The 106,546-nt window shown below is 50.1% G+C and overlaps 3 protein-coding genes across 7 annotated transcripts; 2 read left to right on the top strand and 1 right to left on the bottom strand.

Annotated features, from left to right (window-relative positions):
* Window positions 1-3,761: 3,761 nt before the first annotated feature.
* On the top strand, window positions 3,762-7,982 carry SOWAHB (sosondowah ankyrin repeat domain family member B). Its single transcript, XM_058837628.1, has one exon. It carries the CDS (start codon window positions 3,898-3,900, stop codon window positions 6,229-6,231), a length of 2,334 nt encoding a protein of 777 aa, XP_058693611.1. The 5' UTR covers window positions 3,762-3,897; the 3' UTR covers window positions 6,232-7,982.
* A 10,434-nt stretch (window positions 7,983-18,416) lies between these two features.
* Window positions 18,417-21,242, top strand: LOC131579248 (16 kDa beta-galactoside-binding lectin). The gene is made up of 4 exons (XM_058838895.1): window positions 18,417-18,563; window positions 20,198-20,277; window positions 20,408-20,579; window positions 21,031-21,242. Exons 1-4 carry the CDS (start codon window positions 18,555-18,557, stop codon window positions 21,172-21,174), a joined length of 405 nt encoding a protein of 134 aa, XP_058694878.1. The 5' UTR covers window positions 18,417-18,554; the 3' UTR covers window positions 21,175-21,242.
* Window positions 21,243-28,341: 7,099 nt separating this feature from the next.
* On the bottom strand, window positions 28,342-98,532 carry SHROOM3 (shroom family member 3). 5 transcript variants are annotated; one of them, XM_058838884.1, is made up of 11 exons: window positions 95,870-96,084; window positions 53,944-54,072; window positions 46,397-46,528; window positions 42,956-44,270; window positions 41,042-42,877; window positions 38,845-38,921; window positions 35,074-35,961; window positions 33,605-34,087; window positions 32,684-32,834; window positions 29,826-30,098; window positions 28,342-29,321 (listed from the first exon to the last, which is right to left on the bottom strand). In XM_058838884.1, exons 1-11 carry the CDS (start codon window positions 96,067-96,069, stop codon window positions 28,962-28,964), a joined length of 5,844 nt encoding a protein of 1,947 aa, XP_058694867.1. In that variant the 5' UTR covers window positions 96,070-96,084; the 3' UTR covers window positions 28,342-28,961. The 5 variants fall into 5 exon arrangements, with proteins under 5 accessions (XP_058694867.1, XP_058694868.1, XP_058694865.1 ...); XM_058838885.1 differs by lacking the exon at window positions 95,870-96,084 and adding an exon at window positions 98,352-98,532 and having other exon boundaries at window positions 41,042-44,270; XM_058838882.1 differs by having other exon boundaries at window positions 41,042-44,270.
* Between the last annotated feature and the right edge of the window lie 8,014 nt (window positions 98,533-106,546).

The following is a 106,546-nucleotide window of genomic DNA, read 5'->3' as shown; positions in this document are numbered from 1 at the left end:
GGGGCTCTCTCGCCCACCCTGGCAGCCCCACGGCTGAACGCACAGACACGGCTGCTCCGGAGAGCCTTGCAAAGAGATGGCTCCTACCAGCAGTTAGGTGAAGAAGGAGTGCGGGGATTCGGCAAAGAGCTATTTCCAGCAAGGAAGCACACAGGAGCCCTTAACTCCCTTGTATAACAGCACAGAGGACAAAACCTGGCACCTCAGTCCTCTTGTTTCTCTGAGCGCTTCTGTCAAACACACACACACACACAATTTTTCAACAAATTTGGTACAATTTGTTACTGCAAACAGTGGCCACGGTGCCCACTCCACTAAATGATTTCTAGGGGTGAAGAGAAGTGGAGCTGGCTCCTTGGCACTCCAGCTGACAAACACTTAACATCCTGGTGCTGAGCATGATGTCCCTTTACATAAAAAGGGGGAAGTCTCGGGGCTAAGCTCAACATGTATGTTTGCAAATCTTTGACCAAAGTAGTGATGAAGAAAGGGCCTTGCGCTGCTTTGTGAGACATAAAACCCCGAACAGAAGACAAGAGACCCTATTTGCTGCACACATGAAGGATACACTGAATTATGGACACACCAGAGCTACCCCCAAATGTGAATATCCACAGAATCAAAAGAAAAAAGCCAGCAGAATAAAAGCTGAGAGCACGAGTAAATGACGCGGGGTAGTGGTAAGCAAATAGAGCTCTGCTGTACGCTTACCATTTGTAGTGCCTTGGAAGTCAAGCCTGTACCTTTTCCCTCCAAAAGCCATTTCTGTACGGCTACATAGTAACACATGGCTGTTTGAAGAGGGCTACCGAGTCCAGGTATCTCCTTCCTGCAGCTTTCACGATTGTGTTTTGGAGAACTCAGGAGCTGATCTTGGAGCGGTCACGCTGAAGCAGAGCCGACGGGAGTGTGCTCAGTGACCCTGCTCCTCACCAGCAGCTGAGGATCTACACCTGGGCAGTGCCCTCAGCTGGGCACAGGTACAGCCCTGACCAGCAAAGCTGCTACACCAACAGACATCCAAGGGTGTCTACCAGGAACATTTTGCAAGCACAGCTGACGCGGTGCTTTTACCACTTTAACATGTTAGGCGTTCATGCCAGTATCCGAGGGAGGCTTCGCTGTTAGACTCGTTATTGCTCTTGTAGCAAATCCCTCCTGCACGCACAGCTCCGGGTGAGGAGCCAGGAAATGCACCCGGAGCAGTGCAGCCTCTAGTGGAAACCTGGTGATCCTATCTAAAGAGTTGCCCTCGTGGCACCTGTGGGTGAGGCAGACAGAGCTTCCTCTCGTCTGGATTAGAGATGCACGATACTCCTGCATCAGCATACCTCAACCAACACGGAAACCTCCCGCACTCACAAAACCTTGATGTGACTCACCGTGTCCTTCCTTGGCCCGGAGCTGGGAGAGCTGTGGCCGAGTTTCCTCTGCGGTACTTATGCACATACACCTTCCTGGGTATGGCTGGCTGAACTGAAAGAGAGAGAGGGGGGAGAAAAACATCAACAGAAAGAGATGTTCTGCAATCTTCCTAGATCTCAGCCAGTGCAGTTCTTTTCAATTCCTAATGTTTGGTGCAGTTCCTCGCAGTTTCATACCTGTTGCTAACAAATCAGCACCCAGGCAAAGGGAATTGCCAGCCCCTCATTCTAGAGACCCCATGGGAGCTGTTTCAGTGCTTCCAGAGCTGGGCATCATTTTGCAGACAGAGCAGAAAAAGGGACTTTAATGCCCTTTTGTGTCCTTGCAGGGCAATTTGTCAGTTAAAGGGGATGAGAAGGTACACAAGCAGACACAGAAGTCTGGTAACTTCCCTCCTTTTTAAAGACAAACATGGGTACAGAGCTCCATAAAGGCAACATCTTCTAGGACAACAACAGAAACCTACAAGATTAAGTGGTGGGCTTTTTTTTTTTTTCCCTTTAAGGTTGACACAGTGTTTGATCTTGCCTCCATGTTGCGATTAGTTCTACTCGGTGCTCACTCAAATTTCACCCGAAGAATCAAAAGACCTGCTACACCCAAAACCCCCAGAGAGGGTGAGACTGAGGTAAATTCAGCCATTCTGAAGAGCCCTGCTCACAACCAAAAGTGACCAACTTGCAGACAGGGTAAATCATTGGACAATAAGCAGAAACAAGTCTCCTTAAACCTCTCAGCATGAAATGGGTGATGAAGCAAGCCCAGGTAGCAGGGCTATACTTTTCCCTGCCTGCCTGCAGCATTACACCCCCTTAAACCCAAAAATGTGTTTTTCAGCTGGGGCTGTGAGGGGAATCGGCCCCTGAATCAAAGGGAGCTACCCTGTCCACAGACAAAGAGCATCACCAGCCTCTCACAACCAAATGGGTCACAGCCAAGGGGACACCACTGAAAGCCTCCTGCTTAAGCCTTAGTTGATTAAGCCAAAGCAACACTTCCCATAGTAGTGTTTGCCACTGCCATTTATCTGGATTTTTTAATCTTCACAATCTACCCTCCTTTCTTATTTTCGATCACGGTTACAACCATTCTGCTCCACTCATTTCCTCTCAGCGGCTTCTGCTCAGAGCCCGCTGCTAACAAATGCTGTTGTGACTGCAATCCAAGGCTCATCAGAAGGGGAGGGAGAAATGAGAAATGTATCCATGCCTTGAAGAACAGCACCAAAGGAATGTGCAAAGTGATAAAATACTAACACGAGCCTTACCCTCTCCCCAGCACCTGCACCTCAGCCAGATGAACACCACTGATGGGATGGAGCTTGTACACGGCATCCATCGCAATCTCTGTCCGCAGTTCGTGAGGGCTGCACACACTTCTGGGTTTGCAGCAGGCTGGAGGATATTCCAGCTGCTTACAGGACAGGCAGCTAAAAATATTTATGGATAGCCAGGAGCCTGCAGCAGAGATGGCTTCTGAAGTGTGACTTAGGGCCTGATCCAGACCTCTTTAAAGCCAGGGAGCCTACACTGAGCTCCATCCCTCCCTTCTCTGACTGCAAGACAGAAATTTCAGCACACCTTCTCTCCTACACTTTCTACTCACTGCTCAGTCCCCAAACTGCTTGGGGCACGGGCTATCATTTGTTTGGTGTGCACAGGGCACACTGCCCAGGGGGGCACTGATCTTACCCCTCTCAGCTGTTATGAACACACTCGTGCTAATGGCGTGGGCAGTTCTGACCAAATGGAGATCCCCACAACACTACAACATGTGTCCAACCTCTCTCAGCCACACAGCAAACACAGAGATGAGATGAGGTGAGATATGATTTGGCTACAGACACTCTGGGTATTTGTGTGTGGTTGTCGTACATGGGTACAATCCCACACACTTGTAATAACAGCTAGCCCAAACCACAGCACATTCACACACCTTTATTGTCAGTTTTCCTAAGTCACTGAACCAGAGGGCAGCTCAGGTTGGGAGGCACTTCTGGTATTTAGGTGTCTCATGGAGCCCTGAATGTCCCTGAGGATGGAGACCTACCTGCTCCAGCCAACCTGTTCCCACAGCAGACCACCCTCACTGTAAAACAGTTTTCTCTCACACACAAATGGAATTTCCTGCATTTCAGTTTGTGCCTATCATCTCCTGTCCTGACACAATGACTGATAAGCAGATCTTTGGTCTCACTGCCCGCCACTTCTCACTTCTCAGCTCCGCCCGCCCCCCTAGCCTGCTTCTCTCCTTCGGTGTCACCTCTCCTCAGCGTTGTCACCCCAGCTCGCACGTCCACGGGCCGCCACCCCGGGCAAAGGCGACCGTGGGGTGGCGGCCCGGCCGCGGAGGAGGAGGAGGAGGAGGCGGAGAGGTCCGGCGCGGCAGGAGGCGGGTTTCCCCGCCGCACCTGGGTGCAGTGCCGAGCACCGAAGCACAGCACCGAGCACCGATAGCCGGCCAGCGCGGAGCATGGCGCGGGAGCTGAGCCAGGAGGCTGTGCTGGACTTCCTCTGGGCGGCCGGGGGACGAGCCCCCAACACGGCGCTGCTCCGCCACTTCCAGCGGTTCCTCCGCGACCCGGCGCTCACGGAGCAGCAGCGGCGGGAACGCCGCGAGTACTTCAAGAGCCTCGTCAACTCCTTGGCCACCGTCCACCCCGCCGCCGCCCCCGGCGCCTCCAAGGACATCGTCCTCCGCCGCAGGTACCGCGACCTCCTCGATGAGGAGCTGCCGCCGCCGGAGGAACAGCGGGAGCAGGAGGAGGAAAAGAAGGAGCCGCCGCCCCGACGCGACCCCGACGGGCGGCGCGTTCCCCGCGGGGAGGCGGCGGGGCAGGGGCGGCCCGGCGGGGCGGGGGGCTGCTCCGCCCGGGGCCGCGGCGGGCCGTGCTGCGAGTGTCGCCGGGCGCGCCGCGCTGCCGCCGCCGTCCCCGCGCCGGGCCCCGGCCCCCGGCCGCCCCGCTGCCGCTCCCCGCCGCCCCCTCGGCAGCCGCCCCCGTATCGGACCCAGCCGCTGTCCTCGGGCCCCTGGGCGCTTCGCCCCGGCGGCACGGCGCACCCCCGGCCCCCGGCGCTGCCGTCGGCTCCTGGGGGGCTGTCCCCCGTCGTGCCGCCCCGGTGCCTGTCACCGCCGCCGCCCGCCGCCGGGCTGCCCTCTGTCACGGCGCCCCGGTCCCGGACGCCACCGCTGCCGCCGGGCCCGGAGATGCCGCCTCCCTACAGGTTGCCTCAGCCCCGATCTCCGCCGCAGCCCGCGACCGGGATGCCCTTGCAGGAGGCCCCACGGCCCTCAGCAAGCCCGGGGAGACGACCCCCCGCCGGAGCTATCCAGTCCCCGCTGCTGTCATCGGGCCCCAGGGCGCTGTCCCCCCCCGAGCTACCCCCATCCCGGTCTCTGCCTTTGCCGTCCCGCACCGAGCTACCCCCATCCCGATCCTTGCCGCTGCGGTCCTCCCCCGAGCTGCCCCCATCCCGGTCTCTGCCGCTTCTGTCCCCCCCCGAGCTGCCCCCATCCCGATCCTTGCCGCTGCTGTCCACCCCCGACCTGCCCCCATCCCGATCCTTGCCGCTGCTGTCCACCCCCGAGCTGCCCCCATCCCGATCCTTGACGCTGCTGTCCCCCCCCGAGCTGCCCCCATCCCGATCCTTGCCGCTGCTGTCCGCCCCGGAGGTGCTGCCCCAGTCCCGATCCCTGCAGGCACTCCCTGCCAGCCCCTCCTCATCGCCACGGCTGTTGCCAGGCCCCGAGGCGCTCGCTTCCAGCAGGCTGCCCCCATCGCAGTCCAGGTCCCTGCAGCAGCTCCCCACCAGGCCATCCCCAGACTTGCCCAGGGGATCCAGGGGGCTGACCCTCAAGGGACAAACCCAACCTCAAGTCCTGCGGCTGCACCCGTGTCAAAGCCTGACACTGCCGTCAGATCCCGGGATCCTGCCCCTCACCAAGTCCCCCCTACCCCAATCCCTGCCACAGTCCGCCACTCTCCCATCCCCACCCCGCTCCCTGCAGCCTCCCCTTGCCAGGTCACCCCCATCCCAGTCCTTGCTGCCGGCGCAGGGCCCCGCAGTGCCCCAAGCCCCAGAGAGCCAGCCCCCAGCACCGCTGCCTGTTTTCCGGAGCATCAGGTGCCAGCTGGCTTTGTCGGAGGGGCAGGGCACCCCCCCATCACTGCACGATGACGGTGGGCGGCAGCTCCGCTCCAAGAGCTCCCCCAGGAACGCCGCAAGCCGGGGGCCCTTGGTGCCGCTGGGACAGCGGGAGCACGCCTGGCTGGTGGCGATGTCAACGGGCCGCTGGGCTCAGGTGCGGGGGCTCTTTCTGGAAGAGCCTGAGCTGGCCCTGCAGAGGGACTTCATATCAGGCTTCACGGTCCTTCACTGGCTGGCCAAGCACGGCGACGGGCCGGGCCTGCAGGAGCTGGCAGCGGCGGCGCGGCAGGTCGGGCTGGCCCTGGACGTGGACGCCCGCTCGGGCTGCGGGTACACGCCGCTGCACCTGGCTGCCATACACGGCCACCAGCTTGTCATCAAGGTGCTGGTGCTGCAGCTGGGCTGCCAGGTGCAGGTGCGGGACGGCAGCGGGCGCCGGCCGTGGGAATACCTGGGCAGCTCCACCTCGGGGGAGATCTGGCAGCTGCTGGAGGCACCCCGCGGCACCATCATGTTCCCCACGCAGCCCCTGGCCCGCAGCGTGTCCTCTGTCAGCAAGGTCTCGCCGTCCAGCGGCAGGGCAGCACTGCCTGCCTGCCTCAGGGTACAGCTGGGCCGCGGGACGGTGTCCCACCAGTCCGGCAGTGACAGTGACTGACGCAGCTCCCCGGCATCCCCTGCCAGCGGAGATGGGACCTCGCTGGCCACCCTGCGAGAGGAAGCCACGCAGGCAGAGCAAAAGCTGTGAAACAGACTGAACCTATTGAAGAATGTACTTTTAAATTATTGCAATGAACTCTTGTCCGAGCCTCTCTGCCCTCCCTCCCATTTCTTGCCTTTCTACCAGTGCAAGGATGCAGTAACTCTGCTGGAAGCAGGAAGAACGCTCGGGAGGCAAGTCCTCTGCAGCCCACAGGGCCAGTACCAGCTGCTGGGCGCTGCCACGATCACCAGCATTAGTGGGACCATGGCTTTGGGGTAAGGCTCAAGTCTGGCCCCAGTCAGGGTAGAGCACTTGATTTTGCTGACAGCGACAGATTGTTGTTGGTCCTGGGGTTTGCAAAACACTTGTTTACACCACCTAAATTCTGGGGAGCAGTAAAACTACATCCCTTTTTAATCCCAGCAGATTAAGGATGAGTCCCTCTTTTAAAAATGCAGCTGATCAAGATCCAGCCTCCCGGCGAGAGTCCTCAGAGAGCGCCTGGCTGTGGCAGAGGGCGGCAGCGGGAGAGCCCCGGTAGGGAAGGGCGTTTCCCAGGCCACCTTGCCCACCAGCCCATGCTGAAAGGAATGCAGGGCAGCACCACAGCCCTGCTCCCCAGCAGTATCCCTGCTGCTCCCTCATTCCTGCACCTCCAGTTGCTCTCCTCACACCACAGGATTAGGAAGTGGTACCCGTGTTGTGGCTAGGTTCCCACGCCTCGGGAAGGAAAGCATTGCGGTAGGATTCTGTGTCGGGCAGAAATGGAGCTGTGCTGTAGTACGGGTCCCAGCCTTGCAGAGGGAAGGCAGTTTCACAACCAGAGCTGCCTTTTCCCAGAGACACCAGCCCTAGATTGCCTGTTAGGTGTTTGTGTGATGGGGACAGCTGGGACTGGGGGCCAAGTGCAGTCAAGAGATGTCCAGTGGAGTAATTCCTCATAGTTTTTATAAAACAAACTGCCCTTACGAATCTCGCTGGGCTGTGTGGGTCCTATAATGTATTCTGCTCTGTGATTTAGCACAAATGAGCTCCTAAAGTGCCAAAAATTGCAACAAGTTCATCTGGCACCTAATCCATCTCTCCTATAGATCCTCGATGGAGGAAGGAAGAGAGAGAAGATACATGAGACAGGGATCCAGTGCTGCCAGGCTGCTGCTGCTGGGTGACCCCAGGTATAGGACCAGTGAAACTGGGACTGCTGTCTCAGCCTCAGTGGGAGGCTTTGGGGCAGACCAGAGCCGTAGGTGGGACCGCTCACCCATTTGAGGCACACATTCCATGTGTGTGAAGGCCTGCAGTTTCAGGGAGGAACAGGAATGAGGGCAGCAGAACCTGACCCTTGCATAACACGCGCGCCAGGGAATGCCTCGAGTCCTTGCTCAAGCACTAATTGAGGTCTCCGCTTTGCTTGGGGTTTATTTGAGGGAGGAACACTTTCCTGCAGAGGGGAAGCTGTTCTGCCTGACTCTCGGGCCACCAAAAGTTGCAGCCTTCTCCCAGCCTGTTTTTCTCCTTTTACAGAGGAAAGAGTTCAGTAAACCAAAGCAGTGTCCTCTCAGTGATCATTCCCCTATGAGAACAACACCACAAACCTGAATTCATAAGAAATTCAGCTGTGAAGTGGCCTCTGAGCTACCAGTATGAGAACATGGAGGGCCCTCCAGGACCCTCCCCACAGCAGGAGGAATCCTGTGTATCCCCTTTCCCCTTCAGTCCAGCTGGGGTTTGTAGTCTAGGTCACACCAACACACAAAGTGGCTGCTGCCTGGTAAAACAATGAAGCCTTTTCCACCACATTTAGAGCCATGGTCATTATTCACACCATGCACCAGGCTCTCTCAGGAAAGGGCTCCCCAAAGCCTGCCACAAGCCTTGGCTACGAGCTCCTAGAGAGCAGCCCTGTTGACAGGGGATGTCAGGGATGCCACCAGAGCCTCCCTGCTCAGGGAGCTTCTCAGAAGGAAACCCCAAATGAAAGAAGTTTGTGAAATGACTAAAGCTGGAGGGGGTGGAGGGGGAAGCAGATTTTTTTCTCCAGAGAGAGCTGCCAAAGAACAAGGTTTTCCCCTTTGTATCCTCCATGCTGCTAAGACAGTGCTACCTTGGGATTCTCGTCTTACAGCCTTTCCCTGACCTTTCTCCGTGACGCAAACCTAAGTGGCACTTTTTTCTCCCCTGCACGGTGTTTCAGACCTCGCCTGTCATCTTTTTCAGAGCCCTTTTCTCTCACTAGCAGTGTTGTCAGACCGCTGAACTAAGTAACTTGTGACCTAATTTTGTGATCTCTGTTTGCTTGCCTATTGAGATGACACAGATAAGATGGTTTCCCCAATTTTTAAATTACAGAGCAACTGTTAGGAAGCTCAAAACTTTCCATTCTGGATTCAGTGTGCATTCACTGTGGTTTATCACCTTAGTGCAATCAGGACTGCTTACATTGCTAATATTGCACAGCTCCTACACCACAGAGTTACCTGGGGGAATAACCACTCTTCTAATTCCTACAAAGCCTCATCCTCCCAAGTTTTCTGCTGGTGAAATAAGCAGTGGACAGGGTGAAACCCATCTCAAACCCATGGTGGGAGGCAGGCTTCCCTCAGCCATGCCTGGAGGAATCACACTCCTGGTGCATCACAGATCCAGTCAGCCAGCAGTAATCCACCACTGGATATACACACATTCAGCCTGAGCATTTCCGTTTCCAGGTTCTCCTGATCTCCTTGCTACTCACTTGTCAGCCTGCCTGGCCCCTTCCACACCTGTGCAACGCTGCTGTTTCCTCATTGCAGCTGGATGTGCCTCCTTGCCTCACACCCAGTCCAGGCATCTGACTTTGCACCGCCCTGAAACACAGGACACGCCATGGATTCATGCACGGCAGGACTCTGCCCTCTCCTCTCGCTGCATTTAAAACACACCTCCCACTTTGGCACTGCTGCTGATAAAGTCCACCCCTCCTCTCTGTCATGCTTATCTCTGATCAGCTGCTTTGTACTCCGAAGCCCACGACCTGCAGAGGGGGAGGGTGTTTCCATGCCTTGGCCTTTGCCCAGCACAGGCTGTCAAACCTGAGCACTCGGAGCCTTAGGAAGCTCTGGCAAAGCCAATCCCTCTCCCTGCTCCTGGGGCACACACACCTTCACACCCCCTCATCTGATGGCTCAGAGCAGGCAGCACAGCTCCATGCCCATCTGCATTCACGCCTCTGGACGTGGACACAAGGCTGGAGCAATAGTGGGAGCCCAGCACAAACAACCCGAGAGGCTTTTGTGCAATTAAAAAAGCGTTCCTGGGAAAAGCGGGTGAGCAAGAGCACAGAACACTGCAAACCAAACTAATGGCCAGGGGACCCTTCATATCACAGCACTTTATGAAGCGGAGACAAATAGAACTTGTAGAATTTAAAAAAAAAAAAAAGAATTGAAGAGTCCATCTCATAAAATACACTTTTTTACCTACTGAGACAAATGTAATTTTTAAAATTAAAATGAAATAGTTTGTATACAACTCCACAGTGAGAAGAAAGTCTTGCACACTTATAGCAAATAATGAAACAATCCCAATTGCTCCTAAATCCTGTTAAAGCTAGAATTTCCCCTGACTATGTTTACTACAAGTAGCACCAGATGACAGGTTAGCAGAGTGGGCTTTAGAATTGAACCTCCCCCCAATTAACAGTATAGCCTGAATTTCCCCAGTAAATGAGAATTGTGAGCCTTTCAGGGAAAAACAAATATTGTCTTTGGAAACTCAGTCACACTGGGAAGAACTAAAAGGAGAATTCTTAGTTTAGTTAAATTAATACCCCTCATCCCCATCATGAGTCTATTTAAGCACAAAAGATGTGTTTTAACATTAATTAAAATAAATGTCCTTTAGGATACCAAGAGAAGCTTGCTACAGAGGCACTACTGTGTTAAATACCTAACTGAGCACATCGTGCAGTACTTGTCTGTGAAGACACAGATGGGTGATTTTGGAGGTTGGCTTTTTCCTTAGAGCTGTTAATTCGACCTAGTGGAGCAAAATACTTTTTTGGATGGTTTAAATAAGCCTAAGGCTCATGGTATTTTAAATCTGGATTGGATTTCAGCAAAGGCACTTAAGCTCCTCATATCTATCAAGACTTCCTTACTGTACAGCCTGACATAAAATAAAAGCAACCCAAAAGTTTGTGAAAATATATCTTCACACTGCTCTTAAGATTTTTTAGCTCCGATGGCACTGGAGGAAAGCACAAAACTGCTCATGACAGATGGGTTTGATAAAGATTTTGGGTGCTTTTGTTGCTATGTGACAGCGTTTCACAGGCAGCCATGCCCTATGTGCTCAAAAGCCACAAGCTGTTTAAAATTAATTGTTTAAGAAGTCCCAGTTTCTGTTGTGAAGGAAACACCCACCAAAACTATCGGCAATGTCCTCCACACAAGCTTCTCTGTCTGTGTGGACTGGCCTCAGATTGCATTTCTAACGCTGCCACGGCAAGCAAGGACCAAAATCCTTCAAGATGTGTCCCAGCCGCTTCCCCCTTGCTGCAGGGCCTCTGTAAAGAGAGCTCTTGGTTTAAATATTTTCTTTTGGCCTTCCTGAGTCACAGCTCTAGAGCAAAGGAATGTTCTGATGAATTTGATACCAGAAGAGGTATTTCTCAGACTTTAATGAAGTCCCAAACATTTCAGTGGAAGTGGGAATTAGAAGAATTTGACTTGGTGCGTGTCGCAGACCTGGAGTCCCCATCGTAATTCCGCAGGGAACAAATAGCTTTGCACAGCCAAGCACAGGCCAGGTGTTATTGCAGGCTGTCCAAAGTCCACGTGGGAGGTGCATGCCACTGGTAAACAGCAGAGAATGCGTAAGGGAAATGGGAAGGGCTTGAGTCTCACTTTGACAGAGGACAAGAAGTACTTCCCAGGCCTTAATGGGGAGTGTTGTGGATACAGGGATGCAGAGCTGTGCTCCCTAGGTCCACAAACACTGCACCCTCCTTATCTCCCCAGCGCTTCTCACACTGCCTGGTGATGGTATCTAAAGTGACCCTAGAACAAAACAGCCAGCTGATAAGGAGGGGAGCTGATAAGGATGAGGGCAGGGTTTGTCCTCAGAGCCAGGCTGTTTTCCAGACTGCTAGTGGCCATGGAAGACAGTGGGGCCAAGGGAGAAGCAGATGCTGCTGCTCACTTGCAGCCTGCAGGGCTTTGGTGCAGGCTGTGCCGAGCTTGGGGACAGCAGCGGCCCCTCTCCCTGCAGCACTGCTGGCTCCCACTCCTGCAGCTCCGGTCTCCCCGTGGTTTCACCCAAGGGAAAGCCTGCCCATCACTGTGGATCGCTTCATATCCCTGCCTGGCCATGCCAGTGCAGCTGGTTCAGCCCACGTAGGCAGGCTGGGGAACCAAGGTGGGACTCTGTGCTGTGACCCTGGTTTGACCCCCAAAGCTGCACTGCCTGCTGTGTGTGAGCCAGGCTGTGTCCCTTACCAGCGTCTGTGCCTGTGCCAAGCGGCATCGAGTCACCCCGAAGGCAGGAAGACCTCTGCTGGGCACATGCTGAATATTACTGAAGAGTGTAAAATGCAAACACTGGAAGGGGATTAACTCTTACATAAGAAAACCTGTGTAGAACAGTCCAATGCACTAAGAAATGATCTTGCTCTTTTCCTTCCTGGTGTTAAAATACTTAACCTGAGTTTCCAGCTCTGCTTGAGTCATATCATCAGCGGCAAAGAATGTAAAACCTGACTCTTGTTTTAACATACCTTCTGCTGGAGGTTTGTAAACCACAAGGCTGTCAATTTGTACGGGTTCTCCCCACGTGAGTCCCGGTCTCTACAGTCGGCAGGCAAAGGTAAGGAAGGCACCAGGGCAGGAGGAGATGTGAGCTCACAGCGAGCGCAAGGAGCTGACATGACCCCTCCAAAATCCTACACATAGAGGCTGGTTCCTGGAGAGGGGGCATGAGCAACGCTCTTTCACAACCCAGGGTATGCGTAGATCAAAACACATCGGTTTCCACAAAAAGCTGAGCCATTGTGTGGCACCAGACAGAGCCGTACATCTCGCTGACTAGATGTGGTGTGAGTGTTTCAGAGGGAGAAAGGAGGAATGAAATGCTCTTGCCAAGGCAGGGAGGCTTCCAGGCAAGTGGCTTTAATAAATACCGTCTCCAGGAGGTCACTAAGCCTGGCAGTCTCGCCTGCGGGTTAAGACGCACAGATGGGCATAGTCAAGAGAAGTTGCACATTTTTCTTTGCATAAACACTAGGACTGGTTTAGTCATATGCTGAGTGGCATGCTTAGGGGGAATGCAGATTCTTGAGCTCGGGAGTTATTTGCATGTGATTTGGATTCTTTGTCTCTTTGCTTTATAAGTACCGAGTAGATGATTTAAGCAAAGATCTTGCAACTCTGCCCTCTCCATGGTTTCTCATTGCTGCCTCACAAGAAGCCCGAGGTTGCTGTTCCTCAGAGTGGGTGCCTGTAGATTTAATGCCGGGTGAGTTTTTAGCTGCTGGATGGTCTGTGCTGGAGACGTGCAGCAGCCAGCCACGGGTCTGTTTGTCCATGCGATCAGGCATGGCATCTGGAAAGTCCTACTCCTGCCTGTGGCCAAAGGGGAGGGCGGGTGCAGTGGTGCTTCCCTTGGATTTCGGTCTCTTGCAGACTTTGGCAGGCATGCCACGCTCCTTGCCTGTCCTCGGGCTGAGATGCCCCCAGGAGCCGTGGGGTTCTGTGCAGCCCAGCTGCCAGGCTGTTCCCTCTCTGGGGCTGAGCACACCCTGGGCAGACTCTCACTCGCAGTGGGAGGGCAGAGTCTCAGTGGAGCCTGCCACCTCCCCTGGCTGCGGTGCTGGGTTTTGTGCTCTCCTGTGGGACTGAGGGTGCAGCCCTGGGCCTGAGGCACGGCTGGGGCCTTTGCCATCACTCACACACTCCCCGTCCTCCCTGCCAGGGTGACAAATCCCTCCCTTTTCCTTGCATGCTGCAGTGCTCAGGGCTCATTTCACCATGTTGTGGCCAGAATCCTTTTATGAATCCTCCCGGGATCACCACAGCCTTCAGTGGGGTTAGGAGCAGGGTTTCTGATCTGCCCACTGGGCTTGGGAATGATGCTCTTGCTTCCCAGCAAAACTTACTGATCTGCCACTTTGAAATGTATTTCCAAATTTGTGTGTGCATGTGAGTATTTCTAACGGGGTCTTTCCCTATCAGATGAGATAGCCACCCTGTGAAACGGCCCATCATGAATCATGGGACAATCAAATTACCTGCCTGCACTTGATACTTTTTTACAGCTGCTGTATAAAAGCACTTCAGTCTTAAACCTGAGCGTCTCTTTGTTTATTGCACCTCAACAGCCGGGGAAGTTCAGGGCTGTTGTGTGAAATAAGGGAGCCCTAAATCTGTCCGACAAATCCCTGGGGGAGAAGGTGGCAGGAAGGGGAAGGAACTTCTCCCCACCGATCATCATTTGATGGCTCTTCTGTGTCTGGTGGCTCAGAATGGACACTGTTAATGTTCCTCCAAAGATTGTTACATTTTTAATCAGCCTGTTCTTTCCAAGGCATTTTCCAAATACTCCCCGACAATTTTCTCTTGCCTAAAATTGAATTCAAGAAACTTGAGCCAGCCTAAATACAATCCCTTCTCACTGTGGGTGGCTCAAAGGAGACCAACTCTGGCACACACGTGTTTTTGTGGGAAAGAACTCCAGATGGCTTGAGTTTCTAAGCCACCCTGGCATGCCATACATGCTATGTCAGCCTAGAAGAGAGCTCTGCTAAACCAGTCTAACCTAAGGTTGCCGAAATGCTTTTGTGGACACTGCTCCCACCCTGCCCAAAGTCACAAGTGAGGGGTTTTCCTCCACCAGTTAGAGCAAAGCCCCAGAACAAGAAACTGCCTCACAGCCTTTCACGGAGGGAAACCTCTGCCTTGCAGGTTTTGCATAACAAGAGTGATGTAAGGAAAACCAAGCTTTGCAGTTCTAAGGAAATAATATAAAAGGACCAACAGATGCGTCTACTGTGTCCTGGATGTGTCCACTATGAGAACACAGATCCAGTTTCTGTGGGCTGGAATGGGGCAAATCTTTCAGAAGAGCATCCCAGGTTACTTGGCAAAACCCCAGGAGCTTTAACTTTATGGGTGACATGATGTGATAAAAGCTGATTTATGAAGAGGAGATGAAACAAAGGCCACAACCCCAGCCTGGTGCAGCCACCTCGTGCTCGACTGAGATCTCTGGTGACCTGCAAGGAGCAGGGAAAGATGGAGCTAGATTCTTAATTTTAGGGCAGCAGGGACATCCAGTGAGGAGCAAATGCAAACAGCTCATTTCAGGTGAGGCAGTAAACTCTGAGGTGAGGTGTTTGCCACCTGCAAACTTAAAAGGTTAAGGAGGGAGGTGCCAAAGTGAAGGGAGTCCAACAAAACAAAGGCCCAGTTCTCCTGGGTAGTTAACAATTTGCTCTAGTTAAATCTAACCCACTGAGAGATGACAGAAACACACAGATTATCAGCTTGGGTCAATGTTAATGAGGGAAATAAAATGAGGAGACATACTTTAAATTCCAGTGACACAATCAGCAAACGCCTTTCATCACTTTGTGACAGTGAAAAAAGTCCTTTATAATTAACTTAATTTATAATTAACCTGGAATAGAGGTGCATCCCTTTTAATGCAGGGAAAGCTGAAATGAGGAAGCCCTCAGGGATAAAAACGCTGTAGTGACATGTGGCCATGCAGCCCCAGCTGGTATCCAGTGCAGACTGGACCTTGCTGGCACAAATCTCCCTGTGAGGCGGTGCTTTGGGAGCCCGAGTGCCTGGCAGGCTCTGGGAGTGCCTCTCACCCTCCTGCCACACTGCACTGTGGCTCCTTGAGTCACTTTTTCTTCCAAGAGCAGGCTAAAGCTTCTTCCTGGAAGTCTGGCTGTATTCCTCCGTGGTATCCAGCCAAGCCCTAGAGTTTCCCCCAAGGATGGAATGGGGCTGGAAGATACCATGGTGGTGAGAGCACTAGCTCTGCAGAAGGGCCCAGGAAATCGTGTGCAACTGAACTCTTCAGGGAGTCATGACTATCCAAGCAAAAAGGCAGAAACTTCTCAGATGAGACCAACTAATGCACTGTGGTAGCAGTAGAGAGAACCAGACACTTCAACAGCAGAAGCAGAGGATTGCCTAAATTCAAGTAGCCCAGATATTCTAAGAGAGAGGAAGCAGCCTGTGAGTATATATAGAAATACAATGTGTATATCTATTATGGTGTTACAGTAATATGTATAATATTTCGGTTGTAAGAGTAACCAGAGGCTATTGCTGAGAACAGAACCCCATCCGGACAGTATTGACATAAATATTCCCTAAAGATGGTGTGAAAGATGCAGCCTTTGCCTAATGCACTGAGAATGAACTTACAGAGACAAGAACAAATCTGCCCCAAAGAAAGTGAAAAGACAAACCCTAACTTAAAGCAAATGGTAAGTTTTCTCCCACACTAGAAAGGGCGAGGGGTTTCTCTTGTCATTATTTTACCAGCACAACCCTCGGATTGGAGCAGTTCTCCCTGCATGGTCAGTGTCAGGGATTGAGGGGCAGTGGCTGAAGCAGTGGTGCCCTCCCAGGGTGGTGCACATCCAGAGTTGCTGTGCTGGCCCCGGGGCTGGATGCCTTCTCCAAAGGAGGAGAAAGCTTCTGCTCGCTCCTGCTGCAAGAAGTGGGAGTTCTTTCTGAGCTGCAGCCAGGAGCGACTCGGGATGTCCTGCAGTGTGTGCAGGCTCAGTGCATCACACAAAGCAGGCACGGGCAGTGAGGAGCCAGCAGGCGCTGGCCTCTGCACCCCGGCTCACACCCTGGTCCTTGAGGTAGCCAGCAGCAGGGTGTGTCCCCAGACCTTCCCAAACCAGGGGAAAGCCATGTCTAATGACAGCAGTGACTAGCCAGGGATAGCACTTGTCACCAATGGCTAGGGTGTATATTTTCTCACAGGAGATGAATAAGGGTAACACTCAGCACGCTGCACCCTTTGCTTCTGAAGCAAATCTGGGATACTGATAGGGAATTACAGGGAAATCAGACTGGCCCGTTGTCTGTTGAGGTGCAAGGTGTGCTTTGTTTCACTTTGTGCAGGTAGGCTGGGATCACCCCTAGCGGGTGGGATTGGCCAGTGTGGCCTTGCTTTGCAGCCCTTTACCAGCCCTCTGAAGGGGAAGAACACCCACTGTGTCCCCTGTTTTTGTCCCACTTCATCCCCGGGAAAGACGCAGGACAGTGGGGCAACTCCGCATTGTAGCCTCAGAACAAACACCTCGCTGATTTCACAGGGCTCAAGGCAAGCAGTGCTTTAAATGGAAAGACCGAAGGCTTCTCTGCTAAACCAAAGAGGCTGCCAGGGCAGAGCACTCCAGGAAAACAAACAGCGCCGTCTCCGTGTGCTATCAGAAAGGTGATTCGCTGTCGGAAGGGTCAGAGGGAGAAACTCCAGGCTAGAAGAGCAGCCCATGTGAAACGTCTGTTTTGGGAGTCAGAGGGCCCAGCGCTGCAAGGAGGAGAGAAGTCTCCGGGGATTTCACAGAGCTGAAAGGAAAACAAATACACAAACCCAGCCGACCAAAGAGAGTTTGCTCAACCCCTCACACGTGCCAGCGACCGGGGGAACAACTGCACAGTAACTCAGGCGCCTAAAGCCTGTCCCTAACACGTGATCCCGGCTAACACCGCTGGAGAATGGGGCTAAATTAAGGTGGAATTAGTTGGGATTTCTCCACACTCTCCGTGGAGGAGGCTTGCTCTCAGTGGCATTTGCTACCTGCAGGAACTCTGCTCCCGCAGTTAACTCCTGACTTCTGTACCGCACTTGTTAGTGGAGTTAGCTGGAGATGAGAGCATGGGCGGGATTTTCCCTACAGCACTTTCAGTCAGCATTTTGTCCTCTTTATGCACCCCAGTCACAGGGCTGCAACCCGAGCTTGTGACTTGTTAGTTGCAACGCAGCTCAGCTTTGCTGAAATGCCACGGGAATGTTCTGAAATAGGTGTGGGGGAAATCTGGGGCAAAGGATGGTGTCAGGAGTCAGGATGCTGTTCCTGTAACAGCTCGAGTGAAGTTCCAGCAGCCTCCCGCAGGGCAGCGTGTTTCCCACCACCACCCAGCCACAAATTCCTGCTGTGTGTTGTGAGGTGCCGGGCACCGCCCTTCCAGGAGTGACCTGCAGGCAGGTACCTCGCAGGCTGGCCATGGCTCAGCCGGCAAGTAGCACACTGTGCTCAGAGAGCAGCTCTCACTGCGGCTTTACAGGCAGGACTGGGAACCTGTGTGTCATTAGCGTCACTTCAGGCCTCAGGGAAACTGAGGCACAGAGGCCTGAGGGCTCTGCTGAAGCCCATGCAAAGGTACAAGCCGATCCAGTGACACGGCCCCACAAGGCACCGCAGCCGCTCCCCCTTCGCCTCCCAGCCCTTCAGAGACCCTCGGGGCAGTCATGGTCGCTGCTTTCTGGGGGCGCCGGCATGGGGAATGGCAGGCGCTGGGCACTCTCTGGGACAGCAGCCTCCTCTCCCGTCCTGCCGGCTGCGCACAGCCCTGCCCGGCCTCTTTCTCCCCGAACAAAGCATTTCTCTTTTCCCTCCGGAGCCTTTTGCAACCGGAATGGAACCAGCGAGATCGTGCTACTTTTCAAAAGCCGCAGCCTGAGTTCTCACATCTCCTTAGAGCCCCACACCAGCAGCATTAACCTTTTATGCGCTGCTGAAAGGCTGACACGGGCTGTACCGAGCCCTCGGCTTTCATTTGGCAGCGAGGATTTGTACCCAGGGTCTCCCACCGGTCCAGGCTCCTTGCGGGCACCAGGCTGGGTTGGGAGAGCACAGGAACACGAGGACTCCCAGCCCTGATTTTAGGCACAGATCGCCCAACAAAAAGCAGCCACCTCGCTCCTGGCACAGAGCAGCTCTCCGGCTCCCGGGATCGGAGCCAACAGACGCTGCAGAGCAGCTAGGAGAGCTCACAGCAAGGATTTCTAAGATCACGCAGAAGCAAACAATCACCGGTTCTGAAAATCATACAGAAACTGCCCGCACAGAACATTAATCCACAGAGGCCTCCCGCTGCCCCTGTAAATGGCCGGGAAGCTCCGGCCCCAACAGCTGCGATTGATCAATCCCTTCTTTCCCCCGCTTCCCCCGGATCATGTGATGCTCCTGCCCGGCTGAGTTCAGCTGCCGGAGCTCGGCGCTGCGTCACTCCGTGCTGGAGAAGGGGCTCGGGGCTGCTCTCGGCAGCATGGAGAAAGTGAGTGCCGCCTGCGAGCCGGGGTGCAGTGCCCAGCAGCACTGGGACTGCGGCTGGGCTGCCTGTGGGTTTTGGGCGTGGTGCCAGGGGTAGGAGGAGAAGAGGATTAGCGGAGGGGAAATGCGAGGCTGATGTATGGCTGTGGGAGGAATAGTTAGGGCTGACCAGCCGTATTTCTTCTCTTCTCTAGCGTGTTACCTGAGTGGGGAAGCTGAGGAATGTTTATATTCTCGAGTACTCTAATGGTTTGGGTCCATTTACAGCCCTGCGGTTTCCAGACTCTTCATACTTTTTTCCCCCCTTAATCTGTATTTTCCTTCTGGAAAAACGCCTTTTGGGTGCGGGACTGGGTTAACTCTCAATGCAACAGGAGGGGAAAGCGGGCTGGCAGTGCATTCTAAGCCAGCCCTGCTCCCGCAGCTTCCCTTTCCTCGAAAGACCCCCCGGGCGCAGCGGCTGCGTTCCAGAGCCGGGAGGCAGAGTTAGTGCCGTGGGGATAAGCACTTGAGTGACTCGAGGAACCCTGACCTCAGCAGGCTGTGTGTGGGCAGAGCTGCGAGCAGCCATCAGGGCAAGGACAGCGTCAGGGGGCTGGGGGCAATTTTGAAAATTTGCAATTTGCCTCCCTCCCTGAGCCTGCCTATGGTTAATAGCTCACTACACAGCTGGTGAATCACCTCCTGCACGGGGCTTGTGCGACCAGCTTTGGGTAACTGCGGGGGCTACCAGGGTGGCTTCTGTGGGAAGCTGCCAGAAGCTTCCCCCAGGTCGGGCAGAGCCAAGGCCAGCAGGCTCCAGGATGGATGCAGTGCTGGCCAAGGCTGAGCCCTTGAGCCACGGTAGGAGTGCCTCTGTGATAACACCCTGCAGCCTGTAGTGAAGGCCATGGTGAGGCAGCCCGTGGATGTCAACAGGCAGGCAGAAATCCACTTGTGCAGCCCAGGGGGATGCCCGGAGAAGGCTGTGAGCCCGTGGAAAGGGAGCCGTGATGGAGCAGGTGGTGAAGAGCTGCAGCTCACAATGGAGGACTCACGCTGGAGGGGACAGTGGGAGGGACCCACACTGAGCAGGGGAAAACTCCTCTCCTTGAGCAGTGGCAGAAACACCCTGTGCTGAGCTGACTGTAAGCCCCCTTTTCCTGCCTCCCTGCGCCACTGAAGAGGAAGAGGTAGAGCCCAGGAAGGAGTGGGAGGGAAGGCATTTCTAAGGCCTATTTTACTTCTCATTATCCTGCTCTGATTTTAATTGGTAATGAATTCAGTTAATTTCCCCAGGTTGACTCTGTTTTGCCTGTGACAGTAATCAGTGAGTGACCTCTTCCTGTCTTTGTTTCAACTCAGGAGCCTTTTGTTGTATTTTCTGCCCCCATCCAGTTGGGATAGAGTGGCTTTGGTGGGTACCTGGCATCCAGCCAGGGCCAACCCACCTTGAGGTGACACCTCCTTGTCACCTGATGCTGCTTAGGGCAGTGGGAGACCCCCGTGGCTGCTGGGACAGGCAGGTGGCCTGACTTCAACCCTTCCTCTAGCACAAAACTCACGTTTGGGTCTGCCAGAGCTGCTTTGTGCCCTGGCCCAAGGAGAATTTCAAGTCCTGCCTTGGGATAGACTGACTCCTGTGGTTTGGCCCTGCAGGGACTGGTTGTTACTCAGCTGGATGTTGAGCCTGGTGAGTGCATCAAGGTCAAAGGGAAGATCCAGTCTGATGCCAAAGGGTGAGTGAGGTGGAGAATGGATTGATGGGGCACTGGGGGAAGCCAGAGCTCCTGCCGTGTTCGGCTTGTGAGCCCTGGCGGCTGGAGCCGCTGCACTGGCACCCTCTGTGCACCGGCTGCGTTTCCCCAGGTTTGCTGTGAACGTCGGGAAGGACAGCAACACCCTCATGCTGCATTTCAACCCTCGCTTTGACTGTCATGGGGACATCAACACCATCGTGTGCAATTCCAAGGAGGATGGCATGTGGGGGGAGGAGGACAGGAAGGCTGACTTCCCCTTCCAGCATGGTGACAAGATTGAGGTGAGGCCCCAGGAGCGTGTCCAAGGCCAAGCTTTTTAATGCTGCCCTGTGCCTTTGCGGTGCAGAAGGAGCATGGAAAGGGGAATGAGCCACAGGGCAAGAGTTGGGCAGCTGAAGCCAAGGAAGAGTCTAGAGCTGTGCTGCCCGGGTCCGTGCCCAGCAGCTCGCACTCTGGGCTCCAGTTGGAAGCCGTGCACCTCGGAGCAGGATCAGCACTGAGGTGACACTCGGACTGGCTCTGCCACATCCCACGGATGCAGAAGCTTCCTCCCTGCCTTCTATGTCTCTGCTGGGCGGGGAGGAGGCGGAGCTGCTGAGCATGGCCTTGGCAGCGGCGGCCAGCTCGCCTATTCTGCCCCAGACTGGAGGTGGTGGGGAGTGAGGAAAGCCTGGGAGCTGTGATGTGGCAGCCTTCATTCCTTCCTTCCTTCCCTCTCACTTCTCTCTACAGATATGCATCTCCTTCGATGAAACCGAGGCCACGGTGAAGCTGCCTGAGGCGGAGTTCAAGTTCCCAAATCGTCTGGGCATGGAGAAAATCGAATACCTGGCTGTGGAGGGTGACTTCAAAGTCAAAGCCATTAAGTTCAGCTAACAGCTATAACTTGGTTTGTTTTGTTTTCTGCCCCCTGTGTAGCGAAATAAAGCGAAACTTGCAATGGCTGCTTCCCCTGCTGTTTCCTGCTCTAATCTGCTTGCTCCTGTCTGTGCTACGGGTGGGCAAGGAAGGGATGTGTATCCAGCCATTCTCCTCCTTACACTGCAGCCTTGCAGCTGGTACTGAGCTAGACATGAGCCAGGCAAGGCCTGACTCACTGAGCGAAGCTGCCTTAGCACAAGTTGCTCCATTCACCCTGCTGCCTACACCGAGTGGTCCCTGTCTGGTTTCTCAAGGGTAGGACTAATCCCAGCCAGACACAAGAATATGTTGGGTGCTCACTGTGCCATCTCTGACCACGAAATGCTGCTCCCTGCTGGGGATGGGGGACTGACAGGGAACACGGCATGGCTTGTGCTCTTGCCGAGAGCTTTGCTTTCCCAGAATGTGCTCAGCAGTTGTGTGCATTGCAGGCTGGCACTGGTGTACCTGAGGAGCAGCCAAGAGGAGGCAGGCTGGGCTACCTGCACTTGCTGGGGAAAAGATGGGGAATGAAAGGTGAAGCTCAACAGAAAGTTTAGGAATGACTTGAGAAAATCCAGGCTGTCCCTGGTGCTCATGACCTGAGGTGTCATGACACTGCCAGAGACAGAGGATCAGGTAGCAGGAAGTCGGGGGCTGACTATCAGCTATGAGGGACAAACCCTGTGGCAGCCTGTGGGTCAGTGTCTGGAATGCTTCCCTGCTGAAGGGCTGTATCCAACAGAGTAACCCAGGGCATTTAATCCTGACTGCACTGAACACAACCAGCTGCAGCTAGGCAGATGAAGAAGGAAAAAAGCTTAGCAAAGAGCCGCTTCTGCTTACACCCTCTGTGCTCACACAATGCCTTGGAGTGTGTCTGCTACTGCTCTTTCCCCACAGCCTGCCGCTCATGCTGACCTGAGACAGGGCTGGAGCTGGGACTGCTGTGGCATTTGAGGACCCGATGGCAAGTAAGGAAATCCTGCATGCTGTGTGGAACTGGGAGCCTGGACAGGTTGGCTGTGTGGCTGTGCTGCCCGGTGTGGCTCGGTCAGTAAGAGCCTGTGCAGGTGGGGCCTTCTCAGCCAAACGCTGCTCCCCTGCTGGAATGTGATCCCTGCTGGCTAATCTGGGCACAGCTGCTCCTTCAACAGCTGAGCAGCTGGGTCAGCTGCTTGGGTAGGGCAGTACCCCTCTGTGGAGCATTTCAGCCATCCCAGGCTTTTTATGGGGAGGCCGACAGGCTGCCTCGGTGTCCGCAGCGCTGTCCCGCACTGCAGCAGCTGCTCAGAGCTGGGCCCCACCAGGGGAGAGGCAGGAGCCCGGCTGCTCTGCAGGGCAGGGGCACAGATAATGGAGGGATTCGCTCCTGTCCTGCATCTACCCCATCATTTATTTATGGGACAGGAAGCTAAGTGTTTAGAGGCTTGGGTGTGTTTATTAGGGAAAGCTCAAGCAAGTCTTGCTGGTGTGCTTTGCCTTGCCAAGTAGGACTTGGGATTTTTGTGTTGCATGTGGGGTATTTGGGGTTGGAAGCTGGGGAAAAGAGAAGGCTTTTTGTCTTGTTTCTCCCTCTGTCACGTAACCTGGCTGAAGGTAAATTCAGTCAGGTGTGTGACACTGAAAATGTACAAGGCCCTGATGTAGCAGGGGCAGAGGAGAGCTTACAGCTGTGTGTGTGTCTCTGTTCCAGGCTGCCCTGGTCAGACGAGGTCTGTGTGCCTCAGAACTGACAAGAATAAATCTAATCCCATTTTTTGCCCTTAAGCTGGCAGTCCTGATTGCCAGGTAGGTTAGCCACAAATGTTCCTGGCTGTGGTGCTCAGCGTACAAACAGCGCCTTCCTGGGGGCCACCCCCTCCTGGACTTCCCACAAGAATTATCTTTATCCTGCTTTTCAGTGCTGGCAGTTACCACTCAGGAGACCATAAAATGGGAGAAAGGGTAGGAAGGAAGTGTCCCTTTGCCAGCATTTCCTGCTGTTTGAGTCTTTTCTCCCATGTCCAAGAGCTATAAATAATCCTGTTCCTCTAAGAGACACCAGTAAATGCAGAGTGCCCCGGCTGGCTCCTGGAGTGGTGACAAGGCTTTGTCTCCTAGTAGAGCCATTGGAAAACCCAGAGCTCCGTGGCCTGCTACAGAGGAGAGGGTCACAGCAAATGGGAAAGTGACACTTGTCCCTGCCAAATGTGCTCTCCTGGACCACACAGGGAACTCATGTCAAGACTCCTGGGATAAGTCTGAGCCCTGCTTGCTGTGGGGAGAAGAAAGCACCACAACATGGCCGAAGGGTTTTCTTTCTTTTTTGAATTTAAATCCTGTGCAGTGTGCTGTCACCATTTTATTTCTTTACAGCATCAAGGAGAGAGAAAATGGGACCTCAAAACCCACTACAAAACAGCTGTGAGGCTGTGTTTTATAACATGGACACTTAGCTGGGTGTGAGGGAAATAATTCTTAAGTAGAGCAGGCTACTCAGGGACGTGGTGGAATCATCATGCCTGCAGACAATTAGAAAAGGTGGAGATGTGGCACAGTGGTGGATTTGGTGGTGTTAGGTTCACAGCTGCACTTGACCTTAGGGGTCTTTCCTAACCTAAATTATTTCATGAACACAGATTAAGTGATAGGTGCTTTCACCTCACACCTTGGAAGATGAGAACAAATAACCAATTGTAAAAAAAAAGATGAGTTTGGAAGCAATAGACTGGACAGGAATTAAAGTCTCATGCGCAGCTTAGAAGAGCAGTGAGGGCTAAGACAGACCAGCAGCTTTGTCTTCTCAGAAAATAACCTCTCCCTGAGCAGTTCACATTAACTTCACTCGACAGAAATAGGCCATCCAAGTGACTGTGGCTACACGAGCCTGCGTGTGGCACTGTTTGTCACAGCCTCAAAAGACATTCAGAGGACACCGTGCACCCAGGAGCTGGGTGTGAGGGAAGCTGAGGGGCAGCCCCAGGCGAGGCATGAGAAGCCAGCAGGGTCGCTTCCCATGGAATTTACAAGCAAAATATTGCCTGACAATTTCTTCCAAACGATACACACACAAAATTCACCAGCAACTCGGGTACAAAATGAGGAGGCTAACACCAAGCCAGCTCTGCCAGAGGTGACTGCGGTGTTCCTCCCTTGTGCCCTCAGCTCCCACTCCCTCAGCCCCAATTCCAGCATGTACTAACCAAAGGATATTTTACCACCAGGGTGTGATGGAGGTTTGGGCACATGACTGGATGTTGCTGGGGCAGGATATCTTTGGGGTCAGACAGGTACACACCATGTACCCATCCTGTCCAGGCTGTGGGCAGGAGCTGAGGGATGACAGCAAGTCCTGCCATGCTGAGATCCCCACGCTGAGGGCACGCTCCCTCCTTTCACAAACCAAACACCTGATGCTTCGGCTTTCCAACAAACATGGATGTTTTCCCCCTTAAATCCCCAACCCAGCTGCATGTTGCCAATCTGCCCCATGAAGAAAAGAAAAATGCATAAAAAATATAGTTTTACTCACGTTTTCTCAGCAGGCTTCAAGCTGAGATGTGCATCCTCCTGCACTGTCTCAGGGCTGGACTCCTGTCCGGCTGCCCCCAGCCCAGCTGTCCCTCGTTAGCCCTGATGGCCACACAGGTGTTGGCCATAAAAACCCAGCAGGAAGGATGGTGTCCTAGTTTAGGGCAAATCTGGGAGAGAACCTCTAAATGGGTGCTTCTTCTTCCCTGTGTTCGCTCTCAGAGCCAGTTTCAAAAGTGCAGAACTTAATATATAACATAAACCAGGTGACTGGGGATACCAGTATCATAAAGTCACCCCAGGACAGGTGGGCAGTGAGCCCTGCTGTGGTTTTGGGGGGCTTTTGGTGCTGTTGGTGAGGGCTGGGTGTCCAGAGCCCCTCACTAACAGGGCTCCCCTCAGCAGCCCCTAAGATGGGGCCTTTGTGAGGTAAAACAGTTCCCGCCGAAAATTTTGGCGGGAAGAGGCAAGAGAAACTTCTGCTCAGGGCCCCCTTTCTCTCCCAAAACCTCCCTTCGTGGCTTCTCATATTCCAATTTCATCCTTTCTAAACTGGTGTGGGATTTGTTTTTATTTTATTTCTGTTTTGTTTTGTTTAATCAGAGTTTTATTTTACCTCAGTAAAAGCACAAGCACCTCTGGAATGGTTCCCTCCGTATTCTGTCACACTTTCACCAGTTCTTACCCTCCCCAGCTGAATTATGTCCTTGGTTTTTGTTTTTTTCTTTTGCATTTCAGTTCTCCAAGATAATTTAGTGTTAAAATGAAGGATTTAAAAAGTATGGCTGGATTTGCTCATTTGAAGTCCCCTTGCTTCTCAGCACAGCCCTAGCAGAAGGCCATGGCCTCGGGCTGCAAACCACAGAGCAAAAAGCTGCCTGGCTCACATGTACCATTTCCTATATGGTGTAGGGAAAAAATAGCCTTTTTTCCTAATCCCAAATCTGGCAGAGCCACATTGACCCCCCTCTCCAGCTTGTCTGAGGGTGCTGAGCCTGGCTGGCTCCATCTCCCCGACATCTTGAAACGGGCAAGAAGAAAGCAGATTTTTGCAATGGTTTTTGGCACCGATGTGCAGCAAGCTGCACGAAGGCTGGCCACAGACACACATCCAGCTGCACAAAGCAAAGGCTGATTGTTCAGTAACACATGGACAGAAAGAGCAGAGCTGCAGGATGCTTGGTTCCTGTGCAAAGGCACGAGCAGCGCTCCTGTGGGAACGCAGCCAAGCCGTGCCACAGTCAGGACACATCCCCTCCGCAGGGCTAAAAAGGGATGAGCAGCCCTTATGGAAACACTGGCTTGGAAGGTGGTTGAATGAGGCACGGAGAAACAGGGATGGGGTCTCTAGGTGTGCCTCAGTTTGCTCACACCCATTTAAAGCAGGGGCTCTGATGAAAAGCTCGCTCTGTTCCCTGTTTTGCAAAGGACAGGATTTATGTGGAGCGAGTATGGAGACTATCCAGTCTGCTTTACTTACTTCTCTTAATTACCAGCCTAAACAGTCACGACAGCAGTTGAGTTGTAAAGATGATGGATAAACTGACACATGAACTGTTGTGCTCTGGGTTTCACCAATTTTATAGGTAACCTTCACAAAAGATCTTGTGTGCAAACTTACAACCCAACAGACCCTGGTATGTAAACACTCTTTACTAGATTTAGTCTTGAGGAAAGCATCTGATGTGAATTCCTTGTGACCATCAGTCGCCCAAGGGCTCTGATAAAAAAAGGCCAATTTTAAGTTGGATGAGTAGATTTTCCTGGCGCTCGTATCACGTGCATGTTGCTAAAAGCATGTGAGGCCTCAGTGTGAGCTGGCCTGCTTTGACTGGAGATACTAATTTAAGGGATGCTGACCCAGGAAAAAGGCTTTTCCTAACTAATATGCAAATGTAACGTAATGGTATTGGATTTTGTACAAGGAGATTTTACCTGGAACTGGCCCCACATGTCACAAGTGTAACCATTTTATCCTTTTTCTCCAGTCACTGAGGGGAGATCCGTGCTTTCCCACTGTGCCTGCAGCCAGCTGAAGGGGGCTGTCACACCATCCTTCAACAGTCCATGACCTACCTGGAGACAGCTCTGGAGAAGGTGCTTGACCTAGGTACCATAAAGTGACTTGGGAAGGAGTCCCACCCATTGTTACCTACAAACAGAGGCCACCCAGGCTGGCAAACATCCATGCTGTCATCCCTGTGGCAGGGTGGGATGTAGGGCATTCCACACCAATATCCAAACCAGATGTTTCTCTTATAAAAATAAGGCTCAATCTTAGCAAAAATTGCCAGGCTGCTGAGAACTCCTTCCCTGAGATGTGTTTTGGGGAAGGGGTAGCAGAGCAGATGGTGCTCACTGTATTTGAGGTACTGGTTTTCTCCACTGCAGCCATTGTAATACAGTGTCAGTTTTAAAAATCTCATGTAACCAGACCCAAAATGCAGATTTGTGTCAGGAAGTTTGCAAGGACTGGACAGTAAGTGTAAAATTCTATCCCTGGTATTCCTATCCCATGTAATCAGTCTGGGAAATCCTGGGTTTCCATTATCCTCTAGTTTCAGAGCCACAGGAGAAAGGCAAGGTGGGATAAAGAACAATGAATACACTCCCCTTTTTGCCAGACATAAAAGAAGTAGATCTTTTTGCCTGAGAAGTACATCTTCAGGCTTACCTGATGTTTAATTACCTTTAAATACATATTAAGGTGTACTTCTACCAAACTCAGTAAACTTTGCAGTTAGGAGGGTGATTTTTGAACAAAACTGTGCAAAGAAAGTTTTTTCTGCACTTACCACAAAAACTGTGGCTTTAACTCATTTCTCACTTGGAAATATAAGCTGTTATAAAAACATCAGTGACTATCACTTGCCTTATTAGCTGATGTTTCTGTGTACTGTGGGAACACACACAGGACTTGCTTTATCCACCCCAAACTTGCTGGAGGTGCTCCCCCTGAAGCCACGTGGGTTCCTGGAGTAAACAGGCAGATCCTGTTTGGATGGAGCCACTTCCTGACCTGGGCATATACGGCAGGACTTGTGTTTTTCAGGAAAGAACTCACTAAATGGAAAATATAAAAACACCTCCCAGATCTACCATATCTTCTTGAGTTGTTTTGGTAAGTGTAAGATGGAAGGGTGGCTGCAAAATAAAAAATGAAAAAAAAAATCTGCATATAAAGTGGTTTTAAATCTAATAAATCAAACTGCAGCAGTGGGTAGGATTTTTGTTTTTAGGGCAAATGAAATGTGTTGATTGGATTTAAACAGCTCCCCCCGCTGTTTGCCTGATACTCTACTCAAAGCTGGGCTTTATAAATCATGTCAGTAGAGATCCCTGTCACTCCTCAGGGAAATCTTTCAGGCTGCAGCAGAAACACAGACCACAGCTATGAGTATTCAAAATAAAGATATAATTTCCCCCACATTCCTGCAGTGAATTCCTTGCTTCATGCTAGCTTGGACTCTTCTGAGATGCAGGCTGCCATAAAAGATGTTTGAACTCCAGACTCAGAGGACCACAGGATACAGAAGAGGAAAAAATTTGTTATTTTCGTGGCCAACATCTCCTTTGTAAAGTCACTTAATGGTACCTTCAGCATGTGTTGAAACAGGGTGAAGCTGCTTCTGGTAGCCCTTTATTATATTAAAAAACAACCACAACAACAGCAACAGAACCAGGATGAGATGTTTCAAGCTACTGCATGACTATCTTTGGGGTTCCCTCTTTTAGTTAAGGTCTTCACAAAATACAAAATTAAATGTCTTTTCTACATACAGAACAAAGTAGAATCAAGTAATGATTAGAGTATGTACAAAAACTTACACATTCTGTCTTGTTCTTTAAAAAATATAAATATCAATAATGTTCCGTAAAATGGGTTGGTTTTATTTTTAAGGCTTCATTCTTAGATCCTTCATTATTTAATGAGGTGTCAAGTAGGCAGAAAAGGGAGGGAAGAGAAGGGGTCATGTTTTAATTGAAGGACACGTGTTTAATTCCTGTGAGATTCTTCCTCATCTCTGGCAGGAGGAGATTTCCCTCCACACTGATTTAAATTTCCAGGAAGCAGAGGTGGAAGGAAAGGAAAATAAAACCTTTATTATTGCTTTTTTTTTTTTTTTTTCCTTCATTAAAATCTTGGTTTAGACCTGTCTCTATCCATTGTCTTTGAAGAGGACCATCTGCCAAGTACTGGGATCACAGGGACTCGGGCAGGGCTGTATCCCAGCTCCACCTGGGACAGGTTAGAGCGAGGAAGAGGCTGCTGGAGGTGTTTTACCACCGACCCCAGAGGAGGTAGCAAGTGCTGCAGCCAGGGCAGCTGCTGCTGCTGCATCCCTGGGCGTGAAGTCCGTGGGCAGACTTTCCATCAGGCACTTGAGCTGCTCCTGGCCCAGCTTGATTTTGTCGTCGAGCTCTCGCTGCTCTATGAGGAGCGCGGATTTCATCTTCACAAAGTGCTGGTAGTCCTGGAGCTGCTCCTCAGAGAGGTAGTTGCCCAGGATGTCCAAGACCACCCGTTCCCGACGGTCCAGGTTTTCCTTGAGCTCCCGGGCGTCTTCGTGCTGGCCAGCCAGCAGCTTCCGCTTCTCGTTCAGCGAACTCTGCACACCAGAGACAGCCCTTCAGTACCAGCAGCACCACACTCCCTGCTCCCCCTTGCCTTCCTCCCAGCACCACCTCTGGAGATGGCTGCTAAGCTCCCAGGCCTGCACTCAAAAGCCTGGGAGAGGAGGCCACATTCCTCACTACGGGCGGAGTGTAAACCACGCTGAATTGGACTCTGAACATCCTTGCCAAAGGGAGGCAGGAAACCTCACTTGAAAGCAACAACTACCTGAAAAATCTTTCAAAACCACCCCAAAAATGTTAAAATGTGGCTGTCCTCAACAAAGCTGCTCTGTGTCCAGAAAAAGGCTGCAGGATCCCAGCCATTCGTACAAACAGGGATTAAGATTCCCAGGAGCAATGTCTGAGCTGCTGCTGGTGCAAGAGCACCAGGAGCCCTGTGCTGCCCTCCTGGCAGCCCCTGGAGGTCCCTGTATTGCCTTGGGGGTGGTGGCTGCTGCCCCACGCCCCGAGCAGGCCAGGGCTGTGCCGATACGTACCCGCTCCTCGCTGTTGGCATTGTCCCCCAGGCTGCTCAAGACATTCTCCACGCGGGCCAGGCGTCCCGAGAGGGAGAGCAGGAGGTTCACCACCTTATCCAGATCGCCAATGAACATCTTGTACTTGTCAAACTCGTTGGGTTTGCACAGCGTGCTGATCAACAGCTCCACCTCCTCTCCCAGAGCATTATTCATCTTAATGTCTGCAAGCAGGCTCTCCTTGGCTTCCTTCAGGATTTCCAGTTTGTGGGTCAAGCTCCCGATGAGCTCAGCCTGTTGGAGGGGAAGCATTGCCACATTGGTTGTTACCAGCATCACCCTGCTCATATGGGTGATGACAACAAGAGGATATGGCTGCGGTTCCTGAGGAGCAGGGTGAGGCCAGCAACAGCTGACAAAGAAGTGAGGAAAGGGAGAAAATACTGAAATTCCCCACATCGAAGATAACCCAAGTAGCCCAATAGGTTGCATGAGGATATATTTGTTCAATGAACATTTATAAAAGAGATCTCTGATTTGGTGTTCTGATACCCAGCTACCGACAGATGAGTGCTCTTCAAAACCTCCAAGTGAGAAGAGCTGCAGCCACCTCTCCAATGTATTCCTGATATCCAGCCTGAAATGCCTTGAACTGCACCAAACAAGTGCCTCACACATGGAGGCATCAAGGAAATGTTCACACCAAAGATGCTCTGGATTTACTGTGCCTGAACACACACCCATTTTGCAAAAACACTGACACCTATTTCTCTGCCAAAGAAAAGGAGGCCCCCGGGGTTCGGTTACTCCAGGAATGGCAGTGCTGCACATGTGCCGGAGATCCTAATTTCTGTTAGGATTTAGTGGAAAGACATATGCAAAAGCAAGTCTCTGGCCTAGGGCTTGCAATTCTTGTTTCCATCTACTCAGAACTGAGAGCACAGCCAACAGGGGAAGCTCTCTATTCTCAGTGTCTCTAGTTCACGCACTGCTGAGGCACAAACACGGGTGTGTTCATCTACTCTGCACAACACAAACACCGCAGGATGAAACGAGTCCATCACAAGGTGGCCTGAAAATATTCTCCCAAAGTCCTTTTTCCATTACCACTGAGTGTCATTCCAAGCAGGAGGCAGTCCTGCTTTGGAGGAGGAAGGATTTTTGAACACTGGTCAGGCTAGGGTCACTGAGCTGGCCCCAGTGCTCAGGATGGGCTGGCAGTGGGGTTCCCAAGCTGCTGTGGCAGCAGGGAGCACATGGCGCTGTATGGCCAGGCACCACTAGATGGAACACTCGGGCGCGCATTGCTGTGTGGCTGCAATGCTACAGCCTGCTCTCAGCTGCCACACACATGCAGAGGCTGAGCAGAAGGCCAGTAACCGTCCCTGAAAACAAACATCCACTCCCTGGAATGACCTCCGCCGACTAGCAGGGTAGCGCAGGGGAGAGGGAGCAAAGGTGGTACTAAATCCCACCTCCTAAGGGTCAACCAAAACTCCTTTATGGACATTCCTCCCTCAGAAGTACCCAGAGACAAAACCCAGCCCTTGCCTTCCCTGGGGCTATGATTAACTAATGCCCCCTTCCAAAGAAAGATCCTCTGCAGCTGCTTGCTGGATCAAATCCTGAGGAGCAAAAGGAAGGATCCACGTTCCATGGTTCATGTTATGTAGGGAAATCTCTATGGCAGGGCTCCATGGGGTGGTCCCAAAGTCTGGCATTAACCTCAGCAAGTTCTCAGGTGGATGGAGCTGCTGGGAACGGGCAGCTGTTCCTCCCTGCTCCAGGAGATTTGTCCTCCAACTGTAGCAGGAGGCTATGGGGCTCCTGACAGTGAGGCACCTTTGCTCTGAAGGCCTGGGAGCTGGAGGGGCCTGTCACTTGGGTTTGTGTTCATTAATCAGTGACTCTCCTGCAATCCCAAATACCAGCCAACAGAGCTCTCTCAGGGGCTGCCACTCCCTTGGGAGCTGAGTGCAGCTTGGGCCAGATAATGAAAGCAGCAGGCAAAGGCCCTGGGCAAATGCTTTTGTTTAGGGACCCACCTGTGTATTTGTGACCCAGAATCTGTGTAGGGCCACAGAAAGAAGAGGTGGTGAACAGAAAATGAAATCTGGGCTGTGCTACTCTGTCCATGGCAGTGTGGGATGGTTTAGACTTCGAGGCAGGCATGGCTGCTTTCAACAGGAAGGTAGGAGGTGTGTAAGAGAGCCACAGACAGGCCACAAGCACCTGCCTGTGGCCCCCTGGGATGTGGGAGCTAAGCAGCATGTCTGTAGTTACCAGGTAACTCATGTGAGACAACCATAGGGGCAAATCAGAAGGCCCTGTGAAAGCCCTGGAAGCAGAGCATGGAAGCCTCCAGCAGGAGCAGCAGGGGATGTTCCACAGTGAAATGGAGCCTCAGTAAGAGAGCAAAATGTGTCCTCCCCTCCTGCCTGCAGACAGCAGGTGAAATGGGTAAAGTGACTTCACTCAAGAGCAAAGTCCTGGGAAAAAATCTCCAGCGCTCAGTGCAGCCACTGGCTGGACTCTGTTCTTGTTTGCAACCCAAGCTGGCCTTGCACAACTTGCTTCACCTCTCCCTTTTCCTTCCTTGCTGTGGAACAGGGACTGACAATCTGTATACTCAGCATTGGGTATGACCCAGGCCCGCCTCAGGGTGGTGCAAGATTGGTACTCAATTTGCAGTGAGTAATTCAGATTAACTCTCTTCTACAATTTGGGTGACTCTAACGAAGCTTTGCAGGTGGCCTAATCACTCCCACGCAATTTTGGGTGCTGCCAAAAGCTGACATCAAATAGAAATCCACTTTACTTCAGGGCTTATTATTATTTCAGGAATGTAAGCAGCAAACAGTGCTGTCTGCCGAATTTACCTTTTTCTCATTGATGTCCAGCAGCTCTTCTTCCTCACCTGCTTCTTCTGGCAAGTCCTTGATCTTATTGAGCAGCTCTGCTTTGGGTGCTGAAACGCTGTAGTAAGCAGGACAGGTGACCAGGGTGACAGGAGCTTCCTTTTCTTCTCTCCTACAACACAGTGAAGAAACAGGAAGAGTTCAGTCTGAGCCTGACTTTTCCCAGTGTTTAGGTCCATCTCCTCTTTTGTACCTTCCCAGTGATTAGCCACCAGGAGAAGGCAGATTCCTGCCATCAGGGGGGGTGTGTCAGCTGCTGTCCCAGCACAGCACAGACACTGGGTTCAAGGGTGACTGGACACCACACAGGATTTACCTTGCTGAAGGTCAGCCAGCACAGGCTCAGCTGGAGGTGGCCAGACTGGCCTTACCTGGCATCATGCAGTACACCTGACTCCTGGACAATTCTCCAGCTGCCACTAGGAAGTCTCTGTCCTAAAAAACCCACACTGGGAGTCTTGGGCTGATCTTGTAATAAGTTGGTCCCCTCATCTCTCCTTCCAGAATTTGGCCTCTTGCTATCTCTGTGCCTGCCATTATTTTTATCCTGATTTTACTTTCGTTCCTCTGTTCCTTTCCTTTGGACTGAACTGCTTCAGATTACTAAGGTTCAGATAGCAAAATCCAATTATATTTCCAGGGATGCTTCATTTCCTGCTCTGCTCCCAAGCTCAGCACAGTTTTCTACACAGCCCAGAGAGGCGAGCTCAGAGCCCAAACAGAAGAGCCTATCTCATGGGAAAAGCTGTTTGGAAATGTCCTGCCAGGCCTCACACCTCTGAACTGCAAAACTCACTCTCACCTATAGACATGCAGAAAAAAATTGGCACAGGTTTTTCCTTAGAAGCAAGGGAGCAGGGAGCTCTGCCCAGCAGTGCTTACGTGTCACCCGCCACTGCCGTCCTGCTGGCTCGTGTCTGCGACATCTTCCTCTTCATGTTGTTCTCCTTCAGCACGCTGGTTCCACCGGGGAAAATCCCTTCCATCAAGTCCATGGTTGTCTTCATTTTGGAATCTGGATCCAGGATATCAGCCAGAGACTTGTCTTTATGGACAATTTCTTTTGCTAGAGCCTCTGACTTGATATCCTCTGGGGTTTTGGTCTTTGCCTTCACTGGGGGTGCTGTGCCGGTTATTTCGGAGTCCAGGCTGGCACTTTCCAATGCCGGCTCTCTGGGGTTACCTTCAGACTGTCTGTCAGTGCTCTGAGGCCCTTCAGAAGAAGCAGGGGACTGGTGCTGCTGATCCACAGCAGATGGAGAGCCAGTCCTCTTTAATGGGGTTGGCCAGTTATTTTCACTGGTGCTGGTGCCCAACCCCGTTATCTCCCTCTCGGCCAGGGCTTTGGGAAAGCTTTTGAAGCTGCTATGGACAGAAACATTCTGTGAGATGAAGAGAAACCAACCACCCAGTGCTCACCATGGTGAACACAAGGTAAAGGCCTACAAAAAGCGAGTTTTCCTTTTCTATCACTTGTTTTTTGTGTCTCCCCTCTCATTCCCATATAGAGGGTGCACAGTGTGAAGCCACTGGAACCAGAATTGTTTTGTCCCTTCAGCCTGAGCACTGCTGGATTGTCCTTCCAAACAGAAAGAACCAGTGAACAGCGAGTCACTTTGTTTTCTGCTGGCAGGCCGGGGACATTGTGCCTGCCCACCTGGGAGTGCCATCCTGAGCAGCCTCTACCCGTTTGCCCTTGCTATGTTGGAAAAGCTGATCGCTGCTACAATCCCAGCCAGACTCTTCCCAGATGGATATCACAGCATCTCCCTGGGAGTGAGGGAAGTTGTGCTGAGTTAAACCACCTGGGCACCTCGCCCAAAGTCCCATCCTTCAGGAGAATTTCCCTGTACAGCCTGACTGTGACATATTTGCATTGTCATTTCTTGGCAAACAGTCACCGTTTCGTAACGGCATTATTTTGTGCCAGGTCCAGAATATATTCTGGGAAATACTAACTGTTTAGAAAAACCCATCACGGATTTTCACAGCAGTCTCTCAAAATCCTGTAACTGGAAGGAGCCAGTAGCCGTTCCAGCTCTGTGCTGAAGAGGCAACCACACTGAAATCTGCAGGGAGAACCAGCCCAGCAGTGTTCCCCCATAGTCCCCCGCCCTGGGGGTTTTGGGGAGCACCTGTCAGTGCACCTGCTGCTGGACCCTGCTCTGGCCACATCCCTTGAGGCCGCTCTTGGCAGACCAGCAGTGAGTCTGTGTGTCCCTGTCCCCTGACCCAGGCAGCAGCTGGGGGTCCCACGGCACGAGGGAAGAGTCCCGTCTGTCCCAGCCCCGCGTATCTTACTGTATATGGCCCTGCACCGCCCGAGCCGCCGCGCTCCAGCCCGGCCTTACCTCACTCCGGCCTCCTCTGGGAGCCGGGGGGATTTATCTCCAGCTGCCCCATTCCCCTCAACGGGAGGGGGAGGAGGTGGGAATTCATCTGTGCTGTTGGCAGAAGTGCAAGAGCTCAGCTCGGGAAGAGGACGGGATGGCGGTGGCGGGGAGAAGGGTGGCTGGGAAGGCGCGACAAACACCTCATCGTCCTCCTCGTCCTGCAGCGATGGCGGGGGCGTGAGCTGCAGCCCTGACTCCGAGATCCGCAGCTGGGTCATGCCCTGGGGAGAAGGAGTCTCTGGGTCGGAGGAAGTGCTGCTCTGTGTGGGCAGGGACTGCCACCTCTGCGAGGGCTTGGGCCCGGCCGCCGGAGGAGACACCATGGCCCTCGCGTAGCTGCCCTCTTTGGCCCACGCCACTTTGGGCGGGAGGGACCTGTGCGGCAGCCCTGCTTTCCTTCTCCACATCATCTCTTCCGTGGGAGCCTCGGGGGATCTGTCCTGGAGAGCATCCAAAGGCTGTGCCTGAGCGCTCCCGTTGCCCTCGGCGGGAACAGCCTCTCGCTTGGCATGGTGCTGTCTCGGAGCCTGGCTGTCAGCTGTGCTCGGCAAGTCTGAGGGAGCCTGGGCGGGGGTACTAGGAGAAGAGTGGCCAGGCCCAGAAGGAGTAAGGTTAAGGAACAAGGGTTTGAAGCCTTGCTTTTGCTCAGGGTAGTGGCTCCTTGCCTCTGTTGGGGCTGGGAAAAATGCAGAAGTCCTGCTATCTGGCCTGGAAAGTTCTGAGAGCTTGTGATTCTTGACCAGCGTGGCAGGCCCGGTGACAACCTCTGGGCTGTGGAGGGGATGGGGATAGTAATTTGTGAACGCCATTTTCTCTGAGTAGCTTCTCTCTTTCTTGCTGAAAGACCTGAATACCAAGAGACAGACCGTGGTAAGATTAGTAACTCATGAGCGAGCAGGAAAATTGATTGTGCACCTCCTAAATGGGCAAGTTACCAACGCTATCGGAGGCCAGCATCACTGCCTGCTGCTCTAGGGGAGGTACAGCTGTGCTTTGAAACTCAAGTGAAATCCTGAGGCAGACCCACTCCCTCTCACCATCTCCCATCATTTTCAGGGTGTGCTACATCACACATGTAGCAAGCACCACAGCAATGGAAAAAATATTAGGAAAACTTAACACCTGACTTCCTTTCCTGCTCTGCTTTTAATTTTGTTTGTTACAGGTGGGGGAGTAGCAATTATTGTAAGATAGACTATTTAACATTGTCTACCATCAAACTCCATTCTCAATTGCATGTAATCTTAAGAATTTCAGCTCTATGGGCCAAATATTCCCACAATGTTATCTGCTCATTTTGGAAAGGTGCCATTAAAATGATTCAACTGTCTCCAAGAACAAAGCAAGGCCAAAAAATGCACTATTTTGACTATGGAGAAAATGAAAAAAAGCTCTTGAAGCCTTGGAATCCTGTTAGAAGAAAGAGCTCCCTCAGACAGGCAGGTGTGACCAACACCAAAGCCAACACATTCCAACTGCAAGCGGATGTTGAAGCTGCAAAGCCAGCAGATTGTATTATTCCTTCCAGATCTATCAGGGTGTTCACACATGAACCTGAGAAACAGCGTCTGGCCTTTGGAGTGAGGATCCTGCTTGGAATCTAGAGCCAAACCTATCTGCCTGTCTGGCTGTTTAGCTGGAAAACAAACTGAGCAGTAATAATGGCACTGGCAGATGCAAGAGAAGGTGGCTTGGAACCACAAGGCCATACAACAAAATCCAGTAAAACAAAATAAAGCTCTACTGCCAGTGCATTTTCTGTTCTTGAGATGCATTGTCAAATAATCCCCACACTGCCAATCTGTGATGCTGGAGACTTGGGCCCCAAATTTGTTCTCAGATGTACTGGCACAAATGACGAATAACTCTGTCAAAGACATGGGTCGTTCTGGCTTTATTCTGGTGTGACTGAGAATAGAATTTGGCAGCCTGTGCCTGGGGGTGGGGAAATGATCCAGACAGGCTGCTCTTGGTATTGTCTGTGGTTCCTGGACAGTAGCAGTGTGTATTCTTTTCAGATGCTCAGTGTTTGTCGGGAACGCCAGATGGTGATTCTCTAATTCAGAGCTCTCTCCTACTGTGGAAGCAACTGTGGATTCTAAAACTGGTGGAGCAGTTCCCGATGTCGTGTGACACCTGGGGAGCAGAGGAAGAGCATGTGTGACCAGACCAAGTGATTGCTGACCAAGGTTTTTCTCCCTTAACCTTAGTCTGACTGTTTTCCTCCTGGAGCAGGAAAGGTAGTAGGGATGGTCCCATCTCCTCTCCAGCACATGGGGCAGCTGTGTCCCAAGGAAACCTAGAAACCTAATTCCTACTGCCTGCCTTGCCTCCCTCATGGGCCCACGCATGGAGAAGGCTTCTCCTACCCCTTTGTTTTATTTTTTGGGAAATCCAATTCCGAGCAAGAAGGGAAAGCAACCTCCCATCTCCCAGAAGAGATGTGCTTGCGAAGCATGCGGGATGCCTATGCTGCACAAACATCCCAAAACTGTTAATAACCAATAATCTTTGTGCAGTGAAGCATTAAAATGAGAAACCTGGATTTCGTGCCCCAATAAACTTGTTTTCTGTCTGGGTGTTCAATCCCATTACTTGGAAAATAGGTTGGGGAAAGAAAAAAAATAAAAGGAAGGCACAAGGAGTGACTGAGCAGCAGGATGAAATGCCATCTCTAGGAGAGAAGGGGAGGCAGGAGGAGCTGAAACAGCTGCATTGTTCTCTTAGGAAAAAAACATGGAAAAAGTTATTCCAAATCAAAGTAAACGAGTGTGTTTTAAATAACCCTACAAGGATGTGCCTGAAGGCAGATTGAGTCCCTTTAAAACAACATTTATGTGTTCTTAGGGGCAAAAATGGCCAGAAGTAAGATAAACCAGAGCAGGAGCCTTCCTCTGCTTCACTCCCTGACCCAGAGCTGCATGGAGAAACCTTTGGAGACAGCAGTGTTAACTCCCACTGTGACCACAGAGAGGGCTGGCATTTACTGCAAGTTTGTGAGGAACAGAGCTCCTTTGTGAACAATGCTTTTAGTCCCTCTTGATGGCTTTTACTGTAATGGGAGTTAGCTGTTTGGGCACTCAGGGCTTAGGGCAAACATCTATTTATTATTTAAATGTAAATACAGCACGATCAGCTTCAGTTCTTGTTAACTTCAAAACAATCTGGGGCTAAGTGGAGACTTACATAAGTCCTAAGACATTTGAGTTTGTGTGCTTACACTTGTCTATTTTTAAAAAAGTTTCTCTGTCCCCTGTTGCTGAGCAAAACATCCTGATGAAGGGAAGCAGCCCAAAGGCCAGCTCCCAGTTGGGTTTGCTAAAGGAAATATCCTGGGTTTAGTCCCTCATTTTCGGGGAGGCAGCATCCTGGGTGGATAAAACCAGCCAGAGTGGGACGTCGAGGTATTTTCTCCTTTAGGATCCTTCAGTTATGGAATCATCCCATGTGAGTTTCAACAGCAGATCAAACACATTCTTGAAGTTACCTAAGTGGAAATTTGCTGCACAAACATGCTGCACGATGACATGAAGAGGACTGGACAATCAATTAATGTCTGTAGTGAAAGAAAACGCTTGTAGCAGCTCCTCCAAAGTCTGCTGGGCACGGCCCACCTGGAACTGTGTTTGTGCAGGTCTTAGCTCTAGACAACCCCTGACAACTGCTGCTGGCAGGGGCATGGCCAGAGCTGGCCCTGCAGTGACACAGGGGACACGGACACACACCCACCTGGCTCCTGCACCGACCACGTAGAAGGGATCCCTCAGCATGGGGCCGAGTTCACTGCTCTCCCTTCGCAGCAGCTCCTGGCGTACCGAGACGGCGTCGGGCAGAAAGCAAAACAAAACACCAAAACATGGATGAGAATGCCTTCCAAAGCCTGAGAGCGAGTCATTCCCCATGGCTATCCACTCCTTCCTATCTCTAAACAAATTCCTGCAGTGACAGCGCAACGTGATTTGTACCCAGCCTGAAAGGAACACCAAGCACTGTACACAAGGCCCTGAAAAACGAACAGTGAGTGAGGCAGAGAAATCTGCTGTTGAACTGGAAATAAACATTTCCCACAAAAAAATCTGAAAAGGCCAAAAGAAATCTAATAAATAATAATAAATAAATCACTCTGTTGATTTGGCTTTGTCCCCCATGTTTTTAGCTGTGGGTTTGCACTGAAGATGGATCAGAAACAAACCTAATGAAGAAAGCACTTGAACATATACTTGCCTTTCCAACAGACCCTGTGGATTGGTGTATATGCTGCAAGTCAGGCCAGGATTTAGGAACAGGATTTTCACAAGTGCCTCACTGCCTATGGGACTAATTCTTGTTCCACAGGTGGTTACAGCTAAATCCCTCTGAGAAACAGCCATAAGGGCTCTCCCCCCTTCAGCACCTGAATTAATACCCTGTGAGCAAGTCTGCAGTGCTTTTCACCCTCTTCCTCAACTTGGCTTCCAACAGGCAGAACCCCTGTTTTGGCTGCTGAATGTATGACCAATTAAAAATTAGCTTGGAGGGGGAAATAAAGATCTCAAGGACTGTCCTGTACCTCCTGCCTGATAAGAGATGGGCAAGGAAAAATGAACTGGGGCTGCTTGTCATGCAACCTGTCACTGAAAAGTACACTCTGGTGATTTTTCTCTCTCTGGATGTCTGGTTTCCTTGCTGCTTTGATCGGCAAGCGTGACAAAATGGCACAGATGGGCCTGGTGCCTGGCTGGGGTGGAAAAATACTGATGGTGGGATGAGACAGGGGTGGTTCTGGAAGTGCATTCCGGTCACTTGATATTCACAAGCTGCTTTTTTAATTGGCTCTATTTAAGGACGTGGTGTGGGAGCTGAGGGCTGCTGAGGGAGGATGTGTAGAAAGAAGCACACAATCAGTTTGGGAGGGCAGCTTCTTCCCCCAACCCCAGTTTGGTCCATTTGTGAGATGCTGCCAGAGCCTCCTCTCATGTCACTCGACTCAGGACCACTTTATTGCTCCTGGATAATCTGCTCCAGGCCAGGAGTGAGCGCAGGAGTAGAAGGACATGTCCTGGAATCTCAGCTGCCCTCTAAGTATGTAAGCCTCTCCAAACACTCAGCCTATTTGAGGTTAGGAGCCTGTCCACACATTTTGGTTGTATGCTCCCTCTCTCTGTGATGAATGGAGCCTGGCATAGGAATAGGGATGAGGCAGCAGACGCAGCAATGTTGTAAATCCATGTGGCTCGACCAGTTGCGGTCTCCTAAATAGGTCTGAACAGATTTCAGCCAGCTGAAGAGCTGGCCTGGGCAGTTGTTCTTTAAGAATTTAGCCTGGTTCTACTGTTTACCATCATCAGAGTCAGTTGAATTCCCCACTTGTGATATCAGTGCCACGTTCCCAACTAAGCAGGGGACATGGAAGGGCCAGGGTCTCTGTTCAGTTCTCTCTGTGGTGTTTCCCTCCAGGGCTGGAGGCTAAACATAATGATTATTTAGCAGTGCCTCTGCCCAGCACTTCCCAGCACTGTCAGGCACAGTGGGAGCCAAGGCAATTCCAAGCAGCCTCTAATCCTCTCTACTTTGCACCAGGAAAATGGACTGAGGCAAGTCACCATCACAGTGGGACACTCCGCCAGAGAAGTACTCAGTGCTTCTTGGGTGCTGCTGGCAGGTAAGGATGGGACACCTCAGATGGGATGTCCAGAGCAGCAAGAACACACCAGGTATGCACTGAAATCCCAGCATCCCTGACACAGCCCAGCAGGGACAGAGCCGAACCCCACCAGTGACCTTTCAATAAAGCTGCGCCAAACTGCCTCAGCACGCGCTGAATCTGTCTCTAATCCATGGAGTCCTAGCCATGGATTAGGGACATCAGCCTGTTTCCCAACATCCCTCCCATTCCCTGGTTCTGAGAGCCCTGCCTGTGGATGCACACGATCCCATTCCCACGTACCTGGTGTTTCTTATCCGCCGTGGGAGATGACCTGGAGCGTACGTGCACAGGGACTGGCTGATTGTCGTACCTATCGAGCAAGTCTTCCACAGACACCGATTTCCCAGATTTCCTGGCAGTGGAGGGCGCTTCCAAGACCTGCTCCTGCCTCCTGTAGCGAGGCTGGCCCTGCATGGCCAGCAGGTCTGTCTGCGTGCCTTTGGTGAGATCCGACCTGGCTCTGTAATCTTGGCACCTCTCTGGCTTGGGCCGGCTGGTGCCCAGGCTGTCCTGGCGCCCCGGCACCTTCTCATCTCCGCTCGTGTCCAAGTAGTCCATCAGCCCAGGGGGAAGGGTGGAAGACATCCGTCCCGTCCTGGATATCCGCTCTATGGACTCTCTGCGGCGGTAAAGGTTCTGGTCCTGGAGGGAATTCATGCTGGAGGCGGAGGAAAGGCTCTGGCTGTCGGGAGCACCCAGCTGCAGGTAGGAGCTGTGGGAGCGCTCCCGGAGCAGCCCGATGTCCTGCGAGGACGGCCGTCGGCCCGTTTTGCGCTCGATGTAGTCAGCCAGCGCGTTCTGCTGGAGCTGCTTGAGCTCCGGCTTGGACAGGCTGGCTGTGGAGGAAGCTTTGCCGTCCCTCTCGAAGATCTTGCGCCGGTCGGCCACCGTGTTCTCTGGGAAGATGAAATGGATGCTTTTCTTCTGGAAGGAGAAAGGCGACGGCTCCCCGTCCGACATGCCCACCTCGTTCATCTTCTCAGGCTCCGAGTAGGAGCGCTTCTTCTGCTCCGCCGTCAGCCGCTTCCGGCCCCCGACGCGCAGCACGTGCTGCGTCCTGGCGTAGTCCAGGCTGGAGAAGCCTCCTTCCGTGGGTGTGATGCTGTGCCTCTCCTTGGGGGTGTGTGGGGACGCTGCCGTGCTCCTCATGCCCACGTGGGCCGAGGCGGGCCTCTGGGGCACCCTCTTGGGCGTGTTCCCGAACGGGGGGCTGATCCGCCGGAAGGAGGTGGCCCTCAGCACCCTGGACTGGGCATCTTTAATGCTGTTCCTGTAGGCCCTGCTAAACGAGGCGTCCAGCTGCGAGCCGTGCGCGTCCTGGACGTTTTCCTTCCAGAGGATCTCCTTCTCAGGCTCGCCTCCCAGCTGGAATGTGCTTCTACTCCGCGGAAGCTGAGCTGCCCTGATTTGCACCTCATTTTCAGGACACGGGCTGTAGTACTCACTGGCTCTTGGCTGCTTCACCGAAGCCACCATCTGCAGCTCTACGGGGCGCCAGTCAGCCTCTTCCAGCTTCCCGTTCCTGACGGACGGGCTGGAGCCCCTGCCTGGCTCACCGAGCAGCTTGCTCCTGAGGTCCTCCGGGCTGTGCACGGAGCACCTCGTGCCGGCAGGCTGGCTCGTCCTGCTCGGCCCATAGTGCTGGCCGAAGGTGGGAACCCCAGCGCTCTGGGGCCGGGGAGCGCTCTGTTCCCGCTGCTCAAACTTGTTGACCTTCTCCAGCACTGAGCAGCGGGGCTTGCCAGCCTCTGGCTTGCTGTAGGGAAAGCTTTGGGTGCTGCTAGAGCTGAGCCGGCTCCTCCCGAAATCCAAGGTCTTTGGGAGCTGAGGAGAAGGGGGCTCTTTGCCCTTTGGCTCTGCAGCGTGGAACAGAGCCATGCTTGTGCCCTCCTCCTCCTGCCTCGTGAAGGCCTGTGGGTCCACATCGCTCCACTGCCTGTGCCCCTGTTCCCTGTGATCCTTCTCCTCTCTGCTGCTGCTGTTCGGGAAGGACAGCTGGGTGCTGGAATAAGCCTCACCTGGCTGCGTCTCCCTTAGCTCAGAGCTGCTTTGCCTCCTGGAGCTCTCTGGGATGTTCTGCAAGGAAGAGAAGCCATACTGCTTGGCCTTGCTGTGACCCCATGAGTGGGGAGCACCAGCGTCTCTTTCATTTACCTGTGTGTTGCCGTTTTTGTCCTCCTGGGATCCATGTGTCCAGTCCTCTTTGGGCTGGTAATGGGTTTTCCTCTCACTAGCATCCCTCAGCTGGGGTTGTGGACCCTGGAAAATGGGCTTGGAGGCCTGTGTGGTACCCGTGGTCTCCCGGTGGCCGTGTGCTGCCTTGTAAAGGGGTAACAGCTCCTCCTTCCGAGACACGGCCAGGCAGAGCTCCGGGCCTCCTGTGCTGGGAGGTTTCTGCTGGATGAGTTTGGCTTCGTGCTTCCTCTCAGTGGCAGGGGGCTGGTAGAAGACGGTCGACCTGTTTGTAGTGCTTTGGTTTCCATTCTCATCCGAGCCCAGGGTGCTGCTGCTGGCTACAGCCTTGTCGTAGGAGCCCGGGAGGGCTGGGGAGTACCCACTTTCTTTGGCCAGAGCTGGGTAAAGCGTCCCGGTGCTGCTGGCAGAAGGCCGGGGCACCTGGGCGTAGTGCGGCTCTGGGGAGGGGACGGCGTAGACACCAGTGGGCAGCAGGGGCTGCCCTGGCTGGGCTGCCTGGGAATAGCTCTGCTTGGGCTTCGTGGTGGGGCTGCTCTCCGGGCTCTTCTCCACCACGGTGTGCAGGTGTCCATCTCCGAAGGGCGGTTTCAGCAGCGGCCCCTGCGACAGGGAGCTGACGAGCGGCGCCCAGGCCCCCTTCGGCTGGGTCCGGCCGGGCTTGCTGGGCTCAAGGCCGGCGCCTGAGCCGGGCCTCTCGTGGTGCCTGATGGCCGCGTAGCTGTCGCTGCGCGTGGGAGGCAGCGGCGGCCCCTTGGGGGGCTGGCTCTTGCTGTCCGAGGGGCCCTGCGCCGGCTGCGCCCAGGAGGAGGCCGCGCCGTGCCGGCCCAAGGCGTGGAGCCTGCCGTGGCGGTCCAGGGAGGCGCGGGCGTCGGGAAGCAGGGCCGAGGGCTTCACCTCGTACTCCTGGGAGACGCGCTGCTGGGCGTCGTACACCGTGCGGACGTAGCGGATGTCCGCCTGCCTGATGGCCTCCGGCAGCCCCCCGCGGCACTGAGCGCCGTCCGGGGAGCACGAGCGCTCCTTGCCCGACGGAGCCGCGGGGTACTCGGGGATGCTGGAGTTGGTGGAGAAGGAGCTGTAGGCCGAGTCTCTCTTGCTGTGGAGGTGGGAGAGCTGGTCGATGCTGTTGGTGGATTTGGCCGGGGACAGGTGGCAAGGGTGGTAGGCAGGGGAGGAGTGGTCCAAGCTCTCCATGCTGCCCCGGGAGCTGTACTGATCGGGGCTCCTCCTCAGATAGCCATGCTCGTATGCGGAGAGATCGCTGGTGGAGGAGCTGGGGGACAGCGAGAGAAGAGTGAAAACCGGCAGAGGAGAGGCACAACAACTTATAAGTGAGCTCAGAAGCGAGATGTTTAGTTTTGAGATGAAAACCCATATTTGGGCCTTGCTCCATCCCCCGTTTGGAGTCATCCCAGTTCACAAAGAGGAACTGCTTGACATTGCAACACATGGCTCTTATTTACCACAGATGGGTGGGAGGGAAATACAGACAGAAAGATGGTGCATCTCTGGAGCCAGGGAGGATCAACCCCAACCCGCAAACCTATCCAAAGCCCTTGGAAAGCTGAATGAGCACCGATGCCATGGAGGAGGAGGAGGAGGAGGAGGAGAGGAGCACGAGGGGCGTTCTGGGGGGGAATCTAATCTCTTTTTCCCATTACATTTCTTTTTATGGAGAGGAAGGCTATGCCCTGGCAGGCTTCCTGGAAATTCAGCTGTCCCAAGGATAGTTTGTTTGCTGCAAGAAAACTAAGCTGACAAGAAGAGGAGAGATGTATGTGCCTGTGCTTGGAGGAAAGTGGGGTCCAACCATAGAAACAGTCTGAGAATTCCCAGGAAGTCTGCACTGCCACCTCTTCTTGTAGTTTAGCAGGTGCAGGTACACCTTGGCACTTTCTCTGAGGTGTCCAAAGAGGACTCATGGCCACCAGAAAAGTGATCAAAAAAAGAAAGATATTCAGAGATCTTTCTATCCATGGGAAGGGACCTCTTTGTGTCAGTCACAGTCCCTTTTTTACATCTCACAAGGGGATATTACAAACTTCTGCGGAGTTTGGCTCTGAATATGGAAGGCTTATTTCCCCTTCCAGATTGAAGCAAATACACTGAGGACTGGAAAGTGTAGCCTGAGGGCTTCACTTTCCTTCCCTCTCTTCCCAGCTTCCCTTCCTCAGGTATCACTTTCTCTAGTTCCCTGCTCACTACATGAGCTGTCCTGGCAGGGCCACGGGGAAGCAGCAGGAAGGGATGGGCTGTGGCAGGGCAAAGCACAGAGCTGGAAGCTGGCTCCAGATCACATCCCAAACAAGGGACAGACCCAGGGGAGAAGGCTGCTAAGGATAAGGAAAGGCAGAAGGAAACCTGCTCACAGGAACTGTGCAGAGAGATGCAGAGGAACACAGGCAAGAAGAGCTGTGGCAAACCTCAGGATGAAGCTAGTTTACTCATTTAAATGCACCACTCTACTTTGGATTCAAATAACCATCTCCCTGGCAATGCCCAGCACAGCCCTAGCCAGCTGGCCACTAGATGTTCCCCGTGCTCCTCCTCAAGCACCCGGGAGACAGAGCCATGCTGCCAAAGGCTCTGCCAGGAACTGCCTGGGAAGCAAAGCCCCTTGGTGGGAACTGAGCACACTCCAGCATGAGCTGTGCTGAGGCCACAGACCAACACACTTGATTTTCTCCAACCACCTCCTCACTTTCTTTAATGCTCTTTTTTCTCTTTCTTCTCCTCTGCCAAGGATCAGTCTTGCCAGCAGAAGAAAGTGATGTTTCAATCCCAGAGGCTATAATGGAGAGTTTCAAACCCTTCTGCCTCTCCGGGGAAAAGCTTTCAAGAGCAGAATTTAAACTTGTCCTTCCTCAAGCTGCCCTGCACGTTCAGCTATGATAGAGCTGACTCCTGCAGAAAGCCATTGCCAAACCAGGAAATCCCTCCCTGAACTCCTCACCCTGGGAGCACTGTCACTGATGTGCTGCTGGCTGCTCTGTTACACTGACAGACTCTGCTACCTACAGCCTTTTCTTTCTTTTCTTTCAACAGGCCAATTTAGACTTTGGATTTCTTTTCCTTTTCTGGGGAAACAACCATGCTGTGTTTCTGTATGAGGGCATCCACAGAAAGCTCTATCAACGTCCTGGCAGTGGGCTCCCATCTTTGTAGGAAGGGGGATTTTTAAAGCAATTAATTTCCTAGCTACTAATCACCTCACAGAGCACTCACAGGAGAAAAATAAAGCCACTTTATCTAGGAAACCAAATAGGAACTGAAGCCTTCCTAACTCTAATCTGAACCCTGGCTGTTTGTAAACCTGTCCAGCTGTATGGAGGCCACTGGTACCATTTTCCTGCTACACCTTTGCCCCCTCCCTTCCCTCCACAGCTGTGTGGAGCTTACCTGGAGTGGTAGGACTGATGCCAAGGGGTGCCAAGCGTACCCTGAGATATTTGCATCATGCTGGGATCGGGTTGGTTCTCGGCGAGTTTGGTTGAATGCCAGGAGTGAGGTCGGCCTGGAGTTTCACTCCGCCTAGGCGAAAGCAGAAGGGGTTGCACATCAGCAACAGGCCAGCTCTCCCAGAAAAGATGGATGTGAACTCAACACCAACATGTAAAACCGCTCGTGCTCATTTGTGCTCCGCTGCTGAGTTTTTGCCCACCCCCAGCAAGTCCCACGGTAACCATGTGTGAGCATCCCTGACATCCCCACAACACGCTCCCCCTCGGAGTGTCACCAAATGCCATCAGGGGCTGGAAGCAAAGGGACTTCTGATCTCTCCCTGGTGCTGCTAAAAATGCAGGATGAGACGTGACAACCAAGTGCCCCAGCCCGGCCAGCCAGCTGTCCCCAGGGTGTGTCCCCAGGCGTGGCACGGCACGGCTGCCCTTTGGTGCCTTCAGTCACCAGCTCCAAGGCCTGAGTCTGCCAGCCTTGAGGGAAAAAAACCCCACCGACACCTTATTTAAAGCACAGAGTGCTGCAATGGAAAGTCAAAGCAGGGGATTAGTGATTGAGTCCCCTGAAGAGGCCACACAGACTCTCCTTTGCCCCAGCCTCTGGGTTTGTCCTTAATCCTCCTGCTGCTTTCCTTGAGGGATCTCTCCCCTGCACTCATTTCCACAGCTTCTCACTCTCTCCCTGAGAGAACGAGGAGCAGCACTGGGGCCGTGTCCTACTGAAATGTGACAGCTTGCAGGACAATTCTGACTCAATAAATGCAAGAGGAGAATATGACACGTCTTTCTTTAGTCTTCCTCTCACTGAAAAATCCACAGTACAGCATGTCCTGAACACATCAGTACATAGATTAAAATGCCCTTGGCACGTAGACACTGAGAGAGGATTCTAGCAGTACTGCCTAAGATTGGGAAAAGAAATGGTACAGGGAAGTGCAGAAAGTTAAAAATGCTTTTTAGGGTCATGCCCTTTTCTAGTACCAGTTAACATCAGCAGCCACTGCATGGAAAAGCATAGGCAGAGAGCGAGAGGCAGAGCCACTTCTCCAGCATTTTTTCCATACAGATTTCAGAAGTGCTGGTTAATTTTTCAACATCTGCTAAAAGAAGGAAGAAGAAGGGATATGCTTTTCCCTTGAACATCTGTTGTGGCAGGACTGTCTTAAGGGAAACTGGACTGGAGGTCTGCAAAGGGCAAGGTGAACCCTAAACCATTTTACCTTTACATGTGTAGGTGTGTTTAAGACAGAGCTCTTCTGTTAAGCTCCTTGCCCAGAAAATGAGGAACCTGGACACTGCCAGATGGGAAGTTGACAAAACTGTTTATTAAGAATAACCCACATTCTTGCCTCTTCCACTGCAGACATTTAAAGACTTAAAGTACTTTTTGTGGAGTACAAGCCATCAGCATCAGTTTTTCACTCAAGAAATTGAATGATCCCTTGGTTTGATCAGCAGAAACAGTGAGGAAGCTGTGTAGCCAATCATCTGACACACAGGTACTTTAAGCCCTTTTGTGTGATATCCTCGTAACCACACAACACGTGGACAGATGTGAATTTTAGTCACAAGACACACGGCACCAGCTTACTGGCTCTGTGTGAGATAACCTCCACTGTATCCACACCTACCCAGTCTTGGAAATGTGGCAGATCCTGATTGATCCCAGGCAAACTGGCTGACTGATAAAACCTGCAAATGCAGCAGCTAATGCCTGACTTGAGTGAAGACAAATAAATCATGAGATCTTTCACTGGGGTTACTTTGGTGCAGCTGAGTTGCCTGCAACAAAACCAGGAGCAACAGGTGACATTTTGCCACAGGAGGCTGTAGGATTTCAAGCTGCACAGCTCTAAGAATTACAACAATAACAGACCAAGCTCATCACCCTACCTTTTATATATTCTGTACTGTACTGTATTTGTGAAGGTGTCTGGAAAACCTTATTCCTGCAAAATTCTCCACTTCAAATAATAGACTTGAGTGATCCCTGTGCTGTAAATGCCAAGGCTGGAGAAAGAGACTCCTGGTTCCTCATGGACAGTGATCAGATAACCTGGGCATGCAGGTCAGGTTGGCATCATGACAAATACCTGGGAGCGAAGGTACCCGGAGGAGTCGGCGGGACGCGATGCAACGCTGGCATCTGAATGGCAGCTGACTACAGCCCAGGTACTGCCAGTTCACACTGGAGACTGGAAAAACCAAGGGAAAGGTTCACCAGGAACCACCCTGCAGCTATCTCTCATTAGGAAAAGCTGAGTGAGTTCTTCTCTGTAATCTCTGGAGATTATATTGCATACAAAACAGGAATGGAACTTTTCAAAGACACTGGCACTAACTCTGCAGATGAATGAGCATCTCAGGCTTTCTTTTCAGTATCACTGAAAGGTTATCTTCCTCTCAAGGTTACAAACTAAAAACATCCCAGAGAAGGGTAGCCAGTCTGATTCCTGTTCTTCACGTACTGTTCCTTGCCGGTTCTGGAGTACACAGATTATACATTATTATACATACATTATACAACCTGATTGCTCTCCAAGTTTGACAGCATCTCAAGCCCAGCACCCTTCAGGAGTGCAAGTCCTTCAGCTTGCAAAGGCCCATCTTTAGCCAGAGAAAACAACCCAGCTTCTTCAAATTGCCATTTGCATTTTTTCCACATCCTTAGAAAGCCAGTAAGTGAAAGCCAGAGAAGGATGTTGCGGCTGATTAACCAGCCACTCAGGGTCATCAGTGCCCCAATAAACGGATCTTTTTCTACTCCCACACAACTCATGGGGAGTTGTTTTGATCATTCTCACATCCATCAGAAACATCATCCACGTGCCTGAACGACTGTGAACAATGCTTTTTGTACCACTGACCTTGTGGTCATTTTTCTCTGTCCCCACAAGTCCCAAACCCTTCCTCAGCAGAGACAAGGAGTGCTGAAGATAAAGGCAGTAAAACCTTTCAAGCAAAGCAGAATCCACCTGCAGATCCAGGCAGGAGCAGCAGACACATCTCTGTGACCTGAGGGCATGGCACTGACCAGTGGCTGCATTCATGTGTCCAAGGAGGATGGGACAGGGCAGAGAAGAGAACCAAGGCCAGAGGGTCACTCTGCCATGACTCACAACCACAATCCCTGTGGATGTGCTTTCCCCAGTGGCTGTGTGACCAGGTGGCTGTGTGGGAGGCTGCTGGAGCTGGAAGGGAATAGCCATGGCCTAGCCCATCGTGTGGGGAGGTGGGAAGGGATGGGGGCCGTGCAGCACAGGCCCTCATTCTGCAGGAGAAATGTAAGATTTGGATAAGAGCACAAAGCTTTTGCCTCCTGGATCGGATCCCAGGCACTGAGTCACAAGAGAGAAAGCCGAGAGGGCAGCTGCCCACCCTTACCGAGTCATCCTCACAGCAGTCAAGATTTCAAGCTGGTGATAATTCCAACCTCACAAAACCCACGTGGCAGGGGCACTGTGTCCTGAGCCATATCCTGTGCATGCAGCAGCAAGATCTTTGCACATGGAGAGATCCCGATCCCAGCAATTCACCTGCACCCTCCTTCCAGGGTGAGTGTGCACGTGTACCAACAGAAAGCAGAATAAAGATCTGAATTATCACCAGGACAGACCTGTCTCCAAGATGGACACATCTGAAAGAGCGGGAGCACGACAGGGAGATGTTTTCCAGACATGCCAACGCGCGGCTGCAGCCTCTCTGCCCATCTATTAGGCAGGAGATGAAGGAAAAAGTAAAGCACTCAGAAGCCTATTAGGATTTTGACAGAGCGAGGCCACAATCTACTCAAAGCAACGTCGCTCTTAATTAAGGTTCAGTCATGGTTCTAAAAATAAGCAGAACAGACGAGGTCAATTAGAAAGGAGTTGGACCAGAATGGCGTCAGCTTGGTGTGTCTTCCACTAAATCTCTCTTTTTAGGCTCACAGAGCCCTTCTGGTAAATTCTGGGGGCAGGAAGGATCTGCTGTGAGCTCTGTCCCTTCACAATTTTGATTAAGAAAAGGGAAGACTCATTAGAAAGGCCGGGCCTATGAGATAATATTTCACATCATGGATCTTGGCTAATAGTGCCTCCTCATCTGTAAGGAAAAGGGAGAATCATGCCCACACCCCCCCAGCCTTTAATGCTCAGATGAGAACTTCCCCTAAGTAAAAAACATGCTGAAAAACCCTTCACTTGAGAACACTTGGGTGAAATGTGTCAATATTCTCAATATTCTCATTCCAGGACACAGTCTGATTTTCCACAATACGTTCAGTTTGCAGCTCCTAGAGGACAATTCCCCACACAGTGAATCCCTGTGGATTATCTCACAGTTTTTGGCAGTCTCAGGGTTAAACTAAAAAGAAAATTTAAAAATTTAAAAAAAAAAAAAAATTAAAAAAAACCACCCCAAACTGTAAGAAAACCATTCAGGCTGGTTCAGGGCTCTGTCCCAGACTGGTCCATCCTCACTGCTCTCTCCAGCTCCTTTCCCAGAGGCAGGTGCTGTGCCTCTGTGGTGTTTCCAGCTGACATGTCAGACACCATCTCTTTTTCCCCTTTGAAAAGCATCACTGGGGATGTCTGGGTTGCATCAGACCATGCCCTGAGTTCCATCTGGGAACTGGGAGACAGGTATCAATCTCCCTGAAGTCTCTCTCTGGGATCAGGATGAAGGGAATCAGAAGTTTCTGCTCAGAATTCCTATCATTACCATCACCAACTCTTTGGAAAAAACTCCTCACCATACCACTGGGAATAAAATCCCTGTGTGGAAGCAGAGATGAGAACCATGTACCTGGATCTAGAGACAGACTTTTTCTACTGGCTTTTCCTGACAGAAGTGCCCTCAGCCACAGGCTGCAGATGGAAGTGCTGGGATCGCTCAGAGGTGACGGCAGCTGTGAGCAAAGGGCGCTCCTTTGCTGAACTTAGGAACAGTCAAACATTGTAATTAATGATTATTGGTCCTGCAAGTCACACCTCTGTTATCACATGTCTCTGGGAACCCCCACGTTGCCTTATCCAAGAAGGAGGAATTTACCCAGTGTTCAGCAAAGGAAACAAAGAGTGGGGGGCTCAGAGCGGGGCCATGCGCTGCAGCTCCATCTTCCCTTCACCCCAGAGCAGGGCTGACAGGCAATATTTAGATTGAGGACTTTTCCCTACCCAAAGAAAGGGTCCCACTGGCATTCCCTGACACTAACCAGACACAGGCTTCAACAGGAGCAGAGGTGATGTATACAAACTTCACTCTCCTTGATTACTGGGTTCAAGGACTTGGTCCTACCGGGATCTTCTGACAGCTTTCTATTTTGAAGACAGCATTATCAAGCAACACACTGAGTTTGATTTAAACTGAAAAATGAGGAGTATTTCAGACCTCTATTTCAAGAAGTTCTTGCCACCAAGATAGTCCATCCATGCTGCTCCTACAGGACATGGAGAAGCCAGGAGAGCCTTCAGCCTGGTACCTAGACCCTGCATAGGTTACAGTGAGGAGCAGGGGAGCACTGGGTTAAAGACTCTGCAACTTTCTTCTTCTTTCTATAATTCTACTCTGTTTCCTTTGCTGGAAAAAGAAGAAGAAAGAACAGACATGGAAAAGAAGCAGCTGACTGACAGTCCTTGAGAAGGACCCCATTATTCCCTGTCTTCTCCAGGGATTCACATCCTCTCTCCCAGAGCAAGGGTGGAACATCCTAGCAGCCAGAGCCTGCAGTGGCTTCCCTGCCCACGGCTCTTCAGAGCTGCACTGATTTATCCAGACCGATGAACCGGCCCCACGGGCTCAACTCAAGTAATTTTTTCTCATTCTTCTCCAGTCAGTAAATTAGTTAAAAAGACAGAAACCCAAGCATAGCTTAGATTCTTACACAGCCCGATATCCGACACACAGCAACTTGCAACAGGAGAGACTTGGAAACAATGGAAGGAATGTGCTTTCCTGGCCTGGTTGGGTGCTTAGGAGGAACTGGGTGGCTGGCAGCAGGAAGGCTGCCCCGTGAGCCCGATTATCCAAAGGGAACGCGGACAATGAGGCACGGCAGGTAACCAAGGGGATCCGCAGGGCAAGGCTGGCTGGGCTCTCCTCTGAGCTACAGGGCTACAAATCACAGGCAGCGCTGCCAAGCTCCACACCCAAGTGCTCGTGGAGGAGGGATGAACAGGAGAGAGGCAGCAGGGCCTTTAGGAGGATGTGTGGAGGTACTTGCACACATTTGGGGGGTAACAGGGTGAGTCAAATGTGCTGGGGAACTGCACTCGCTGCCTGGCCCAAAGCAAAAGTTGCTGAGCCTGAAACACCTCCCACAGGCACCTTCTTATACATTAAAGCAGCCTCCTGTTCCTAACTAAAGCTCCAGCCAGGCTCAAACTGAGATGTGCAGACACAGCCTCCAACACTGCCGGAAAAGTAAAGCAAAACATTGGCTCTGCACCCAAAGGCAAATTTATCCAAGTGAAATGCTAAACTTCAGAGCTTCTGTGAAGACCTGCTACTAAACTGATGGGCAAGAAGGATTTACAGAGGGCATATGGTGAATGACTCATTTTTACAGGGAGGTGGTGGATGCAGGGGAGCTCCTCTCCCAGATTCCCTGCGGGTCACATACCCAGGGAAATGCAGAGTCCCACTCTTCGGTCAGAGATCAACTTCTCCTCAGTAAAATCACTTTGAGGATGTATTTTAGCCTCTAAAATCTGCTCTATCCGAGGCTGGGCAGGGCCAGCATCCATGACTGCCTACAGTGGCCAGAAGCTGGAGCATCTCCACTAAGGTCAGGGAGGTTGCTCCAGAGGTGCATCCTTGCTGATAAGATCAGAATGAGGAATTCCCTTCTCAGCTGCTCGATCACAGGCACCAGGCTGTATTTCCACCAGCTCCAGGAAACCAGCGTGGCTTCTTGGTTTCAGCTAAGTCAAGGTCTGACCCAAATGCAATGTTGCAAATAAAAGCCACTGCTTTAACTTCATGGTACAAACCTCAGGACACAAAAAGTCTATGAGGGCACTCAGATTACATCTGACTGATCTAAGAGGCTCTTTGGATGCCAGCAAAAGCTCTGCCTAAGTAAATGCAGTAGGATTTGGTCCTAAACTGTGTGGCCAAAGGAGGGGAGCGAGGCTCAGCCACAATACCAGCCAATCCAGAGCAGTTCAGGAAACTGATTTCTCAGGACATTTCATCGTTCAAAAATGCAGACAGGTACTCTGAAGTTAAGAATGCCAAACTTCCACTAAAACTTCCAGACTCTGAAGAAGCCAGGTGATTTTGGAATGCCAGGCACCTGAAGCTGGCAAGTCAGAGAAGACATACACCAATTCTGTGGAGATATTTTGGTTCAGCATTTCTGATGACCTTTACCAGCACCGACAAAAGCTTCTGAGGAGAAATTTCAGCACTCCTTCCCCATGAGTGCCCCTCAGGCAGCCAAAGCAGTGACTGTTTTCCACCCTGTCTTTGCAGATGTTCCAGGGACACAGACAAACACATTCTCACCTGGTCTTCAGCCGTAACTTGACTCCTGCTGCCCACGTGGCTTTGCTGGGCTGGAAGTCAGTGGTCAGGCAGTCCGGGCTGAGCGGGCTGGGAGACAGCTCTGTGCATCCCTGTGCTGCATGGGTGTCCCTGCCAAAGGAGAGCAAGGACATGTAAACACCACCACGCAAAACCTCAGCCCTTTTAGGGCTTCATCAGAATTTTAGGAAAGAGGGCAATGCACAGACCCCGAGGGCAAGGCAGGGGCATCAGGCTAGTTTTTGGAATGAGTGAAATACATGTCACAGAAAGCCATGTGTATCCTTGTTTTTCTGTCATCTGGGCAGGGCTTGGCTCTGCGAGTGTCCCTCACGACTGTTTTGGAGGAGTTGCCCAGTCCCACGGCACAAAACTCATTATCCTGCAGCTGCATTTGGAGACACTAAATCCCCAAAGTGTGGAGTTCAGGGCTTTCACTGGGGGATTCGCTTTTTCCACATGTAAGCACCCTGTGAGAGCTCAGGGAATGCTCTGAACACACACGAGAAAAGCCAAGAGAAAGTTCCACACAGTGAGAAGGAGAAAGAGAAACACACCCCCTTCACCGATAATTCCACCAAGTCAGCAAACACGTATTTACCCCGCTGCAAATCACGCAAACACCGTGTAGCCATCGCTTCAGCTCCTTCCTTCCCCCTGGAACGCTCCACTATTCCCACTCGCTCCCATTTCTAGCCCTGAAGTGCAGAAGAGATGTGAAATTTCGGCTTGCTCAAGGAAACCCCCCACGCTGAATAAAAAGCGGGGCTGAAAGGCCCCCTGCGCCTCTCCCTGCCTGTGGCAGCCCTGGCCCGGGATAAGCTGGAATTGCCTCTTGTTGTGTGCTGAGCCCACATGCCGGCATCTGGGGCTTTGGATAGCTGAGATGGCTTGGATGCCATTCCGGTGAGAGACCGGCCGTCTTTGTGTCCGGCTGCCTTCTCCCCCACGCTCCCTCCCCGCGCCCCCACGTGCCAGGCAGGAATGTTAAGCCTCACATTGAGGATGAGATACAGCAGGGAAGCGCAGCAGCACTTTCACCTACATTAGGGAAAGCGACTGGTCCAGAACGGCCTTTTTTGGCTCACCCTGCTTATCTTCATCCAGTTTTTACCCCAAATCCTGCCTTGGCTGCCTTTCCTTTCCACGTGCCAAATCCCATCCTGCTCCGTCTCTGCCGCTCCTCTCCTCACATGATGACAGGTCTCCCATCAAACCTGGAAGTTTCCCCTCCCCTGCTCCCGTTCCAGCCTCACTGTACACCAGGAGCACGATCTCCTTTACTGCAGCCCTGCAAGTGCCAATATCCTTAAATGCTCCAATTCTCTTTGCTCACCAAGCCTACCATGAAAAATTACCGATTTCCAGAGATTTCACTGCAAGACACAGAAAGGAAAGAAGGCTGGCGACAGACGAGGATTTAAAAGATTGCATATAAACAATTTATCCGTACAATTTTGTGAGCAAAATCTATTCAGAGCTTCAGTCTTTGGAGAACAGAACCCTGTGCTTCCCTTGTTTCCTGAAGAGCAGAGTTTGGCTTTGCCAGGCCACAGCACAGCTGTGCTCCTGCAGTGAGGAAAGCTGCTCATGCCTTCTATCTGGCCAGCTGTCCCTGAGGGATCCAGGGACGAGATCCAGGGCTGGGAAATTGCCCCTGTGCCAAGAAAAGAGTCACCAACAACCTGAGGAACTGATACAAAGGAGTAGTAAGTGCCTACTGTTGCTGGTGATTTCGGTCTCCTTAAGTTCAGCTTATTATTGCTTGGCTCAAATTGACTCAAAAGGCATAAAATGGCCTAGAAATACACAGCTTTTTTATCTCTTATACTTATTTTCACTCAATTAACAATAGACACGTAAATTATTTTTCTTAGAGACTCAATGATTTATCATCTGTGTGCTGCACTGTGGCATTCTCTATCTAATCACTTACTAGTATCCAAAAACTTCCAGAAGAAGATGAAGAAGAAAGGACAAGAGACAACACCCTAAATCCTCCATCTTGCCTTCTGTTCTCTAAACTAGTTCAAACTCTAAACTAACTTTTTCACCCAGGGACTTAAGGAAACTCTCTAATTTACACACTAATACACACACTTCTAGTTTTTCTATTTAACAGTTGTTTTCATGGTGTTATATGAAATTCAGTGTTTTCTTGGATGTCAGAGCCAGGTATCAGAGGTAAGGGCACGCACTCTGTGCCTCAGACTCTAACACCTACAGCTCTGTGGGCACCACAGCCTAGTGATCTTTCAGCACTTTTTTTTTTTTAAGAAAAAACAGCTTTTGAAGGATGCTAAGAAAGCAAGAGACACCAAAGACTAAACTCTGCTTTCTGAGCCCAAGTCCCTTCCAAGTGCTCCCATCCAGGCCTGCAGAGCCTGACCCTCCATGGGCAGCCCCGAGCAGAGGGAGGGAGGATAAGCAGCCTGGGTGAGCCTCCTCACAGGAGCAACCCCTGCTTGCCAGGGTGCATAACTTTGTGTCTTTACCTCACAAAGACACCTTAATTAGTGTCTCCATGGGCTCCGGAGGTGCTGTTGTGGGGAACAAGGAAATGCAACAGAGTTTTTGTTTCCCCAGCCTCTTGAACAACTGTAATTGCAGAGCTCTGTGGTGCGTGGCAGGCTCAGTAAGACACTAAAAACTAATCAGCCACTGTAGAAATAACACCATGAATCAGTGGGGAACACAAGAGATGAGGATCCTTCCACCTGGGAAGCACACCCACCTCAGAGGGACGGTCCCCATACAGGGATGTCCCCGTGAGAGCACAGCTGGCAGGGCAGGGAGAAGAGCTGAGGCCACTTCCCCAAACAGGAGCCCAAGCCCAGCATCTGTCCTCCCCTTGCAGCCTGCTGCCTTACCCAGCTGCTTATCCCTGAACATTTCCTGTGGTGTTTCTAAGTAAGGCAGCTCAGTCTAGCAACCAGGAGGCTCTTAATCCCCATAAAGACGCTTCTTCCACTGTAACACGGAGACAGCCTCTCTTGTGCAAAGGTGTTGAGGGCCTACCTTTGCTCTTGGCTGTCCTCACACCTTCTCCTTAGAGTGGACCTCCTCTGAAAGCTCCAGCTGCCCTGGACAGCTCTCCAGCTCCCTGTGGCAGCACTCAGTCTGATGGGATGCTCTTAAAGCCCGGGGCTGCATTTTATTTTGGGATGCTGCAAAGGGCCTCACAATTCCATAGCTAAAAAGTATCCCTGGCAAGGAGGGGCCTGCAGTTGTTCCTTTTGTTATCCTGCTGTTTCTGAAGCTCTCAAGTGGGAGACAGGAAACCCAGCACACACAGTCTATTTAAAACTCCTCTACCTCCCACCTGAGGCTGGCAGCTGCCTCTGAAATAATTTCTTTTCTGCAAAGTTCGTGTTTAATTATGAATTGTTATTTATACTTGCTTGCTTCCACGGTGCCTTTGGTATTTAATACCACACATGTTCATGAGTACACTCTGCTCGGCTTTTCCCTCATCTAAAAATATGGCCTGCTTGGATTTTTTCCTTGCTGCTTGCTTGACAGTGAAAGAATACAGTGCTAGAGATTAAGGCCTTTTTTCAAGGAAAACCTCCCTCAGAAGTTTCAGTGCCCCCTCCAGAAGAAAGGCAGCACCTCCTGACCCCACATCCATCTCTCCCCACACAGCCAGCACGGCCTTTCCACAGCAGGCATCTGTGAAACTCTCCCTGTTTTCACCACCTTCCTCAGAGCTCTTCAAGAACATATGGGTGGCCTTATTTTATTTTAATCAGTTCCCCATAAGACTGGCTTGGCAGTTGTTGCCATCTGATGTCTCATGGCCCTCCTGAGCTGCCAGAGTCCTTGCAGAACTGGGTTGCTGTTTTAGGGAGATCCTTTGCCTCTGAGCTCCTCTGACCACCTTATCTGCCTCCTGTGCTGACCTCGTGTTACCTGCGTGCTTGGAACGTTTCACAGCACTTATCTTAACCTTTTGGGCTCCTGACTCTTCCTCCTCACTTTCTTCAGTCTTCCTTATCCTTATTTACAACCTCCACATTCCAACACAGATTGGTTTTCTAAAGCCAGCCTGGACAGAAGAGTGTGGGTGGGAGCCTCTGCCCAGCAGTCCTCCTGGCAATTATCTCAGGCTGTAGAGATCATTTCTTAATTAATTGAACTCCATGTTTCATAACAATAGCTTCCTGAGTAATGGCAGCAGCATAAATCACTGCTCTCACTGAGGAAATGATGCAGTTCAAGCTCAGCTGCCTGGCTGTAATTCCCAAAGAGGAGACAGATTTTGCACAGGGAAGAGGCACAAACCAAACTTCAGAAGTTTTGTCTGGCAATAGCATTTCTTTTTCCAGGACAACAGCATTACAGTTCTTCTGGCTGCACTACCACCCTGTACTCTTGGCTTAGCTGCCTGTAGTTCCAGGGATGAGTCTAGGATATACCTGAGATCAGCCACAAACAGCACCTGGAACTATTAGAAATAGTTCTAGAAATTACTAATTTTTTTACATTTATTTTTCAGAATAGGTATTTTTTAATGGTTCCACCTCTTGAAGCCATGATCACTGAGTTTAAACTAACACCTGGTTTGCTGCCACAGTAATAAATGACCTGAGTCCCAGAGGATCCAACCCCCAAATGTTAACAGGTGTAGTAGTTTTTAATATCTTGCTATTTCCAAATCCAGTGTTGTTCTAGAGGAGAGGATGGAGATTAAATTCTCATTTTTAAATCATTTGGGATCAACAGGAGTATTTGTAACCACTGACAGTTAAAAGCTATCCTAGAGACATAGGTGCTCGCACAACAATGCTTCTGAAACCGAGATTAAAGCAAGGAACGCTTCTTCCAACTTCTACAGCTATTTGTAGGCATTCTGTGGCATTTTTCCCTTTGTCTTAAACCAGAAGCTAAGAGGAAACCCCCCTCCACTCCAGAAAGAGCCAACAGCGCATCACAGACACAAAATCACGGAGCAGCAGCATTAAGCCTCGCTGGGCTGCCACAGGCAGGAAGGAGCCGGAGGAGTTAACGCTGCTGCTTTATCCTCACAGCACCCCACGTTACACAATGGCACAGGGCAGCCTGAGATCCCCAGCTCAGCCCAGTGACATAAGGGAGCTGGGCAGCTTCACCTCTGGCTATGCTCATCCCGCAGGCGAGCTCGCAGCAGCCGGTGAGCCGGAATTCCGTCTCCTTGGGGATGCAATCGCCACCTCGGTGGCAGTCCCCCATCTCCCAGCAAAGAGCCAGCCCTCCTGTCTCCTCCACGCTGTCAGGGAGAGACCACACTCATCCCAGGCACCGACCTTGGCTGTGGCCATCCTGCTTGGCAGATCCTCCTGCTCCGCCTGAAGTGAGAAGACTGGATTGCTTACGTATTTCTTATTTTGTTACCTCCTGTGGCTGGTCCAGAAATAGCCTGTAATCCACATCTCTGTCACGCTCCCAGAATCTCCTTTAGCTGCACTGCAAGTACCCCGTGTGTCAGAGCACAAAGGCACAGGAGCTCTCCTGTGCAAGGAGCCTGCCCAGGTTTGTTACTCTGTGCTCACGGGACCAAGACACCAAGAGCCAAAAAACAAGTGGAAACACACAGACAAAACTTTTCATGAGAAAAAAAAAACCTACAAATTACACCGAAACCTCTCACAATAATAACCTGGGAAACTTCTGCCAGAAAAAGTCTCAGTCCCTGGGTAAAACCTCTAGCTTGTCACTTAGGTCATTCACCTGAGATGGGAAACAGCCAGGTTTAACTCCACAGTCTTAATTAGGCACATGAGGAATTCAAGGCTGGTTCATGAATCCAAAATGCAACGGGCTCCACCTGTGAAACTCCTGGAAGCACATTTTCATCCTAAGCATAGCAAGAGAGAGTTTGAAATCTCAACAAGGCTCCTTGAGCACATGAATCTTGGGACTGAATGAGACATTCTTCCCTGAGATCTGCAGCAAGATCCAAGTTCTCAAGTAGAAACAATAATATCCACATCTAGGACTCAGAAAGGTCAATAAAGCTCAGATTAAAAAGAAACCACCACGCAACCCAAACCCGTTCACAGTGCTGCTGGCTGCTGCTTCTAAGAACAAGACTACTTAATGCACATTTTCTGTACACATCACAGGCACATCCACCCTGATATCTGGTAAGACACGATTACTAGAGATGATCTTTGTGCCATAAGCCAATCCCCAAAAGGGACAGGAAGAATTTTCCCAGGAACAGTGCAGAGGGGCTTGTGCTTTTCTACCTGGACAGGCCATTGCTTGAAGGCAAATTAAAGAAATCACAGGATGGTGAATTTTAGATGGATACATCCCCCATTCAGGCACCCATCGCTTTCAGTCCAATGGCACCCACGTGGAGATTCTGAGCATGCAGAATTTCAGGGCAAAGCAACAGAGGCTGAGAAGTCACCTGGAATTAATCCAGACTCACAGCTTTCCTTCTCGGAGAGCTCTTCACTCAGGCGACTCCAACTTAAACAACCTCAATGAGCGCTGACCTTCAGGTCCACCGAGAAAAAAATACTGGAGAAAGGAGACGACGTTTTTCTGTGCAACACTGTCTAGTCCTACTTGTCCAGCATTTTACTGGCTTCCCCTTTTCTCTGGGACTGGATGGGTTTTAGCTGACCTGACCTCAATCCCACAATCTGGCTGCGCTGTGTTTGCACAGCCCCACACAAACCAGCTGCTCCGGCGCGTACCTGTTTGCAAGCAGAGAGCTGAAAGGAGCCCTGGCATTCATTTGGGTTCCTCACTTCATTGGCCAAGGGATCTTTGAGAAAATGAACTCCCTCTTTGTCTGGGAGAGAGCCCTAATCCCCGTTTTGCCCTGGAGGATTACTGGGTACTTAGAAAGGCACTCACATGCACATTTTTGGTTCGTGCCAGCTACATTTGGGCCCACAATACTCAGCGTTCCCTTTGGTCTTTAGCTTTGACAATAAGCATTCCACTGCACCCAGACCTCCACCCACAGACTGCCACCCTTTTAAAAGCACCCTAAATCCACGCTTTCTGAATTGGGGGCCTTCCCTGCTTTGCATGAGCAGTTGGCCCTGGGAGGCAGCTGGGCACGCAGCCCCGCAGTCCTTTCTTGAGCTGCCCAGCCGGTGTTGGAGCGCGCGGTTCCCTGCGCAGCCCTGCCAGAACGACCTGGATCCTGGCAGGGAGGAAGAACCTGTAGGGCTCAGGATTTAGCTTTTATCCCTAGGGAATTCCTGGCTTTTTGTAATAGCGGTTTAGTGTTATATTCTATCACAGCTTGCTGTTTGTGCCCCAGTACCACCCAGAGAGCCTGTTCCCAAAGTGTGCTCCCCGTGCAGCTCTGGCCAACATCTTCCCAGGACTGTGGCTTCATTCTCTTAAATTCTAATTTGGGATGAAGTTCAATGGAAACTAAGGGCTCTAAAGCTGTACTGTACTTGAGCAGCACTTTGCCTGCTCAGGGGAGATGTCACCTTCTCAGGAGGAGACAATTGAGAGGTGACAACCGTCCTGATCTGTCAAAAAAGTGGTGGCTGATCCATCCTGTGCCCCACCTTTCCTGTACCTTGTGCTCAGAGAGTTTTAATCCTCTCAAAAACAGACCTACCTACTTACTGTGCCAAGACAGGAGTAAAATCACAGAGAAATGACAGTTTCATTCTTTTCTAGCTCACAACTATCAGGACTATCCTACAGACTTGCTCTTGACCATTATTGAGTATCTCTTGAGGTTTTTCAGAGAAGCCTTTATGGACACTGCAGGATCAGCTTGGGGAATAAGAGCATCCCCTCTTCTCCTGAATGAGCTATTCACCACACACAGGTAGAACGGCATCCTCACAGCTTCTGGAGTGTCCCCACACTGAACTGTGTGGAGCTGAGGTCCTTCTGATAAACGGTAACATTTAACTCATCTTACATTACGCACACCAAAGCACAAGCTGGCTCTAAAGCACAGGTGTAAATGAAACAAAATAATGTAACTGCAGCTCCTACAAAGAAAAGCAGCCACAAGGAGGAAGAAAAAGTCATTCTCACGTAATACAAGGATTAGTTTCCATTTTAGGATTTGGGAATTAAAATGATTCCATAGGAAAAGCCCACAAGCCCTCCATGCTGAAAGAATAGTTACATTCACAGCAAGAGATGCAATCAGCAGAAGGTATTTCCCCACAGTTACTCTTTTTACACTCACCCTTCAGAACAGTGATGTTTTCCAGCTACAAAAGGGCCATCCTAGAGAACTCATCCTAGAGAGGGTCTGAATGTCAGGCAAGACATGTCCCACCTGGGACCTGGCCATAGGGTGCAGACCTGAGACCTGGAAGGCAAACCCAGCCTTCACTGGGAAACATTTCTGCCAGCAGCTTGGAGCTGGGACCAGGCTGCATCTGCGGGTGCAGCTCCTAATAATGTTCCATCCGAATCAAACTAGGTCAGTTCAGACCAACAATTTAAATGGTTTAAAGCTAAAGATTAAGGAAGTGCTTACAGGAAGTGCTCCAGTGGGAGGTGAATGAGGTCTGTGGCACTATGAGCAAGTGGGGCGTTAATCTCTTCCGCCAGCACAGCTGGATCTCTCTTCCTCACCTGCACTGGTGACACCTTGCACTTCAAGGAACACACCCTGAACTTTTAGCCCAGCAGCTCTCCTATGGAAATGTGGATGTTACCAAAGTGCTGCAGCAGTGGCTCAGCTGCTTTTTGAAAACTGGTCTCGGTGATTTGTACTAAAGGAGTGACAATCTGAGCGTCTTTTCAGAGGGGGCAGAAGAAAGCCTCACACTCACATTTGTCAAAGGCACAGTGGACACTCGGCACCAAGAACTCAGGTCTGCAGCCGCTGAGCCGTCTCTCAGCTCTCTCTAACCTGATTATTTGCAGTGCTTCCTGGTATTCCAGATTTTAATTGCAGTTACCTGGTGGGTGGAGTGTACAGGTCTAAATCACCTTGAAAAGTGTAGCAATGCCTAATCCTCAGAATATGAGCTACTCCTTATGAGCTGCTTCTCCATCCCACACGCCAACCTCTCCCTGGACAAATTCCTGAACACCTTACTCAACACAGCATTCCATTTACTTCCTGGGGATTTCAGCAGGAGATTTGCCCAAGTAAGAAGCGATGATGGATGGAGTAAGGAGATGAGGACTTGGCCAGCTCAGTGAGGGAGCCCAAGGCAAGTGACAGAAATGCTGGCTGCTAAGCTAATAAATATTTGTTTGTAACTCAAAATATTTTTAGCATCTGCCAGTCTGGCAGAGATGAGCTTGGAAAAAGATGAGGGCTGCAACCATGACAAGGAACATGAGTTCTCAGCCCCTCTCACCTGGTCCTATGCCTCAGTGCACCCCCACTGTTCTCACAAACCCCCCCAAAGGGGCAAGTGGAGTTCCTGACTCCCCTCGCCCCCAGCAGGGAGCCATTTTAGCAGCATTAGGAGCCATCTGCCATCCTTCTGCTGAGGAGATACCATGAGCAACTTTCCTGTACACAGCCCTGGGTGTGGGACCTCTTCCAGCAGGAAAACTCTTCCCCATCACCCTGTCTACTGCATTTTGGTCTGGTGATCCTGTCTAGACTCAAATCGTTCCTTGGGCTCAAAGCAAGATCCGAGGCTGGGTCTTGGGATGTTCTCTGCATGCGCTGCAGGGCTGGATTAGCACTGAGTCTGTGGGAATCTCACCTGGATGAGGTCAGGGCTTCCCCAGTGATGCTGCCCTCCAGTACTACTGAGGTGAAGCACTCCCAGGAAGAGTCGAGAGAAAATCCACTACAGCTTAGCATATGGCTTTGACTTCCAGGGAGAAGTCTCAGATCCTCCTGGGTTTCCAGGAACACGAAGGTGCTGCTCTGTAGATGCAAAACCTTTCACAGCTTGTGGGAAACCCAGAAAACCCCACTTAGCCTAAATGCCTATCAGCTCTCAATGTCTCACTTCAGACACTTCTTAAAAATCCACCCAAAACACTCTGAAACAGCATGAGCTGCATTTCCCTGGAGCCCCCAAGCACATTAAGGAAGCAGGGAAAAAAGGAGCACCCACAGCACTTCCAAGTGGCAGTCTGACCTGAGGCCTTCACAGCACTTATAGGTTAACAAGACATCCAAAAACCCTTCTTCCCCAGTGGAACAGCAGCACCCTCTCAAAGGAAGGCACACCTTTGCTAGGGACATGCAGTGTTTTGGAGTCACAGGCTGCAAATCTCTGCACACCAACAGGAAAAAGGGCAGCAATACATATCCCCACTCCCAGCCTCTCCTCATACACAGCACACGCTGTGACCATCCTCATTACCAACACCCCTCCCAAAACAGAGCCAGTCCCAAACACGCATTGAGTCACAAGTGCCAAACTCATTTGGAGAGAGAGCAGCAAACCCAAATCCTATTAAGCAGCCATCAGTGTCAATATTTATTTCTCACGAATCAGGGACAAGTGGCCTAATAAACAGTGTCAGGCTGAGGCTGGTGAGATGGAAGGGGAAGGGAAGAGACAGGCTTGGGGAAAGGACATGACATTAATCAGTATCACCCCTGCAAACCTTTGTCAGAAACAAGGCAGTAAACTCAGTAGCCACTCAGAAACTAAGCTCCCTTCTTCCTTCAGCAGCCCTCAGTTTCCAGCCTGGAAGTTTGGCATCCTTCACAACAGAGCCACTGGGCCCCATAAAATCTTTCCCTTTCAATCCACCTCTCAACACACACCTCTCTCTGGCCTGGCTTAACCAGTCCCTCCCCAACACAGAGCAGATCCAAGGTCTGGCCTGCAGGGATTTAAACACTCTAACCAGTGCAGAGTGAGAGGGCTCCCAGGCAAACAATGTCTGCACAGGAACACAAACAAATCAAACCATGATTTCACACAAAGGCAAACTCCTTGGCTGCAAGAGTCACTTCAAATACCCCAGCTTCTCCTTCTCCCTGCAGATCATTCCTGCCCCTGGGGGGTGGTATATGCCATTTACTTCTCCCTAACCTGGATGGGAAAACACAGTCTTGGACAAACACAAAGGCTTGATACTTCCAGCAGGGCTGTAGCTGAGTTTTAGAGCTATGCCTTACTTATTTACTCCCATCTACCCAGGGAAATTTCAGCTGCCAAAGCACGATGAGGATGCAGCCATGGTGCAGGGGGCCCTGTCCCCACTATAACTGTACTGGCCAGCAGTTATCATCACGTACTTTGCTTAAATTAGGCTGAAATGGAGTCTGTCTCCAGCCTGGAGCCCGTTTGTAAGTGCAAAGGAATCTGTGCCCTCCGCAGCACACGAGACGGGATCGGGTCTGGAGAGCACTTGGCCTGGCTATTTTTATTGTCTCCCTGAATACTTCTCTTCAACACCATTTTGAGATGCTGAAAGGATAGTAAAGATGGGATTTTTTTTTAATTTTTTTTTAAATTTTTTTAAATAACAGGCTGATGATCCATAGGAACCGTGTCCTTTTAACTTTTGGATGTTTCTCAAATCTCTGCCCTCGTCGCCAGGCTGCTGAAGGCATTTTGAAGGCACAACACGATGAAATCTAATCAGGGTGAAGTGGGCTGGTTTTATTTCCATCAAAATTCCTCTTTCAAAGGCATAAATTTACCCTTCTGATCCCAGCCTCTAGAACTGAGCCAATACAGCAGTTACTGCTACATCAAAAACCCACCCAATCCCCTTCCCTCGCAGACAAGTGATGACTGAAATTCCTCATGCTTCTTTAAACCCAAGGACATTGCCACTAATTTGAGGCCTGGTGCAGCTCAGATGTAAAGGATTAGGCAAGTGGCTCTCATCTGAACAGAGGCAAGCACGCAGCAACGCAGCACATCAAGGGTAGCTGAGCTTTTCATTCCAGTTAAACTTGGGAACAACCTCCTAAATCATGGTTTCAAACACACAGGTTATCTTTTCCCCTGACCTGAGCACCTGAGCAGTGTGCACCTTGGGATACTGAGCAGTGTGGCTACAGCCTGACCCTGCTGACCACGAGCCCTTCTCTACTCCCACACCCATTAAAGTCCAGCAGCTTGCCAGCGCCAGCCACAGTCACTCTGGGCCTGAACAAATGTTAGCCAAGTGGCAATCACACAGGGCATTATAAAACACCCTCTTTGATGTCATATCCTCCTGAGCTATTTACTTACAATCCTGCTGGGGTGCAGAAGCCCAGGGATGGGACGGACCAGGCCCCACCGTGCCAGCTGCTCTGCAAACACCAAGTGAAGGATGCTTGCTCACCCAGAGGGCTGACCATTAAAGCAGGGTCCACCCTAACTAAACAAATTAAGGAAGGATGTTTTCCTCATCACTGCTCTTCCCTCAGCAGCCTTCCCAAGTCCATCTGCATCCTCCTGCTAGAGCCCAGCTTTTCTGCCACTGCTGCCAAGAGCTAGGATACTTTATAGAGGGAGAAGGGCTCTACATCACCCTGCTTTTATTCTCATAAAAACTCTGCTCAGGCCTGTTGAACACAGGGGCATTTGTGGAGGCCCCTGGCTGCTGCAGGACCACAGCCTGCCCGACTCACAGGGGCAGGGCTCCCACGTGCCAGGGCAGCAGCCCTCTCCGCAGAGCAATGCCAAGCAGGCTGCAGCTGGCCTTGTGTGTTGTTACTGCCTTTAGAGCAACGCTTTGTGGTTAAACTTCTGGCCTGCTGACCTCTGGAAGATAAGCCTCTGCGATTATTAAATGAACTTTCCCTTAAAATTTACAGTAATCCTGATTTCAGTCGAACTGAACTTCCCTCTCCGATTAAAGAAGGTGCCAAGCACCATTTAATGTGGGCCAACAAGCTCTCAATCCTCTAAATCCCCATATTATGGACGTGCAGAGCACCCCTCCCTCTCCCAGTTGCAGGCTGGCCTGGACTTCACCTCTCTGAGTCGAAGGAGTTTTAGGGCATTGATTTTTCCCTACTCTTGTTTCTGCTGGTGTCGAGGAAAATCTGGACAAGGACCTTGCAGGACCAGAGTCAGGCTGAGCAAACACAGTGAGCTGCTGAGATTCACCCCTCTGTGACTGGGCTAAAGAAGGCTCAGAGGTTGGGATGAGGAGTGAATGTGTTTCAATGGGTGCTGCTGGTGGCACCTAACCCCAACTAAATTTAAGGCTGTGTTTTTTAGGCAGCAGAACAGAGATCAGAGTTCAAAAGGCATTACAGCAGGGAATGAGAAAAGCAGACCTTTGGACCTTGGGGGCAGAAGGAGTAGGGGAGAAAGTTGGAGTGAAGGCAAATGAGGTCCGTGGGTCACATTCCTCCCAAACTGACAAAGAAAAATGCTGGCTAATAGTGTTACATTTGAATATAATTTTTTTTTTTTCCTTAGCCATTTTAAGGAGTCTGCATGCAGGTCATTCCAACCAGGTGACAAAACTTCTCAGCTTCTTCCCCAGTATCTCGCTGCGAGGTGCCTGCCAGCAGAACTCCCTGCAGGAACACTACACTGCTTACTAATACACGGAACACAGCGAGAGCCAAACTAAACCTCCCGCTGCTCTGATGCCCGGCAACTGTCTCCAGAGTAAGAGCAGGAAAGGGACCCTCGAGCCCTGCAGCTCTTGCCCAGCTGCAGCTGGACAGTGGATGATGCAGTCCCGGACGTGTCCGTGCAATCACAGCACAACGACAGCGTTTTACACCCACCCGGAGTTAAATTAATTACCCCTCCGAGTAATGAGTTTCACATACAGACAGGGGGAACCGCGGCACGGCGGGGTCTCATCCTACACCACTTCCCTCCCTGACTGCTTCTTCCCAGCATCCAGAGGCCCCGAAAACACCGAACAAGAAAGCAGCACTTGGAAGGGGAGCGGGCAGGCGCCCCTCTCCGGGAGACCCTGCCGGTGCCGGCGGGGCTGCGGGGCCGCCGCCTTTTGTTTTGGAGAAGGAGCACGCCTGCCCCGCACCCTCACGCCGGGTCTGGCCCACCCCACAGCCTCCAGGACCGCGCTCCCCATGTATCCCTGCTCCCCGCACACCCCTGCTCCCCGTACATCCCTGCCCTCCCGCATCCCTGCTCCCCGCGCATCCCTGCTCTCCCGCATTCCTGCTCCCCGTACATCCCTGTTCCCCGTACATCCCTGCTCCCCGCACACCCCTGCTCCTCGTACACCCCTGCTCCCCGCGCATCCCTGCTCCCCGTACATCCCTGCTCCCCGCGCATCCCTGCTCCCCGTACATCCCTGCTCCCCGCACATCCCTGCTCCCCGCGCATCCCTCCTGCTCCCCGTACATCCCTGCTCTCCGCACACCCCTGCTCCCCGCGCACCCCTGCTCCCCGTACATCCCTGCTCCCCGCGCATCCCTCCTGCTCCCCGCACATCCCTGCTCCCCGCGCATCCCTGCTCTCCGCGCACCCCTCGCTCCCGCACTTCCGCCCTTTCTCCGCGCACTCCCGCTCCCCGCGCACCTCCCCGTTGCCCGCGCCTTCCCCGCTCCCGCAGCGGCCGCACCGCACTCACCGTGCCCCGGACGGCTCCGCACTCGCAGCCGCGCCGGGCGAGGGCGCCGGAGCCCGTCGGCGCCTCCGGCCGCCCCCGGCAGGTGCCGCGGCGGGCAGCCCGCCCCCAGCACCGCCCCGCACCGGGGGAGCTCCCCCGGCACGGCCGCCGCAGCCCGGAGCCCCCTGCGAGCTCCCCTATCCCGCCGCAGCCCGGAGCCCCCTGCGAGCTCCCCTATCCCGCCGCAGCCCGGCCACCACCGCAGCTCCATCTCCGCCTGAGCTGCCGGCCGGGCGCGGAGCTCAGAGGACTGCACTCCCTCCGAAACCCTGCCGTTCTTCCCCTGTCCCCGTGGGAGCCCCATCGCACCTTCCCAAAAGTCAGAGGCCATTGCGGCTGCTTCCGACTGCCCGCTGATGCCGCTGAGGTGCTGCCTCGGGAGCGAGTGTCACGGCCACAGCAAAGCCACCTTACTGCTGTGGTCGCTTTCACGGCATCTGCTGTCACCTGCTGGGGTCGTTTCATACAGGACATTTAAGCAGCAAATGAGCTATATTAAATTAATTTTAAAATTACATGCAGCTGAACTGCTGTGTCTCACAAAGGAAGATGACGGGCAGAGACAAGATAAATAAACCCTTTCCATTTCTCGTATTGTTGTGAAAAACTATAAAACCCTTTGCAATTATTTGTGTTACATACGGGAAGGAGTTTGAGTTCCAAGTAAGAATTTGTATTTTTAATGCCCTGCTTTCGACTGGCACGAAACAAGCAAGGTGCCAGGCTGGTTTGTACCTAGGAATTCAAGTGCCCACACCTGGTGGTGTGGAAGTCTGCCTAGCTCAAGACTTCATTTCATGCAGGATTTCATGTTCCCTTTGCCAGTGGGGACAGATTTTGCAGGTGAAATGAAATCAATTTCTGCTTTCCCACCCTGCCGCTTGCCATCCTCCTTCCTGCCCTTTTGATGCCAAACACCTGCCTCTCCCTTTCTGTTCTGTACCCTCCTTTAAGACTCCTGGTCTCTCCTCTGTTTCCTCAAAAGGGGTGGCTCCATGTTCACCTGTCTTTTGGATTTGGATACAGCGCCTGCTCCTTTAACAAGCCCTGAACTCAAACTCCTCTGCAGGCTGCTGGCAGCACCAGAGAGCCACGCAGAATGAAGATGGCAAATGGGGGAACGTGAAGGAAAGAAAATACCTTTTGAACCCAAAGAGGTGGCTGAAGGAGACGCTGGAAAAGTTGCTCTTCACAACGTGAGTATCCAGCCCATAATGGATCTTTTATCCAGGAATGGCCAAACATCACCCCAAAATACCCCTATTTTATACAGAAAGAGACTGATATTTTATAGAGTGAGGGAAAGGGATGGGATCTTAATCTGAGCAGGAAAGAATCACCACTCCCAACACAAGAGGCACTGGCCTCCCTGAAGCCATTTGTTCACTCACTGTTAAGCTATCACAACATGTTACATAGATAATTTTCCTTCTGTTTATATGTAACTTAATCGACTTAGCTTAAAATGGTTCCTGTTGGTCTCATGTGAGCTAAAATACTGAATGGGTGCATCTGTATCGGGTGAAATTATGCTCAGCCAATGCTACTTTTCATGTTGATTCTCTCTCCCTACCTGCACACACATAATCAGCAGCCTGAAATGTTTAATACTTCATCAGCTGCAGAAATCCTAGTGATAAACCAGCGTGGGAGATGCAGAAAAAACACCTGAGCTGGGGTTACAAAGGCAGTGAGCATTACTTGGGAGTCTTAATGATGAAACGCATCATGAGGTGCCACTTGTCTCAGCAGATTAAGGGCCATTTCCTGTATTTTTTTTCACTTGTGCTTCCTAGGGAGAATATTTTGTCTGTGTAAAACCTGGGCTGATGTCACACATCTGTCTTGCCATGGCTTGGAGCTCTCACAGCTGGATTTCCACCGGGAGAACAACAGACCCCTCCCGTGCCCGTGCCTTAGGAGATGTGTCATCAGGATGGGTTAATAATTTCAACAGCTCTAGATCACTGTCTTGTGACACAAAAGGGCAGGTTTGGGAAGCAGCACTCAACAGCCTGGTAATAAGGATGACTCAGGTGGTGCCTGCCTTCCTTTCCTGTCCCCTTCCACGGCCTGATCCAAGCCCAACACAGCCATCACCCAGCCCAAGAGCTGATGTCTGTAGCCACCAGCCAGGGTGACCCTGCTGCTGGCAGAGCTCCTCTGTGCACGTGTCACCCATTGCAGGTGTGGCTTTTGCTATCACCTCTCCCAAAGACATGGTTTCTCCCCTCTCTGACTGGAAAGCCACATGGAACACTGTATATTCCCACACCAGCATGTACAGTGTATGTCACCTGCTTGGGATTGTTCCATTAGGAACCCAGAAGGACCCACAATAATCTGCTCCATGAAATGATTCCAGATGGTTTTATTGATATTTTAAACACTTTAAGTGTACTTTGCATCTTGGCTAACCATTTGGCAAGATACCGAGTGGCAAACAGGATCACAGACGTTACCAGGCAATGAAACAAAGTCCAGGTTTGACCATAAAAACCCATGAACACTTGTCCTTCTGTGATAAAAACAACAACAACAAAAACGTTTACCACCTGTAGCATAAACCTGAGGCTCCCCACAACCTTGGACTATTTACTGAAGCATGACAGCACTTACCATAGCACAGGGACTCCTCACCCTGAGGCAGAAGACAGGCAGCTAATCCAAGTGGGAATTCATTGGGAGGGATCACAACAAGCACATACTGCTGACAAAACGAAACCTTGTGCACAACTTCCATCCTTGCTGCCCTGGAGCAGTGAGCACAGCCTCCCTTCCAGACTGATCCCTTCCAGACTGACTGGGTGTTCCTCCAAACACCCACACCAAGCTGAGGTGCTGCAGGGAGCTCTGGCTGATGGCAGCCACCTCTCAGGGGTGCTCAGTGTCACCTTGTGCCAGCGTCCTGGCTGGAATGCCTCACTGGCCCTACACAGCCAAACCCATGCCAGTCCCAACTTGACCTTTGTGCAACTCCCTCCTGATCCTTCTTCAATGGGAAAGTGTTTGTTCCCTGCTCAGGTGGAGCAGCCTCGATGGTGTGTCCTGTATGCACAGCTCTGTTCCCACTGAGCTACCTCCAGAACTTCTTCCAGCAGGACTGGCCTGCATGCCCTTCAGTGCTTATTCTGGAAAGAAAAGCCCTTCCATACAAAAAAAATATAATCAAATAAATGAAAGACTGTCTGTAACTAAGTAGGATTTCTCCACCGGATGACTCTTGTGACACCAGTATCAAATATCATGTCCTGCAATGGGTAGGAACCAGGGGAGGACTCAGAGGGCTGTTTTTAATGGTTTTTTGCAGGACTTTGGTTTCTTACTTAGTTACGTAAGTTAACTTACTTTCTTACTTTGCTTCTGATGGCAGTTTAATCCAATCTAAGCATGAGAGCAGAGGCCATATAACCTCCCTCAACAATCATGGACCTTTGTAAGATTTCCTCTGTCCTGCTGGTGATCTTACTGCTTTGAAAACGACTGTCCTTGGACTTAGAGAAGACCTGAAGAAATCAGAGCTGGAGCCTGCAGTGCCCAGATGGATTCCTGACTTGTGTCTCCCAGTAGCATTGCAAGCAGAATTATGGCAGAGACAGACACGAGCTGGTGTCTGGAAGGTCCAGTGAAGCCCTTGCCCATCTCCCTGCCCTCTCTCACCTGGCTCAAAAGCCTGCAGGTAGTTTCCCTTCAGCTGCCACGTCACAGCGAACAGGCAGCGTACACACTGCTGCCATCAGCTCCAGAGCCTGCCAGCCGGGCTGGAACAGGTACAGAGAGCCTGAAAACTCCCTGTACACACCACTGTGATAGGAATTGCCTTTGTTTGCCTTTGGGAGTAGATGAAGATGCCCTATGGCCATGCAGACCCACATCCCATCCCTTCCCAGAGATGACAGGAATACCTCTGCTGTGGGGAACCAAGGGACTCAGGCATTCATCCAGGAGGCCTTTGTCTTTTGCCTTTTTTTAGTCACCACAAAACCCCCTCTGGTTGCTGTTCTCCACCTGCCCGGCTCGCTGGCAGCTGGATGCCCGGTACAGCCATGCCCAGCATGGGATAACCAAGGAAGCTTCCCTCTTCCTGTTTAAATAAAGCTATGAGGATGAGGAGCACCTCATGCCCACGTCCATGGCTCTGGAAGAGCGGGCCTCATCCCTGTGCTCCCCCCCATCCCACATTTCCCTGTTTTCCCAGGCTCTTGTTTCTGGCAGCATGAGCTGCTCACAGAGATGGAGAAAAGCACTTGAAGGATGAAAAGACAACATGAAACAGCCCCAAAAGCACTCTGTCCTGTGGCTGTTCCTCATGCCCCTGGCTTGCTGGGCACTGCAGATGCCAGGCTGCAGCACAGTAGGGCCCATCCTGCATTTGCTCAGGCAGCTGGTGTGAAATGTGAGACCCTCATCTGCTGGGGGAGGAAGGGAAGGCGTGGGATGGACAGAGGAAATTGGGTTTTGAGATAAAGCATGGGCTGCATTGAGGAGGGATGGTTCCCTTTGAGGAGTGTTTGCAGTGCTGACCCACCCACAGACCATGAAGAGTGAGAGCACAGAGGGGCTGGAGCCAGGGCCATCAATCAGGGGGGAACAGAACTCCCAGGGAGGCTCTGGTTTTCCAAAACATGCCCAGTCGCCTTTTGGTTTGGAAAACTTGAACCATGAGTTGTTCAGAACCAGGACTCTTTGAATCCAATCCAGAGAAACTCCCTGTCTTGGCTCATCTCCAAGTCAAATTAACTCCTGGAAGGTGAGGAGGTGTTCAGATAAATATCAAATCGCACTCTAATGGGTCAAGGCCATTTTTCCCAATGAACAAAAAGGATTTTTACTGGACCTCTCTTACACTGCATGTCTCACACTGAACTTAAGATAGCTGTGAAAAAAATTAAGATGTGAAAAAGTCCAAATCCTGCAGAAATGAATAAAACCTGTTATTAAATTTCCTCATGAAGACTTCACCCAAATAAACCCAATGAAAATCAGTTTAAGACCAAACTAAGTCTGGATGCAAGAGGTTTCTATAGAAGTTCACTGTTATGAGGAAATGCTAAGGGGAATTTGGAAAGAAATCACATATTCACATGTGCCAGCTCAGGGAAGTTAATTCCTAGTGTTTTTATTCAACTACCCTGTGCTCTGCACTGAAACTCTCTACACTAAGTTTTCCCTTGGTTCTTGGTACTGCAGTCACTGTGAGTGCCCCTCTGTGCATGGAGATATCCCCAGGAGAGAAATACAACATAATTTTAGCGTAAAGAGGAAATAGGAGAAGGCTCCTTAAACATTCCTAGGAGAGGAAAAGTGCAGAAAATGTGAGCCTGCTTTTCCTCCAACATCCCAGAGAGGTGAAAGGAAGGCAGAGAGAATGCCTGTTTTCTCTGGCAGTAAAAAAACCCCCTCTTTCCTTCTGAGCTACTGACAAAAAGATTTAGGGAAAAGAAGAGGGAAAAAGGACATTTGTACAGTGAAGAAAAAAGGGAGAAGGCTTTGAAGACCTAATTAACAGACTGTCCCAAGTCACTTCAGTTCAGCTGCATCACAAAAGTCCGACAGAGATCCATGGGACCGCAACAACTTGCCCAAGAGAATAAGACACTGTAAACAAAACCAGTCACTCCAAAAACCCACCCTCCTCCAAATCCAGGGGGCTGGGAAGGGGAGGAGGCTGCAGCTGAGGGCTTGTTTTCCTGCTCACTAATAAATTTAGTTTACAGAACCTTTTGTGAGTCCTTTTTAAGGTTGTTTGTTGATTAAAGCAGCAAACAACAAACTTAGCCTTAATTTATGCTTCTTTTAACATTTCAGTCTTGGGGGGGTGCTTTTTATAGGAGTTAATGAGGCAGAATAGGTTCTTTAAGGGGAAGATATTTTCTCACCAAATTAAAACCTGTATTGAAAATAAAATAATGAGATGAAGGTGGCTTTTCTTTCAGAAGTAAATAAATCTTGGAGTAGGAAACTTCTCACGCACTTGGAACTGTCCTTATCGGAGAGATCTGAGAACAGGAGGTTCACAAGATGTTCTCACTCTCCCTTTTTTTAATTTATTTTGCCTTCCTCCTTTCATGTAAACAGTAATAAAGCATTACTTGCTCTAAATGTGCAAACAGTTCCAGCGTGTGAGAGCAAGCAAACACTGGGAGCCGCTCTCCTTCGCCACAGCAGAGCCACGAAAGCCCAAGGCAGGGACTTGGTGGCACCATAACCCAGGCAGGGCAGAGAAATGAGCCACATCGTGCCACCTCAGACACCTGGGCATGTCTTAGAGTAGCTCCCAGCAAGATCCCAGGTCAGGCTGAATTTTCCAGATTAAAGCTTGCCACAAATCTACTGCATTTTGGCAACCTGGTGTAGCAGCACAAGGAAAATGGAGTAGCAGAGTGGGCAATGCTGGGAGCCACTGTGACACCAGCCATCAGCACCGGATGTCATTAACTGGGGACAAACAGGCACAACAAGTGATACAGCAGAGCATCTAGCCTGGTTCCTCTCAGAAATGGGGAAGAAAGCCTCCCTTTCATGGCAGCTCCAAGCACACTCGAGGAGATAACCCTGTTTGTCTTCGCCGGAAAGGCCGACTGAACGCTGGCCTCGCGGCCACAAACTGGTCGGTACAGTTTGCACTTTGGGGGGACTCTGGTTTTCAGTGAAATGTCAGTATTTGCTCTGGAAAGAAGCCCACCTTTCTGGCTTATTCCTTACCAAAAGGAATTTGGATGTTTGTGGTGTTTGCTGAATTATCCCCACTGTGCGGGTAAGATCAGGGCTAAGCCTGCTCTGGAGTGCATAGACACTGTTTTCCCTCCCATCTTTGGGAATGTGCAGACAAGGCAGCCACGAGCGGTCTGTAAGTTCCCCCAGGATGCTGGGAGCTTTGCAGGGAGGCTGTGCTTACCCTCCTGCTGCTGGCAGGCTGACCAGGGGTAGCTAAATCCAGTGCACCTGTGGGAAGCCGTGGCAAAGCCAGTGCAATCGAGCAACAGCTCACCTCAAATTTCAAAGCAGTTTGTAAGACTCAGCAGCATCACAGGAGGGTATGAATGGGGCTGTTTTCATATCTCCCATACAAATGTCTGTTAGCACAGCTAATGTTATCCGTTGTTATCCGCAAACAGCGGGATTTTATCCGCCGGCCTCCCTCTCTGATCGTGGAAAACGTATACACGGGATAGTCAAAGGAACTTGAGCCGACAGCCAGCCACTCCCCGTGAAACCACATACTGCAGGAATGAGAAAAGGAGCTCAACAGCCACCAAAAAGTCACCACCCAGGGGAATTCCACCGTTTGGGAAGATCAGGCCCTGCAAACCCAAGTGCTGTGTGCAGCTAAACTGCAAAGCAGCTGTGAGAGAAAGAGAGAGAGATCAGCCAAAGGATGACAAAGAGAAATTTTAAAAAAAGAAATGATGTACTCTCAGTCCATGAAAGCACAGCAACAGTGCCCTGGCATTAGCTGCAGTCAGGCAGCCATGGAGAGGCATGGAAGCACTTCACAGGGAGGAGGGAAAGCAAGGAATGCATCAACAAATCTCCACAGAAGAGTCCCCAACGGCAGGCAGGGAGAAGAGAGGGTCTCCAAAGGGAGACTTCTGGCTGGACTGAGGTGTCAGTGTTTGAAATATCAAGAAGAATAATTTTCAAGCTGTTAGCCAGCCAGAGGCAAGCAAGGGGATATGAAGATAAAGCAGAGAGACTCTAAGGGCTAAAATCACATAAACTGGATGAAAGCATTTCCAGCAAGTTGGAGTCTGGAGGGATAGGAGGCAAAGCTTCTTCATGAACTTCCCCTCTGCTCTGCTGTGCACATATCCACAAAGGGCAGTCTGAAATTCCCCAGTACACTGAGCATCAGCTGGGAATGTTTCATGGGCTCTCCCTTGGAAATGAAAATCTAAATAAAGGGAAAATCCCTTTTAGGTGCTGTGGACATGATGCCTGCTCCAAAGCTGCTGACTGGAATGGAAAAGCTTTTGCTGAGCACCTGTAGCTCCCCTCAGTTATGCCTGCTCTGCACAGCACTTAAAATTTCATTTCTAATTAAGAGCCATGAACCAGGCTCTGAACCAGACTGTGTCAATCAGCATAACTCACTTTTCCCTCTGTCTCTGGTGGTGCTGGAAGGGAAAATCCCTGTGCTGCCTGTGCAAATCTCAGGTGTCCCAGTCACAAGGACGAGCTGCACCTGGCTGCAGACACAACCCCAAGAGCTGTCCTGGGCTGTGGGGCAACAAAATTGGGCCAATGGGCTCGGAGTGCAATCCTCCTTCTCACAGGGACTCCCTGCCAGGTCAAGGTGCTGCACCTTGGACTGGGATTGTAACTACAGCTGGTCAAAAATTTACTGCAGACTGGTTCTGTTCAATGAAATACCTGCGAGAAACGTCTACTGATTCACTCGCATGGTTAAAAATAAATTGAACTGTTTTCAGGTTTTTTGGAATGGAATAAGAATCCTCCAATTCAGCCTCTCACATGAATGATTTGTTTTGTTTTGTTTCTTTCTTTTTTTTTTTTCCCTATCCTCTATTTCAGACTTTCAGTCTTTCATTCACTGCGTTTTTTCACAGCCCTCTGGCTGTCAGTTCCTCCCCCACAACCTCTACTAATTTTCTTCTTTTACTAAGCCCTCTGGTCTTCAAGAAAGGATGCAATTTTAAAATAGAACAGACTTTCATTGCAGCAATATACATTTTAGGAAATTATATGAGTGAATAAGCTGAAGCAAATTTGCTCTAACTTTTCCTTACCTGGGTTGGGAGCTATGCTAACAATTATTCAGATAATTCAGCATTTTATAATCTCTCAGACCTCTATCCAGCCCTCCATCTGGAGCAAATACATGGCCTGTGTAAAAGGCTTTGGATTCACCTAATAAGCCAATGGATGTCACTGTTGCTCTGCACAAACCAAAATGGGAAAGCAAAGGAAGAAAATTAAACCAAAATAAAGTGACAGGAGAGAGTTCTCTGACCCGGTCTGTGCTGGTCACATTGGGCAGTTCCTTCAGGGGCTTCCTAAGTGCAAGTCCAAGCTATGCCAGTGTAACTACAGAGATAAGGTCAGGCTAACAGCTGGGTGTGAAAAAGGAGGCCTTCAGGAAGGGTCCTAAAAAACCCCCTCACAGTTCCTGCTGTTTAACCCCTTCAGCTGCAGCCTCCCCTGAGAGCTCAGCAGCAAGAGGCATTTGTTGATGAGTTTCCTGGGAAGGACCCATCCTTTTGCAGCAGGATGCTCTGGACTGGGACAAAGTAGGTCACCAAGAGCCTCTTCAGCCCTGGCCAGAGCTGCAGCTGCCGCATTTCTAGGTCAGTGCTCACTCCTGCTTTAATGGGTTGATAAAGGTTTAAGAAACAAGTGGAGGTTTTAGTTGCATTCCTGTGTGCCAGGAGGCAGCTCAACATCTCACTCGAAAATCGCTGCTGCAATGAAGGGTGGTTTACACTGAATTACTGACAGAGCTCAGGGAAACCAGGAGAGAGGGGCAGGGTCAACAGAGCACAGAAAATATGGCCCCAAAGTAGAGATAAAAGTTTTGAATGCTGTGAGGGAAAATGAAGAAAAATGCTTCAAAAGTATGAGGAGTGTGAAGTTTCTGATCCTGGTCTAGTTCTGTCTAACTGTCCTCAGTCAGAGCTGTCCCTCATGTATGTGGAGTCTGCCTCTGTGATAAGAGCTCAAGGCAATTTGTTTCCTGAAAGGAAGAATATTATTTGATCAATTGGGGAAGAAAATGCCTGAGGCTGGTCCAAACAATATATTTGGATCTAAAATACACTTGGGATAAGTGTAGTTATTCCAAAGTGCTGGTAAGAAGAATAATTCCATTTCTTGCACATGCTGTTTAACACGCAGGAGCTGTGCAAACCAATAAAACCAAAAAAAGGAACATCAGATGCCGATCATTTAGCACCGGGAGCTGCACACAACCACTGGACCACAGCGCTCCCGCCAAGCGAGGAACTCGGTCTGAGGCATTGTCAAGATGCTGATGAAAGGAATTCATTTGTTATCCTATGAGATCCCTTAGGAAGATCCCCTGTCTCAGAACAGGCTGAGCTCGTTGAAGTCTCTCCCAAGACCCAGAAGCCTGTGTGTGCCTAATTGCAGCACGCAGGAAGGAGCCTGTGGTGAAGGACAGCTGTAGTTACTGGCTGTGCCTGCTCCGAGGACACGGGGCTGTTCCACACAGCCACGACTCTGTCTGCTCTGCCCTGTCATTAGTCCTCAAAGAGACACCTCACCAACGCCTTCCTGCAGTGAGAGCTGCACCTGCCACATGGCTAAAGGCACACTTCAACTAACCTTGCTTTTTTTAACTTTCAAAACCTGCAGACTAAATATTTAGCTGCCTGAATTCTCTTTTACAGTTGGATAAAGTTTTGCTTCCCCTGTAGGAATAAAGTCACTATCTGCAAGTCAGCTGGTCTCATGCCTGCTTACATGCAGCAGCTCCATCCACGTTTTCCAGAAGTTTTGCAAAAGTACTTTTGGAACCAGCCATCTCCCAGCCTCATGGTCTGACAGCTGAGGCAGAGGGAAAAGCCCAGGGAGCCACTCCACATCATAACTCTGATGCTGTGATACCATGATGTTGCTCACCCTGTGCTGACGTCAATGAAACCCTTGTTAGCTTCCATCACTAAAACAAATTCTGGTTTATTTGTATTGGAGGAGGCCAAGTCAAGGAATTTGCACTTAATGCTTATCGAGTAAATAGCAAAAGAGAAACACTTGACTCTCCAAGTGGTAGAGAATGACATAACCTAGAGGTGGGTAAAACAGGTAAAAACTAAAATCTTAGCCATCTAAATAAAAATGCCCTGATATAAGTATGTCTAAACTGCAGCTCACAACAATTTCCTTGGGATTGGCACGGATGTAAGTACTTTCGACAAGCCAAGCCAGGTATATCTTAAGTCCCAAATATTTGGTCTGCAAGGAAAGCAATCACTTGAACAGTGATGTTTTCAGGAATTGCACAGTAGTTCAGGACTACGTGACAAGAGAGCTCTGAAAGAGGCATCATTTAATGGCTGAAAACAAGCCTGTGCCCTCAATCTGCTCTAAAGGAGAGCTCTAAACCCATTTTATCTGCTCTAAACCCACTTGGCCAAAACCCCGGAGCAATTTGCACTAAGTACGGTGCCACTGGCAGGCATGGTGCCCTGGCAGAAAAAGAAGGTGTCCTGTAATTTCATAAGGTCAAGATTAAATTATAAAGTCCTCTGTTGCTATAAAACAAGGCTGCTCCACACCTGGTATCATTAGGTCCTAACTCCTGTTGGGTGAAAATCCTCAGTGCCACCACAGTTATACATCTGTGCAAAGGAGCTGCTTTCTAGAATTGGACCAAAAGGACTGAAAACTCACTGTTAGGTCTGGAAAACAGATCTCTCGTCTTTTGTACTCCAACAAACTCCTGAGTCTTATCCCCACTCCATGCCAAACACACCAGCAGGAAAGGAGCAAATACTGTGTGCTTGATAAGGATGGTGACCAAGCACACAAACCCAGCAAAGGCAGGTCTTGTCTGAGTGACACAGTGCCACCTGTGATTAACCTCCCCAGCGATATGATGCTGTTCTGATCAGCTTGCCATCATCAAAACATCAGAAAGACAGGTTCTCACAATATGGAGCCCACACAGAGCACGACACAAAGCATCCAGCAGAGCAGCATGCCCAGGCTGGGGCAGGCTGGCACTGCCTCACAGCTAAATGCCATCTCCTGTGCCCAGCAGGTTGTGTCAGCGCAACAGGTCCAGCTGTGCTCACCGTACAGGTTCACGTCTAAAAGAACGAGCAAACGCCAGCGGGGAGAACGAGAGGTGACAGCAGAGAGCAGCGTCCCAGCTCACCGAGCTCCGAGCGTCCCATCCCTCACCAAAGCAGGCGGCCAAAACGAGCGGCAGGAACTGCTCTCCACTGCCACCAAAGGGAGCTGAAGTTTTCCCGACAGGTGAGGAAGCAGAAGGCCCCGGTGCCCAGGTGGGGTGTGCAGCGCCACACCGATGTCCCCGATCCCGCGGAGCCGGCACGCACCTTTGGGATGCGCTCCAGAGGGCCAGGATCTTCTTCAGGGCGTGCAGGTGGGCCTGCATGGGGAGCTCTGCCAGGGGCAGGAAGGGAAGGAGCCAGCCCTGCTCACCCTTTTAACAGGCAGGCGGGAATAATGACAGAGCAGCCAGCCAGCAGCCAGCCAGCCATGGCTTTGGAGTAATTGCCCTTGCTGCAGGCACCGAGCTGATGAGACAAGAGCACGGCAGAGCCAGGTGACTAAACCAGGGCAGGAAGAGCAGAAGGGATGCAGGAGGAGGAAGGTGCCTTGTTGTTACCCCCCAGAAAAACACTGCCATCGCTCTGAAGCTAAGGCAGGACCCTGTGCTTTAGTGATCCCGAGCTCAAACACACCAGCGCTGCCTCAAAGGTTTGCACAGAGGAGGGATGGCTCAGATCAGCCTCATCCCACACTTTTCCCAGAGCCTGAAATGATCATAGAACTGTAAAAGCTCCTATTCCAGTGCCACAGTGGAGTCACAGCTCCTTGGGAAATGGTAACGAAAAGAAGCCAAGGCAATGGCAGTGGTTCTGTTTTCATTCCTGTTTTTGATCAGCTCCCTGTGTGATCTCCAACACCCATGAAGAGAGCTCAGAAACAAACTTTATTGCCAGTTTCACAACCACACCTAGGGGTGCTCTCAGCCCAGCCCTTACGTCAGGACCGTGGTTGGGTAACAGCCTGATCTCTCCTGGCTCAGACACTGCCTCCTCAGACACTGCCTTTCCTCCTCCAGCCATGAGAACCGGTCCTGGGAAAGTCCTGCGCTTCCTGGTGTGGAGTGACACTGCAGGGCTGGCTGGGGAAACGCTGGTGTCACACCTAGCCCTCTCCTCCTCTGCTGCTGCTGCTTCGCCTCTGCCCCAGGGGGAAATGGATGAAAAAGGAGCAGTAGGATGAAATTAGTAAGGAAACGCCAGAAGAAATGAGAGAAACCACAAACAAACAGGGAGAAAGGCAGATGAGGGAATCCTTAGAGAAAAGGTCACCTAACAGAATCACACAGGATAACCTTCCTGTGCATATTTGGTGCCATCCTATCAAATGAAGCACTAATTGTCTCATAGAAGGTACATTAAAACATTGATTAAGAGGATTTCATACCTTATTATATTCTGAAAGATAATGCCTCAGTTAGGCATATCTTGTACCCATCCATTAAGTTATAAAAGGGCATTTCCCATCCTGGAGGAAGCAGGAATTACTTGACCTGTCATGGGGATAAGTGAAGCTGAAGCATTGCTAAATTTATAGATAAAGATCTTTTAAAAGCAGGTGCCAAAATTCACGGTCTGAGTTTCCAAAGCACAGAGCAGTTTGCAGCCCCCACTGACTTCAAAGAGTTCATCTCAGCCATTCACACAGTTTTAGAAAAGCAGGAAAAAAAGATAAGGATCCGTTTTGATGAAAAGCTCATGAGTCAGGGTTGGGATGGGAAACAGGATGAAGCAAAATGAAGGCACATCCCAGGCTCAGCTCCACTGCCCTGGTACAGTGTGTGTTTGCTAAATTCATGGTTATTTTCCCATCCCCATGCAAGGAGGCTGTGTCTCCTCACTGTGTCAGTAACAGGAGATCAGGGTACCTGCAGCTCTGTTAATCATGTGCTGAAATCCAGCACGCTTTCTTTACAGGGCACACACGCAGCAGGGCAGTGCTCCCTCTTTGATCTTCAGCCTGCTCCCTCCGGGATCGCTTTGGATGCTGAACTCCTCTGCATGTCCCAGAGAACTTGTCACCATAAAACAGGAGGACCAGGACCAAGGAAAAGTACACATAATCCCACTCCCAAAGCAATATATTCACTCCACGTCTCTAATTACAGCCAGCCAGGACAGCTCTGTGCAGGAGACAGGAATGTTTTTAATTACACAAGGTCCCTAGACTGCCAGGTAGCCAGCTGCTCTCTCAAATTAACCTGGTATGGTTTTTCCCTTCTCCCCGGATACATCTCCGAAGCTGCTGATGCTGAAAGCACCTACAGCCTGGATCAAAGATCCCCATGGATCTTTGTTAATACTTCACAAGGTGCTTTGCTGGATGGGCTCTCCATATTACTAAAGAAAAATTAACATCCCTCTAATACAACTTCTCAGTCAACCTACATTCAAAGTAGTTTAGTCAGATGAACAACCGTATTTTGCCCTCCTTTCACGCTGTGAAAGGTTCCATCTAACATTCCACCTCCTTCCACCAGCAGCACAGTAAAATTTTCATTCTTTGAAGGCAATATGATTTCTGAAAACAGGGCATGAAGGCAACTAGGCATTCATCACTTCCAAGACACAACACAAGGAAGCACTTGTACTTAGGTGAGCCTGAAGTGCACGCCCAGGGGCCTTGCTTAAAGCAGGCCAGGGATTCTTTATGCAAGTATTCATCCATAACTGGTGTTGAATTAAAACCCTGTCTGTTAATTTGGCACAGTATTAGCTATGACCTGCCTGTTTCCTCATGGCAGAGATGCTGCAGAATGACCTTCAGCCATGCTGGCAGGAGTTGCCAATGTGCTGGGAAGGTTCAAGAAAAGCCAAGCCAGTGTGTATGGCAGGTGTCTGACTGCTAAATGATCCTGTTCCTGAGCTTTCATGCTTCTAAGAGGAAATGAAATTTCAAGCTAAAAAGTAAATGCTTTGTTTTGAGCAGAAAGTGAGGATTATTTTCATGAGGAAAGGCAGTGCCACCCAACCTCTGCCATGGATCAGGGAATTGACATCACAGAGTCCTGTGCAGGTTGCTCAGTTACCAGGTGTCAGGCAACACCCCTCGGGATGGAAATGCTGTTGGGCTTTTTTATTAAAGCTTGGACACGTGACTGAATATTCCCAAAGTTCAGACCTGAGGCTTTTAAATTTCTGCCAGAAGTGATGCTGGTCTTGTGAGCTGGGCTGGGAGCAGAGATGCAGCATGTCATCACCACGAGAAATGCAGTAAAAACAAAATAAATTGACTGAGAGTATTTGGAGTGGCCTAAGTCTCTCTTTGCAAAGGCCAGACACTCAAGGTTGTATTATGCCCTGCATATACTGTATCAAGAGAAACACAATCACTTCCCATGTACTTGAGAATAAACGAGAACAGAATCAGACTCCACAGTAATTGAGAACTGGTAGTGAACTCGCTCCGTAAGTCTCTCTAAGCCCCAAGCCACCCATCATGCAGACGGTATTAATTTTAAGGGGATAAATAATGCAGAGCAAAGGAAAAAAAAAAAATCCCACAGTCAACCCACAGCATTCCAGAGCTATTTGCTGTGTGGGGTTTTTTTTTTGTCATTTTATAGGTTTTTTAACAGATTTAAACACTGTCCTCTTGATTCATGAGCTTGGTCTCCAGTGAATAACAAGAGGTTTTTACAAGACCAGCAAACACTTGGCTATTATATTATTTTAACCCCAGCTGTAGCAGTGGTGATCTGTGACAGTTTGATAGCTGTTGTATATACAGAGCTGAGGCTTGAATTTTTTTTCCTTTCCCCTTTTTTTTCCTTTCCCTTTTGGTGAGAGCTGAGGCCAAGCCACGGCAGACAATCTTGTACCATGCCGGTTTGTTCTGCTGGCATCTCTCACCCTCAGCTTGTCACATGTACTTTTCAGCATGCACTAAAAAACTAATCAAAACAATCCTGCAGCGTGAAAGGTGCAGGCAGCGACTTTCTGACACTTGTCAGGAATTGCCATCACTGGGAATTCTCATGCCCCACCACCCACCCTGACTAACCTTCATAACAAAACAGGGCTCAATGCCTTCAGAAATGATTCAGGTCAGAGCAAATGTTGCTCATGTTTTATCACCCGGGAAACTCAGAAACTTTCCAAGAATGAAGTTATGGGAGCGGGGCAGGCCAGGGAGCTCTGATGGACTGTCTCCCCTAGACAAGGAGGCCTCAGTGTCAAAGCAGCACGTCCAAGGGCAGGGAGAGCGGGGAGGAAAGCGCCCTGAGAACCTGCAGGACACTGCTTACAAACAGGTGGCTGAATGCTAAAGAAAGACACACAGAGAGAACAAGCAGCAAGACACAGGCATGAATGGAATATATTTTACAGCCTGGCATGAGGAATTTAAGGAATTAAGACGGTTCTTTTTTGTTTCCCAGCTTAGCAGAAATATTCAGGCTTTAATTATCATTCGTTTTGCTGATGGAACATAAATCCCCAAGAATCCCCTTCTGGGGCACTCTGCAGTCTTTGACTTACCTGACACCCAGAAAGAATTTGATTTTGTGCCTGACATCGCTGTCAGCAAAGAAGAGAAACCGGTGTTAAGAGGTTTTAGCCTCCTTTGTTGATCTTGGCTTACACAGTTTGAGGACTTCAGGCAGATTGGCATTAAACAAAAAAAAGTCCAATGTGCTTTTGCCCTAAATTCCAGGGTGCTACTCTGTGACAGGACTGCTGGCAGTGACCCCTCTCCCTTCCTCCGGCACATGGCCTCTCACCCCTATATCCAAGGGCTTGATCCTGCAAGGCTGTGCCCGCTCTCCCCACACCAGCACCGGGGTAATCCAGAGCATTTCAGTGCAACTACTCAGGCTCTTAAAGCTGATCGTGACCTGAAAAGCTTTGCTGGATCAAACCAGAATATTTGGCACTGGGAACCACTTCTTTTGCTGAATCATATTCTATGAACCCTTTCGCTTTAGCAGCCCAGCAAACACCCCCAGTAAGAGATAAACGCAGTGAAACCATGAGGGCAGCAATTGCCAGACTTTGGGATGGGTCAGAGCTAGACTGAAGCATAAATCATACATTTTTGGCTTGCCTTTGTCTACATCAGTATTTGTGAGTAAACGAAACCTCCCAACCTCCAGGCCTGGTGCAGCTCACTGAACTGCTGGGAACCCACCACAGGATGCTGCAGGTCTGAGCCCAAGGTGAGCACTGACATCTTCAAAACTCTAGCTCAGGTTTCAAGGAAAATCTCCCTCTAATTCACCTGTGTTTCTGTTAGAGCCCAAAAGGGTTTAAAGACAATGTCAGGTGAAAGATCTGCAGGGAGCTAAAGCCCTACTGACAGCCTGACTTTAATCCCCAGCGGCGCAGGATGTGTTTGGGTCTTTGCTCAGGAGCTCTGGCTATTCCAGACACATCCCAGGAGCTGTATTCCACCCCATTTGCTCAGGCTGTTTCCTCCACTGGGGTCACAGGAATGTGACTGAGAATAAATCTATCAGCTAGAGAGAAACCCTCTCTTTGCATCTCTAAGGCTTGATGGAGTTTAAGCACAGGACTTAAAGCAGCTCACTCTGTTGTTCCTGTGCCCTCTGGCACTCCACATCGAACGCAGGAGCCAGGTTTTATAACATAAACAAAGCAGGTTGCTAAACAATTGAGCTGACAAACTGGTTGGAAAGGTTGTGCTTCCAATCTGGCAAAGAGGCAAGCTGGTCCCTTGACCTCGAGAACAAATCCTGCCCTTTCTTTTAGGGAACAGCTGTCCCCACTGCCCTCCTGTCCTGTGCTTGTGCCAGGTGATAAAGGCAGGTGATCAGTACTGTCAGAGATCAGGCCCTGATCAGGAATCCTGCTTGGCCTAGCTTTAAAACACACAGGCTAGCAGTCAAGTCAAGGCATTTTGTTGGTCTCTTTTTAATGCCAGGGTCTAACACGGGGACAGTTCCCAAGGATCCTCTTTCCAGTCTCTACCCCATTCCCCTCTCTTACTCTAGAAGAAGGAATTAGCAAAATGTTGGGTATCTGCCTAAAGGAGAAGAACCAGAGCTCATCATCAACTGCTCATCATCACAGTGAAATCTTCCTAAAGGCAACCAGTGTATTACTTTCCTGAAAAACTGTTATAAACTTTATTCATTCCTGCCTCCACATACCACCTCCCTTCAGCATAAACTCTGATTGCCAGCAAGCAATCCCAGCAGCAGCTATTACACTGCACTCTTCATTTCCCTGGAGGAAAGCTGCAATGGCACTGAAAAATAAAAATCTTCTCAACAAGCAAACTTGATCCATAGTGAATCCAGCTTGGAATGCTAGCCCCTAAGAGCAAAGGTTGGTAAGCAACCTGAAATGTGACAGCACGAACCCCAAGCTGGCAGGTTTAAACCAGAGTAATTTTCATTAAAAAGATAAGATCCTTCAGAATTCTTAGGCAGCTTATGGTAACTAGGAACCCTTATTCATTCTTTAAAAAAGCTATTTGTTACAAACTCTCATTCACCCCCCCACACAGAGGGGAGAGTCAGATGAAAGATGTCTGTCTGCCTGTTAAGCTCTGTGACAGAAAATATGTTAATGAGTTTGAAATTAAAGCAAGACCCTCTTACATACACCTTAACTATTAAAAAAAAAACAATGTTCAGCTCTTAGGCCTTTTCTTCAGGCAAAGGTGAAGCATGACTCTGGTGCCACCCTGGAGGTGAGGGGCAGAGCTGGGAGTGCAATGGGATCTCTCATGTCTGGACTTCCGCAGAGGAAGGCTGCAAGGGTCGGTGCCACCACCTCTGAGCAGCACACAGCTGGAGCTACTGGTGTTTGTCACACTGTGCAAAATGTCAGTTTTCGTGGTCTCACACGAAATGTCACTAATAAAATAAATGTTCACAGGCAATACACTCTGTCAGCAGTAAAGTGACTTGCTGAATCAGCCCTGAAGATCCCCGTAATGCCCTCCGGGTTGATGCCGACTGCCTGATGCCATGGCTGGAGATTCCTGCTGCCTGAGGGCCTGGCTTGGATTTTGCTCTGCTTTTATGGCAGCAAGCATTGCTGGTTCCTAACCCACCTGTTTGTACGAGATACAACCACTTAGATAACAATGAGCAATAATTCTAAGCCACAGTCCTGATTCCTGCATCCAGCACACCTCTCCACAGGGTATTGCTCGCTGATTTGTAAAACGTTTGGTCTTAATCCCCTTACTCCAGCACTGCAAGACTAGACCTGATCCAAAGCACCCACTAGGCAGGAACCAACTCATGAAGTTGACCAAGTTTGTAAAAAAAGCAAAGGAGTTGCTCCAGCCTGCCACCAGCTAAAAACGAAATTGGGGATTGATCATGAGCGCCAAGTAGAGCTGATGCTGCTGGACCAGTGTCCATTATCTGACTGCCCATCCCTCAGAGGCTCTGACAAATCTGGGACAAGGAACAAAGCACCTTTCACCCCAGAGCACGGTGTGGGTCACAAGGTCATAAGACACAGCTCAAATTAACATTTTGTCTGCTGCAAAAAGGTTCGGGGCCCTGGAAAATAGTGCTCTATTAAAATAGCGCTGGGAAGAACAAACAGGAGTGTGGGCAGCACTCGGAGGCAGCTCAGGCCTGCAGGCTTTACACAAGCAGTCCTTACTGTCTGATTAGTCCCACTGCAGCCATGGGGAAGGGGTGTCCATGCAATCCCCCAGGAGGAGAAGAGCCCTTAGCCATGGAACCTGTGCTGAGACATTCATGGGGGCATTTTATCAGCCGCTTCTCCTGTTGGGACTTGGCTGCATTTCCCAGTCCATCCCTTTGTTTTTCCTTTCTTTTCCTCTAGTGTTTGAACTTGTCAGTGAGGAAAAAGCCCTTGGAAAGGTTCCCTGATGGCCTGCACACAGGCTGCATGTGTAGCAATGTCATCATAGAATTATTTTGCCTGAAAAACACCTCCAAGATCATCAAGTCCAATCTTTGCCTGATCACCCCCTTGTCAACTAATCCATGGCACTGGGTGTCACATCCACTTGCTTCTTGAGCACTTCAGGGAGGGTGACTTCACCGCTTCCCTGGGTGGCCAATTTCAATGCCTGACAACCTTTTTAGTGAAGAAGTTCTCCCTGATGCCCAGGCTGTGGCTGTTCCGTTCTCTTCAAGCTGCACCACCACTCACAGGGTCAGTCCAGCACCTCCTGCTGCCCTCCTAAACAGCACAGGGAGAAGAAGAGGCTCTTACTTCCCTGCTTCCATTGACAGACCTGTCTGAGCTGCACCTTGCTGGCCTTGTGTATGTAGGTTACATAATGAACAAAATACCCCAAGAGACAAATAGGCAGTTTGCAGAGCAAAACCCCACGTTGCTCCTCACTGGGTTTGTCCCAGCACAGCTCCCTTTTGGTTTACTCTGAAGCAATACGTGTGCTCACACCCACCCACACCCATTCCCACACCAGCAGCTGTAAATGAGCTTCCAGCCCCTTGATTTATGATTTATCTTCAACTGCAAAGAAAGATATCAAGGAAAGCACAAAGCTGAGTTTCTCTGGGTTCTTCTTTGCAGCAGAAATGCTTTATGGTACTTCCTTTATGGCTCTTTATTCCTGGGGAACCCTGTACTCAGAAGTGCTGAAGAATCCTCAGGGACAGCAAAATTCTGGAATTAGAAGTGATTTCCATCTGAGATCTCAAGCTGCACAATTTTCATCTACTGGGATGACAAAAGCAGACCAGTGTCCTATATATTCTCACACTTAGGGATAGCTACAGGCAGCTGGGGTCTCTGTACTTTCAGAGGCACTATGTGGAATTATGAGCCACATTAGTAGTGCTCATGGTGGCAGTCCCGTGCCAAACAGAGAATAACCACTCAGGCACTGAGGCAGAGGTGAAGTGGGAAGATGAAGGAATACTCTGGGCCTGTGAGCAGAGCCCCATCTTCCAAGCCTTGGATGGGAGGGAGAATCATGAAGAATCTGTTCCTCTTTTAGCTACCAAAGGCTCATTCTTGGGTGACTGCAGCTGAGGAAGGTGATATTTTCTTTTCTAAGAAGCAGTTCTCACCATCTACTTAGCAGGAAAATCTGGGCTGCGGTTACAGCAACCAAAAGTACAAAGACATTCCTCTGAAAATTAGAGAGAAAGACCTTATATTTTTCTTTTAATTGCCTTTTCATACCTTCAGTGGCGCAGCGTATTTTGCAAAGGGCACCTCACATGGCAATTAAGCCCCACAACATCCCTTGCCTTAGGAAGGGCTGTCACACGTACTGCCTGGACAGAGAAATGGAAATACACAGCAGTAAACATCTTGCCTCTCATCCCACAGTGAGTATGTGGCACAGGCAGAAATGAAACCCAGCCATCCTGGCCCTCTAATAGTTGCACACCTACTAATCAGGCTTTACACAAGTAACTACAGACCTTTAGTTTAATGTTGTCTATGAAGAAAGAAATACACTGCTGATTTTTTAACAGCAGATATTAATTACCCTTTCCTTAATCTTCCACGGGGATTAAACAGTGAGGAATAATAATAGCTGCCTTACCCCCAAATTTAAATGTTGAGTGCTGACAGTTTCTATTTTTCTTTGCCCCATAAGATTCCCCTGAAGGGTTGTTGTGTCTCTGCCGAGCACGAGGTACTCCCACGTACTAACACTGTACACAGGGTTTATTGAAGGGCTCCATTTCAGACAAACCCAAATGCCTCTTGTCCTCCACGGTGCAGAACTAGACTGTGAAAAGATGATAGCTTGGCTCTGCATAGATGGATCAGGATAGATGCTTCACCTCAGCCACTCACTCAGGCTAAGCTTAACCATCACACCCTGCCATAAAACAGGCAGCACAGAGCTTCTTAAAACAATCCAGGGAATTCTACCCATTCTACACAGCCATGACCACCTCTCCTGCCTGATAAACTGGCACCCCGTGTCAGCTTGTGCTTATGTCTAATAAATACCCAGGGCTGAAGTCCACAGGATTTGTTTCTAGAGGGGTGAGGTCACTCACAGCCTTGATTCCAGGCCTGGAGCAACATCACTTGCTCGTGTCCTTAATGACATCATGAAGCTTGTGCCTTTAAAAGTCTTCTTAAGAGCAGCAGGAAAAAGAAATGCCTGAGAGGTTCCAAAAACTCAAGTCTGAAGGTTTAATAGGTTGATTTATGGGTCTGGGTCTCTCCCACTGAGGCTCTAAGTAAATGTTCAGTTAGGATTTTGTGAAGGGCTGGTGATCGTTTCCTGCTTTGTCAGCTTTACTGAACGGAGCCGCCGCTGTTCCCCTGCCAGAAACAAGGCCTCTCTGATAAGAATAACTGGAAAAACAAGAGCAGTTCAAATTCCAATAGCACTAATTCATCATTAAGCCCAAACTCCTTTTCATGACATCATTTAAAAAAGTCTATGCCAGATAAGGAAGACAGAGCTAAAAAACACGGAATAAAAGCGCTTGGCTCCTGAACGAAACACAAATGTGCTGTATTTGCACTTGCTCAGGGAAAAGGTCACTTTTTACCCAGCAATGTCCAGAAAGAACAAGGTAGGGGTTCTCAGGTGATGAACATAAGGCCCTTTTGAGGATTTAGCATGTGGAAGTGGCAAAATGCCTTGTGCCCTCTACGAGTTCCCAGCTGTGTTTCCACAGTGTGGTTATGTGTGAATAAAATTTTTCCTTCTCTCAGCTGGGCACAATGTATGGCAGGCACATCCTGGGATGGAACATTCATAGTAAACCAAAGGACAAGTGGGCCTTGAGCTTTACCCGGTTAAAGGAGGGCTGGGAAGTGTCACAACCGAGCCTGTGTGGATTTTGCTCAAGATCTTGCACAAAAGCTGTTTTTTGAAATGTCACAGGGAACCTCAAGCGTCCTGGAATTTACCAGCATCATCCAAGAGGCACTTAGATGTGTAAATAAAGTAGCTGTGCACTTAGTCCTGGCTCCCAGCATGTAACCCCTGTGTAGGAACAAATGTTGTCAGCTCCGATAAGGACATGGGCTGCTTACACAAAGGTGAGTGGCCCCACAGACGCACGCTATGAACCAAAGGAACTTCACATGGTTTAAGGGCACTGCTCAGTTACAGCACTCTACAACCCAAGCCTAAAGCAATCCAAATCTACCATAATCCAAGGAGTTTTGGTGTGGATACATGCATGGGTCTTTGGAGGACACCTCATGTTGGCTTTTAAGAATTCCTGCTTGGAACGTGTCACGTGTAGCGCTCATTGTGCTGAGATGACCAGGCCAACATGAGGCTTCTAAAACCCAGACATGAAATTAACCAAGTGCTCCTCTATCAATGCTTGAAGAAGCTGCATATCCCAACCAATTCAGGAAAACCACGTCTGAAGAGATGCCAAGAGTGCACTTGAAATCCAAAAAGATAAATAACATGAAGGACAAGTGACCACAGGTAAAAGAGATGTGAAAAAGGCATGGGAAAAGGTACAGAGCAAGTTGGTGAGCTGTTGCTAACCTTTCCAAAGAGAAATCACTGTAACTAAATTAATAAAAAAACCCACAACTTTTCTGTGATGCCCAAAAGTCCAAGAATAAAAAATGACACTTGGGCTTTCCTGGCTGCACGTGAAAGGCCCCATCACACAACTCTCCTCAAGGTGCTCCAGAGGAACTGGAAAAGCAGCAAAGAAATGGCAACATGAAATCAAAAGCTGAGAATTATTCACACTAAATTGTCTCCCCTCAGTTGTCACTCCCAACCTCCTGCTCCAGCAAAGCCAAGTCAAAAACTGCCCTGGAAACAAACCCCTCCTTTTGTTCTCTAAAGACTAGAAGTCTTTTTATATTTAAATGAAAATCTGTCAAACTAATTATGTGAATATGTAATGGTCTCATTTTGTACTCATTAGAGAACACGGTAATGGCCATAAATTCCTCTGACGGAGCGTGTATGTGTGAACATGAATGTCTGGTAACGTCTCATAACCTTCAGGCTGGACCACGGCTTTTGTCTCCGGGTTAGACCTCTCGAGACAAACAAAAGGCCCAGTATTGCTTAAATTAGATGCAAAGTGCTGTGTTACAGCAATATGATAAGCATGATTCTTGTGCACACAAACAGCCCAGGGGAGAGCAGGGACGGTTCCCACCGTGACAGAGACGTGGCCCCTGTGTCGGCCGGTGACGTTGGGCATTGTCCCGGGCCATGTACAATTTTCTGCTTCAGGGTAAATAGGCAGTACAGCTGTTGCCTTGGATTGCTCTGAATGTCCTGAACTTCAATGGGATGTGGCATTCCTGGCATTTTTTGGTGCTTTTGATATCCACAGATAAAGAGAAGAAATAAATATGGACCAGCAGTACTGAAAAAACGTGTATGTAATAGATCTCATTTATAATTCACATTCTTCTTTCACTCATTTCTGTTTATCCTCATGTACTGACAATGGATAACTTTTGAAATAAAACTGGATCAGCATTAAAATGGATCCCAGTCTGAATGAAACAAATGCAAGGTGCTGCAGTGTAGGAACAGCAACAACAGCAGCAACATTTTACAGGGAGAAGTGGGCTCCTGGGCAGGATTAGCCAGAAGAAACAGACTTTCTCAGCAGACTCAGGCCTGCATTCCTGGTTTTGTTTGAAAATGTTATTCTGAATGGTACAAAGAATGAAACTCATGATAAACACTGAAGAAAGAGAATGAGAGTGAACCATGACAGCCCTCAGTCATCTACAGCCTTTCTTTGCTGATCCCACTGTCCAAAACCAAAACAACCCAACTTGGCTTCTTTCCCTTCCAGCTGGAGGATTGTGGGAGCGTCTGTGCCTGGATCAAGGCTCTTATTCTACATTACAACAGCTTTCAAGTAGAGAATACAGCAGAGATACAACCTGATGCTGAGGTACAGTTAAATTGAGCCAGAGCCCGTGACTGCTCAGTGCAGCTCAGAACATCCCTCCACAGCCGCCTCTCGCTCTTTGCTTTTCCCAGCCAAAAAAACCAACTGCCTTGTGCCTGTAGTTCAGGCTGGCAGCTCAGAGTGCCCTGTCCCCAGCAGCTGTGCAGGAGTTCCTGGGGAGGGAGAAGAGGCTGAAGAGGAAGGGAGCACTGCAGAACCTGTAAGAATACCCACACTGGCTCAGTGAAGAATTGAACATGACTAAAAACACCAAGTGCTTGATTTTAATTGCTGTTTTCCCCACCTCACTCCCCATGGTTTTCTGGGGGTCATTTACTGGGAAGGACAGCTACAAAGAGCATGGCTATGACTGAGTAAGCTCCTGATTAAAGCCCAAATCTCTGGTTGCAGCAGCACTGCCGTTTTCCCTGAATGAGATCAAAAGTAAGAGATAAAACATATGAGGGGGTGAAAGGCTAATGGCTCCTGAAAATAGTTTGGTGGTGATAGGACTGAGATTATTTCTTCGAACAACATTTCTCTCATTAAAAGCAGGTAGGTATCAGATTTTAATGACTTGTTTTTTCCCATCTGGGTAGAGCCAGAAATACTTTACTCCCCTGTTCTCCACAGCCGTCTTTCAGAAGAAATGCCTTACCTGCCTTCTTATCACGGTTAAATGATACCCGTGCTTGAAAGCAGGATTTCTATCCTTCCCTACAACCTTAGGCAAATATAGCTGGTTCTCAGAGAGCTGACAGGAAGGCAAATCCCCTACTGCAAACTGACAGCTGTCAAGTGATAATAAATACCTGTAATAGGGAGAGTTTTATCCCTCCTCCCTGGACATATCAGCTTTCACTGAAATTATACCCTGCTCCCTGTGATCAAGCCACTGTAGCTGTGTGCCCAGCTTCAAACACAGCCCTGAGCACTGGGGGAAAAACTACTGTGTTTCCTCCCCTCTCCTCTTCAGGACATCTCTTTGAAAAGGGCATGGAACTGTCAGTCCTGTGATTCCCTCTTGTCCATGGGAGCTTCTCTGCAAATTTTGGTCTTTATTGCATGCTGTTAGGCATAGAAATAAAATACTAAAAGAATCCTAAAGAAACCAATATGCTGTTTGGGAAAATTAAATACCCCTAACTTCTGAATGTCTCACGTCAAACCTTTTGAAACGCTCATGTAAATTAACAACATACAAGTCCTCATCTTAAGGGAATTAAAACACTTAAAAACAATCCACTTTGCTGAGTCACAGCAAGAGGTTGAGCAGTTTGCAGGAATGAGGCCTCAGTTGCTTAATAGCAGGAAAAAAAGGTTCAGGTGTGGGGAGAAGAGAAATCTGCATTTCAGAAAGGCATTTCCAGGGGAAAGGAAGGAATAAAACCATTCAGACAGACTGACAGACAGTCTGCTCCTGCCCCTGCTGACAGAATAAAGGCTCCTTCAGCACTAACCCTTCCCCATGGCAGGCCGCCTCACACTGGTGAACAGGAGACAGAGTTCTTACGTGGCAAAATCTTCCCTGGAATAAATGTTGGCATCTCTCAGCATCACCAGTGATACTGAGCTACCTGTAACCTCAGAGATCCGGTGCCACCACTTCACGATGCAGCAAAACCCCTCAGCCACAACACAAGAGCTCTGGGGCTGGAAGAAAATGATGGGCACAACAAATCAGTACACTGGGATTATTTACATCAGTTATAACCTTGGCATTTGTAGTAATAAGGCACAAGTGATCTCTGCTCCATTGAGGATAATCAAGTGATTGCACATCCACTGGAGACTTTACAAATCTCGTGGCAAATACAGGTTCACACTCGATTTGAACAGATCAAGATTTTGGCAATTAACAATAAATTACACACACGGGCTCATGTCCCAGCGCAGAAAGGAAAACGCCTCCCCAAACCAAGCACAAGCCGAGCTCTAAAAGGCCCTTTCTCCTTCAGCACGCATCATTCTGGAGCAGGAATCCCAACCCCGTTCCCGTTTATTCACAAGTGTGCGCATGCAGGAGTGGGGAAGACGGCCGGGAAGAATTTCTCTACAAAAAAAAAAAAAAAAAAAAAAAAAAAAAAAGCAAAAAAGAAAAGAAAAAAGCAAAAAAGCAAAAAGCAGCAGCCCCATTCCTGAGCCGCTGTTGCTATGGGCCCGCGGGGCTCACAACAGATGGCAGGAGAGCCATCCCTGCGCCCGGCTCTGAAGCTGTCCACTCAAGCATGCCATTCGCATTCCCCGCATTCCGCCGGGACGGCGGGTCCCGGGGACACCGCGCCGCCCTCTCCTCTCCCCGGGAGGAGCAGCGGGACGAATCCTGTCGGGATACGGGATTTCGGTACTTTCTCTTCTCCCGCTGTCTGGGAGAATGTGGTTTGCTAACGGGAGGCTCGGTCCTGGACACTGTCCTGTTTCTGCGTCCTCGTAGTGGTCTGATTGGGAGTGGAAAAACAGCACCGAAGGGGCTGATCCAGACCCCGATCTTCCCAATCCTCGGATGGAGGAGGCAGCAGCCTTCAGGATAAAGGCTCGAGGTGGGCAAGGCTGGACCGAGGCAGAGACATCCTCTGCTGCAAAGACACCATCGCATCCTAAACACGCGAGGGGAACACAGTTAAGAGCCAAGGCCACGGCCAAAAACGATTGATTCACTGTGCAACAGGTGTAACAAACAGCTGAAAAGCGTGAGAGAAATTGAGCAGAGAGAAACCAATGGAAAGATGGACTAAGAGAAGTGGCAGGTGGAGAAAAGCATGATTTAAGCAGCAGAGATCTCCAGGTGTATAGAAAAGGAACCCCAAATGCAGCAGCCGAAGACTTCAGGTACAGGATTCTGCCTTGTTGCTCCATCTGAGCTGGAGTAGTTACCTGCAAGAGCCCCCAAAGCACGCAAAACCTTGTTGAGGGTTGAACTCCCCATTCCCGGGCAGTTCACAGTCCCAGACTTCCTCTTTTGTGCCTTGCAAATCCTGCCTGGGAAACACAGCGTGCCTCTGACTCCCAGCAAAGCTCCCCCAGCTGCCAGGGCAGAGCCAGGCTAAGGAAAACCCACCCTCTGGACACTTCATGGCAGCGTTCTGGTCTCCTACACCCAAACAACAGCCGGGCTGGCTCTGCAGCGAGCAATTTGAATGTGCTTTGCCTGTCGCTTGCTGATCACACAGAACGGGGCTCTTTGGGGCTAATTTGCATTTGGCTGCTGGAGTCACCGGGGTTTCCTTTTTCTGGGGGTGTTACAGCAAGGATGATGGAGACAAAGAGGCAGATGCCGTGGGCTGGCCGTGTGCAGCTGCCCATCGCATTGTGCGGAGCTGCAGCCTGGGAAATGCGCTCCCTGCTCCCCGGCGGGCTCAGCCCAAATCCAGCGCCGCTCTCCTTCAGGGCTGGGGCTCGCCTGACCCTCCTGAATGCCGTCCTCCCAAAGCACCGGGGGGACAGTGTTAGTTTCTTTTATTTCCTCTGCACACATGGAGCAAGCCTTAAGTTAAGAGGAAAGAATCTGACTTGTGCTAAAAGTCGTTTGGGTGGCTCCATGTGCAGTCTTTTCTGTGCAGGCATGCAGGAAATTTTCCCTCCCTCTCACACACACAATGGTTTAGATTTGGTATTTACGAGCTTAAGTTAGAAATAAAGGAGGAATGAAGTTTCCAGGTGGCTCTTTCTTTCTTTAATCTTTCCTATGTTTCTCCCTGCCTGTCTTTTCTATCAGTCTTTAATCAAATTCCTGCTGTTACTTTTATTGAACAAAGGAGATGCTGGCAGAGACCTGAAGTGCCTCTGTACATGGGTTGCCCTCTAACAGCCAAGTTGCTATGATTTATTACTAAATGGTCCCTGCAGGCTGTAATTTATGAAAAGCAGAAAGGAACGTCCAAGCTTTGGCAACTGAGGTAAATGCTAATATCTGGTAATTCTTCAGCCACTTGGGTTTCTATGAGGTATTGCCTTTAGCCCTTTGAAGGCATCCAAAAGACTTCTCTTTAACACAATATAAAGCACACCAGAGAAAACAGTAGCGTCAGCCCGAGATTAATTTTTTTCCATTTCCTTGAAGGGGGTGACCATCAATCCCTTTAGTTCAGGCATCTCTTCAAATTTCAGATGGGAGGTTCCTCTCCTTGCTGCAGCCTGGGAACATGCTCACCCCTGTAGGCATCAGGCCAGGCGGCAGGTGATGGGATCTGTGCTGTGAAACAACCTCTTCCATCATGCTCTGGATCCTTCTCAGCTCCGCTGCCTCAGGAATTTTTAGGGATACTCCCATGCCCACTAGTTTTGCCCCAGTATCCCACTAGCACCACTACAACTTGCTTTGACCTGCACTGCCAACTTTCCCTAAGTACACGGGATCACCACAGTTCTGAAGAAAAACCAGTTACAATTTCCCTTGAAGCGCGCAGCTAAAGCTTTGGCCCATAGTCAAAGATAAAAGAACCCCAAACAAACTTCAAATTAAAATTATCCTAATAGCAATGAAGCAGCTAACGAGTTTAAAGATTAGTTAATGGGTTTACTAAAGGCGTTCACGTGTCAGAAAATAACCAAAATCAAAGTTCAATTAAGTCAGTTTTATGATTCACCACCAATCTAGAAGGGCGGATAGGTGTGTGTACAATATACGACAGCTCTTCAAGGAATGCAAATTTGTGCAGGCCCAGCTGGAGCTCCAGTGATTGCCAGCACTGGAGCTGTACTCATGGCCATCTCTCATGAACCAGCCTCTTCCACATCCTCCCTCTGTCACCATAATGATCACACAAGAGCACATCCCAGGTTGTGGGGCTGGTCTCACATCTCCGGTGAACAGTGACGTAAAGAGCTGGCCTGGTTTGACATCGGCTTTAAATGATTCCCGACTTAACAAAAGGTGAAGGCCAAAAGGAGCGCCACGAACTTGAGCATGGATCATTCCAGACTATAAACTACACACACTGCACCCTACAAATCGTGGTGCGGACATGAGTCAGTTCCCCGGCTCGCCAAGACTCGGTGTCCCAAGGGCACGGCGTTAGTATTACCCTTGGACACCGGGGGTGGGGAGGGCCCTAAACACGCTGCACAGCTCTGGAGGCTCTCCCAAGTTCACCTCTCCTGTGAGCTTCTGGCACTCTTCTAGCCTCAAGTCTGAGAGATTTGTTTAGATTCCCCAACAGCCTCCCAGTGACAGACCCCGAGCGGCGGCGCAGCACAAAAACAGCAGCCAGAAACTGTCCCCCGGTACCGCAGGAGCACTCGTTTGCTCGGAACTTTCCGATGCCCGTGACATTTAGGACGGAGCGAGTCCTTCCGACTGCCGCTCTGCGCTCTCCCCAGCCCCGCGGCGCACGGAGCCGCGCCAGAGGCCGCTTACCTTTGGATCCCCCGGAGCCAGGCTCAGCTGTTGCCATCCTCCTCCTCCTCCTGGCTCGGAGGCAGGCTGCCCGAGGGGAGCGCGGTGCTGGAAGGGCAGCAGCGGCGGAGAGCCGCGGAGCACGGACGGCGATGACGAGCTGCGGATACAGGTGCTGCGAGGAGAGGCACCTCGGCACTGATCCCGCAGGAAAAAGCAGGAGGTTCGCTCGGCACAGGCAGCTCAGATTACTGCCCTCCTACCCAGCAGTCGTCAGCAGGCCTGACAAACAGGAGCAGAGACCGTGAGGAACGGGGGAATGTGCTGAGTGAAAGTGCCAGTCAGCTCTGCCCCGGCTCCCCGCAGGTTTGGGCTTGGCCCCTCTTATAATTAACACTGAGCTTTGCGGGGAGAGAGGAGAAAAGAAACTATATCCAAGAAAAAAGCGTTTTCAGCCAGCCAGGAATGATCTATTGTTCCCCTCAAAGTTCACCCCGCAAATCGCAATTGAAAAATGTAATTGGGAGTAAGGGTGGGGGATAAAAAGGGCGGAGGAGAGGTGCAGCAGGGATGTTGGTCCCTGTCGCTCAGTGGCCCCTAAGTTGGGGCTCAGCAATCGACTGCAGGGCTGAAAAAGATGCCACAGGAGAAGGCTGTGGACACCGGCTGAAGTCCATGGAAATAATCCCAGGAAAGCACATGGCCCTCCACCCACTGAACCCATCCTGCTGCAGAGGAAGTCAGCCGAATGCAGCCGGAGAGGTTCAGGTGCTCTCTACCCAGCCAGGCTGCCTTAACATCCAAGAGAAAGCTGAAAGTACATTAAATATCCATTAAATATATTAAAATAACATGTTTTTCCTACCAGAAGCAAAATGGTTCATTTCAGGCCAAAGAGAACACACGAGTGCATTTCCATTTAACCCTAAATATTTCTCTTTTCCAGCCCGGCCATAGAATCAAAACATTCACAATCTCACCCATACTTTTCACCACATTTTCTTTACTCTAATGTCCTCTTTACTTCAAGTAAAATGAATACATCACCCTCCTCCACACGGTTACCTTCTTGAATGCCTCCAGCCACCCACCCCTGACATTTCACCTGACAATAGTAATCATTTTTAAAAGCCTGGAAAACACAAAAGCCTAGGTGGTTAGTCTGAGCTGACAGTTTCTTCTCAGCTCCTGAAATATGTATTTTTTAACCACTGTTTCTGATTCTTGTTTCCTTATGCATTCTCAATAGGAAAAAAAAAAAAAAAAAAAAAAAGAAAATAAAAAAGCGGTTTATTTTGCAGGTATAACCTACCTAAAAATGTTTTTAAAATGTTTTATGTACATGCACTGAAGAGCAGTCCTGCCTCCCTTCTAATGCTGAAGTTGGGCAGGAAGCTGAAGAAAGGGGGATGGGAAAAAAAGAAAGGTCCTATATTCTTTGTCCATCTGTGTTTGGGTGAGTTAGTCAGGCTGCTCTACGCTACACACAGGAAGAGTTGTGCATATCAAAGACCATTTGATACTGTCTGTGCAGTGTCTGCTCTTCATTGTTCTTTTGCCTGAGATATTCCATGTATCCAGCCGTAAGGGAGAAACAGTACCAAGGGATTTGGATGACATGTACAAGCCCATTCATAAAAAATGTAAAGGAGTTACAGTCATCACTACACCCTAACATCTGTTTTGCTGAAGTAAATCCAGGCAAACACAATTTATATCGGTAGGATTACATAAGTGTTCATTAACCTCTCCTGACCCCACCTCCCTTTAGAGGAAACCTTGGACCAAGCAGGAAAAGCAAGTAAAAAGTTTTGTGAAATGATTTTATATTAGTAGCTGAGCAACTCAATATTTAACCTGGCTATGGCTGTGTGCACGTACACATGCGTACACACAAGTGCCATCCAACCAAGAAACCCCTTATAAATTTATATTTATATTTATATTTATATTTATATTTATATTTATATTTATATTTATATTTATATTTATATTTATATTTATATTTATATTTATAGTCAGCTCCTGGCATTAAAGCCACGCTCCTTAGACCAGGGATGATGAAATGCAGCCATTCTCAGCTTCCCCTGCAGCTGCCCACTGAAGGTGTCACCCTGCACCCCTCTGCACCTGGACAGGTAACCAGAACCCCTCTCCAGTCCAAGTGTTTGTCCTGTGGACTAAAGGTCACCCCGGACACATCCCAGACGGGGAACGATGTGCGGAGCGCTGGGAGAACACATGCTTGTTTGTCTGAGTTTTCATATTACTGTGATCTGATCCAGCTCCAACCTAATCCTAGGGAAATTCCAAAAGAAGGAGATTCACGCTGTAAAAGGTACTTTATACAGCACTGGCAGAGATTTCCCAGCTTTTCCAGAGTCACTTGCTGACAAGTCCTAAACCCCAAGTTGATTATTGCCTAAAGAAGGCAAACTAATCCACAGGGTGAGAGGAGCAGCTAATTGGAATGGCAGTGGCATCAGCCTGCAACATCCCAGAGACGACAACATGTCATGGTGGCTGGCATTTATTTTTTTCCAAGGCATTTGCCCACTGTCCCTATCAGTGACCTGAACATTTCTTTTATTCAAAAATTGTATCTAGATCTTCCTTACATTTATTACTCCCTGTGGAAAATTTCCTAAAAGCCTGTCAGTCCTGAGTTGTAGCTAATTAAATCCTAAACAGTAAGGATTTGTAAAAATTCAATTCTGTTCGCCTCTCAGCTATCTGTCCCTTCCTAACGAGACAGGAACTGCAAACATTTTGATGAATGCATGAAAAACTCCTCCATGAAAATACTGATGCTTGAGATACTACAGACTGACCAGTCTGATCCAAGACACAAGGAAATTTTAAGGCCTTTTTTTACCTGGGCACAGGGTGTACAGGCCTTGGAAATCCCATCCAAACAGGGGGTGAGGCCCCTGGTGAGCTTTGGCTGGTCACACCCATTGGCATCACATGAGGAGCTGCAGACTCCAACCCAAGGCTTGTGTTTTTAGTGTTAAAAAGATGCACTTTAAAAGAGCTGAGACACAAGGAGACATGAGCAGGGGCACGCTGGAAAGCTGAGGAGGAGTTCACAGCAAACATAAAACAGTGCTAGACACAGACCACCCTGCCAGCCCTCGAATGCCAGCTTTGGCCTGTAAGCTGTCAGTCTCAAACATTCCATGTGCATGAAGCCTTCCTTTCTGCTGTCTCCCCGGCCATCAGCACTGAACAAAACCCCACCACACCGCAGAGCAGCTCTCTGGGAAGGCGCTCCTGAGCTGCTGCAGAGCAGGGTGTGGGCCAACGCCAATTCTAATTAATTTCATTCACAAAACTTGGATTTATTCGATGAAATTTTTTGGCACGCTGTCAAATACGGTACAAAATTACATTAGTGTCATAAGAGGAAAGGATTAGTCGACAGACTTCTTTGAAGAATTGTGTTGGCACTTGTCTTTTTGTAAAAATGCCAGCAGCTTCCCCTCTCTCCAGGAATAGCCCATTTTCTCCTGGCCAATGAGGGAAATCACTGCTCAGTGAGGGTCTGAGCCAAAGCCTTTTGGAGTCTGTGGGAATCTTTCCACCGATTTCCATGGGCCTGAATCAGCTCTGAGCCGCAGATGTCAGCTGTACTGACATCTTCCTCCCGCCCTTCGACACCTCCATGGGGTCACTTATCAGGTGCAGTGGAAGGCTTTTCTCCTTTATTTGTTCCTAAAAAATACTTATACTTAGTTATAGTAATTTGCTGCCAAACGAAGAACAACTCTGTCGCTATGGCATAAGAATTGTATTCAGGATGTCTGGGTTTATTCCTGATCTTGCCACTGAGGTGTTTCAATGAGTTCATTAGAACCAGATCTGTCTGAAAACACAGCACTTGCCCCAGGAGGCGCACGCAGCCCAGCACCTTCTCGCTCCCAGCATCTCCCCCGGGTCTCATCTTTCAGGCACAGGGGCCCAGGGACACGGATGTACCAAGAGAATAATCCAAATAACCCAAGTGTTGCAGGGACTCTGTAGGGAAGTGTGAAAACAAACATGCAGATTATGGTCATAGCCAAGGATAAACTTAATCCTTCCTTTTTGTACAGTTTTTTAGCACAACAGGAAAAGGAGGATGTTTTCTATCCCCACTCCTCCCTTATTTGATTTGTATTTTTAGTCTGAAGTTCTTTGAGAAGGAAAAGAATTGCAGGCATTGCTAAGCCTGAGGCACACACAAACCAGAACCCCTGAAAACAGAAAATCAACCACCTTGAATACTGATCTTCACTAGAATATTGTGTCTACCACATAAATAATACTTGAACAGGCTTCTTGCAGTCGCTGGTGTCAGAATGACTGGACATGTGCTAAGAGCACACACGTGCATCTTGGAGTAAGCAGTTTTGCTGTAAATCACAGCTAGTTTGAGATTCATGCTTTGTCCAATCTCACTGGCTCTGCAAACACAAGTGTCTCTATCAGAGGCACCCACATCCCAATCTGTGCTGCCCTGAGCCCTGACAACAGCACCCTGGAAGAGACCTGCAGGGTCCTTACACACTGCTACGGGCAGAGCAAGGGCCTAAAACCCTGGTAATTCTCTGCAGCACATTTTTCATTGCTGTTCCACCAGCAAATTCTACTGGAGCTTTGCACTGATTAACGCAGCCTGAGGCCAGACCCTGCACAGCGAACTGTCCCCTCCACGGGAAGGACTCCACTCACCTCACCACGCTGAGGAGCAGCCCGTGGCAGGCCTTGGCTCAGTGCTTGTGCTGGGAAGGGTGTGTGGCACTTGTCCCCTCGGTGGCACAGCTCGGTGTGCCAGCACGCCTGGCTGCCCTAATTGCCGCTGTTAGGGACACGCTGCACGTCCAGCCGTGTAAACAGGGTGATGCTCCCCCAGCCATTCCTGCCCGCTGACCTGTGCAAAAGCCTATTTTGGGCAACTGCTCCAGGCCACTGTGGGGGCTGTAAAGCACACAAGGCCGTGCCCACGGTTGGAGCCTTATCTTCAGCTGATGAAGGCATGCGCAACAAAATTAGATCAGACTGATACCACTGAAAAGGGTCTTTTTTTAATTGCATCCAACTCTGCTTGGATACTGCAGTTGGAGAGGAAGCAACAGAAAAAAAATCAGTTGGAAAAAATGATGTATTTCACAACAAACCAGCTAAACTGTAGCTTTAAAGTTACCTTTAACCTCGTTAAAGATCAACTGAGTATCAAAAGCTGTGTAAGGCAGCGTGCTGAGGACAGTAGGCCAGCCTCTCACTATGAAATCCAGCAAACTGGTCTCTCCAGTTTCCCATTGTGATTCACACCGACTGTTCCAAATGGGCAAACCCTGAGCGAAGCCACCTCCCCAGCATCAGCCTGTGAATTCCTCAGGCCTGATGAAACGGGCTGTGCTCATAGCCGGGGTGAGAGACACTTGTCGCCAGCGGTGATTCGGACACACCGAGTCACTCCCTGGGCTGCAGAGCAGCTCCTTCTCCAGCTGCTTTTGGCCTCGGCACAGTGTGAGTGCGAGTCCCAGCAAGGTCCCTCAGTGCACACCGGTTGCAGGGCTGGGGTGTACAGGAATGAGCAAACACACACATATCTCAGTCCATTGTCCTGGAAATGAATGGGCAAAACAAGCGAGGAACGGGCAGAGAGGCGGGACCTGGCTTTGGGGACAGGGAAACAAGGGAGATGTGAGTAGCTGGGCTAAAGCAGCAGAGAAAACTGAACATTTGAAAACTGTCACTGAGGGCTTCCGAGCTGGGCATGAGACAAACAAAATGCAGCTAGAGAGCATCCATGAAAACTGTCCAATATTTATCTCCCAAATAAGGATCCTCTTAGGAAACAGGCACAGGATTTACTTAACACAGGGGCTCATTAGGTCATTCCCTGCCTCTGCCCTACTCTTAAGCCTGTGAGCAAGGAAGCACAAAGGGTATAAATTCACAGCTTCATGTCTCTCCTCCTGCAAGCTCCTCCCTGGGCACAGCAGGACATTTGCACAGGAGTGAGAGGCAGACTATGGTCCTCATGTACTAAATACTCTGGTGCTGGTTGTTTAACTAAAACCATTGGCATTTATTATTTTTAAATATCCTTGTGAGACAGGTAATTTTTTCTTATCATTATGTATTTTAGCCTTTCCTCTCGCCCTGAATTTTCCCTGATTTTGCCTTCACATTCCTTTCTTCGAAATGATTTCCACTTTTCCCCTCCATTACACTGATCAATCAAACTTGAGTTGATGAAGACTGATGATGGCATTCCAAGGGAAATGCCACATGGTTGCATCAGCTAGTCTGCAGACCTGCAAGGTGTTGTAACATCTCCTTTTGCTTAGTAACACACGGAGAGGCTCACCCTTTAAGTACTCACCTAAAGGCTTACCTTTGCCCTGAAATAAAAACCAAGATTAAATAGCAATCTGAGCATGCTATGTGGGCTATGACACAATACATCTGATTAAAAAAATGTGTGCTTTCTGTCTGGTGTGATGCTTGGTGTCACCACCACACCGTTACAGGGAATTTCTGAGGTTTGCATCTGAAAATCAAACGGCTAAACCTTCCAAAACATGCTGACCTGGAATATTCTCTGCAAAGAACCAGAACCACACACACCAAGCACACTTTGCTGTTGTTTGTAAATGACTTTTAAGGAGTCAAGTCCATGTCTGTGGGAGTTTGTGTCACTCCATAAGGAAGTGTTTCTATAAATCCTGAGAGCACTGATGAAAAATTCAGGTCACACAAACAGGTCAGGAAGTTTTCAAACTGCTGGTACTTGCAGTAAGCAATTCTAATCCATTTCAGTTCAATCACAATGGCAAATTTACAAAAAACAGCACCACAAGCATTTCAAAAATAGTTTATTTTCAGATGATGTAGTACTGCAAATATCATCTTCTCCAACCAACCAAACCTGACCCCAGGTGGGAGGCAGGTTAGTGCTGCCTTTACCAGGCTTAATGGCTGAACTCATTCTGTCTGGTGTCATCTGCACCATTTTCCTCTGGAATCCTTATTTTATCCCTTCTTACCCTCTGGAACTGGAGACAAAATCTCTTCTTCTACCCTGGCCAGTGTGCTGAGTCTGGCCACTTCTGACAATGGAGAGAACTCAGAGACACTTGTGACCCTCTGCCCACAGAGCAGTCAGGACCTCACATTTTCTGATTTTTGCTGCCTTCATGCCAGCACTGCAGGTCAGCTGGGACTGGGATGCAAATTACCTGAAGGCTGGGCTCTTAGCTCTTAATTGCAGTTTTCCAGTTCTAAATTTATGGATTATCACTGAGCTTTAAATGTGCACAAAAGACTCAAAGTACCTTGGCAAGGGCATGGTATGTGAATGTAATACCTATAAAAGTTAATGTGCTTGATCCTTCTAGTGGTGATGAATGAAGCCATGAAAGACTCCCAACCAAATTTTCTTCATGTTCACTACAGTAATCCAAACCAGAAAAACATCAAAACCCCTTGCATACTCTTTAAAGAGGAAAAAAAAAGGTGGAAAGGTCTTGTGAATATAAAAAATGTAGAGAAACGATTGCATTAAAAACAAGCAGGTTGTGTTACCACAGTTTTGCTAAATTAGCTTCAATTAAACATTTTGTTTAGTCAGTACAGCCAGATTAAAGTCTGCATGGGCTTAAAGTAAAACCCATATATGTGTGGAAAACACTCAAATTGCAATGAACTCCTTTTGCAAATCCTCTCCCAACGGGTCCGCAAACCATGTAACTGTTCTGCATGTGAATATTCAGAGTTTGCTGTGAGGTTACCTAAAGGTGTTTTAGTTAAACAGCCAAATGGAGTCAGCAAAAAGCACAAAGTAGAGCCCAGAGAGCAGGAGAGTGTCTGAGCTGGTCATACCTGCCCAGTTCAGGCATCACCACTTAGATGTTACTCAGTTGTTCCAATTTAGTGACCCAAAATGACACCTTCTGTTTGCCTAATGACAGCTCCCCAGCTGTGCTGATCTTCACTCAGATTTCTTTTTGGCTAAGTGTGGAGATTGAGGACAGAGCACTCCATAAACTGATACCAGCTATCTCTTAACTGGCACAGAAAGAATCTGGACATGGCCACAGCAAAAGACACAGAGGTAGCATTTCTTTTAAGGTTAAAAAAAAAAAAAAAACAACACAAATGGCAGACCCAAACATCTTGGATTCAAAATCCTCTATCACTCACCTGCAGAACACCAAACAGCTCCA

This window comes from Poecile atricapillus, chromosome 4 (assembly GCF_030490865.1).
Source record: "Poecile atricapillus isolate bPoeAtr1 chromosome 4, bPoeAtr1.hap1, whole genome shotgun sequence".
Lineage (NCBI taxonomy): Eukaryota > Metazoa > Chordata > Aves > Passeriformes > Paridae > Poecile > Poecile atricapillus.
This window is presented reverse-complemented; position numbering and strand designations above follow the sequence as displayed.

What these genes read in the sequence shown, in the direction of transcription:
- SOWAHB (XM_058837628.1), top strand. Translation starts at nt 3,898, where the DNA reads ATGGCGCGGGAGCTGAGCCAGGAGGCTGTGCTGGACTTCCTCTGGGCG.
- LOC131579248 (XM_058838895.1), top strand. An exon ending in ATCCAGTCTGATGCCAAAGG is followed by an intron (nt 20,278 to 20,407) that starts GTGAGTGAGGTG and finishes GCGTTTCCCCAG; the next exon opens with GTTTGCTGTGAACGTCGGGA. An exon ending in AGCATGGTGACAAGATTGAG is followed by an intron (nt 20,580 to 21,030) that starts GTGAGGCCCCAG and finishes TTCTCTCTACAG; the next exon opens with ATATGCATCTCCTTCGATGA.
- SHROOM3 (XM_058838882.1), bottom strand. Translation starts at nt 96,069, where the DNA reads ATGAAGTGTCCAGAGGGTGGGTTTTCCTTAGCCTGGCTCTGCCCTGGC. An exon ending in CCAGAGGAGGCCGGAGTGAG is followed by an intron (nt 34,088 to 35,073) that starts GTAAGGCCGGGC and finishes TTCTGTCCATAG; the next exon opens with CAGCTTCAAAAGCTTTCCCA. An exon ending in ACGGCAGTGGCGGGTGACAC is followed by an intron (nt 32,835 to 33,604) that starts GTAAGCACTGCT and finishes ACTGTGTTGTAG; the next exon opens with GAGAGAAGAAAAGGAAGCTC.